Here is a 136878-nt window from a genome sequence, read left to right as displayed (position 1 = left end):
GCTTTGTATGGGGTGGACTCTCGTCATTTTTGGTTTAAAAAAAAAAAAAAAAAATGAATGACAGTTTCTTTGTGTGTTTTACTTTTTCATTTCAATTCAGGACATTAAGCTCATTGTGTCAATGGTTAGGAAGGAGGAGCCCAGTACCTTTTTAGTTACTTCACATCAGAGGCTTAGTGTCAGAGAAATGGCACAGATATAAGCATAAATGTGCCAGTTCATTGAAGTTTAAACACAGGCTCTAATGTTTGTGAGACCGCCTCACACTATTTGATGAAACACCTTAAAAGTGCTTAATATTCGAGATGCCTTTTTCAGACAGGCGGAGAGGGACAGTTTGGTCATAGAGTCACGCCTACCGTAGGACCTGGGGAAACAAAAACCTTTGATACCATGTATGTTTACTTGTGTTCTTGGGTTTGAAACCACACCTTGCTCTGATTAACAGTAAGTGATAAAGCAGTTTGTACTTCACGTCAGACCTGAGGCAGTCGTAGTCATTTTTTGCAATGCAGCAATGAATTAACTTGCTTACTGCAAAAAAAAACAAAACAAAAGCCAACACCAGTGAACACACATCAGTGTGGGAATGTATAAGAGAGGTTAACAGAGCCAGATCCATGCCTTCAACAACCTGTCATTAACATGTTATTATCTCCTTTACCTGGTCGCTGTATAGTTATTTGTGGCTTATGTGGGCCTTTGAGGCGAAGAGAGTCATGTTTACTGCTGTGCAGTCTTAACTGTTTGACTTAGGCTTACTGTCTAGACGTCAGTACACATTCATCAGCACAGCAGGTGATGAACCTGACGTTACTAGGGAATTAGCTGCACTTGGCTTCACAGAGCTGTACTGTAGTTTGTTCATCTGTGATACGCACACATCAGATAACTTAACGAACCGATAGTTATGAGATTACAACTGTTTAGTTTCTCAGATTAGTGATCACGATGCTATTCATCGCAATCTGTTTTTATCGAGGGGTCAAACTGGTCTGGCCTAAAAACAGAACGTCATGACTATTTTAGGTAGTGTAACACATTTACATCTATAATTTACACGCAAAATAAAGTCCTACAGCTGTAAAGGTCTGCATAATTGAAAAACACAAATAAGGGAAGCAGAAAACAATACAAAACAAAAAGACTGCTGAACATTATGTACACATAAGTTAACAGGTTAAACTGTGCCCAGAGACATGTACAAGAAAACAACGACATTATAACTTGGTAATAGTAACAGCACTCGATACACAGGAGTGCTGAGAATTCCATACAACTGTTCTTGATACAAACTATAGACTATCAAGCTGTTATAAAAAGACATTTAAATGTAATTACAAACAAACAATCTGACACATAAAAATTAATCTAGAACAGCTTTTTTTTTTTTTTTAATCATGACACATTTTTTTAATCATTTTATTAAACTAAAGCATCTTTACCATACGATCAGTCCTGCTGATTTAGATGGTAACGGTTTGACAAGAAATTAACTGAGAGGTTACATTACAAATGTAGTGACACTTTAAAAATTTACTTCCTTTGTACGCTATGCTTTTCATGCTGACAGAAAAAGAACTGAACTGAGGAAAACTGCTTTAACACTTCCAAAGCCTTTTTTGTGACTAACACATACTGTAAAATATGCTAATAAGGTGTTGTCCCGTTTGTGATTACAGACCGTTTTAAGTGCTTTCCATTGCATCTCACTGTTACAGTCAGTCTGAAGACAATGAACTCTACACTCGTGGTTTAACAAATGGGGCTTCATAGATGAATTCACAAACAGTGAAGTGAGCATCTTTCACTACAACATGAAAGCGGTCACAACCTAATATTGCTCTGGACATTTCTGGAGTCAGCCAATAGGGGGCAGTATGGTTCTGTCAACACTGACTCTTGTCATTCAAGTTTGTCGTCGGGAGGAACTGGAAAACAAGTGACCACGACATTTAACAGGTATTATTCTGAATATATTAGATGAGGAAGATGAATAAAAATACAGTTTATTCAAGTGTATAAACATACTGTCCATCATTCCTAAAGAAAATTCCCTTGCGTAGCTTCACATCAGTGCGTCGAGGTATATAGCCATGTCTGTCTGTTGTGCTTGAGAGTCTTTTCCTGAAATCGTCCGGCTCTTGCTCCTGCTGTGTACCCCCTGTGGCTGCTCTGTCCCTGGATGATTAGAGGCTGCTCCCCCGCAGATGAATAGAAAACACACAAGTCTCTGGTGCACATCACGACCGTGTCAAAGGTCAAGTCCCTCTCACTTTTTACTCGCCACCCGTCGCTTCCTGGTCGCCAGCATATCATAGAAAGGGTCCCTGCTGATGCTTGCTCTGTCAGGAGCAAAAGATAAAAGAAAAAACAAAAAAAGAGAAAAAATCTTCCAGTGAACCTGTCTAAACGAAGTGTGTTTTCGAGTACCAGTGCCAAAGCCTTTACACTCTGTTGTTTTTTTTTTTACACTCTTGGTTTTTCTTAAGAGTTTTTTTGTTTTGGGGGGTGGGGGGGGCGGTGATCGGCTATTATCAGGGTTGGGCAATATTTGAAGATAGAAAGAATATACAGGAAATTGTTCCCAGTAGCTAGGTTATGGTCCTGAGAATCCACCCAGCTGTAGACTTAAGGGTTTTGGACCAGGGGTCCAGTACAGAGGGACTCATGGGAGAGACACGTCAGTTTACGGGGCAGAGAGTTCTGCCGGGGAGTTGGGAAATAGTCAAAGGTTCCGACCAGTAACACAGGAGGTGCTGAGACAACCGGTGCTATACAAACAGTCTGCACAGGCCACGTCGTTAACTGCTCCCTAGCAGCTGACTCACGGGACACTAGTCTGCCTGTTTCCCTTCCATACAAGGACAAAGTTCCACAAAGCCAAAAGATTCCGGGTATCGGTAATTAAGTGGAACCGCATGTTAAATGGTCGGAACTATGTGTCACACGTGTTTGTTTATGCCACGAACCTGTAAAATCCAAAAGTGAACTCATTGCCTTGACTGAACGAAGTAAACGCTGCTAAACGCAACATTAAGCGAAAGCTCAAAATTTAACCTGGACTATATTAGTCACACTTATTTGAAGATGAAAATCTTGCATAATGTTCTGAAGTAAAATTAGCAATTTTTTTTTTTTAATATTTTCGACGAGAAATTCTAAATAGAAGTAAGTGGCCACTTCAAATTTTTCTTAAGAAAGAAATCTTAATGGCATCAGTCTTGTTTTTCACGAGAAAATCTTTAGTATGAAGAAATGTGCGGTTCAGTTTACAGGGTAAAAAAAAAGTAAAAGCACAAAATAATGGAAAACAAAACAAAACAAAACAAAACAAGGGCCAAACGGAGAACATACTCAAGTGGTTTTGACTTTCCGGCACTGAAGTGGCCGGTGTTGTTTTACCCCACAGATAGCTCGGGCTATCTTTCACACAGTGTGAGAAAGCGATTTTCACTCAGCGCTTCTCACAAAGTCACACTGAGAACCTTTCTTCCTAAGCCATGTTGTATCTTAACCCTTATCACTGCTACAACCCCCCCCCCACCCCCCCAAAAAAAAAAAAATCTTGAGGGAGGCAGTAGTGTGTGACCATGAAGGCAGCCGATAATCTAGCTCAACAGGTTTTGGTGTGTGGTGTGGTGTGGCCTTAGTGATAAACATGGGTGGAGTTTGGTCGTGAACTTACTTGATGGATTTGATCCATTCCTCCTTCTCTTCGGGTGTTGGTGCCGATATTCGATAGACGACGTGATTCCCCTCCACCACCCTTCCGTCCGCTTCCATTTTACACGCTTTGATCACCTGACCTTTGTGATTGGGGTTGTACAGCTCAAAGCAGTTCTGAAACGGGGCACAACAATCACAACAGTCAGCTCCTTTAAGGATTTGAACTGTCACAATCATAATTCTGAAATGAGTTCATCAATTTCTGACATAATTACGATGCTTGTTAAAAAAAAAGAAAAAGAAAAAAGAAACAATTTTAGTAGAGTTTATTTTAGTAGAGCTCTTAATAAACTGAGGAAAGTTCCGGCACTTGGAGAAGCACTGTGCGTGGCGGTTCTTACTGGTTTCCTGGGTTCATCCACTTCCCGTATACTAAGGTTTTCCAATGGGATGATACCCCGTGGCTCCTTATCCTGGAAATACATGTGTGCACTTCATCAGTAATCTTTCTCTAAAAGCCTGTATAGTTGCTATTACAGCAATTAGTTTGACAGCTTAAAATGCAATATGTCTCCATATATTTGGAGGAAGGATAGGCAGATTAAGACACTAAAGCAACCGACTGCACACTAAACGAAAGCTATTTGTTGAGGGGTTTAAATCTCCAACGTTATTAGCAAACAGCCCCCCCCCCCCCCTCTCTGTTATTTCCCCTCTCTCTCCCTCTCTCTCTCTCTCTCTTTCCCTCTCTCTCTCTCTCCCTTTCTCTCTGCTGATTACAGGACACAGCAGGGGGTGCGATGTTGTTTTGGGATTCTCAGCTCTATCCTCAGGGTCCATCGGGTTTAAAGTGGCCAAATGTTCTGCTGGAGATTCCCAGATGTTGTGGCTTGTATTCAGTGCAGATTCATGCACTGCAGGTGGACTGCGAGTTGATGACAACAATATCTATCTATCTATCTATCTATCTATCTATCTATCTATCTATCTATCTATCTATCTATCTATCTATCTATCTATCTATCTGTTTAGTTCTGGTGACTTAGGATAACAGGATTGCATTTAGTAGGGATTACTTACAGTTGTGTATTCAAAGTAATACAGGCAGTTGTCTGTTAAAATGAACCATCTTCTTTTCCACGTCTTTACTCTTCCTCCTGCCAGAGAAAGAAACAGCATGGATATGACTAAAACACAGGAAAACCACACAAATGATACTGTGAGATTACAAGGACTGACAAAGTCTTCAAGGTTATGCATAATATTTCTCACGATGGAGATTTCTTAATGATGACCTGCGGACGCATGACAAAGCCGTGTGAATCTAGACTCATCGAGGCCCTTTAAGATGCTGAGATTACAGGGAGGACTTAACAAGACACAAGTCTGGTCTAATTTAAAATCTGTTTCTTGAACAAAACAATGGAGTAAGATTATAGATGGATATCAGACACCATTCCTTTTCAGGCACATTAACTTGCTAAATCTCTTGCAGAAATTAGTAGTCTTATGTGCGTGAGTCATGATTATCTGTAACACAGAGCTTAATAGGCTTACTCAAACTCCTCAGACAAACCTTCGAAAAATCTGTTTGTTTGTTGTTGTTTTTTTTTTTAACGGACTCTTGTCTGTCTCTAATTGCATGTCTCAGGCAAAATGTAAATCCTGACTAACACCTTCAGAGATTAGTCATCACTGAGATTCTGTGAGCTGATTAACAGTCATGTACACATCTGATGGCATCTTGCTTCTTTTGTTTAGCCCATAGCGTCTGTCTACAACCTGAAAGACACGAGACTCTTAACCAATAAGAACCACTAAGTGACGTCACATGTTGATATACTCTGACCCCTTAAAACATAATTAAGGGCTGCAAAGTTTTGTAAATAACAAAAAGCTGCTATGTGCACACTGTAAACAGTAACACGGTACGTAGATCAGCTATGCGAGAGCGTTTGCGTGTCTTCTGTTTCATGCACCGTGCGAATCAGGGTAAAGCCTCCTACCACATCACGAACAAGCAGCATTCTTGAAAGGTAGGTTTGAATAGATTGATATATGATATATGAAAGAAGAAAAATAGTGAGTTCAATGGTATTAGGAGCACAAAAAGTGATGACTAAGAGGAGTTGAGGAGTGCCTCTCTAAGGAGATAAACGGAGGAGCCAAGTCAACAGGACATATAACTGGAACAGCAGGAGTTCGAGTTTTACACCAGACACTGACAGTCAGACACAGTCATATTCTTTTTTCTCCCCATTGCTTATTTTCTCTCTGCAATGACTGTAAATAATAATGTTGCAATGATTGCCACTTTAATGTAATCTTCATCGAACCTTTCTACACTATACTTTCTATCTCCACCTGTAGAATTACAGAACTTACCAAATAACTACAAATCTAAACATTTGTGTAGAATTTACTGCTCATCACTTACAATTTCTATTCTAAACATGCCTAAAACTAAGAAGAAACATTACGGGCAAGACTGGAATATGAGTACAGATAAACTGTTAATAAAGACTTCAGTGACTGACCTAGTTTAAGGAGCCAACCTTCTCTGTCTGGGTTGAAGAATGTATGTGTTAGGTCATTGCCATCGTCCTCAGGAATTTTAAACGGCTCATTTTTTATACTTTCATATAGATTCTGCAGGAAAAATAAGAGATTAAAAAAAAGAAAGAAAGAAAGAAAGAAAGAAAGAAAGAAGAAATATTCAACAGGAGGGAAAATAGCTTGTGTAATGTAATATCTGTGCATTGCAAAAGAAAACCAGCCTGCAAAACCAGAAACGTCTTATTCATTAACATGTAAACTTAGACAGTGAAAATAAAGTTTAGCTTCCTGTGGGATGACTAACTGTACTCTTGGGTAGGTGAGAATCACTCACCCTGAGCAGTTCCTCAGGCAAGTCTCCACCCCCGTTTATCCCACGGTTCATGGAGATGAATCTCTCCACCGCTGGTTTGTCCCTGACGTTGGGGTTATGCAGGCTGGTGTTGAGCATAATGATGGCAAATGACAGGATGTAGCAGGTATCTGCAGATTTGAGAAACCAGATACATTTAACAGAGGTCTCTTTCTACAGTCGTGCCAGTCGCAGTACTACACAGAGATAACTTACGAAAAGCTCAGCGCTATTTTGAACGTTCATCTTTCACGAAAACAACATAGTCCAGCTGTGTACCCACAGTTTGTGAACTAATAATGATACTATTTTTTCCATACTACCAAATTTGGACGTACCTTTTTGAAACACTACATCTTATTTAAACGCTGTATTTCAAACAGTTCATAAGGTTCTATAATTTGAATTATAATATTTATATCACTAATGATGAAGTGGTACCAGACGGCTGTGATGTCCGCTCCCATCTGTGCCTTTATGAAGTATCATTTGAGGTTCTGACAAAGTGCCGGAAGATAAGACTAACATGTGCTGAATCTAGTCGCTCGAGTGATGGGAATCTCACCTGTAGACTGGAAGACACCTGGATTGCACTGGCAATAGCGTGAAGCAAAGGCCTCCATCATCCGGTCAATCTTCTGAGCCTCACCTGGCAGCCTGAAGCTCCACAGAAACTGCCTAAGACAGACAGAGAGAGGAGCACATTTTTTACTCATCTTGGGAATTCAATCAAACTATGCACATTACAGTGGAAAAACACACTTTTGGGAATAAATATGTTCTGTTCCATTTCCATTTCCTTCATTCCAAATAACTTTCAGCGAAACCTCTTTTTACAGACTGCGTGGCTTCCAGATGTGAGTCACTTTTCAAACACAATTTAGTTTTTAAAAGGCAAGATAAATTGGGTGCAACATTCACCCGCTGAGAGAGGGTAAAACTACAGAGTACATAACATTGGTCAGTCTACTGGAAAGAAGAATTTTCACCACAGATAATTAAGAAAACATATACTGTAACTCACCTCAAAGCTTGAACAAGGTTGAGGTCTGCAAATTCGTGGAGCTCTACGAAAGCCTGCAGAACCTTGATGTTAAAATCATCCCTGAGGATAGTGGGAGAGGAATTCCAATCAGACTTCTCTCACTTTCCTTTTGTCAACACATGTAGTATTTACAATATTCAGCAAAACACTGGCTGATATATGGAGAAGCAGCTACATGGTTATTCAAACCAAGATAAATAATGCTGAGGACCATACCACTATGCTAATGAATCATTTTGGAGTTCTACCCATTGGTCCGCTCACTTGTGCTTGTGCTAAAACGGATTTTAATGGTTTGAGGATTAAAACATATTAACAGTTCTTCTTACGTCCTTTGATTACGGTGATGGATTATATTTAATTACAAAAACATGAATAATCTCTCTCTGAAGAGCTATCGCAGCTGGTCAAACTGGAAAACAAAATGTGACATCAGACTCCTCATAGCTCCAAAAGCGGTAACAGTCGGCAAACATGAAAGCGTTCTCTAATGATTTATGGACCTTTACAAGCCATTCACCCATACACTAAATTCATGTATGTAAGCATTATATATAACTGCCAAACTGTGTCAACAGACATGTACTTATAAACTAAAGAACTTTGCCTGGGAGATAAAAAAGCAAAGGACTACATTTTCACGGCATATGCATGATTACACAATCAGAGGTGCACTCATCCTCCAGCCCAGGCTGTGTCTCTAATTATAGCGAGTAATAATATGGCCCAAATAAACATATAAATACTATCAGCAGTAATTGCTACCTACAGCTGATCCACCTCTGTTTACATTGACAAATGGGGATGATGAGTTTTTGATTATACCCTCTAGACCGAACACCCCCAGGAGTTTAGCTTATTACAGAGTTGCACTGGCCTCATGACTACTGGTGTGCATCTGCATCTTTACCTCATCGCCCTCTCTCTCCATCTGCTTGTTACGTATTTATGGTACAGGCTTATCCAGAGGCATTTTTAAGCATCTTTAAATGACTAAGATAATTTGAGATGTTTGCCTCTAAAATCCCATTTTCAGTCACTAGCAAAAAGGGACACGTCTTTCACTCTTTTTATTGCACTAAATAAACAATTGATAAAGTGAGCTGTTAACCATGCGAACACTGAATGTTGACACTGACAGATGGCGTTGTACGGTTTTATAACAGTAATAACGTTTCAGTTACTGACAGGTGTTTCCCTGTATGGATAAAATAGCGATATCACCAGAAGTATATGTTTTATTGCGGATATTGCTGACTACTCTCATTCGTTACACTTGGAGACTAATTTCCTGTGAAGAAGCCCTACTGTTTCAAGGGAAGTTCAAATCCTAAAACACAGATAAAAGCGTAGTCCTCATTATAAGAAAGGAGAGCTTAACAGGCTTCTCTGTTTGGTTGAAAGAACGCTGTCTTACCGTTCCCCCAAGTAATCTCCAATGACTGTTTTGTTCAGACCTTCTCCTTTGTAGAGAAACTGTGCAATGTCTTGAGGTGTGTTTTGCAAAAGGTCATTTTCCAAAAGAAACTGAATTCCCTGTAATTAAGATTTGGTTATGGATTTTGTGATAAGAACCTTGACCTTACACCACTTGAAATGCATAAGTTCAAAGCAAAGCTGAGTACAATGAACACATGTTAGGGCACATTTAACCAACCCAAAGTGGCAGTTTTGTATTTAATCGACTACCTTCCTAAAAAAAAAGAGAGAGAAAGAGAGAGAGAGAGAGAGAGAGAGAGAGAGAATGAAAATAATAACAGTCATATTTACCGGGACATTTAAAAACACACCTTTTTAGGATCCATGTTGAATTTCTTTCTTCCAACAGCTATTTGCTTGTTTCTTTGTGTTGTTTTGCTGCAATAAACCAGTGAAAGAGTGAGTGCTCATTTCCGCAATAATCAATCAGTTTCCCGTGCCTGTCGATTTGTAGATGTCGAAAACAAAACTAAAAACATAATGACGTACAATGCTCAGTGAAAACGGACAGTGGATCTGCACAACACAAACAACAGCAGCCATTTAAATGTACTCACCTCTCTCCACCACATGTTAACTGTTCAATCTCTGTCATCACTTCAGCAATTTCAAACTTTAAACGCTGCAGGAGTTAGAAAAAAAAAGAATTGGCACGGGTAATGTAGGATCATTTCTGCTCAATTAACAGGGGACATGATCCAAAAAAAATTTAATTTATTTAATTTAATTTAAAAAAAAAGTTTAATGTGCAGTGTTTAGGCAGAATTCTGTCTAAAATCAGTGAGGTCACATGACTGCATCTGAGCATGAAGAAGTGAAGTTCAAATACCTCTATATCATCCAGTAGCTCTTTTTTTCTGCGGCGAATGCTTGACAGTTCACCTCTTTCCTCCGCTGAGAGATCCTCGGGCACTGTTGGGAGTCCCATTTAAGAGTGGTGAGATTTCCACAGGCTTTTAAAAGGTCCGAGTCACAGCAAAACAGTTCCTCAACACATATATACTGTCCAGGTGATCAGTTCAGTCAAGAACTAGCCTTCTTCAGTCGTCATCCACTTTAGCTCAGTATCGCTCCTTAAACAAAATCAGCAAAACTTGATTTCATCTTAAATCTCAGATGCCCATGTAACCCATAGTTATATTGTGGACTTGCCATTGGCCCTGTGATATATGTGGGGTTGTGTGTGTGTGTGTGTGTGTGTGTGTGTGTGTGTGTGTGTGTGTGTGTGTGTGCGTGTGTGTGTATGTGTGCGCGTGTGTGTGTATGCTAGTACACATGCACGACGAGGCCTTTTTTTGGAAGCAGCCGCTCATTACACAATAAGACCCCAAGCGCAGAGAATGGGAAACTGGAACAGTTAATGAGGAGGGCAATATGGGATTTCCTGCCGTGCTGTGTTTCTTCTTCATAACAATGCAAGGGAAGCAGACAGCCATTAAATAAAATTAGGTTCAACAAAAACACTGTTACTTAAGCTCACCTCGCTGACCCTTAACAGTTACTCAGTACCATCTAATGCCACCTTTCTGCCGCATTTAATTAACACCCGTATGATAAATTCAGAATGAATGTAAACTGATGACACATATTACTAAAGTATAAAGGACTATGTCACCATATTAGTGCCCATAATTTGGGTTCATGCTTTTTCACAGATTTAACACTTCTATCCAGCGCGGCAGCTGTTTTAAATAAGGTGATGGTAAGATTGACTGGAGGGGGACATTATTCAGAGACTAAGGGCCAGACAATAAACCACACATTAACTTTCCGTAGGCCTGGGATGACTCACTGAGGAGATTCTCCGCCGTGGAGAGACAGCACTGATGTCACACAACCATGCCTACAGCAGAGCAGACGCACAAACGAAAAGCACTGGCCAGAAACAGTGTTTAGCTAGTCTGTGCCTTGAGGGTGAGTTTAAAAAAACAAAACAAAACCAGAGCGTTGTTTATATGACGATGTTACCCAGCGCTAGAAAAAAAGAAACCATTTGTGTATGGTTGGATGAAGATAATTACAAGCATAAATAGGACGTAACATATCTAAGACAAATATTTGCGACCCTTCGCTAACACTCTGCGTCTTAAGGTATGGCTATGTCTGTCAGAAATGCCGGCTGGCACCGTGTCCGGAGAATCCGGTACACATGGTATGGTCAGCATTTGGAAAAATTATAAATGTTTGCAAAATGTGAGTAGTACAATAGGGAGAAAAAAAAAAAAAAAAGAACGTGATAATATACTGCACGTTAATGTGTTGCAGCATGAGAAAAAAATGACCTGGGAGACGCAGAGGATTCCTACAGCCTCGCTGCCTTATCAGACAGTCCTAAATCCCTTATGTCTAACCATATCTCATCCAGTTTCCACAGAGAGGTGTGGGCTGCCAGCTGGTCTTAATCCCCAAAACACATCATCCGAGATTTAACGGCCTCCTTCCAGACCATCGCAGAGGAAGAGCGATGCAAATACAGATATGCAAAGCGACTCGCAACTGATCTACTTCGGCAGAGATCTATAAAGCAATAGCCTAACGTTTCCGCAAATTTTTACGATTTTTTTTTTTTTTTTTTTTTTAAATCTGAGCATATGCTGCAAATAAATTCAGATAGCTCTGAAGAGCATAGCCCTGTATCTGAGATATTTACTGTGTATAGATGTTTGCTTTTAGAGTGATCTTATATTTATATAGTACTTACACCAACTCTACCAAAAACACACCTTCAGGACAGTTCAATTCAAGTTTTATAATATAATTCAGATTATGCTGATGAAAAAAGATATGTGAAGGTATTTTATGTTTCACAACTATAAGTCCACTACAGAGGAACCCAATTTCTACGAACCAGTAACTGCTTAACTGCAGTATTTCTTTCGAGTCAGACACACTGTAGTGTAATGCTGAAAAGCTATGATCTAACCTGTCTATTACCAGATTTAACAGGACTTTGTTTCGACTCCCCGATTACGGTGCTCCATAAACTTATGTAGTCGTAACTGTGTCTGATTTGAAGTGGTGCCATAAAAGCACAGAGAGCGTTGGCTCAAAAAGAGTGGGTCCAAAGCTTTCATACTAACTGATGGTATGCTTGTTTATACAATACAAAAACCTAACATACTTGAGGAATATCGTCACCTTTACATTTTGCTCGCAGTGAAATATTTCTTTTTTAAACAACTTCATACATTCTCTGATTCCATTTTTACTTCATTAACTGAAACAGATTGAGGAAAGAAAAAAAAAGTGTTGAGAAAACAGTTCCTGATCCCTGTGTGTGTGTGTGTTTTTTATCTTTATCCTCTTATTCCGACTAAATCTGTATATTTATCAAACAAGAGATTAAGGAAAGAAACATAACAAAGACACTCAGACATAGACACATCTGTTCCCCAAAAACTCCTAACAGTGGACACCATGAATTTACTTACTCAGCTACATAGATAAATGCATGTGTAAATAAGCTTTATAAACGAAAAAGTACAAATATACCAAATATATACAATGATGCTCAAAAGACTGAAAAAATATATACATTTTTCTATGGATTATCCTTCATAGAAACAAACCATTTCCTTGGTAAGTCTATCTAGACTATCTATAGACCAGAGAACCGACCAGAAATACTGAATATTCTCTGTATTACAGCTAAACATTAACGAGCCATTAGTCAAGAAGGCTCCATTCCAAGATTCCTACTCTTAAAGTCAAAGTGTCTTCTTTCAAATTCCCATGAGGTGATTATCCTCATCACTATTTATGATAGAGAACTGCACAGAGAGCGAAAATAATGTTGTGAAGCTTTATGAAAAGGATTTCAAAAAAGGACTAAAACTGGGGACAGTGTAGACAAGGTAACTTGAACAAATCTTTGGTGGTTTTTGCAAAACAGGTTTAGTTGGCTACTTAAGTGTTTCACAATGTAAAGAGTGACAGCAGATAAATCATTGTACTACACACACACACACACACAAAAAAGCCATGGACTGACATTTTCTTTTTGAAATGTGTAGATTACTGCCGTGCCTCTGAACACTCTCACTACGGGCCGCAAGTGGCTTCACATTTGGCTGAAGAAACAGTCATACTGTAAAGAGGCAGGAACATACTCCAACAAAATGCATTAATCAGGTTAAACAACACAAAGGGTATGAGGTCTTATGTAATAATGGCACTCCTCTTTGTTCCTATCATCACCCACATGCATTTCAGACAACCTGCACCTAATGAACTAAGAGATGCCAAAGAATGCAAGAGCGCTGAGGGTCACCTCGTTCCGCATTCTTTTCCCCAAGATCTCTACCGCTAGAGCTCACTGTAACATACAGATCCAGAAAAGCTTGTTCTACTCTCAATCCATTTATTGTTTCAGATGCCAAACGTCACGATAATAATGAACTACCTCACCAAGGTTAAGATATTTGATCTGGGTTCTCAAAAATTCTCTCTCTTTTTTCCATGTTTAAAAAAAAAAAAACCAACGCTTTGAGTGCCAGTTGACTTAATCATTCCGTGGTAAAGACAACATCTTGGAAGCTCCCTCTGGGCTCCCTGAAATCCGTTCCACATGTTGCACGCAGACAATCAAACAGTAAAAATGTATGAGGATCCATCTGTCTGTCCTCAAGACCATTTCTACTCAGAAAAATGTAGGGGGTAAGACTTGAAGTCAACAGGTATTTATCTGGTCTCACTACATAAAATTTAAGTCTGCTTAGCCTCTGAACGACAGCAAATAAATTTCATGGCTACTAAAAAACAGAAATATGGGTAAATCTGTCAAGGTCATACTGAACAACTATGAGAGGAAAGGGCATAAATACAGTCACAAAAAAAAAACAACCTATTCTACTGAATTTAATTCTCAAAAGATGGCACAAAAAATAATAGCACCCAAGCATTGCGGTCCGTGACACAGATCAAATATCCAAGCTCTGAATCTCCTGCTCTTATCATAATCATCTGAGCCAAATTCGCTGATGTCCCTCTGCGAGGTACAGAGTGAGAGAATCACCCCTGCTGATTTGGTGGTGACCACAGCCAGTGCAATACCTAGTGACAGACAGCACCCTAAAGAGAGAGTGGGCACAGAACGCTGTTGTCACTCCTGCTGCGGAATTACTGCCTAGTCTAACAAATTCTCCACGTCTTAGTCATTTAGGTAAAGAAAGCTCATTTGCAAAACAATGCTTAGAAAGTTAAATGCTTGATAATTACTGTATGAGGTCATTTAACAGGCTGTCGCCTTCAATGACTGTTCCACTCTGTTAAATACAACATTTGGCCAAACAGGATGGCAGGAAAAGTGTTTTCCATGCGGCTTTTCCCACGGTCGGTTGAGAAGGTCTTCTGAGTTACTGAGAGAGTCGTTGAAGTTGTCAGGATAAAGATACAAGAGATGCTGGCAAGACCCGCTGGATTCTACAGTACTACTAAATCTCCTTGCTCTTACTGTCTTTGTACTCATCGAGAGAAGGCTTGGTCTGGCTGCAGTGAAATCTAAACAGGGAAAACTGAGACACAAATGTCGGGTTAAATCTTAAGAATGTAGTTATTCCATAAATAAAGTTAAAGCAATACTGACCGACCAGTTAAAGAACATTTTTCCAAGAACATATTAAGCTACTCAATTGAATTAATTTAAACTCTAAAGGCATGTTCAGACTACGCTTGTTCCATTAAACTGACTCAAGTCTGTGAATTTTCCAATGAAACTGTATACGATTTCCAATTCAATATTATTAAAAACACCTTTGTGAAACAGAGCGTAGATGCAAATGTGATTTGTGTTGGTTTGACACTGTGTACTCTAAATCATCTTATCTCATAGTACAATGAAACATATGGCAGTAAATGCTGAAAAAAACAAGACCTGTTGGAAGCTAACATGGAGCCCTCTTCTGCAATCAACTATGCATATGATTAATCATGTGCTCTTCTGGTTAGACAGAGTAGTACTGTTACAATCATTCTGAAATCCCATGACCAGCAGCTCCTCTACAATCTCCCTCACACAGATACATCTCTACAACACATGAGGATACAATACAGGATGCGGCCACGCAATTCAGCCCAGGTACAGCCTTTCAAAGTCAATAAAGACATGCATCTTATAATCAATATGTTTTCTTTACAGTATTTTCACAACGAAACTTTATACCCACTGTTATGACTTTTCATGCTCAGCACAACACTTTTCGGCTAAAACCGGTTTACGGTTCATGAACTTGTCAACTGGACAGATTTTGTCCATGCTGTCTCCACCTTCCTAAAATGTGTTGATTTGCAATAATTGGTGTGTGTTTGTGTGAAGGAGGCAAATTAGCCATGGATGAGTCATTACCTTAAATCATGTAACAAAATAATGATCGATTATAAACACAATTGTACCCCACCCCCCGGTCTGCAGCAAACAAATTACTGTGCCGTAAAGACGTACGGAGAAGTATACAACTAAAATAAATCGTATACAACTAAAATAAATAAGAACATTTTATGATATTGAGATATAATCTGTAGATTAATCAAAATTTATTATGCGTTTGAAATTTCACATCAGTTTCACATCTGTTTTTTTTTCCTTGATAAATGGTTCGGTAATAAACAAATCGCTCTTGCGTCCTCAAAGTAAAGTATCTCCTTTAATGTACTTGACAGTTTCTTTACGCTGTTGACTACACCGATAAACTCAAGTACCTTCTCTTAACTCGTGCTTCAAAAGCTTGAGGCGTCTTACTGGTATAAATAAGAAATGACAGTATGATACTGGTATGAGAATCGTATTACCTTGGTGATCTTCGTTCATGCTTGCTGTCTGAAGACTGTTACAATGATTTTTCTAGCCGCTCACAATAATGGACTGGCAAAACATAAATATACCAGACTGACAATTCACTGAAATGTGCTGTCCAGTGATTATTGTTTTAAAATCCCATTTGGTTGTTGTATTTTATTCCACTCATTTACACGTTATCCACGTAGTAATAAAATGCAAATCATCATCGCTCACTGTTAAGATTTCAATGGCCCGTTCCCTGCTGCTTGATTATCCTCGCATTGAGAGAAAGCGATGGGGTTGCTTCATTTAGCCAACGATTACGTACGTCATCAACATGCCCCGCCCCTAGTGCTCCCACAGCCCTCTGTGTAAGAGAAATTCTGATGGAGTTGCACATTCTGAGCATAATTCAGTGTTCATTCGTACAATTAAAAAGTAGTACTGTTATTTTCGTACTTCACTATCTGGGTTAAACAGAAAGTATTTTATAATTATAATATTATGATGTATTTCATGCTTAATAATCATTAGTCTTATGCCGGGATCAGACTACACGATATTTTTGTCTGTCACAATGGTCACCATGCCTGATTAGGCAATCATAGTGCCATGAACTCTTGCCGTGTTTTGGCCGGGAGACTGGCAACACTACAAGTATGACCCCGATTAATCAACCTATGCTGCATTTCACGACCTTGCGCGACTTGATATGTCGTCGGGGAGGACGACTGTCATTCATCATTTTAGTCAACGTCAAGGTACATGTCGTAGGAGATGTCACACTAGGCAGGAAAATACAAAAAAATTCTGACATGCCAGACTTGTCGTGTCGTGTGTCGTGTTTCGTCGTCGGGGTGTCGTGTGGCGTCCCAGACGACGCATCGCTGTTCTTAGATTATGTAGCACTAAAAAGGATAAAGACGCCGTTTATATTCGGGCCCAACGCTGTAAGTTTGTACGCGACGACAAAATCGTGTCAAAATCGGGCTGAAATCGGGTAGTATGGCATTAGCCATACATTGCCTGGGTCAGACCTACATTACATGGAGTCTGCACTTTTTTTTTTCTTTTACTTCATGACAGTCCCTCCAATGCCTCCAAGTGATTTCAAATGTGGTTTTGGGTAACTGTTGTTTTGCTTTGTCAATACAGACATACCAGTGCCAAGATAATGTGGCTTACTCCTTCATTTTTTAGATTCAAGATGACATCAAGGCTCAGAGCCCAACAATGAAACAATGGCTAAATATAATACATGACCACTACACAGGGTTACAGGAACTTATGTGTTTTCCGGACAGCACGAACCAAGCCACTCCCAAGCAAGACCTTGGTTTCACTAATTATGCTTCCATGATCCCCATGACAAGCACTGCCCAGTGTCATCCAGAAGAGCGTCATTGGTGTTGTCAGCATCATTGGTTTCTAACCACTCAAAATGACTAACAAATAAGATTCTTGCTTCCTGTCCCATAGCTCTGATATCATAAAATTGAGCTTTGGCAGCGGCGTCCCTTCAGCATCTGCCTCACAAATCACGTCCCATCTCCCTCGGAGAGTAGGTTCTGTGCAGAGAACAAGGATTGCGCAATAATTACGGAAAACCGGCCTCACCTAACCGCATTTCCACACAATATCCTCAGTACACACTCCGACAAATTTGGAAAATATGCATCTATGACCCTTAAGTTGTGAATTGAAAAAAAAAATGTATTGTCATTCTCCTGAACTACCCAGCTTGACAGGATATCATAGAAATATATAGCGCAACGTCACACAGGAGTGTTAGAAGTGTGATCCAGTCAGTTTGTCATCTTATCTAAAGAATAGTATAAATCAATAATACCACAAACTGTTATTTTTACTACGCTCACACTTCTATATGTCTTCTATATGTCTTCTATATGTCAAATGGCGTTTAAGTTATGCTGACACCCACACAAAGGATTTTTTTTTTCTTTTTATAAAAAGTCACTTAAAGGAAATGAACGGAGCTGAGTGTGATGTTCTGAAGACACATGTGTGCTGTCAGATGCTATGGGTATGTGAACGGAGAGTGGTTATGTGATGGAGAGCGTGAGGTTGAAGGGGAAGCAGGGGGCTACAGGGTGGGGATGATATCCTGTATGGGGAACAGAGCAGATATCCGGTGTAGCTCAGGAAAAGTCTGCTCTCGTTAGTTTTCCCTTTTTAAAGGGACAGAGATAAAAAAAAATTCTCACACTCAATCTCTCTCTCTCTCTCTCTCTCTCTCTCTCTCTCTCTCTCCATCAACTGTATGAAATGCAGTGTGCATGATCATGCATTAAACATTTCTATCTCAATACAAAACGAGAAGATTGTAGTTCAGGTTCTGGGCTTTGGAAGGAACAAACAACCAATCTACAGTTAACACATCTATCGGTCGTGGCTCATGAAAATGTCACCAGACTAAGAGGCACAGGGTTTAAGCACAGTTTAAAACAAGGGTTCTGATTGGATTTTTTTTTTTTCCAAAACGTGAGAAAGACATTAATGTTTTAGGCTGGGCTATACATATCAAAGTATGTTTCTCACTGATTAAGATGAGAATTGAGATGCCTCTCTCTATGAATTATCCTCTGTCCTCTGACAGTAAATTGACAAAATACAGCTCCATGCAAACATTTTATTTCATTTCTTTTACCAGAAAGTTTTCTACCCCTTTAAGAAAATGCTGCACACACTAAACACATATAGAAACACAAAAGGGTCTTTACTGTGTGGTAGTCCTGAGTCACAGTAGTCTGGCGAAGTCTGGAGAGGCAGAAGGTTGAACTGGTCAACTGGTCCATCATAAAAGAAGAAGAAGAGCTGGAGGCATAGGAAATGAATGCGACATTCCTCTTCATTTATGAGCTGAATTACATTTAGAGTCAGCCTCAATAAAATGAACAGGGCCCATGCAAACAGAGACTGGAATTTATTAGGATGTGTCTATTTTAAGAAACATGGAAATTTGATGTGCAGTAAATGGTACTGTTTTTGTGTTTTTTTGTGTGGTTTTAGGATTACAAGTAGCGTAAAAAAATGTACTTAAAAGCAGATCTGTAAGCAGTTAATCCTTGATACATGATTTATACCGAGAGTTTTATTCTATACACACTTAGTTGCTGAACATTTGAAGATGACTAAAAGAATAAGTGAGGGTTGCAGTAAGCATCATTTACCTTTAATACATCTCCAATCAAAAATAAGATCTGCATTCTTTTCAAGATAAGATGACTGAGTGTGTTCACTGATGGCGTATCCAACATTTGGCTTTGAAACAGTAACGTCACAAACTAGAGGAAGAGAGCAAGTCATAAAAGATTACAGTTGTTCTGCTTCAAATTTTTAATAAAGCTGCATGGCTTTTAAGAGAATGTTTTTGTGTGTTAATCAGTTGTATGTATTTTAAGTTGGGTTCTTGTCCAATAATACAATAATAATTAATCAGAAAATGACTGACAATTATTATTCTAAATAATAAAAGTATCTTATTCCACTATCACCTCATACATTCCTATCTAGATCACCACGAGTGGCATTAGAGACGTGTACACAATAAGTGTAAATCTTAGTTGTAAAAGATGGTATTTCAGAAGGATTTCAAGTTTAGACATCAAAGATGAGATTCCTCTTGGTTCCACACTGCATTTGCACTCGAAGTCTGCTCTCCATTTCATTGCCATGATAGATGGGCATCCTCAAATCGAACTTTGGCTTACCCTTGTTCCTATTTGATTACGGGGCTACAACCGTCAGAAACTGTACACTGTAAACATGCGCACTTGCATAGATACATGCTAATGCTCTCAGGCCGATTGTAATGAAAATCAGCGTGAGATAAAAGAAAGACTTCTCATAAGATAAGAGATGGCATGTGTAAAGTGTGTATTTTTTTTCCCCCTTTGTATCGCCCCATATTGGCATTTGCATATTCCTTTTCCTTGTATCCACTTTGCAAATCAAAACCCTTCTTTGTATCCCAAAGGGACCTCACAGTGTAGAGAATGCTCTGTTGGAAAATTCATCTCTGTTTCTCAGCAGCAAAGAAGTTACAGAGAAAATATCTGTATGTGAAATTAACAACAGAACAACAGAATTGTGATGTGGAGAACTGTACATTGATTAATGACACAGTAATTACACATCAGTGGTACAGATGGATGCTGGTAAATGATTCATATTCACTTTCAGCCATAGCATGATGCAACATCATTGGTCATTTGATAGTCTGTCTACCAGTATGGCAGGAGTAGCAATTCGGCCAAATGCAGACATACAGATGAATCTACTGCATGCCATTTATTTAAAGAAAAAAAAAGAATCGATAAACTGAACACCAAAAGGACCCAAAACTGACTGTTCGCTCTGTACATTTGCGATCTTAAAACAGGGAATAATATTCAGTGAGGAGGTCCTGCCCCCTAGCGTTCATAAGGAACAAAGACATTTTGTCCGTCCCTCTCTCTTCAGCACATCGTTGTTTCTAAGTATCAGTTCAACAAGACCCACTGTTTTGTTCTGAAAAATTCTGCTAAGATTGCAATCAACCCTTGACTAGATATCTTACATGTGTTAAAGGCAAAAGGTCTGTCTTTTGGGTTCCTTGGACAGATGAAGAACCACTGCCCTATAGAAATAGTTGTCAGGTCTTATTGTGAGAATGCAATTTTTTCCATGTTCTTTTTCAAGATTAATTTAATTTAACTCGCACAGATAATCGTTTGTACAAGGATATGAATATTAGAACCAGGCAGATTAGATTAAAGCTCAGACAAAATTATCTGAGAAATAATGTTTAGCAAGATTGCTGACCATCCTTTTCAGTCTTTATATCAAAGCAAATGTTTTATTTTTTTCCAGAACTGCTAAGCTAGATTTAGCATATGTAAATATCAAGCAATCCATTGATATTGAATTTTAAATTAATTACATTATTTTCTATGTCCTGTATTTTAAAGCCCATATGTTCACCTCTCAGAGTTTGAAGCACAGGAAGTCAAGGAAATATGAATGTGAAAATGAACTTGCTTTTGTATCACTTGGATTCCGTATTTTTAATTTTATTTTAATCATTTATTTATTTTCTTCTCTTAAAGAGAGCTGGCTGTCTCAGGTTAAACAGGACAGCATGTCCCAAACCACAATAAACAAAAATTCCAGAAGAAATTCACTCAATTTTTCAACAGGGGGTGCTAAAACAGTCCTTCACAATCCCATATAGATCCTCAAGGATCGCAGAGAGCGGAAATGACTGGTAGGGTGGGTTGGGGTTTCCGTTGTCTGGAGCAGTGCTCGTACAGTGAATCTGGGGCTTTTGGGTGGTGGCTGTTTGTTTAACTAGCTAGTACTTTGGAATTTCATGAAGTTCTCAGGGTGCTCGACCGCAATTCTAGCAGTTTTGACATAACATTTTTAAAAAATCCTCCGATTTTAGCTATTTTGATTTTTTTTTTTTTCTTAAAAGCGCTGACCCTTTTCCACAGGGAAACGGGTTTGCCCAAGAAGCGTGATTTTTTTTTTTACAAACTTGTTTATTCATTTAGCCTGGTTTGCCAACTAGCTAGCCAGCTAACCAAGTTGTGAGAGGCGTCACGCAGTACACAAATGCAGGCCATTAAGTGTGTGGTCGTGGGAGACGGGTAAGTTTATTTAATCAACTTAAATTCGCTCTTTGTCTTAGCTAACTAGTAATATCGCGGGGGCTGTTTAGTTTCACTGTATTTCCTTGAGACAATAAACAGAGGCATGAAAAATTGGAGGTGATGTTTCCATTGCTAGACACAGACTCGCCAAGTTAAGAACAAAGTTTTCATTTGTTAGCCAACATTCAATGACTAGGTTCAGGATGTTCCGCATTCTTTTATTCCCTGTTACAAAGAGACAGCTGTGAATTCTTTTAGTACAGATTACTTAGGTCATGACGTTCTTCTTGGCAGTATGCTGATTTGGTAATCACAACACTAATGTTGAATGGACGGATTAATTTGTCACGTTAACCACTTGTCCATTGTTTAACTGTTAGATAAAAACATTATTTCATTATTTACGTATATGAAGTTGAAACGAATGTCTGCATTCATTGTTGAGCAAAATCATGATGAACTGATTTTTCATTACATATAAGGCGGTCACATGACAGGATCAAATTAATCTCAGTTTGATAATGGGCAAAAATATCCCTAGAACAGTTTAATAGCCTAAACCTGGTAACTTAATTTTTCTGTGGGACTGGCATTTTTTTCCAGCTGGTATATAGTGTCTGTTTTTTTAATAGACGGAGTTTTTCTCTAAATGAAAATGATCAAAAGTTAGCTACGTTGAAGAGTAGATGCGGGAACATTTTTTTTGTTTGTTTAAGAAAAGCAGCAGGAAGATTACCGTAACTCATTTTTCCTTCTGTTGGAATGTATGGATATGTCACTTTATTTAAGTCCACTCCGCTAATCACGGTCGTTCAGTGGATGTGGACAGTTCCTATTCAACGCAGGATTCTAAGAATAGAACACAAAAGTCACAGTGTTCGTGTAAAAATAGAGAAAAATCCCTGTTTGATGAATGTAACACCAACATCATATAACATCATGTCAAGGCTATTTGGGTGATTACTTGTAGATATGTAGTTTCAAAATGATTACAGTTGAATTACATTAACGTACTTTAAGTTCTTCACCCTAAATTACACTTGTGTATTCCCCCATCTCTGTTTTCTGTGTTGATTGAAATGGGACCAATGACAATCAAATTGGTGTCACATACTGTAATCATGTACACTTATAATTCACTGACAGTTCAGCAGTTTAGGGGGCACGTAGACATTCTGTAAAGCTGTAACTATTTTAGGTTAAAAAAAAAAAGAAAGAAAGAAAGAAAACCTTTGAATTTTGTGTGGGTGCTGTAGGGAGTTTTAACACCTTATTTTTCCCCCTCCTCTTTTACCTAGGGCGGTGGGTAAAACATGTCTTCTGATCAGTTATACCACCAACGCTTTCCCTGGGGAATACATCCCCACAGTGTAAGTGCACAAGTGCAAAAAAAAAAAATCACACAGTACAGCACATATCAATGGACTGTGTTTACATTATATATATATATATATATATATTTTTTTTTTTACTTTACATTCTGCCTTGAGCTTACATTATGCATTCCTGCCTTATCGATTCTGACCTTAAACAACTGTTAACCTTACAGGTTTGACAATTACTCAGCCAATGTGATGGTTGATGGTAAACCAGTGAACCTGGGTCTGTGGGATACAGCAGGGCAGGAGGACTACGACAGGCTGCGACCACTCTCCTATCCTCAGACGGTACTCAGCCTTCAGCTGACACTGAATAATCAGACTGATATCACTAATGTCCATCATGACTCTAATGCTATTGCCAGTAAATTTATTTACAGCAGCGGAGCCCGAACCAGACTATTTCTCTGTTCAAACACTGAGCACTCATGGATCAGTTTTTTGTTGTTGTTGTTGTTGATAATGGATAATGGTACATCCTATAGAGTGCAGTCTTGTGTTCACAGTCTCTAACAAATTTATTGGCCAAGGAACCTGAATGACCCTTCTGTTTACTATTGACTCCGCTTCACAATCTTCTCTCTGTCGTTATTGTGGTTGGTGGTGGTGGTGTTTTTAAACTTGCAGACCCACAGTGTTATTTATTTTGTAGATAATACTGTTGACCTCGGATATTTCTCACTTGTTAAAACCAAGAGTATTTTTAACAGAAGGACATAACTGTCTAGATCAAGTGTGGGCAGCGGTAAATAGGGCCTCAGCTGTATTATCGATGACTTGATCTGAAGGGCACTGGTTTGGATTGATTAAATCTAACAGTCTCTCCTTTTAAACAGGACGTGTTCTTGATTTGCTTCTCGCTTGTGAGTCCTGCCTCCTTTGAAAATGTCCGTGCCAAGGTAAGGAAGCCTCACCAAAAAAATCGCCTCTCTTCCCGCTTAAGAAAAGAGGAAGGCGCTTGTGTTGAGAAAACGATGTTTGTTATTTTGGGGTGTTTTTTCATAGACTAGTTGTGTCAGGGATTTTTGGGTAGACGGGATTGTGAAAGGCAGTGATTTCACAGCCTTTAAACATCTCTCCTTTGACTACTTACAAAAGGGAAGCAGTAAAGAGAAGTAACCTGGGATAACCCTGACCTTGAACTGCGCATGACCCTTTGGCACTGGTTGCTTGTATATACCATTATGATATGTAGTGATGAATTCAAGGAGCACAAATGACTTTGATAACGGAGAACCTTTGACACGGCATTTGTGGAACGTCAACATTAAGATCAGCGTGCACTGCCTTGTTCCTGCAGTGGTATCCAGAGGTCAGACACCACTGTCCCAACACTCCGATAATTCTGGTCGGGACCAAGCTGGACTTGAGGGATGATAAGGACACCATCGAGAAGCTGAAGGAAAAGAAGCTGACCCCTATCACGTACCCTCAAGGCCTGGCCATGGCCAAAGAAATCGGTCAGTCCTCACAAGAAAAGCTCATCATTTGAATGGGACTAAGTTTAACATATAGGACATTTGCAACTTTTAACTAGTGCAAAAACATAGTGGCATCTACACGGTGAGGAATTCGTTGTTCTTGAGGCGAATTTTGAGATTCAAACCAAAACCCCTACATTCATTCATTCTTTTTTTTTTTTTTTTTTAATCAGAATTGAGGGATTTGAAATATGAGCATTCATATCGTGTTCATTCCACCAATGTTCCTCTTTTGACTTTACAGGTGCAGTGAAATACCTGGAATGTTCAGCCTTAACACAGCGCGGCCTTAAGACAGTGTTTGACGAAGCGATCCGGGCGGTTCTCTGCCCGCCGCCGATGAAGAAGAGAAAGAGGAAGTGCCGTATTCTTTGAAATGACAACAAAAGAAAGATTTGCCTGCGTTCTGAGCTTACTTTAGAGGATGAATGAAAGTGGCAGAGTTGGTGTTAGGAGGAAGAGGGAAGGCTATACAAAGCATATGCATCACCATATATATATATATATATATATATACATACATATATATATTATTCTCCGTAAGTAGATACCGCATCAATATATTTAACTTGTTCTTAAGATCCGCAAGTATTTTTGGCTCCAGAATAAAGGGGACCGCGCCCTCGTTTGTTTCCCTCACACTTAAAGATTCCTGTTGCCTTATAACAATGTACTTCTTCGTTAATTTCACTCTTCTATGGAAAAATGTACACTAGATGCTCTTTGTAATCTTTGTTTTTGCCCCTTTCTCTATCCCTGAAAATCATTTATTTTATTTACAGTCTGCAGCTGTTAAAAAAAAACAAAACAAACAAACAAACAAAAACCCGAGCTCTTGCCAAAATGCAGACTCATCGGTAGTGGTTGGGTTAGTTGGTTTCCTCATTCAATACATGTACTTTTTTTTTTTTTTTTTGGATAAGTTTACACCTGTACAGTATGGAAGTGAAATGGCGGTCTTGATGGTATGGTTTTACAAGGATATAACTTGAATCAAATGTAGAAATTATTTTTCTCTTTAGTTTTTTTAAAATACCAGCGACAGACCTCTGAAGTTTTGCCATTATTTACATTATTATGAATTGTCTTTTGGAAGCAGGTCATGTGACTATGTTTGTTATTGAACAGACATCATGTAATATAAATCTCTGTGCCAGTTAAGCCCTTATTACCCAAAGTCAAGTCTTGTGATAGGTGTATCGAAAGAGTTTGAAGTATTTTGTAGACCACAGTGCAGAGAGAAGATGAAAGGTAGGTTTACAAATCACCTGGTCCTAAAGAAAAAAAACGATGACTGAACTGTGTTTTCATGTAGAGGTTTAAGCTTATCGCATTATACCTTTTTATTTGATTTGATTTTTCTTTTCAGGGCTTGGATGTAATGCACTGATTTTTTTTTTTCTGTTTTTCATAAAGTATCCAATAGGCCTTGTTAATGATCAAAGGTGTTGCTTCGAGAGACATTTGCAAGTCATCCTGTGTTTTACTGCAGTGTCTTGGGTGTCAGGAAAATGCGGTTATGTAAGTTTGAACTTTGTTTCACCAGAATGACGCTTCTACTGTGGTTTCACTAAAAGCTCCAATGTATTGATCGTCACTTCTAAAAGCAGAACTCAAAACCGATGCTGTTGTCTTTGTCTTTTCTTGACCTATACTTTGGAAACCGTTTCATGTATTTGTGAAATAAGAATCACCATCACACCAGATCATCACATTAACTGTAGTCAGTCACTTACTGTACTGCACATAGAAACTGCTTATTTTCCTACTGATCAGAATCTATTTTTGAAATGCAAATAAATGAAATCTCCAGATGTCTTTATTAACATGAAATATATTTTATTAGCTTCTGTGTCTTAATGGGAACCATTACATTAGTGTTTGATGTGCATTTTCTGGGACTGCTCTTCCCATTCTGAGGGTGACATTGTCACTTACTACATAGAATTAATAGTATTTTTATTGTAATACACTGCTGTTTAAGGACTACTCTGCATTAGATGTGCGCTGTATTTCATATATAACAGCAGCAATGGCACACTTAGATGAATGTAACAGTTACTAAGGCATTTGATTAGTTTTTCTTTTCAGTTCCACACTCTGTGCTTTTCCACTTCTCAAAGACCAGCTTGGCAGAGACTGCATCTTGTATCCCCATACCTTAATTAAAAACACAAAACAAAACAAAATTTCAAGACAAGCGCACTTGCAATTAGCACAATCTACAATGATCACACTTTCCCCTAAATTACAAATGGGTTAAACTGATTGTTTCAATTAAGCTGAAACGGAACATTATTTATTCCAAAATCGGGATCTTACGAAGATAACTATAAATGGTACAATTCAAAACACTAAACATTCCTCATGTGTATATTTATATTTTAAAAAAAAAAACAGCATTATTGAGTATATTTAGATTACATGGAGAAAACATAACCTCAGAGTTCATCCTTAAATTTAAAATAGATGTACTATCTTTTCCTCCTTGTCTCCAGGGAAGCCAGCCGGAGGCTCACGAGGCAAAGCTCAAAGCCTGTGTCATCAGTAAGACCGAGCTGTCTCCCCTTTTCTGATCAACAGTTTTCCGTTCTGTTGTGAGAATGTGCTTTTTGCTTTGAGTTCTTTAAGCGTCTTTATTTTGAGTGCGTTCTGACCATATTACCCAGAGATTTGAACACAGTGATCCTCTCACGCTGGGCGGGCAAAGATCCGTTTATAACTTCTCCGAGTTCTCCGAATACTTTGGCCTGGAAAAAAATAAACTGAATAGCAATAGCAATCTATACGAAAATACCTACTCCTTAAACGCTCCTGGGACATGTGCTGCAAAGATCAAACTACAGACACTGAACAGAAAATACTTACAACATTATTTTTCAGGCACTTTATCAGTACTCTTGTCTTCATTAAATGATCATAAAACGTATTGACAGTCGCCTCTCATGGCATGACCATTATCATGAACCATCAGAGTATTACTGCACCACGTTACAGCAGGTAAAGCTGTAATTAAACTGGATTTTGACTTAATGGTACCCCAGACAGAATGATGTCTCCTGACTCAGTGGCAGCACCCTCCCCGCTGTCCACATACACGACCGCATTTCTCATCAAGGAGTCATCCAGTTCCCTCCAGTCTGGGCGACAAGCTCCCACCGCTGATGCACAACACATGAGAAAACATACATGTCGTGTATACACACACACACACACACACACACACATACATATACATATACATATATATATGTATTTATATATCATGAACCTTCCAATGGATTTAGAACATTCAGTTCCCTCCAGTCTGGGCGACAAGCTCCCACCGCTGATGCACAACACATGAGAAAACATACATATGTGTGTATGAAAACATACACACATATATATATACACACACACACACACACATACATATACATATATATATGTATTTATATATCATGAACCTTCCAATGGATTTAGAACATTGTGTGTAACACCTGACACTTAGAGTGTGGGAAATGGCGAAAAGACTACATTTTGTTTTTATGGCATAAATAAACTTAGGTTCACCTCATGACAGGGTTCTGCAAATCCAGTCCTGGAGCAGTGATGTCTTGCTGTTTTTCATATCAGCCAATCAAATGGCTAATTTCAGACTGGTTCAGGAATAAACACAGGTTTCTCAGTCAGGACAATGGCGCTTCAGGACTGGATTTGGGGAACTTTTACATAAGCTTTGTGATTGGCTTGTTCTGAGCAGATCATCAATCGGGATACATTCATCAATGTGATGTAACAAGCACTTCCACTAAAATAAAGAACAGATCTCACCAGCCACGTGGGCACCAGGTTTAACCCACTCCCCAAAAAGCACTGGTTCAACTGCGTTAGTGACGGTGACAATGACATCAGCCCCGTCGACAGCATCTTTAGCAGAAGAACACACTGTAACGGGGCCCTGGACCGTACTGGCAAACCGCTCGGCCATCTCTCTCCTCCTGCTCCACACTCTCACCTGGGTGAGATTCAGTGATGTTATAATCATTTGGATATGAAGAACTGTCTGAACTTTAAAATCTCAGTACTATTTCTAATGATAGGTTTGACCTTCCCTGAATAACACATTCACTGATTGGCTCCTCAGGTCATTTACCTCTTTGAAGCCGAAGGTCTCCATGAAGACTTCGTAGTGGCTGAACGCTTGGTGTCCTGAGCCTAGGATGCTTAACACCTCAGACTGCGCTGGCATCAGCAGCTGAAGAGAACAAATGAACTCTGACTGCTCTCTCTGTTTTTTTTGTTTTTTAATCATTATATTTAAAATGGAGTTTCTTCTTTCAGAAAGCAGTTTAGCTGAGGACTAGACTTTATCCCAGCATTGGAAACCAACCCTAATGTAGTCACCCATGCATACCTGGAAGAAAAGGATCGTAAATGTGTAACTTCCTTACCTTGGCAGAGATTGCAGATACTGCTGCTGTTCTTTTAGCTGTGATGGCGTCACCATCCATGACCTGTCATAAACCTAAAATGAGGTTCAACTGGAATTTGGAAATTTGTGAATCTGAAAACATGTAAGCAATAATCCTGACATTTTTTTTAAAGAATATTTTAATATACCTTGCCCTCTCTTTTGCATTTGGTTATGTCCATGGCCCCAAAATTAGATTCATTTGTTACGCTGTTATTGCTCTTTGCCGAGAGCGGGGCTGCTTATTTAAGGTAATACTACATAAAACTCACCGCCAGAACGTTGCCGTACTCGGGATCAAAGAGCAACACAGTGGCCTGAGTGGATGGGAGACTCGAGCCTTTTTCACGTTTATAGAACGCCACCATCTTCGTGCACAAAGTATCTTCATATGCCATGTAAGCAGGCATAAGGCCCAAAAATCTGTTGACAGTAATAGCTATTGACAAGAATACCAATCATCAGAATCTATACTTCAGTTCTATGCATGAACACAGAGGAATGACGTTACCGTTGCGTACCCATTGTGTTTCTGTATAGGGATCACTGATCGTACTGGCTGTATAACTTCTGAACTGTCTCGCTTGGAAAACATGCCGAGGGCCACTTCTAGTCGTGGAATCAAGTCCTTGTAGACAAGCAGACGCGTGACGACGTCTTTGCTCAATAATATAGGCATACCAGACATACTCGCTACTTATTCTTGCTATGTGACGTAGCTGCAAAAACTATCGTAACGACAAAACTTTACTGAATTTCTTACTGCAATATACTGCCCTCTGGTCACATGAACAAATTTAACCAATAACAGAATCCTTAAAGACAACAGACGTTTAACAGATGTGTTAGCCGTCTTTCATTTCACACAAAGTTTGTGAAGGTGCTATATATCACAGAAGGCACAAAGGTTCTGACCGAATCCTGCTTGAGAGGGTACTTCACGCTCGCATGTACTTCAATGCAGAAATCCCCTCACGGTGAACCCATTTTCACTTATGACACTAAAATGAAAATGTTTTCCATCTTCCAGCTACTGAACACGCCCACTGAACAGTTTCCCAATTTATATTGCAGGTATCAATGCACCTAATCATATGTCATCTGCAATTACACTACTCTACTCAAAGCTAAACTCACGTGGCTGAAAAGTGTGTGTGTGTGTGTTAAGATTAACTCTTAACTTGGATGCCATTTAACTGAGATTCAACTCAGAAACTGGTCACCATGACTATCCTTAAAAACACTCCAAAGGAAATGAAATAAAATAAGTCACAGTAACCACACTTTAAAGTAACCAAACTTTACTTAGGTTAACATACTTTTTGTAACAAAAGAGAGAGAGAGAGAGAGAGAGAGAGAAGGAAAAAATCACAGTACTTGTATTAAACGACACAGATGTGGTCCAACATCACAAAACATTTTCACAACGTTAGCACTGAAAACAGAAATCATTCCTTAGCTTTTTTTTTTTTTTTTAAAAAAAAGACATTTACAGAGGATATTTAGTTGAGGAGCTTAAACCAAAAGTCTCTCAATTGCCATCTGCACAGACTGAATCTGAGGCTTCAGTTGGGATCCCTCCTTAATGGTGACTGACGTGGCTATTACGGGCCTCGACACTCCACAGGCACGTCCAAGTGCTTGTTTGGACCGAACGAAGACATAGGGCACATTCTTGTCCTCACAGAGCAGGGGCAGGTGCAGAATAATCTCCAGCGGTTCAGCGTCGGCGGCCATCACGATGAACTCCGCAATTCCACGGTTAAGCGTTTTAGTGGCTGCACAGAATTCAACAAAATATTTCTTAAATGCAAGGCCACTGCAAATGTCTGACTAGAAGAAAAGATATCTAGATAAAAGGAGGACTCCTGAATAAAACGCAAACTAAACTGTGCGCTGTCTGTTTTTTTTCCTTATTTATTATCTATTATATCCTGCTGTCTGTTTGTTTACTTATTTTTATTTTATCTTGCTTTTCTTTACTGATGCTCTTTGCTATTGCGCTATCCTCTTTGCTGCTGTAACACTGCAAATTTCCCTGTTTGTGGGACTAATAAAGGATTATCTTATTTAATAATATTTTTTATTCAGGTGTCCTACTTCAAACTCAAACAAATTCAGATCCTAGATTGTGCACCACTTAAATGTTTGAAATCCCAGAGTGTGATGATTAAGTGTCAGGTCTGAACATGATTCTCTTACCTTCATTAGCACCCTTCCTGAGTTGTTTATAATTTGATGCTTGCTGAACAAGGTCTAGAATGGTTTTGGATAGAGTAGCATCAGCCAAAGGGTAGGCTTTAGGGTTTACTTCAACATCAGTCTAGAACAAGGGGGAAAAAAAATTCAAGCATAACAGTCTCAGGAAGGCTCAGAAGTCTTTCAACGTATGTGCTTATAGATTAAGCCCAGTGAAGTACATTAATTAGGCTATGTACATGACGCATGTGGAGCAAGATGGGATTAAATGTGTCTAAAATCCACATAAAGAATATTCAGTCACCTTCCAGGCGGTGCTGCGTTATTTCGGGCCAAAATATGCTTAAAAAAAAGTAAAAAGACTATTATGTAGCCAAAGCTGAATTCCTCTATCCCTTATCTAGATTCAGTAACTTCAACCTAACTCTGCTCAAGACGAATTCACTGGATTAGTAAACTAATTTACTGGAATAAAAACAGCTTTGAAAAAATACAGCTATGAAAAAAGAACAACGACGGTAATCAAGGCACAAATAGAGAACAAGAGAAGAGAGCTGTTTTTTATCCGGTTGTCTCAATTTATCTACAGCAAAGTAGTTTATTGACTACTCTCACTCACCATGCTTCCTGTTTGGATTTTGCTGCTTAATTGGAAAAGATAGGTCCTCTCGGCTAATGCTTCACAGAGGACAAGCGAGTTTATTTATGCCTTTCGAATTAATACTCAACGTATTGTTTTACTAAATATTTATCAGTATTTGTGAAGTAGACACTCAGTACACCGTTACAACTTCAAACACGTGCTCTGCAGACTGACGGTCTAACGCATGCTCGGTGTGCGTTTTTATGGACCGGAAGATGATCAAGAGAACTCAACTTAGGATACTGATATAGGGCCTGAAAAATCTTCTACAGCCATATGGCGTAAAGTTAAATTCGCTTAATTTAACGGTAATTTTATTATTAGTGCAAAAGGAATTTCTTTTCACGATCAGAGGCACTTCAAACTCTTGCTTTATTTTTGTCTTACCCAGGCCACGCGGGAGCAGTGTAGTGCTATGGGTTGTTCCGTTACATGCACGAAGGAATCGCACGGAAGTCTGGGTAGGACGTTCACAAGTCAGCCATATTGAGTTTCTCGTCCTGCTTGAAGGAGAGAGGGAACATGAAGGGGATTCGGGGAATCAGTCATCTGTCGGTAAGGGCTATTTGGATAATATCTTAATCGAACAGGATTATCAGAAATATTGAATATGTGTTCCAGGTTTAACGAACGAAATTTAAAAGTCCTCTGCTGTACGAGTTTGGGTCTGTGGTAACGGTAGAGAAGAGGCTTGTATGACAGCTTGGCCTTGGTCAATCAGTTCCAAAGCCAGGTGGATGCTTTAGTAACATTATACATCTCTTTACCGTTTACCGGCAGATATGAAACCGTTACTTCTCTACCTTCCATGCCCCATGGATTAGTGACTGTCAATGTATATATTGTGGTGACATATGTTGGTGGTCTACGTTAACTGTTGTGTAATCCGATATTAACGTGATCTAGTTAACGATGACTAGAGTTTCTCGGTTTGTTCCTGAAACCGCGTTTGTACTCTGATGATAAAAGAAAAGCTTGTGGGAGATCCTCAGGTCCCCTCGCAGATAATATACATTTGGTTTTGCATTTATGTCTGTGAGGAGCGGATGCTCGCGTTTTAAATAACACGAATGCGGCTGTCAGGTCATTTCAGGTCACGAGCTGACAAACGAATGAGAAAAAAAGCTGCACTTCTGTACGATTCTGCTGATTTTATCCTAGCATTGCAATCCAGACCTATTGTCTAAAGGGTAAATAGACGGCTGTCACATCTGCGCTGTCAAATCAGTGCAGTTGTTTTGAGGCGATTGAGGCACCATGTCATTTTAGGTGTCTGCTGAGACATGGGAGTAAATAAAATTTACAGTCTGCAAGATGAAAACCTCAAGGTTTCTTCAATTGTATAGTTTTAATCGCTCAAGACTGAATGTAAATGATGTCAAATTTTTGAATGGAACTTTGATCAACACCAATATTTCAGCTATGCTTTGAAATCCGTCAGGATGCTTACATGCTTAATGTTGTTATTTTATGCGAGTGGTGGCATATGTTATAATGGGAAAACAGAAAAATCTCTTTTCTTTCCTTTCTTTTCTTTCATTTTTTTTGTAGATGTGAGTGTGAATGTGAATATGTGTGATCATCAAACACCAGTCACACAAACCATTAAATACTGTCAGAAAACAGGACATTGTCAGAAAACAGGACATTCGGTCACCCTGTTTTCAGCGCTAGTCTCCTCTTTAGTTCCTTATATTCGGACCCTTTATTTCTCCCGGAGGCGTGACCTCCCTATGATATCGCCTCTTCCTTTCTGATTTGCAGAGGAGTCTTTATGCAGCCCAGGCTGCTCCTAAGTTGGATGTGGCGGCAGCTGCGGAGCCAGTAAAGTTTCTGCCGCGGGAAGTGCAGGTCAGTGGGTGTTGACTTGTCTCTCTCTTCGCAGAGGCGGTTCTATGCGGCCTTCCGGGGAGACCAACCCTTGAATGAGCCACTGTCGGGACTCAAGGTCTCGACAGCCGCCCCTCACACTTACCAGGACGTTCATGTATGTGTCACTGTTGGTTGGGAAAGAAGTGTGTCTCTCCTACAGAGCTCTTTTGTTTGCCAATAGTCACGAGCAGCTGACTGAAAATATCTTGAGTAAAAAGTACATTTATGTGCTGATTTCTTAAGACAACATCCCAAATTCATCATTAAGCAAAAAGAGGCATCGTCATTCTCGGGCGCTGATCATCTCGACCTTTTATCTAGGTGACCAAACTACCCAGTGGTTTGGTGATTGCATCCCTGGAAAACTATTCTCCCGCGTCCAAGATCGGAGTGTTCGTGAGAGCCGGAAGCCGCTATGAGACCATGGACAATCAGGGCGTCACTCACTTGCTCCGTCTGGCCTCCAGCCTGGTAGGGCATATCTAGCCAAAAAAAAACAAAAACAAACAATTCATGTCCAGCGTATAAAATGTGAGGCCTTAATCTTAGCGCGTCTGCTTTTTGTTCTGCCGGTCAACAGACAACCAAAGGAGCTTCTGCTTTCAGGATCTGCCGTGGTATCGAGGCTGTTGGAGGCAGTATGAGGTCAGTTGTTGTCTTTTTTTTTTTTTGGTGTGAAAGTGTTGTGAAAGTTGACAACTTCGCCTCTGTTGTTATGGTGGTTTTACTTTCCACTGATTCATCTGTTTTGGTTGGATCTGTTTACAGCGTGACTTCATCCAGAGAGAACATGGTCTACACAGTGGACTGCCTGAGAGATCACATGTAAGGATCTTAGAAGTGAAGATATTAAATCATTACTGGGGAATTTTCTAAGAGCTTGTGAAATTATTTACATTATTTCTTGGTTATACTTCTAGCTTCCCATGTTAACATCATTCTCTCTTAGAAATTAACAAAATATTTCTGTGGTAAAAGTTCACATATAGCACAAGTTTAATGTTTGGTCTGTCCATTTATTTCCAGTGACACAGTCATGGAGTATCTCATCAACGTGACCACTGCACCTGAGTTTCGGCCCTGGGAAGTTTCTGACCTCACTCCCAGATTGAAATTAGACAAGGCCATTGCCAACCAAAACACACAGATCGGTAAATCCCATTTTCAATGCATTTGTTTGATCTGAAAAGCTGTCGCAGTAAAGTCAGGCAGTTGTATGCAGTGTTCTATCACACAAAGAAGCGCAAAGCATTTAACCACCCCCCCACTTCTTCCAAAGGTGTCATTGAAAGTCTTCACGCAGCTGCATACAAAAATGCTCTCTCCAACTCGCTGTACTGTCCAGATTACATGATTGACAGAATCTCCACAGACCAGGTAATGAAGTATTGCTCTTCCTTCTGACGGCTTGTGCTTGTGTAAAGTATGTTTTGTGTGTTTTCGTTCAGTGTTGTTTGATTGTTTTCTTCCTCCTTTTGACAGCTGCACTCCTTTGTCGAAAACAACTTTACAAGTCCAAGGATGGCCCTTGTTGGTCTTGGTATGTTTGTTTGTTTTTTTTAAGATTATCTGATGTTTATCTCACTAAAACTGTACGAAAAGAGCAGTCTGGGTCAGTTGTTGTCAAGATGTCTATTGGCTGTGTTCTGTGAGGAGCAGACAGCTATGTTCCGGTGGGAGCCCTGTATAATGACATAAGTGCATTTCCTTAGAGACGCTTGTAAACTGGGCACTTGAAAAGAGCATATGCTGGGCTTTACACCCCCCCCCCCCCCACACACACACACACACACACACACACACACACACTGACGCAGGACTCATAATATGGTGGGGACATAATGTAATGCAGGGAAAAGGGGGTTAAGTATGAAAAAGAGAAAAGAAATACAAGCTTTCGTATGGTGCTGTTAGGCACTGTGTGATATTGCAGATGTGCATCCTGTTTGTTTCTCAGCTAGTGTCAGGCAAAGAGTGTTCTTCCCAGACATGTTTTGTTGCTTGATGATACTACACAGAGTGTGGGGGAAAAATGAATGGAGCTGAGGCAGTTCCCATTCAATGATGACATTAATGAATACATTTAGGGAATGAGGGAGAAGGTCTGTTTCCCCGTCATGGTTAGAGTACAGGAAATATTTCACAGTGACAAAAGATTCTCGGCCTTGTCTCATGGTTTTGTGGTATAATTGCTTGATGTTGACGTCCGCGTGCTGTTTGCGTAAAGGTGTGGATCACACTGTGCTGAAGCAGGTCGGGGAGCAGTTCCTCAACATCCGCGGAGGGATGGGCACCGCCGGCTCGAAGGCTGCGTACCGCGGAGGTAAAAACTCCTCGCTCCGTTTTGCGGCTTCACGAAACGCCTTTCTTCACTACACAATTTAACCAAACAAACAAACAAAAAAAGTCAGTTTCCCTCAAGTTAAACCATAGCACACTGACATTAAAGGCACATACTTTTATAAGGGTGTAGTAAGGTTTATGTAGAAGTGAAGAAGATGTGGTTTATGTAGAAGAGAAATCTGAGGGTGACGGGACAGGCTTGGGATTGTGACGTTAATCACGTTTCTGGTGCTCCTCTCCGTCGCGCAGGCGAGCTGCGTGTGCAGACCCAGAGCGGACTGGTGCACGCGGCCGTGGTGAGCGAGGGAGCAGCCACGGGTTCGGCCGAGGCCACTGCTTTCAGCGTGCTGCAGCACGTTCTGGGAGCAGGCCCTCACGTAAAACGAGGCTCCAACACCACCAGCAAGCTCTGCCAGGCGGTGGGAAAGGCTAGCACTCATCCTTACGACGTGAGTTTACGCTTACAAGCTCAGCCGCCTCTCCCCCCCCCTGTCCGCTCTGACGTAGGTAGCATGTGTCTGAGTGGGACTTAAAAGCGTGTATCTCTTTATGTAAGTATGTGTGTGCTTTCTTTCATCCTAGTTCAAACCTCGGGGGTTTTTCTCTGATTCCTGGAACGCAGAGCCACAGTAAATTTGAAAAGAAATATTTCAATGTGGTCTTTTTGTAAGTGTGATGGCTGTTAAATGTCCTCCATTGCAGGTGTCTGCTTTCAATGCCAGCTACACAGACTCAGGCTTGTTTGGAGTGTACACCATTTCCCAGGCAGCTGTAATTGGTGATGTAAGTATTGCATATTTTGACTTCGAAAAGGTCGTTGAAACTAGCGTGTCTGACCTCTACTTAAAAACTGGATGTCACGGGGAATCTATCAGTAACAGTGCATTGAAAACTGGATGTCATGGAGAACCTGTCAGTCACTGTGCATTGAGGGGAAAAAGCAGATAAGAACTCTTTGTAGTCATCCTAAGCAGTTTTGGTGAAACATTCGGATGTGATTCATTTTCATCGCAATACCGTAAAAACGTTTTACTGAAATTGAGTGAGTTATCGTTTCATGATACGAAAAGCTTTTCTGAAAATCTGTCAAAATCGTCCACGTCTCAAGTTGAACCCTCCTTTTTCCATCTCTATAACTTTCAATTTAAACCAGTGCTGACCTGCACTGCGCACGCTGTCGCATTGTAAAGCACCAGTTACTGTTATTCATGTGCAGCTTTAGAACTGATTGCTTGATCATATTTGAGTCAGCAGATGTCGACTGACCTTTTTTTTTTCCTTCTTCCACATTTTTCAGGTAATTAATGCTGCTTTGGCCCAGGTGAAGGCCATTGCGCAGGGTAGCCTCACTGCAGAGGATCTAAGTCGAGCCAAGTGAGTTAGCGCGGCATTTTTTTTTTTTTTCATGAAGCAACAACACTGTAATTCAACACTTGTAAAATCTGAAATTAGTCTGTGTTTCATTATGCTAGATTTTGTTGGAAATTAAAGTATTTATGTAAGAAACGGCTGTTGTGTAAATTGGGTGAATGTGCTTCTTCTGGGAAATGGTAAAATGAAATGATTTGGAGGAGGTTTCTAAACGTTTGTGGCTTTCACTGTGCAGAAATCAGCTCAAGGCCCAGTATCTGATGTCCTTGGAGAGCTCAGAAGGTTTGTTAGAAGCAGTGGGCACACAGGCATTAGCAGAAGGCACTTATCACTCACCTGAGGCAGTGACCCAAAAAATTGATGCTGTTTCTTCAAGTGATGTTGTTAATGTAAGTCCTCTCAATTTTTTCCTTTTTTTTTTCTTTCTTTTTTTTTTTTGTAGCAAACTTTTGCTTTCTTAGAATCCAGAATAAAAACCATCTCAGTTTTCCCACTGATGTTCAATTGAACCGTTGTTCTTTGTTTTGCAGGCCGCAAAAAAGTTTGTGTCTGGCAAGAAATCCATGGCCACCAGTGGAAACCTGATTAACACACCCTTTGTGGACGAAATTTGATCATCAACCAATATTCTTCTAACAGTTATTTTAATTGTACACCATGTCTGAATATTGATGCAAAAAGAAGGGGGGGGGGCGGTCCTTTGTGTTGGCTCAACACAGCAGTGATGTTTTCAGACCAATTCTTCTTGGTGGTTGTACCATTTTATTAAGTCTAGAAACTTCCACACTTGTCCATTTGAAAATGTATAGTTGATGTAAAATAATAATTAAAGCCTCTACTTATCAAACAGCTATATGAGAGTTTTGAATCTGTTCTGAAGATGTTTGTGACAGTGTTTTTTTGTCAACACACACATTTGGTTTTATAGCTTGAAGGGAAATATCCAGTCAAGCAACTTGTATATTTAGAGGGAAAGAGACATTCTCACACACACACACACACACACACACACACACAAACAGTAGTGCCATGTCACATGTTGATTCAAGACTGGGGTGGACAGGGCAACATTTTCTTTAATTCTTAGATGTGATCTTTTTAGATGAGTTTTTAAATTGGTCCAAGTAGTACAGTTTATTTGTGTATATGAATACATAAACGAACACACTTTAATAAGAACAAATGGTCCTGGCTGATATGATTCATAATCTCAATTCAAGACTCTGACGTCAATAATTATATTTGATGCGTCAAGGATTTTTTTTCCCCATTTCCAGCCAAGCTTACGGGTGATGCCGGTCCCTTAGTCAAGGTCCAACTTCTCGCGAGAATTGAAATCATCCCGATGTGTAAGCAATGTTTTGGGACGCGTGAGTGGCGTGTTGTCTCTTGGCGGACGGTTTCTAAGTAATCAATGGCTCAACTTGAAAAGAAAATGAATATTTCATGGAATATATAAGGAAAGAACGGATGTTGCAATGATCCGAGATTAAACAAACTATAAGCAAATCTCCTTCTATCAACATAGCGAATACTTCTGTTTTTCAGCGCAAAATTTCTTGTGTAGTGGAAGAGATGGAGCCCCTACATCAGCGATTACTGATTGAGATATTCGAAGCACCGGAAATCGGTAAAATAATGCTTCATAAACCCTGCGATAGATCAGAAATTCACTGGACTCTCGACGTCCACTTGATCTCTGTACACAGTGCACTTCTGGAGGATGGACACACTGTGGTTGCCACGGTTAAATGCCACAGCTGGTAAGGCGGTTTCCAAACGCGCTTAGGCGACTGGAGTGCGCTTTACTTGTTACGTTATCTGAGGTGATATCGACTATTTCGTTGAATTTTGGCTCATCGAATTCGCCATGACCTGTCTGAAAAGAAGAGCAGCAACGTTGTCGGACTCCTAGAAAATTCTACTATTATTTTTGGATCGTGAAATGCGTTCTTGTTGCATTTGGAGGAGGAGGGAAAAGTTGAATTTCTGATAACGTCTCTTGAAATCTTGGAGAACAAGATAAACTTGGCAGAGTTTCCCACATGGTAGTTTTAAAGTAATCAGCTGAAGCGCAAGGAGTTAGAAGATATGGATAAACTTACCATTATCTCAGGATGTCTCTTTCTTGCTGCCGATATTTTTGCAATCGCAAGTGTAGCAAATCCAGACTGGATTAACACAGGAGAAGCAGAGGGTAAGAAGGACCCGCGCCATTCATATACGAGAAACCATGTCCGCACATTTGAATACTTTTATGGCTTCTCACGCTTTAATACATTAGGCTGATGGTTTATTACCGTTGCAATGTAATCTTTTTCTTTCTTTCTTTCTTTCTTTCTTTCTTTCTTTCTTTCTTTCTTTCTTTCTTTCTTTCTTTCTTAATGGTTATACGATATGTATTAATTTCCATTAGCTTTTTGTTTGCTTGTTTTGATTTTGTTTGTAATTTCTTGATTAAATGTTACCTCTATCTAGTCATTTGCACTACCATGTACGCGGAAGAAAACTTAGTCATGCTTGTTCATGTTCTTTCTCCAGAATGATTTGAAAATGTACTGATTACATTTTTTAAAATGCATGTTGGAGGCACTTTAAGCTTTACTACACTGGTAAGCAGAAGTATAGGATGACCATGACAAATTGTATGGATAATTCATGTCCAGTGTCCTGGTGGCCAGAGGATATGTTTTCCTCTTCCTCCTAGACTCAGACTTGGTGTCCCCACATTTGACGATGAGTGCATTTAGTTTACAATGTATACTGAAGGGACGCTTGAGTGGAAAACAAAATGCTTCAAAGCGCGACAGCTGTCTGAGTGTGTTGATAAGTAAAGTATTTCTTAATCGGATGAGTTTGGAAAGTGTGGCAAGGCAAGGCTAGTTAATTTATATAGCACATTTTGTACATAAGGCCATTCAGTGTGCTTCACGCGAGGCATATAAAACATTAGATAAGAATTACAGATTAAGATAAATAAGTAGTTTTTAGATTGCCTTGGTTTTATAATGCTTTGTTGACCATTTCGTCCATGCTGTTCTCAACAGATGCTGAAGATAAAGTAATATAGCTACTAGAAGTGAATAGCCTTTGAAAAGTCTTATAGCTTTTACATTTTAGATTTAGTGAGAATGGGAGGGGAGGGTTAAGTAAGGTCTGCAAATATGATTTCTTTAAGAAGCCATTGTTTACTGGCAGAGTATGACAGCCATGACATATTAACACCTAAGTGTATTGCTGTCATTTTCTCAGTGGTAGTACCTTAATGGGGTGTGTTCCTGTCTTAATGAAGTCTGCAGGGGAAATACTTTTTCGTGGAGAGTATGTAACACAATACACAACATGCATTACACAGAACTGAGTTACATGAAGGGCTAATAGCAGCCTCTCACATAAGAAAATGCCTTTTTTTGCTGAACAGTACTTGAGAGATTAGCTGAATGCACAAGTATATTTGCTGGCAGTAATATATTATTTGAATATTGGTTGGGGCATTGTTTTTCAGTGTTGAATTCAACCAATTGACGCAGTCTTCTCATGAGAGGTTTGCAGACGATTTACCTCTGTGTACACACTTAGGCAGCCTGAAGGGATTGGATTAGCCTTTAAAATAAATGTTAGCTCCCAGTTAATATCCAGCCATTTTGTCCGAGCACAATTCCCAAAGGAGTGTGGAATGAAGCGGTACAGATGCGTTGTCTAATGCCTTCTGAACAGTTTACTGCGGAGAAACCATAATGTTTTGGTGTTGGGTCAGAATGAGAGATAATTTGCAGCAGTACTCATCAAGTAAAACGCGGCTGCCAAGATTTCAAAACATCAGCATCATTTGTTTGAAACTTTCACTACAGAAGTATGTAGAGATTTAGACTAAATAGGGAGTTAAATATAGGGTGTGTGGATCGGTTCTGGTCTTTGTTGTTGTTTCTGTCGAGTGTGCTGAGAAGGTGCAGTTTTTGATGCGGCTTTCCTATGCTGTACGCGTGGTTGCAGCGCAGTAGGTGATTGCGTGCCTCTTGGTAGTTATTAAGGTATTCTGTTGTGAGGGCTGACACAGTGGGGAGCATTGTATTAATCAAATTAAAATAACTTTTAATTTTGTGGCGCACACAGGGCTGAAAGTTAAAGCAATGCTTAAAGGTGAGAAGACCTCTCTTATAAAGTAAACCATATGGTTCAAGATCAGTTTCTTCAGAATGTACAGAATTTTCAGAATGTTTCTCAACACTTTTATTAATCGAGGCAAGGAGAAGCTGAAGTAATGCGATCAATTACATGATTCATTTGAGGTAATTCTCCTGATTATGTGTGATACTGCTCTTTTCTCTATGTTTTCAGATTGTGTAAATGGCTGAATCAGAGACCCTAAATCAAGAACAAATTTAATCCCTGACGAGAGAGTTGAGGATGCATTTTAATATGAATACAGTCTGTTTCTGAACAGTTCATCAGATGTGGTAGTCCATGAGTTGGATTCAATAGTTATTCCTTCGGTTGGTTTTGTTTATCGCGTTGTGAGTCGGAGACCTATTTGACACGACTAAACGTAACAGGCTGTTGTGTGGTTGGGATAGACCGTTTGGCTTTGGGCCACCATCACATCAAAAAGTCACTCTTTGGGGAACGCTGGATTTCAGCCACAACCACAACCACACGTCCACATCACTGTGAATCCCACGTGGCTTCCATCATTGCTTTACTGCCTCAGGCTTTTGTTCCCTGGTCCATTCCCATACCAGCTTCCTTAGCATGGATCTCATTCGGCAGGTCTTTTGGGAGTCGGAGCAGGAAATTTGATGTCGTTTAGATCTTTAGTGCGGATTGCATAACCCACCTACGGTATCTGTCACGTGCGGCAGGGTCCCTTGGTAAATTAAACACCATATGTGGGTAGGGGTCATACCATAAGAAACTCTAATATAGATAACTTGTGTTTCTCATAATAAACCACCCTCTTGGATGCAAGTTAACGTGTAATATCCATGTGCCCATCTACATTTTCTCTCTCTCTCTCTCTCTCTCTCTCTCTCTCTCTCTCTCTCTCTGAACAGTCTTCCTAGTCAGGGATCAAGCATCATACTCTAACTCTATATCTCTATGCTTTCATTTATGTGAAACAAGCTAATCATGGTAATGTCAGACTCCTAAAATTGTTTGGGACGTCGCATGCTGTTGACAGAATGTTTTGTTTACAATTTACAATTTAGTTATTTGGCAGACACTTTTTACCAAAGCGACTTACAATCAGTGTTTAAAACACATGACGTCAATCTGTGGTTCATGTGTTGCGTTCACAGGTGCTCTAACCGTGGGTCTGGTCCTGCAATGTCAGACCATTCATGGTCGGAAGAGGATCTGTATTCCGCCCAGGCTCCCCCCGGAGTGGGCCATGACGCTTTTCTTTGTTCTCATGGGCATTGTCTCCCTCACTGTCACTTGCGGCTTGCTGGTGATCTCACACTGGCACAGGGAAGCCACAAAGTATGCCCGATGGATCGCCTTCACAGGAAGTGAGTGACTGCTGGAGAAGATGACTGACAGGATCAAAATTACATCCTGTTGTTCATTATGTTGTGTTCCAAACTTTTCTTTGGTCTCTGAATGAGATGGAATTACAGAGAGCAATATGTTATTCAAGACGTAGAAACCAGCACGCAGCACAGTAAAAGTTCAGTAGATTATTTGTGTAGTTTTTGAATATGTATGATGGATTTAGTAATAGGGCTGGTGAAGCAGGCATTGCACCGATGACGTCTGAATGTGTGCTCATAAACTTTATTAGACTGAAAACCGGATGTTACTCAGAAATAGAAAAGGAGTGTATCTACTTTATGTAGTGTACATAGATCTCTTTCATGTTCAAGTGTTCTTCCTTGAGCAAGGAAACTCACATCTGTATGAATTGACTTCAGTCAGAGCTTCTTAACAGATTAAGTCTATGCCTGTGAAGAAACTTAAACTGGCCCATAGGTTGTTTAAACTGAGACAATCTATATGAGTGCTTACGTGAACGATGGATTTTTCTTAAACATTTCGCTTAGGGAAAAAAAAGATTTAATTTGTGTTATCGCTCAGCTGTCAAACAAGAAGTGTTATTTTATGACATTGAATGTTTAGAGAAAAATCTGGTCTTAATCAGGGGGGTTAGGAAGACTGTAACTTATTTTAACTGTTTTTCCTTTCTCTCACAGTGATCTTGTTTTGCATGGCCGCCCTTGTGTTTCCCATTGGATTTTACATCAGCGAAGTTGGAGGTCAGCCATATAAGTTACCCAACAACACCGTGGTGGGGTCATCATATGTGCTCTTCGTTTTATCAATATTTTTCACAATAGTGGGACTACTGTTTGCTGGCAAAGTCTGTCTCCCTGGCTGACAAAAGTGACTGCATTTGATCTGATCATTTAAAAAAAAAAAAGAAACTGCATTTTCTGTTGAGCGTCATCAGTCACAAGAGGACTTCCTGAATGACATGTTAAGGAGTGAACTCTGCAAAAAATGACATGAGAGAATGTTAAAGGGATGTACTGTCCAGACTTTTTAAAAGGGCGGTTATTCTTGCTTTTTCGATTCACAGAGAAAAAAGAATTTGAGTTCTGTTTTCGATCAGCGGTGTATTTATTATTTAATGCATCGGTTTAAATACTTTGGAATCAACACTGTTACTTTCCCCAGAAAATCAGAGAGCTCGTTCTCAAGCATCCGGTGTGATTGATGAGGTTTGTGTAAATAAAGGTAACATTTAATTGTGTGAAAACACACAAAAGGAAAAGCTTAGTCTGATCGCAAAAGTTATTTATTTACCTCCTCACAATGCAAGTCCAGATTCAGCAGCTGGTAAAATCGTAGTAATCGTAGACCCTGATAAATGAATTTTAGGGATGTTTTCTCGTCGGAAATAAGAAAAGTCTGAAATTCTGCTTTTTGTATGGTATGTTAGCTGCATCACTGAATTCCAAATCAGGCATATTCTCTGTTCTGTTGATTTTTCCTGTTGTTTTATTTATGAATGCATTTAGAGTATATTTGCTGATTCACCAATTTATGATGAATGATTTAAGAGTCTCTGTGATTTTAATGAACACTCAATGATTAAGTCTTTGTACAGTCCTGTGAATGAGTAAATCTCCATCTTCTCCATCTTTTGATTTTGGAGTAAACTCATTACTTCCTTTTCACAAAGGCAAAAGTGGTATATTCTTGTTATTTTACCTCACCCATACAAATATTATTTTATTGTTTATTTTACTGAATAATTGTCAATTCCCGGTTCACTGTTATATGCGTATTTCATGCAGAGTAAGATGTGAGATGTGGTCAAATAAGTGAAGCAGAGGAAGAATGTGCCACTTTGTGAACCAAACTCTGAAATATCTTGTTGATTTCCAAGCAGGAAGTCACATAAAGGCTACCTGGCATGGGGTCTTCAACCTGTCTATAAAAACTCTTGCTTGACCTGATTTTTTTTTTTTTTTGCTGTTGTTGTTTCTTTTTATGTGGTCCATATCTGACCTTTCCTAGATGAAAGCTTCACACACACACACACACAGTTTTTCAACCCTTTTTCCTGTACCACTCTCAGCTCCAGCATTCTTCTCTTTCTGAACTACATCCTTGCTATATGAATGAGTCGAGCTGTGTCCATGGCAACATACTCTATTTTAAGGAGCAAAGAAAACAGCTTATCTGTGGCAAACAAATGACACCCTGCTGCTCACTCTAATTATTGTTATTTTAACTTCACAAAATAAGGGAATATAGTGCATTTGATGAATGACTCATTTAAACCAGGATGACCCAAGGGTGAAACTGCAGAAAACATTTACAGAGGACAAAACTAATTCTGCATTACTGTTACATTTAGGACAACACAATATGTACGCTTCATAAAAATATTTCATTATTTTAACTATAACTTGATGATAGCTATTTGTGTTTGACAGGAGAGTAACAGCAAAAATTCATGCTTTTTTTCTAGACTGAACTCTGAAAAAGTCCATAACGTATAAAGCATTTTAAAATATCAGCGAGAGCTGAACATGAAATAGTGGACAAAATAACGGAAACATTGACTAATGCACGTATATATATGGCAACTAATAAGTAATGTGCCACATTTTGTCTTCTTTAATCCCTTTGGAATGCTGCTCTTTGACCTCTGAACTGTGTCTAGGGTGATATTGGATTCTTTAAAACACTGTTTCCCTATCCCATCTGCTGAGGCACATAGACCCTTAGGCCTTTAGGTCTTTCCCTGCTTAAGCTAATCAAAGGCTGGAAAATCAGCTAAGTGAAGAGTTGAAACGAGCTCAGTCAAGTGTGTTAGAACAGGGAGAGATTGAAAGTTTGCACTACCGTAAATGAAGATGGTTGTGATCTATCCCACAACTTCTCATAAAGGTTTGTGATGGTCCTCTAATGTTTAGGTCTGTTGCTTGAGTAGGCCCAGGAAGCTGTGGGAAGGTGTTTGACTTCATCCTAGTGCACTAGAAAACACTCTGTGAACACACGGTGAACATACTACAAAACACTCTCAGGTCAAACCGCCGCTCATACCAAAAGAAATACACTCCTATGTTCTGGAGTTAGTAATGGCCAATGTGCGTTGAATTTTTAGAAAATATGAGTGCTCATACAATACAACTTTTCTATTTTATTATACTGCTCTGATGAAGCAATTTGACATTTTAGAAAATTAAATGAATTCCACAAACTTTAATGAACTTAAATTGCACACATGATCTTGTTCAAAAGTTTACATACCCTTGGTTCTTATATCGTGTGTCGCCTCGCCCCCCTCAAACATCAGTGAATGCTTGCGGCCATTTGGGATGGCTGTGTTTGAGTCCCTTGGCTTCTCTGAACGTGGTAAAGCCACCTACTCTATTTCCCAAAAAGCCTCCAGGTCCTTTAAGTTCTTTGGCTGCCTGGCATGTACTGCCCATTAGAGTCCCCCCCCTGAGTGCAGATTTTCCTCCAAAGTTCTCTGATAATCTGATGTATTCTTTTTACCTTTCAATCTCGAGCAAATTTTCTGTGTCACTGGGAGCTCTCACACCCCCAAAACAGCAGAGATCCACCTCTGTGCCTCACGGCAGGGATGCTGTGTTTCTCTTCATAGACCTTGTTAACCCCTCTCTGAACACAGCATTGCTGGTTGTGATCGTAGTTCAAAGTTTGTTGCGTTGAGCCAAATTACTTTATTACAGACGTCCTGAGTTTTCCCTTTGTTGGCTTTTTGTGCTGAGGTCACAAATGTAGCTTTTTTTTTTTTGTGGCAACTCTATCACGCAGCCCATTTTTGTCTAAGTGCCTCCCTACGGTACACATTGAAACTGCAACTCCACTTTCTTTCAGAGAAGCCTGAATTTGAATAAAAGTTTCATGTGGGTTGTTTTTCCACATCCAGTGTAATGTTTCTGGTGTTTTTTTTCCTGAAATGTTTCTTGGTCAACCTGATCTTGTCTTGGTCTCCACAGAATCGGTGCTATCCCACATTTTTTTTTTTAACCAGAGTCTGCATGGCACTGATTGACATTTTCAAATCTTTGGATATAGTTTTTTTTTTAAAATCACCTTTTCCTCTTAAGTTTCTTTTTCTCACAGACCATTTGACAGTTCCCTTGTCTTCCTCATGCTCAGAAAAAGACGTCTAGATTCAAGATTTGTTCACACCAAAGGTTTCTGCTTTTTTGTTTCAATTAAATTTCTTAGGAGTGTCTCCATCACAGCTGGAGGCAGAGTGGCACAGCTTGGAAACCGACCATTAGGATGTAAGTGTGCAATGGCTTTACTGGTGATGATGGGGTGTGTGTGTGTGTGTGTGTGTGTGTAAGACACCTACTTTCAGACAAATACTTTTTGTTTATTAAATACTGCTATGTCATGCCAACAACAAGGATGATTGGTGTAAATTTATATAGTTTATACCTTATAACACTGATTTCCTCTGATTGTTAATTCTCTATTAAAAAGTTATTTTCATTAATCAAAAGTGCCAGACATGTTTAAACTTATGAGCAGAAGTATATTCCCATAAGCCTCTTCAAAACACAAGTGAATAGCCTACCACAGAAGTAGCTGAAAACTAGTTTATGTTATTATTTGTTAGCACTATTAAAAAACTCAACAACAAACTGTAGCAAGGCAGCAGAATATTTCTGAACTACATCCTTGCTATATGAATGAGTCGAGGATATTGTTTTACTTTCTTCAACTGACAGACGTTAGATCAAGCTTACCCTCTCGCAGTCCCCGAGTAGGTTTCGAGCAGTCTGTGCCATACTTAACTACTTTACCAACATTTTAACAAAGCTGCCACTTGGTGGTGTGGATGCATTTTGGTGGTATTTCTGAACACTGTGGAGGACGCTTATTTTCTCCACCTAACGCTTATTTTTATCCGTATCCCTGCCTTGTCTACGCGAAGCTAAATGTAATTTATTATCTGCAATAGCAGGGGAAAAAACAATTTGGCAGCGGTGGGATTCGAACCCACGCCATCGAAATGACTGGAGCCTAAATCCAGCGCCTTAGACCACTCGGCCACGCTACCTTCTTACAGCGCTTGGCATTCTCATTAAATAGACATTACGGCAGAACGAGCACCGTCTATGCGTTACTGTCTGTTATGTACATTGTATATCCTCTCCCTGAAAATAACACCACATATGAAAGTTCTATGGTATTCCAAGCTGACTAGGCAGGAAACGTGAACTGTAATGTCAGCGCACAGGCAAATTAATTTTTAACAGTGGAACAATTACAACCAATGATACGGCACCCCCTATGTTGTTACACATAATTTTACTTATAGCTAAATCTGTAACTGACACAGTTAAATCAAGATGACGGTTCTGTTCAAAAAATGTTTTGACTTTGTCGGTCAGTTAAAAGTATTGCTTATGAGCTGAGAAATTATTTAGCTGCTACATGGTATTTTCCTTGATCAGCCAAATCTGAGCTTTGAATGATTCTGAATTTTGTAACTGCTTGAACAATATGACATTCACTAAATGGAGAATTCCATTAACGTTAGCTGCGTTTGTAAGCATGTGCTTAGCCGTGCATACCAGTAATAAATCAAAAGACGACTAGCTATCTATTTTAAAAACGACTAGAGCATGTTGAGGTTTCGCTGACGATGTTTTGAACTGCAATATTGTAATTTCATGTACCAAGCCGCTCGCAAACATATATAAATATTACAAACTGCTTCTGTTCCACACGTGAATTTAGGATGGGCGGGCCTGTCCATGTACAAGCTGGTAGCTACGTGCAGACAGTCCACGTCGTGGTGGAGGTCTGTACACTACCGCATATTTCGCAAACTGGAAAAGCTTTGCCTCTGAGATACACGAATCCGCTCAGCGCACGCGCACTGTGGTTTACAGTGCATTGTATGTTAGGACCTCTAGCGGTCCTCCTCTATGCTTCTCATTTTCTGTAAAACAATACGTGTCATCTGAAATAAAAAATCTCGTATATTGTATGATTTATTCCCCCTTTTAGCTACATTGTACAGACAAAATGCGAAAGAAAACAAAGTAATGTGGTCTTATTGTTAGAATCATGCGATAAAGATGTTTCTGTTGCTAATATCTTTTTCACGTCTTCGTTACAAAGTATATGCGAACTGTATTTCTAGGTGCAGCCACTAGATGGGTTCTCCTAACATGTCCCTAATACTGTTTCGGAGTGATCTACAGCCAGTGGTTGAGCGACTCGGAAGGCAGCACAGAGCTAAATGAAACACTCGAAAACTGGAAGAACATCAGCAGTCTGCCTTGGACACGTTGCGCCTTCGGCATCTGCACGTTCAACTTGTCACCTACCTCTTTCATTGGCATTCAGTACAATACGACAGATATAACCCAGCCGTCAAGTTAACTTTTGCAGTATCACAGGGCGGAAGGAATATTTTCTGAACCCTCATGTCATTTCGTCCAGGAACTAACTTTGCCCACCTTTTAGCAGAAGGTATGTGTTGTTTTCACTTGGGCACTGCCAAGACAATGCCTTTATTTTTTAGCCTGTAATTATGGTAGCACACACAGCTACCCGTTTGTCATTGTGTGCACAAATAGCTGTTGTGATTGTAAAACAAAGTGCTGTTTTTAGATTCCTGATTGTACATTCCTGTAGTGACCACATTCAATATGTCTGAAGTGTTGTCAGTGAATTAAATTACTATACAGAGGAGTGCATATGAAGTTTCCGCTGGGGCTGTTATTAAAGTGTTTGTCGAATGTATTTGTTGCTATCCTGGCATCTTTAAGAAGGATTAACTATGAGCTATTAATAAGAACGTTTGCAGGAGATGTGATTTTCACTCCAAAGATTATTTACGCACTGATGGAAATCCAGCTTACCAATATGGATGCAGAAAAATAACCGTGCAGAATCGTCGACAGCAATACTCACAAGACATATACGGACATTTAAATAAAGACTCCACTTACATTACTCGTTGATTTGTCCTGTTAGATTTTGTTAAGTCTAATATCATGATATTTGCACTGGGAAGTCTGACAAAGTAAAGTTGTTTAATATGATAACGTGTGCTTAATTTGTTTAATCTCATGTAGTATTTCAGGTTTTTTCATGGAGTGTCTCTGGTTCTGTTATAGATATTTTTCTCATCAACCTGTAAAACTCTGCACATCATCATGGCTGAGGAGGAACTTATGTTTAGTATGGAAGAGGTGGGGGGCAGCCTGAAACGTTCTGGCCAGAGGACGGTGTCCGTTGGTGAATCCAATGCAAGTGATGATGACGACGATGACCTCTACCTGTGCCCAATTACTGACGACCCTATTAGTCCCACCAAAGAAATCTGCGATTACTTACAAAACCTTGTGCACACCAAGCAGCTGTCAAATTCACTCCCAAAGAATGCTTTCGCGTATAAGGTAAGTTCAAGCGAGGTTTATTTAAAAGATGTCACTCTCCCCGTTGAATCATCGAGTCATTACATAACATGATTGTTTTTCACCGGTGTCAGGGATCATGGTGACTTATAAATGCAGTTTGAATCTCCTACACTTGCCAGTCCAAACTAATGCAGTCCTGGTCAGTACCCACTATAACCTGGTGTTAATAATCACAGGTTACAATCATCGATACCTCAGTGAATCTTTCCCATGTGCCGTCACCTGAAGCTAAAAAAAAAAATGGCATGCTAATCTGCCAAAACCTTGGTAATATTAAATTGATGGTAATATTAGAAATGTGGCCCTGTACTAAAAATGATATGTCTGCACTTGCTGTTACATAAAGTATAAAGAGGTATTGTTGCTTAGACCCAGTACAGGCTTGGAGGTCTGAACTCGTGCTCTTTGACAGCTGCTAAATCTCTCTTCCTTATATGGAACTGGAGCCCTCTCTTATTTCTATGTTGTGAGGGCTTGCCCACAGCTTTCTCACTTACAGCCACTTTTAAGGAACAGGACGTGATGTCACGACCCTGTACTCATGTTTTCATACGTACATCTACTATGACATGGTGTCTGGACTGCAACTGTTTTGAATTCTGTGATGAAAAAGCACATTTATTTACTTCCCATCCAGAACAAAAATGAGAGAGAGCCAGAGGAACGATCGGTCAGGTTTGGCTCTTTAACTGAGAAGGGTCGGGTATGTTAAATACTCTTAAGTGTTTTATTTCCCACTCCCTTGACATTATTAAAACTCTTACCTTCTCTCCCTATCTTCATCCATTTCCGCCACTGCTTCCCCTGATCCCGTATGCATGCTTTTATCCACCTTTGGAACAGTCATCTGTTTATTTTCCCCAGATTCAACAGGGTGACCCAGCGAGAAAATCAGCCAGCATGAACTAAATACGATGTGAACAAATATTTAATTGCCTTTCGTTAAAAAAACGTAATCGCTATTTATCTCAGAGAATAAACTGTAATATTAATCCCATTAAATACCCCTCTCCAAAAGTCTGTTGCATTGCGTCTTTAAACGTTTTCAGACGGTGAGTTATGCTGTGTGCTTAAAATGAATTGCATAACATACGTTATAGAAAAGCCATCAGCAAATTTGTGAATGATAACCCAGCTGCAGGCACCTATGGGGTGTCTGATGCAGTCTTGTGATGGCCAGATTAAATTTCATGTCTTTAAGAAACCCTTTAAGGGACTCCCATGTTCACATGGCTAGTGTTTGACATTCACATCTGCTCGTCACTGTCCAGTCCTGACCTTCAAAACACTGAAAAGTAAATAGCTCATTCTAAATATATACTGTCATAGTATCTAAGGCATGTGTACAACTCCATGATGTAGTGGTGCACCCAAAAACCATCTGGCTGGTTTTCATTACTAGTTCAGATGGTCATTACCTACTTCTGAGAAGTGGTGCTGTCAGAGAATTATATCACCAGATCAGACAATAAAACTGATACTGTCTCACATAGTGTATGTATCCAGGGTAATGATTTATCTAGTCACTCAGTGGTTTGTTTCCGGATTTCCTCCCAGGTAACCCAACAAGTAATTCTATAAAATTTCAGCTCAGGTGTTTTCCTATAGTTCATGCTCTGTGTTAAAGCAGACATTTGTTTCTCTATTGTCTGTGTTATTCTGCCATTTCACCCTATGTATCCCTGCTAAACATTTGTGCATTTGCATGTGTGGAATCTCTTTCCTAGCCGCCCTCTGTATCTGTGTCATTCCTCCTTTCAGCAATTTCCTTATTTGCATGTCAATCATGTGATGTCATAATACAAGCAGGGGAAGGAGGCCATCAAGCACCAACCCAGAAATAATGTTATGTCTGTGTGTATGTGTATGTGTGTGTGTGTGGGTGCGTAAGAGAGAGAACAGAAACAAACAGACAGAGAGTGTGACAATGAGTGAGTGAGTGGGTCAGTGAGTGAGTGAATGAGTAAGTGAGTGAGAGAGAGGGGATAGTTTTATTTTAGAATAACATTTAGTTTTTCTCTCTGGCACAGGCCACATGGAAACATGCTATTGAGAAAGCCAGGTCCATGCCAGACCCCTGGGCTGAGTTCCACTTGGAGGACATTGAAACAGAGCCCTGCATTCGTTTCAGGTTTGTGTCAGTAGGTCACCTAGGCTACCTTTTGCCGCGTCCCCCGTGCCGGTCTTTAGACTGCATGCTGGGAGTTTATCATGGGATATAACCGTCATTCTCTTAAACGAAAGACACTCCACTCCACACGTTTCCCTCTCTGATAGCTTTACATAAAACAGGACATCGGTGGTTTTCCCTGAGTTATGGTCTCGTGTCCCCTTTACATGCGCTAATTTTAAACTGTTTTTAACCTCACGTCCCCCCCTAATTCTTTCTTGATATCCAGCCAATGGCTCTGTGCCATTGAACTCTTAGACCCAATAAAAGTGCCTGCGTTCCTACTGGCACGATATATGCGCGGAACACAGCGTTCCAGGATCATTTGAGGAGCGTGTGCTTTTCCTTGTGTAAATATTGGACGAGCTAAATGGCTGTGTGTGTTTTTACAGCGTGCTACACTGATGCGAATTTTATCCGGTTCACCCTCTCTCTGACATTGGTCTTAGGTGTGCGTATTTGTGTGGATAGTTCACATAGTAAGATATAGTAAGTTCACAAAGTAAGATATTTAACAAAATGTCAGCTCCCAGGAGTCCCTTGTCTTATGTCTGAACACCTGGAGCTGTATACAGTATACATGAACATAGAAGACTTGAGAGATGTCTTTACTGATTGATGAATGCTGTTTTGTTTCTCCAGGTATAATGCCATCAGTGGTGAATGGGTAAAAGACAAAATCTTCATTAAAATGTCTGCCCAGGTGCCAACCTTCACCTATCATCACCTTTTGAGGCATACTCATATTGTTATTGTTTTTTATTGTATTATTATTTAAAAAAAAATACTTTGTTCTGTTCTGTTCCTACAGCCCTTCGGAAAAGGAGCCATGAGAGAATGTTACAGAACGTGAGTGTTGACTTTTTTTCCACCTGAGAAACATTACAGATTGTTTTCCACAATGGATACTTGTTTATATAACGGATGAAACAGATATAATGTGTATGTAACTGAGCCCTTGAGACATCCCACGCACATGCAACGAGTTCTTTCAGGGTCACTTTTAGCTTATTTTCACATACAATATGGTATTCTTAGGGAGTAGGACCTCCTACTGTTTCAAGGAGTTGGCGTAGGGTGACGTTGGCCAGAAATATTCCCAGATGTGAGAAAGACATGTTATTAGGAGCATATTTGCCTGAGGGTAGATAAAGCAAAATTATTTATTTAGAACATGTCTACTTTGCCAGATGGTATAAACAAGAAAAGGGATATTTTTAAATGATTAATTAAAATGAAAAAAAGCCATTGGTATGTTAAAAATGACTTCCCCAGTCACGGCTCATGCAAGTGTTTATTTGGACTTGGTTTTCAAAATACCATATCAACTGCAGTTATGATCAGATATGAATGCAAAACCTACGACAAATAGTACTTCTTGTTTTTTTGTTTGTTTGTGTAAAGGTAATTCATTTTCTTCCACATTTTGTTCTTTTTCATCATGCAGGAAGAAACTGTCAAATTTCTCTCACAGTAGCAACTGGAAATCTGCATCCAACTATGTGGCGAAGCGTTACATGGAGACGGTAGACAGAGATGTGTACTTTGAAGATGTGAGGTTACAGATGGAGGCTAAACTGTGGGGGGAGGAATACAATCGACATCGCCCCCCCAAACAGGTACCGCTGTTGTGTTAGATTAACAAAAAAAAAAAAAAAAAATCCTGTGCATGTTTAAAAAAACAAAACAAAAAAAAAAACCCTCTTCATTCAGCATAGTAAAACCAATTCTCTTTAACCTGATGAGACATCCAGTTTGTGTTTCCACTTGCGGTTTTTAATTAAGCCAAGTCATTTTTTTCCCTCATTGTCGGTTTTCTTTCTTGTTTATCTGTTCTCTTTTTTTATCTCTGAATCTAGGTGGACATTATGCAGATGTGCGTCATCGAGATGTCAAACCGACCAGGAAAACCTCTCTTTCACTTGGAGCACTATATTGAAGGAAAGTACATCAAATACAACTCAAATTCTGGTTTTGTGAGAGATGAAAACATACGCCTTACGCCACAGGTGAGCTCCTGAGAACACATAGACCAATGTACAGACTTAGAATTTACATAGAGGATGCAAAGGATATTCGATCTCTGGTGACATCGCCGTCTCTTTGATTTTAGGCATTCAGCCACTTCACATTCGAACGTTCCGGACACCAGCTGATAGTGGTCGATATTCAGGGTGTGGGGGACCTCTACACAGACCCTCAGATCCATACAGATAAAGGCACTGACTTTGGAGATGGCAACTTGGGTATGGTCCAGTATCATGTACTACCACAGAATACTGCTTATCATATTGTACTTATCACAGTATCGCGGTGCAGTTTCGTAACATTTTTTAGACAGGAAAAGGCGACTTGGGCAACCCCGGTGCAAAAACAAAATGAATGCGCGTGACTAGGGAAGAGGACTCTTCATGAATTAAGATGAGGCTGTTGAAGACGACGCCTGACCGTTGGACGTGGTTCTGTTTACGTTTTTGTTTCAGGTGTTCGTGGCATGGCCTTGTTCTTCCACTCCCATCTTTGTAATAAGATTTGTAAGAGCATGGGCCTCACACCGTTTGATGTGTCCCCTGCGGAGTTGAACCAGCTGGACTGTACCAGCAAACTACTGGTTCGTTCCATGTCACCAACACAGTAAACACACAGGTCAAAGACAATAAGAGGAACTTTGTAATTGCAGCAGTCACGCATCAACAAATACATGTTTAGTCACAGATGACATCGCATTTATTTTTAGTAATTGCTTTTTTTTTTTTTTTTTTTTTTTTTTTTTTTAACCCATGTCATACGTTGCTTAGCAGTCCGCCCAGACAGTACTCCGGGGTTGCGAGGAGCAATGTGGTTCTCCACGCGTGCGGACGACGTCGTTTAACCGCGCGCCTCCTCTCTTCTCCCGCCTCTCAGAGACCTCCTCCGTGGACGAGAACATGAGCGACTCAGACTCCATCCCATGTTCTCCTCTGGGCATGGGCATGTCTATGGGGAGATCACCTCTAGGTACGAGCCCTTCAGCCTTGTTTTTCTAGATCCACACCAGATCGTCATGGCTGCGTGCCATTCTGCTCCCCAGAGGAGAAGGCTTGTACTTTTCATACTTTCAAAATGACTTCCATAAAATACGGAAGTGCTACTTCATAATGCTGTAAACAAACCTTTCATCTAAAAAAAAGTCACTTTGGGGAATTCTGCATGTAAAATTTATATTCATGAATTTAACAGGTCTCATTTCACAACACGATTTCACATAATTCATTTGTTGTATTTGACTTTTGAAACATTTTCTCTCTTTTTCTCCTTAGGTGTGTCCTTCATGAATGAAATGAATGAAAATATTAGAAACAACTCTGAACATAAGGTTGGTGTGTTTGTCTGTCCTCTGTTCATCATATTAAACACATGCCTCTTGGAAATGCGCCGATTACACATGAAAATGTAATTCTCTGTAACAAGTGCATCATACAGATATTGTAGCGTTTGTGTTTTTGATCCAGTTGTTGCAAACTTTCATTTGCAGGACTCTGAGAACGGTGGAGACAGTGGTTATCCCAGTGAGAGACGCAGTGAAGGAGACCCTGGCGAACATGCTGACAGGGTACGTATTTCTTCTGTTTTACACTCAATTCAGTTTTTTTTTTGTTTTCTGTTTTTATTCATTCTTGACTTTCAAGTGGCATATTTTTTTAGCCTTAATATAACAACACATATATGCTTGGGATAGAAAACGACAACTTCATGTAACTTCTAAATTTTCAGTAATATTTTTTACTTCATTGCTGAACTATCTGCACTTAGTTGTTTAGGAATTCATGAGATAAATGTGAAGGTAAAAGTGATAGTGTATCTAAACTGTGACTAGACTGTTCCTCCCAGTAATGTGATACAGCCCGGTATTCATGCATTGTATACATTGCTGTCCTTCCGTAGCCAAATGTTTTCGTAACAATTTCAGTGAAACAGGTTTTAGGATTTTCAGCTTCTTGATTGTAGTTTTTTTTATACGTCGCCATGTAGGCTCGTCCCTACTACAACAGACTTTTGTCCGAATCAGATGACGACAGTGCTCGTCGGGTAAATACAGTACTAATAAAACCACTGTCCACCATCTAATCCAATCCAATCCCATAACTTTATTTTTCTCTTTCTCAAAAGATCTGTCTCATTCACTAGCAAAGGGTACTGGACACTCTCTCATTCCACTCATCAATCTCTAACATTCACTGAGTCTTATCATTTTCTTTCTTCTCCCCCTCATCAGAAAGGGATGGGTAGTGCCAGCAAGCCCCTCTCTAATGTAAACAGTGAAGAGAGCCAGACGGTGATTTTCAGCATGTTTGCCTTTCCGAATGAGGCCTGTCTTTTATGTTGTTTATCAGTGGACCATTTTTTTTTTCCCCCCTCAGCAAAAGTCATGCTGAGCTCAGGGCTTGTCCGACGCTTTGTTGTTGCTATGATAAGGCACTTTTTTTTTTTTTTTTTTTTTTTTGTAATCGTGAACTGCATTGTGTGTAAAAAGCCCATTTATCATAGACCAGGAGTTTAGAGGTATTTTAAGGACAGTTCAGGGGCAGGGTTTATAACTGCTGAGGTACGGCTGGCTTACCTATCTATCTGAAATCGTACATCCCCAGCAGTCTCTCTGAAATCATTTCACACTGAAATCACTTCTGTCACTTTTGTCTAACACGTCGACTGCCGTTTTTTTAGTTCAGCATGCACTAAATGGACTGTTACAGAAGATCAGGTTCACTCAATACCAGTACCAAAGGGCAGCAGTGCCGGTGATCCTCAGGAGGTTTTTTTCCCCACCTCTTTAAGAAATACGGCCCGAACTGGTTGCTCTTTGGGGCTGAAATTGAGCAGCCTGAGTCTTTGTGGACCGCGTGAAATGTGCGTTTTAGAGTATTTCTGAGTTAATTGCATGAACTCACACTCTGTCTCACCACTCTACGACTGCATGTGTGTTTGATTCTCGGTTTGATTCGTTTGCTCTCTTTTCATATGGATCTCAGGTTTTTTTTTTTATTTTTGACTTGTACCAATAATAATTTGAGCAAAACAGTATTCAAATTTTAAATTTGTGGCTTGGCATGTCCTTCAATCAGTGTATGTGACTCCACAGATGACGGAGGAAAAATGGAGTTTCTTTCACACGTCCCGCGCCCACATACACAGACCCTCCTGTGTTGCTTTTGAAGTGGAACGACTGAATGCTCTGGAGCTAGAGAGGAAGATTGGGAAATCTAATTTGGGAAAGGTGATAACCGTCAAAACCTCTCCAAAACTTATCTCCAAAATATTACACAGCATGACTGTCACACGTGTTGCTGTTACTCGTCAGACAACTTTTTTTCTTTATTATAACTCAGTGCACCAAATCCCAGAAATAAAAAAAAAAACCCTGTTTAAACACATTTTAAAATGAGATCATACAATATGTTAGTGCCTCCTATCACATGTGTATTAATCCGAGTTAAGCCATCACCTCCTGGTTTCCCCGCTTTCCTCATTAGGTTCACCTTGCCATGGTGCGGTACCACGAGGCAGGTCGTTTTTGTGAGAAAGACCAGCCATGGGACCAGGACTCTGCCTTGTATCACCTGGAGCGTGCAGCCATGTGTGGGGAGTTGGAGGCCATCGTGGCCCTTGGCCAATGTTACCTCCAGCTACCCCATCACATTCTACCTGAAATGGAACTGGAGGTGCTGTCTCAGTCTGTGTGCATAAGCCCTGTTTTCTTTGCCTACTGTCCCTTCTCCTTATTCTTTACCTGTGGTCTCTTATCTTTTACTCTGTACTAAACAAATATTTTACCCATATTGTTCCTCTTCCTTATTGTGTTTTAACCAACACTTTGTGCCATTTTTCACTCTCCATCGCTCTCTGTCCGTGTCAAACTTTCACTGTTTGTTATTCATTCTCACAAAGCTCAGTGCATTTTTTTCATTTATTACGTCTATGAACTTGTTAACGTGGTAAGAAAAGCCTTTTTTTTGTTTATTGGGGATCTGTAATCTCTCTATATTATGTGTTTGTTTGCGATGACAGGACAGTGACGAAAATAGAAAGAAAGGCTTTGATTTTCTGCTGAAAGCGGCTGAGGCTGGAGACAGGCCCAGCATGATTCTGGTGGCTAGAGCATTCGACACTGGTGTCAACCTCCCACCAAACAGGTAAGAGATGTGCATACGAAACAATTTTCTTCATTGAAATGCATTTGAAACAACCCACTGAATAGCGCTGTTGCTGTGTGTGTGTGTGTGTACGTGTTTTTTCTTTCTTTTCTTTTTTTTTGTTTTTACGTTGATCGTAAAACTAACTCGCAGGACTCAGAACTGGAAGGAGGCAGTACGATGGTACGACTGCGCCCTTAACATGACGGACTATGACGAGGGGGGGGAGTTTGACGGTATGCAAGATGAACCCCGCTACCTCCTGCTGGCCAGGGAAGCCGAAATGTACCAGGAAGGAGGCTTCAGCCTCACTGCAGATCCCCAGAGAGCAGGTGAGAATGCTTTTTTTTAAATGATAACGATCACTGGCTTTACTTTGACGTACATAAAGGTGGTGTTCGCTAAACTGTATTTTAACTTGCGTAGCTTTCCCTTTAGTCGTGTTTTGACTGTCTGTTTTGTAGGTGATTTGTTCACTGAAGCTGCTGATGCAGCCATGGAGGCCATGAAGGGCAGACTTGCCAATCAATACTACATGAAGGCAGAGGAAGCATGGGGAATGATGGAGGAGTAAAGGAGATTCGTTTTTTTCTGCTTGCGAGACTGTTCCAATTTTGCATTCAGACTCCCTTTATTATTGTTTACATGTTACTTTACCATGCCATTTCAATGTTGTGATGTCTTTTAAGCATTTTAAGCAGCTGTGAGAATTTTAAGCGCAGAGCAGCTTACGTGAAAGTATGGGATGCGTGATGTATGTGTTCGGCTTGAAGTGACTGTTTATGCTTGTGTATTTCCTCATTTCTTCCCCCTGAGTTTTTCCTTCCAGAATAATACTTCAAATGAATCATTTTCTCGAAATAAAATGCCGTTAACTGGCGATGTAACTACAAGTATTTGTAATTGGTCTAATAAGCGAAAATTCAAGATCGAATGTTTACTAGTCACTTTTGTCACTTTTTTTTATTTTATGTTTACTATGTTTCTGCATGTGGTGCAAGATGTGTTGGCATTGTAAAGAGTCCCTCTATTGCTCTCTCCTTAACTCTGAAGATAAAAGAACAACGAAATAAAAAAAGATTATTTTGAATATGTGTACTTTTTTTCCCCCCTAGTTGGTGGTATGTCAGCATTGTTCAACACAAGATGCAATTAGTAGTCAGAAAATCTGAAAATAAGAGGAGTTAAGTTGCGAGAGACTTAGAGCAGCAGGAATAAAAGAATTCACCTAATGACCACAACTAATACATGCATATTACTGCGTGATGAAACCTGAAAACAGTGTGTATCTACGTGGTAGCGTGGCCGAGCGGTCTAAGGCGCTGGATTAAGGCTCCAGTCTCTTCGGGGGCGTGGGTTCGAATCCCACCGCTGCCAGCATAAGTTTTGGACTTTAAAAGTTACAGGTCTGTGGATCTGTGAAATAAGCTACGACTGTCCACGCAAGATTCACAGAACGACGCAGTAAGTTAAAGTGCTAAACCAACTGAAGATTTGTTTAAACTAATATAACTAATTTATAACTAAAGGAGGCCAAGTTACTCATTTGGCGCCTCCTAGAGTGTATGAAAAAATCTGACAGTCGAGGTGCATCGTGGGAAAGAAGAATGAACAGCTCCTCCCCACGTGTCTGTAACACTGGAATCAGCAACATGGCAGTAGCAGGAACAGTGCCGACACTCAGCACTTTGACACGTTTGGAGTAATTAAAGGACAACAAATCAAGGCCGTTTTGGGAACATCAGCAAATTCTCATTTCTCTGAACAGGTAACGGTATAGATCTACATTATTTCAGGGTACAGAGTCCCTCATAACAACTGAGGCCTTGCAATATGAGTCAGTTAGTGGTATGAATGCTTAGCCCAGTGACGTTAGCTAGCGGTTGACTGGGAGAGAGCTTTAAAACTCAGTTAATTTAGTCAGATTGTTATTGACGTTGAAATAATCACTCTTTGATATCACACAAGCAGCTAACTGTAGGCACTCATAACTTACACGGAATCCTGAAACACTGGCCTTCGTATACAGACTTAAAGTTAGTTAGCAAGTAAATTTCTCATCATAGGTTGACTGCTCAATAGAGGAAAAACTCTTCTGTTGGTGCTATGCGACTGTAGATGATAAAAACAATATGCAGATATCACACGATGTTTATGATCGTGTGTTTGGTGTCGTTGGAGAGCTGATTAAATTGCACGATCTTGCGTCAGGTACGGCTGATCAGTGACTGGTTTGACGTAAACGTGCTACAAAACGCCAACATAGTCGGAAACAATCCCGGCAACCAGGTCAGAATACATGACCCACCATTTCAGTATTATGTTGCTGAGCTGTAACACCAAGTCAACAGCTCATACCAACATGAAGGTGCTTGCCATCTAACCGCTGTCATATAGCAAGGATTCACCGTGTGCATCTCCCCCTGCAGCGTTGCAGAGACATCTGTTTTCTGTTTATTTTCAAGAGGCCTGTAATCAAAGGCGTTATCCAAACCGAATATAAAATAATTTATTTGAATCCCGGTGAGATAGATGACGGCAATTGTTGTTCGTGTCCCGATAATCTTGTAAATATTCATCATATCAATGTTTGTTTCTGGAATGTTAGGCTACCCTTCTTCTATCGGGTGACTTTCATATACGCCCTAGTTATTCCAGTAATTCTGTCGGTGAACTTCAGAGTCGTAAAAAGATTGAGTGAGCCATAGCATTCCTTTGCTTCTGATAGAATGGGCACCTCAATAATACTGCAATCTTAGGTTTGGCCTCCTGAGGTCCGTAGAAGAGGCTCGTCCCTGTTCCCCTCACTATGGCCAGCGGGGAGGATGATGACCCCATCATACAAGAGGTAGGCGTAAACCCAGCCCTCTGTCCCCATACATCATATTAAGATGAATTAAAAGATGAAATACAAAACTCTGAATGCTGAAAATGTGAACATTCGACTTGAACGTTTGCTCAAAATGTTCTGAAATCTGTCTTGTTGTTTATAGATCGATGTTTACCTGGCCAAAGGTCTTGCAGAAAAGTTGTATTTGTTTCAGGTATGGATGGAATGTGTTCTATCTCTCTCTTAGATGTTCTGAGAGACTTCTCATAGCAGACACGCATTAGATTAGACCTAATGAGTCTTATACAAATCAGCCCCTCTCAGTTAACCAAATAAATCAAAACGGTTCATTTGGAGAGGAGCTGAGGAACATTCCTGTTGGATGCTCCTAATTTCTGGCTAAAGTCATCTGGCTAACTGAGAGGTCCTGCTTTGTGGAATTTCCTCCTTGGATCATGGAGGCTTTCTGTTTTTGCTCATGTCAGCTTTCTCTTTTTTTTTCTAAAACATCAGATTTAGCCTTAGGTATAGTGAGTTTAAAGTTCCATTTAGACATTAAAGACTTTTATTGGGTTTCAATAGTTGGTTTAGGATGGCTTTAAGTGAACTGCTGCTCATGTGGAAATGCGATAATAGAAATGAATACATGACTTTTTGTCTGGAGAAATGATAACAGGATACCACACACATTTTCCAACTGTACTGTTCAGTAAAATGAGTCATGAGGTTGCATTATATTCACACCAAGATGTTTTATAAATATACCATTTATAAACATACCATTTCCCTCCTGTAGTATCCGATACGTCCCTTCACTATGACCTATGACGATGTAACTCATCTATCTGCCAAAATCAAACCAAAACAACAGAAGGTAAGAACTGTCATTTACCGCCACTGGGGTTTTCTTGACTCTGGATAGGGCACAAACTTAAACCCTGCCATATGTGGATGAGAATTGGGCAGTAGCTGGTAATGAGATCAGTTTTACTGGTCACTTCGGCAGGTGACCAAAATGAACTTTTGGTAGTGTTGATTATAAAAAAAAAAAAAAAAATAGTGCTATAAAATGGATCAGTCCGGTCCTGCTTGCTGATTGGCTGAAACGGTGTCCCAGCTGTGTGTATCATCACTGTACAGCAGAGCTAAGCCCTCTCACCTTGCTGTGAATTATATCAGTGAGCACATAATGAAAAAAACCAAAGTAATATCATAGGAATTCTTGCTTTCTCTGGTGCAATAACTGTGTGACAGCGATTCAGAACTCACCTCTCATGCCTTTAAAATATGTTCTAACTGTCTTGCAAAAGCAATAAAACACGTTAGACTGTGTCCTTAATGTGGACATTAGGGTAATTAGGAAGTTTCTCTGTGAGGACCTGTGGTATATTGTTAATGTTGTCACGCCTGGCGTTCACCTGAACAGAATAACTCTTTCTATTATCTGGTGTTTGTGTCACAGTGGTAAGTGACAGGTTTAGTAACTGGATTGTGGGTGTTTCAGAGGTGTCCCTTATGTTGATACTAATAATTGTAAGTCACTCTGGATAAGGGTGTCACCTAAATGAACATAAATAAAATGAGATGTTTGAAAACCTAATTTCCTCTGGAGGTCTGAATTTCAGCTCATGATCAGTCGTTCATTTTTACCTTAATGTACCCAGGATTCAGCCAGTCAGGGAGTGCAGTATGTTAGTGGGACTTGTGGCCTCTTGGATCATATTTTAAGAAAGTTTTTGTAGGTTATTTATGTCCTCTGACAGATTTCCTCGAGTAGTTACAGTGTACTGAGAGGCAGCTATCCACATGCGTATTGCCGTTCTCTCACTGTCTATCAGTGCCGTGGACTAGTTTTCTCAGAAACCACAGCACAACTGCCAAGTCATGAGAATGAGCAGGAGGATATCCTGCATAGATTAACATGCACGCACACACACGCGCGCACACACACACACACACACACACACACACACACACACACACACACACACGCACACACACACACATTCTAAGTGACCTTAGAATGTGTTTCTGTTATATAATTTTTGATGATTTGAGAAAATACGCACCATCAGTAGGTCTTGTAGTGGGTGATGGTGAGGTGTGATTACTTATAAACTCCAAGGCACAGTGGCTGTTTAACAGAAAATTCATTTCTTGAAGTAATGCCACCTTTTTTTGTTTGCATATTCTTGTGTGTCTTTGATATTGATGGATTTCTGAACGCTTATTTATTAATTAATTCCATATTTTTGGGGGTATTTTCTCTGCAGGTGGAACTGGAGATGGCTTTGGACACCATGAGTCCAAACTATTGCCGCAGTAAAGGGGAACAGATTGCCCTGAATGTGGATGGTACTTCCATGGAGGATTCCAACACCTACTCCATGTTAGTTTCCCATACACTATCACCACATACCTGTGTCTCAATGCCTCACTAGAGGACAGCATGTTTAGACTGTCTCTTGTTTGGTCATTTGTTGTACACGTGTGATGAATAACAAACGACTTGCTCTGATTGCTGAAGATGTCACAACAGAAACCACATACATTTTAATTTTGATACTTGATCATTATTTACCTTAAAAGTCTCACATGCCCTTTTGTGGAATCAGTCGGCGCTTCGATTGAAATTTTAACTGTCGTTTCTCTTTCTTTTGTTATGAAGGAAAATGATGGACAAACAGACCTTTTCATCCATCCAGGCCACTACAGATACGTCCCGCTACGCCGCAGCGGTGTTACGGAAAGGTAGAAACGTTTTTTTCGCTTTTCAGTTGGCCGCTCAGGCCACGGCGCCGGGCAAGCTAATGATGTGAGTGTGTTGCATGTCTTCAAACTGTGACGCTGACTCTTCTCCCGTGTCGCTGATAGGGGAACTGCATCTCACTCCGTTACAAGGCATCCTTCAGATGAGACCCAGCTTCTCGTACCTGGACAAAGCCGACTCCAAGCACCGCGAGAGGGAAGCAGCGAATGAAGGTGCAGGATAATTAAAGAGCTTTGGTATCTCTACAGCTGTAAAGTAGTATAAACAACAGTAACATTTTATTAAAAAAAAAAAAAAATTAAAAATTAAAACATGTGAACACAAAAAGGTGAAGCACACTTGGTATTAGACAGCATATTTGAAATAGGAAAACTAATCCCTACCTATAAATCACTGATCATAATATTAAAAATCAAAAGCCAATATGAAATGATGTGACTTTAGAAGGGTATTGAAACTTCATAGCTGACTGTGCTTTACTGGTACAATGCATTTGTCCGTTTGATGCATGTGACACACTCAGGAGATTCTTTAGGTCTCTGTTTGAGGCAGAGACAAAAAGCAGAGCGGTTGAAATGCTGAGCTTGCTGACCGACGTGATATCTGCTCACAGGTGGAGATTCCTCTCAGGACGAGGCGGAGGATGAAGTCAAACAGATAACGGTGAGATTTTAAACGCTCGCGTTTCTGTGGATAGTGACATGGCCCTTTATGGCTACAGCCAATATCCCCAGAAATCGCATCCAACAAAATACTTAATCTCTACCACCGTCAGCCTAAACGTTTTTTTTTTTGTTCTGATTCACAATGTCTTTGATGAGGTTAGCAACTCTTTTGTTGTTTGGGGCGAAAACATGTTTTCTCAGTCGAGACGTCTTTCCAACACTAAAAACTCACATTATTACATATTCATCCTCTATATAGTCCCCGGTCACATACGCGTGGTCCCTCGTGTGTTTTCGCTTAAATATATTCGCGCGGCTCTTCCCACAGGTCAGGTTTTCTCGACCCGAGTCTGAGCAGGCCCGTCAGCGCCGTATTCAGTCCTACGAGTTCCTCCAGAAGAAACAAGCGGAGGAGCCCTGGGTTCACCTGCACTACCACGGCTTGAAGGTCGGTCCGAAAAGTGGAACAATAGTAGTTAATTTGGGCGGGAACCCTGGACTTGGTCGGCTGGTTGGGGTCTGAAAAGTGGAACAATAGTAGTAAATTTGAGCGGGAACCCTGGACTTGGTCGGCTGGTTGGGGTCTGAAAAGTGGAACAATAGTAGTAAATTTGAGCGGGAACGCTGGACTTGGTCGGCTGGTTGGGCGAATGCTTTTGGAAAAACATAGGCCATTGTTACGTTAGAGAGACAGAAGGGTTGCTCTGTACATATGCCCAAAAAAAAAAAAACCCTCCGATGTTCCTCTTTGTTTTTCCTCTGTGTAGGATTCTCGCTCGGAGCACGAGCGACAGTATCTTTACTGCCAGTCTATGGGCCCTTCAGAGAACACAGAGCTGGTGAAAACACGAAGGTGAGTAGTGCGTTTGTGAACAGGGAGATCATGGTCTGTCTGTCTGTCTGTCCAACTGAATCGACTCCACCCAGAAAGCACCGGGAACATTGTCTCAGTATGAATAATTGGACGTCCATACAAAGTCTGTCAACCATGTCGGTTAACCGTTGGGGTAGGAAAGCTGTCAGACTTGTATGAGTAGGTTGTAAGCATTGTGCTTTTTGACGTTGTTAAACAGCTGTATATTACCTGGTTTGAATACAGTAAAATGTTATGTGTGAGAACCATGCAGGTTCTTTCAGTCAACTGATTTTTCTGTGACGCGAAAATCACACCGCACACCAGTCATTTGATACTGTATTGTACTCACGCTTTTCTAACTTTTTATTTCACCAGTGAATACCTGGCTATGCTCATGCCTCCCGTGGCCGAGGAAAAGGCGTAAGTTATGCTACTCCTCTCTCGCCGTACGCTTCTTATTTGCAAAGACAATAAACCGACGCTCACCGCCTGTTTTTATTATTTGGTTCTCAGCGTTAAGCCGGTGGGACCCAGCAATGTGCTCTCCATGGCCCAGCTGCGCACCCTGCCCCTCGGAGACCAAGTGAAGACCCTGATGAAGAATGGTCAGCGAACCTTCAAATACATCGTATTTATTGCATCTTTCATCGGATTATGCTCGTGTAGAGACAATCTGGACAAGCTGCAAAGTTCAGCGACTGCCAGATCACGCTATAAAATAAAATGTCTAGATGGAGTTGTGATGGAGTTATGAGTGTACATATGGAGATTATTATGCTCTGTGATTTTTTTTTTTTTTAAGTTTTGTTTTCCTCTTGTCTTCAGTCAAGGTTATGCCCTTTGCCAACCTCATGGGCTTGCTGACCCCGGGCACAGATTCCACCGCTGTACTGCGATGCATCCAGCAGGTGGCGATGCTTGTCCAGGGAAACTGGGTGGTTAAAAGGTGAGAGTGTTAACTTAGCTCGGTCTCTCAGAGCATCTGGTGGGAGTATTTATTACACATTTAGCGTGACTTTCAGATTCGGACTGTCAGAGGTTTGTGGAAAATTGTGGACTTTTATAGGTTGGAGGACAGCTCAGAACAAACACAAATATATCAGAGAATCTGCTTGTGTATACTGGTTCCTGTATGCATATGTTAATTTGAAGGGGGACAGTGTGTTAATTTGAAGGGGGACACTTGGGAACATGAGTAAAATCGTGTACGGTGCTCAGTTTTTTTGTCCCTGCAGTGTAAGTAACCAGAGAATTCTTGTTTATCTACAGCGATGTGCTCTACCCGAAGACCAGCTGCAGTCCTCACAGTGGAGTTCCTGCAGAGGTGCTCTGTCGGGGGCGGGACTTTGTGGTAGGCAGTCACCTCATTGGACGCTTTAACTAGCAATGTATCTTTAAAATAAAGTCTTTCATCTTTTTTTGGTGGGGGGTTGTCCTGTAATTATTTGTTTGAATACGTATGCCTATCTTAATGCCAAGTGGAAATTGTAATTAATCAGTTAATGTTATTGGAGAAATACAGGTAATGCATTCCAGTTTCTCTTTGCTTTTTCAGATGTGGAGATTCACACATGTGCGATCTCTGATGAGAAAAGAGGTTGCTTCCATCATTAAGGTTCGTAGGCTTTTTCTTTCTGTAAGGTCTATGAGGTTCATTTATGGTGATCGTTCACAGACGCCATTGAGCGCTGCACAGCATAACTGTAAAACTCAGGCCTTTGTAAGAATATAACGTCAACAATAGCAGAATGAACAGTTTGGGATTTTATTTCTGTATTGGAGCTGTCTCCGTTTTAATAAGAGCAAAATGTCATTGTTACTGCCTGTTTTACACTAGATCTCATGTAATTTTAGGAGCTACATATTTTTAACTTCACGTCTATAGGTCACTCGTTAATCTTGTTTGAAATAATGCTCCACTACTTCTGGGCCCTGAGCATGTTTTTATTTGTCAGTCTTGAATTATCTGTTATGACATTATAGTATAGTACGTAGTCCTATATTCTTCAACAGCATAATGTTGACAATGATTAAAGAGTCCCCTGCAATTTGAATGTGTCTTTTCATGCAAGGCTGCCAGCTTATTGCCTGGTTACTGTCTCCACGGCCACCATCGCTGGGTGTGACGCACTCTCACTTCCTCTGTTCTCTCTGTGTGCCCACAGCTGCCCCCTGAGGATGTGAAAGACTTTCTGGAGCAGATGTCTGTTCCCAGAGCAAACAGAGGCTGGGAATTCCTCTTGCCAACTGACAATGACTTTGTTAAAAAACACCCCGATGTGGCACAGCGACAGAAGATGCTATGGCTTGGCATTCAGACCAAGTAATGTGTCATCACTTTCGCTCGATTAAACAGAACACGGACCCTTAAAGATGGTTGCTAATTACACAATAATGTTTCAGTCCGACAGGGATTATGCTGATGTGATGTATTTTTTTTGTAGGTTGGAGAAAGTTTTTAACTTCTCTAAAGAGGATTTCTTGCCAAAGAAGGATGCGCAAATGGGTATTTATCTAACTTTGCAACTCTTTAAGAGTCTGTTTGTAAAACCGCCTCTCTCTTTCTCAGCGTGAGCTTTTTCAGCACTCAGTTGCTTTTTCAGCACGTAATTGCTTATTGTAGTTCTTGTGTTTAATCTGGCATTGTTAGACATCAGTCTAATAAAAGTGTGCATTGGTGTTTGTGTGTTTAACAGAACCAGCGCACGTTAGCGGTGAACAGCGTCTCAAGATGGCCCGAGAGCGGGCTCGGGAGAACCACGGCTCCCTGCAGAAGGATCTGGACGCACGTCGAGCGCAGGCCGGGTCGGCCAACACGGGCAAAAAACCCGACGGTGCCAGTCAAGCGGTTTGTGTGAAAGAGGAGCCTCTTAGTGATGGCGAGGAGCCCATGGACACCTCCTCTGCGCTCTTCAACGGCTCCGTCAACGGTTACCCTACCTCCCCCTACACGGACCCTCATAACGGGCACGGGGCCGGGCACGCCCCCGTCCCCGAGCTCCAAGACTTTGTTCAGAGTTTGTTCCGGAAGCACTTTGTGCTGTGCCTGAGCGAGGTGAAGCGTTTGTTTAACTTACACCTGGCGAGTCTCCCCGCCGGGCACTGCGAGTTGGGCAGCGTCACGGACCGCATGCTGCAGGACACCATCCTGCGGAGCAACTGCAGACAGATCTTTGTGCCTGTGAGTACGTCAACCCTGTTCACACCGGAAACTTCTACGGCTGAAACGTACGGGATAATGGCTCGGTTCAGGGGTCATCCAGGAAGCCCTTAAGCATTAGCCACCAGACGTCAACACAGGATTAGCTCACTCTTTTCGCCCGTTGTGTCGGTTTAATTTTTGCCCAGCGCGGCGGGAAGAAAAAAAGATATACAGACGCATGGATATCATAGTTCATCCTGGATTACGGGAGCACTATTTCTGGAAAAAAAAAAAAAATAGGCTCTTTAAAGGTGTCTGAAGATAATGTTTGATGGATGGGTTGATTGATTGCTGTCAGGATAGTGAACACTGAGTAAAATAAAAAGAACCAGCTCTGAATTCTCACTGCTTAATATAACAGTGGAGTGGTCTAAAAAAAAAAAGATGTTTCGAAATGATGTGAAAACCATAGAACAATTTGTTCACGTTTTAGCTTGTATTAAATGTCAGTGTATTAAATATCAGTACATCATTAAATGTCAGTATATTAGTATTTTGCTTCAAGGAATGCCAAAATCCGGATATTTTATTTTTCAAACAGCGTTTATGAATGTATGAAAGTAGCCTAAACATTGCATATTAGGATACATTTTTGTTCATGCATGTTGCATAGCATCCAAGTCTTAACGAAATGAATGCAGATGAGAAAGCGAGAAAATTGCAGGTTTAAAAATATTCAAGACACCTCTATGATTTCAGCTGTGTCAAAACCACACGTTGTCTGTGAGTAGATTGAATACTACGTTCAGTGGCCCAGGAAGTGTTTTTATGTTGGCACTATGGAGCAGTTCTTTTTAGGCACATCCTTTCGTCATGTCGTACCATAATCCATTTCTACAGTTTGATCACGTGACAGGATGATCCTATCTGGGTTTCTCCTGCCCAGTTAGTCTTTCAAATGGCACCTTAGTGGAGCAGTTCACCACGTGAGCATATTCGGTCAGTTATCTTTGAGCGTTTAAATGGTCAGCTGAGTTACTCAGATACGTTATTTCAGTAGATAAGCATTTAGCGGTGTATCCTCTTGATTAGACATGCTATTCATTAAGTGTAAATTGCATCGCTGACCAAACCAATGCAACCAGTGCATGCAAAGTGAAGGGAACTGCTTTGTCTAGCTTGTGGTAATAGCGAACAAAAAAACACTATCAACACAATTACACATTACTCAGAAAACTGTGCTGGCAACAAATAGGTCTTAATAGTAAAAAGTGGTTTGTTTTGAAGTTCACTGTCAGCACAACATTTAGTGGCACATGGAATTAGTGTGGTTTGCAGTGTGTTTTAGGTTGCTGAAAAAGCATGGTTTTATGAAAAACGTTAAAAAAAAAAGCTAAAAATCTTAGTGTTTGCATGTAAAACCTGCTTGGTGCTTCGTTACTTTTTTTTTTTCTTAAACCTCAGTTAATCACATTTTACATACAATACCCTCCTATAATGTCAGTAGATCGCCACACTGCGAGGCTTGTTAAGGAGTCCACTATATAAACATTTGTGCAAATTTTCAAGAAAATTCCTAAACCTGGGAATTGCATGTAAACACGGAAATCCATGAATGTCCTCTTAAACAGAGGTCCGCTGTGTACGTATCTCTTGTGTCCGTCCTGGGTTAATCCAGTTTTGTATGGGTTTAAGCTCTAATCCATTTTAGGAGAGGTTAGGCCTATTGACTAAAGGGTGTGGAGAGCACAGTAAGAATGGTGCTCCTTACGTAACTGCTATTAGTGCACGTTAAGCCCGTGATCAGTCTAAGGCGAAGCTAATTGACCCAGTGGTATCACACAGTGGGAGTGATGGTTTTGAATATTGACTGATTGGACCGTTGTCCATGCGTTAAAGCATCACCCCCTCGGTTCAGTCTAAATAGTAATTCCCCAGACATCTCAACAGTGCAGCGAGATGGCCGCCTCTCCCGTCACGTTTTCATAGCTCGACTCCGGGTCGTTTTTTTTTTAAATAAGTCAGAGATGTTTAGGAATTTTTCGATAGGTTCTTTTTGGGAGTGTTTCGTTTTTGTTGCCCTTGTCGCGTTGTTGAGACTTGACTCGTGTTCAGCGTACGTTGTACATTGACCCCTGTCTCGGTCAGAGGAGGACGGTAGCTTTATGCAGCTTTACTGATAAGGACATTATAGGGCACTAAGAGACACACCAGAGCCCAACTGGTTGTAATGATTTTAGAACTTACAGCGTGTTTTTTTTTTTTTTTATGGCAAGTTTTTTGTGTTTGGGAACGCTCCTGGTGAACTCGCCACATTTCACAGAACGTTTTTTTTTTTGTTTGTTTTTTTCCCTCCCCTTACATTAACAATAGGTTGTTGTATTGAACTCCTCTGAGTGTTGAGTACATGCTTTGTGTTTGTTTGACTTCTTCTGTAAACACGCTCCTGATAACATGTTTATTTCCCCTTTTCTCCTCCCCAGTTCCCCCCTCAGAGTACGGCTTCTGCAGAGGAGCAGAAAGTCTTTGGTTTGTGGGAGAGCGGAGAAACCTTTGACAAGGTAACTGGGATGCTGGGAGGCATTATTGGATTGTCATTATTATGTGTCTAATCTTGCCTGTGTGCACGTTCTCGTATCAAATAAGATTTGTATCACATGAATATGGTGGAGGTTTTTTCTCTCCCTGCAACAAGAAAATAAGAATATCAATGAATAAAAGGGTGTTTATGGATGGCCACCTCCTGGAATGTCTTAAATCACCTCAGAAATTCATTGACATATTTGAGATTTTTTAAAAGTGTACATTTATTATTCATAATAGGTATAGCTGTGCTATAAAATGTTTTTTTTGTTGTTGTTGTTGTTGGTAAATCTTTAGGCACCAATTCCTGAAACTTGAAGCTTTTCAATCTGAAGAGTTCTAGCATGTACTTTTGTTTATGTGTGTAAATGGTAATTTGCTTTTGTGCTGTGTAAATGGTAATCTGAGATGTAACCTGATCATCTCATCCATTCGCTTTGGTCCCATTTCAGCACCGACAAGTTCTGTTTGACATCTTCAACACCAACTACCGCGTCCGGAGAAACGTCATTCAGACGCGACTCACGCAGGAGTTTGGTGATTCAGTCACCAAGGCCGATGTTGACAAGCTGCTGAAGGTAATCTACTGAATCAGACTACGTCAGTTAGCACTTTTTATTTATAGTGAATAGATTATAAAGTCTTCTGATCTTTTAAAGCCAAATTTGGACTGGGTACCTAAGGCTTATCTGTTATATTCCTTGTTGTTGCAGGAGTGCTGTGTTAGCCTGGGAGGGATGTGGTACCTCAGAGGCACGGTGCAGTCCTGACAGTGAGTGAAAGGAGACCTGTTGGATCCTGTCAATCAATCAAAGTCTCTCTCTGTGGAGTTCAGTGAGAGTGAACTCTGCACAGGGAAGTGGAGCAGACTCATGGGCCAATCACTGCCCCTCACCTGGCACAGACCATGAAAGAAAGTGGGGGGGTTGGGGGTTGGGGGAGATAGGGGAAATGTCCATCAACTGCTCTGAGGCACCTGCTTCTATGAATCCCTCTGGATGTATAGCTGAGCATCGGCAAAAACCAGAAACGGTCTGAAAGCAAACACACCTCACAACGTATTCACGAAAAACAAAAAGGGCTGGAGAACAACATGGATCAGTTGTTTGTGTTTATATGAAAATTTCAAGAGTTGGGAGACGCGTAGACCGAGAAAGTATTCGTTTGTTTCCTTTTTTTTTTTTTTTGGAAGTCACAACTGACTAGTGATTACTAATAAAGAGCGCATTTCATAGTTCGATTTGATTTGACCCAGTTAGTGGCCTTTCATAAAACCCTTAATTTTTTTTTTTTTCCATGGCCTTAACTAGGATATTTATTGACAGAAAGGCGTGTTTTGGTTTGTTTTGGTTTTTTTTTTCTTCTTTGTGATTGTTTACTTACAAGAATTAAGGAATCGACATGGTCTTCATTTTTTCCTCAGGCACGTGCAGGAAAAGGAATTATATGCCAGTCAGAGAAGCAAAAGGACACGTTAGGAAACAGATTCGTTAAAAAAATACAAACAGGGGAAAAGAGTAATGCCAACCGTCTAATTTGATGTAAAATCCATTTTTCTTACTGTGTTGACTATAAGTTATGCAGTTTTGTGACTGAGATAATGCTGAAATTTTTCTCTCTAAATGCAACCCTGTGCCCTTGCTTCTCTCCGTAATGTTTACATTCATCTTCCAGATTCTGATACAGGTAAACCAAAGTACTGAAATAGAGATGCCCTAAAACACCTGATCATTTGTTTGGATGGGAAAAGAAATCAAAAATCGTTCGGATGGAAAGACGCTGGGGGGGGGGAACAGTTATGAATTGTTATAATTTGAGAATAAAGCCTATTAAAAGTCCAGGACTAAAGATCAACCAAAATCACCATTTAATGCGTTAATCAGCGTTAAATGCATCGTTGTGCCATTTCTGGGAGTTCGCGGTGAAGTTTAAGAAGAAGTTATTTTATAGTTGCTCTTAAGTTAATTCTCTCGTGATAAAAATCGATGAAATTATGCAATAAAATGTGAAAAAAGCTAAAGCTAAACACCTTGTTCAGGTTCACGACGTAATTCTCGTATGTCATTCAGACCGGTGTCATCAGTCTGATTTTTAAAACAAAGATTCAGTTACATAAGCAGTTAAACGTCGCCGTGGGACACCAACGTTTCATGGGCGAAAGTCTATGTTTCATGTGAAGAACAATACCTGTGTTTTACGCTCTACCGACGAACAGCTGAAAACAGAACTGCTTGCTAACGGCAACGACAGTGCCTCATTTGTTCACTAGTTACGTTTAAGGAATTTTACTTCGCGGCATGAATTTTTCAGGCCCTAAAAAAATAATTGCCCTTTGTTTTGAAGACATTTGAGGTTATTTTTTTTCCTGATAGTGTGTATACCGTATGTGTATCTATTTATTTATACAACCATTACTTGGGCATCAAAGGGACTATTTTTGGTTAATTTGATGTATGACTGACTAGGACGGGCCTGTGATCATTGGGCAAACACTGTGTTTTGAGTGTACTGTAGCTCCTAACTGCTTTCTGAAGACAAAAGCAAGTGCCTGTCATTTATTCAGGAGATATCCCACTCTTATCAGATATACTTTTTTTTCCTCACCTAGAAGCAGATTTTCTAAGTCAAGAAATAGTTAAAAAAAACAACAACAAAAAAAAACAGAAACACACAAATGACAGTCTCTTCAGCCATTTATTGCGCATTCCACATGCTGGAACTTCCATTCCATGTCGATGCAGTCACTCAGCCCATGCAAACCTTTTTTTTTTTTTTTTTTTCAAAGACACAAGAAGATAACAGTTAGCTCTTTGCCATTTGTATATCACTCTCCTCAATAAACACTGCAACTGGAATCTCTTGCTTTCTGTAGTTCTTTCCCAAAAGCTGACCTCCTCAACCTGCTGGTTTGTTTCAGGAGTTACTTTGAACATCTATGACAAGGTCTAATTCATTTATTACGTGTACATTTTCTAAGGAACATATTTGAAGGTCCAAAAATCCTTTACCCCTCTTTTGAACACTCAAAATGAGACGCCTAGAGGAAAATTCTAGACTGAATACAGAGACAGTAACCTAGATATCCATCAGGAGACATCGAGTGATTTCCAGTGAACAGCAGGTAGATGTGAGGGAACAAGTGAATGGGAGATAAACCATAACACATGAAAAAAGACAGGGTGTTCCAGTAAGACATGAATGATGCAACAGCAGAACAAACCAAGCCATCCCAGTTCCTTTAATCTCCTCTCCCGTCTCTCTACCCTTATGGCTGGCCTGTTTGAAGAGCGTGCGTTATCAGAAGAGGCGGAGACTCGTCTCCAATATTCCTCCGTGTTCTGCTTTTAGTCAGCCTGATAAAGTTATTACCTAATAATTGTGCCATGGCAATCTTATCAAGGTCAGTTACAGCTTGTACTTATAAGAACAGTGCTTTCTGCTTTTTCATCTTCCTGGGTCCAAAGGGTGGTGCCTAATCTACTGGTTCCTTTGTACCCATTCGAGTAATGTCCTACTGTTGTTTTCTAAACACGTATAAACACAACCCAGTTACCATTACAAAAATGCTAAGTTGGATATACAGTTATTTTTTTTTTATAGTCTTAAAAAAACAGTTGACTACGAAAACCTCGTATAGAGCTACAATATATATATATTTATGTGAAATCAAGAACACAGTGGTATAGAACATTGCACTTTACTCAAAGCTCAAAAACGACTAATTGGACCGAACGCTTTGTTGCTTTCACTGTTCAGCTTTTCAGCACTAAGAAATATCAGCCCAGTCCCGACATGTCTTTCCTCTTTTTTTCCAAACAAACAGGATGAAAAGACTGCAACATATTTACTTCACCAGGTCTGAAAGGCTATGCCAATGATACAACCTCATTTCAATCACGAGGGGACAACTGTTCTCCAACAGGCTGAGAGATGCAGAGAAGCTCTGGCGTATTACTGCAGTGAAAAGGGAAAAGTGATAATTTAATTATGAATCAGAACTTCTACTGTGTAAGTTATCGCGCCTTAGTTATAAATAAGATTGACTGGATGAAGCACTGATGCTGTGCAGGACAACATTCTTGAAAGATCTCTGCTAGTTCGGGCAATATCGCTTTTGCTTCATTATCTCTGATTGGATTAAACCATCTGGGACGGACGCCAAGTCTAACAGGAGCACGTTTCAGAGGTTTGAAAAATGTCCTTGAGGTTCTCTCCGTGGTGCCTCATTCCACATGACTAGGCTTGGTCCTGTTCCCCCTCAGGTCCTCTTTGCTCTTTTGGATGCATGTGAAAATCTCGTGAAAAAGTGCTTTGTATTCAGGCAGCTGCGCGTCGGCGTCCGTGCTAACGCCTTGGGAGTGGGTGTGTACGGGAGGAGCAGCTGACACGTGAGGCTGGTGGAGGAGATTTTCCGCAGGAGTCTGGACGGCTTTGTGGCTTTGGGGTTGCGACGCGGCCTCGCAGCGACGCAGCAGCGCATCATATTTAACCTGTAGGGCGCTGTACTGGGCGTCGACCTCGTTCAGGAGAGAGATGCCGCGCTGTTTCACCGCCTCGGAGCGCAGGACGCCGCGCCGTCCTTCCCTGTCGTCTGCATCGCGGATGCAGACGTCAGCGCTACCGCAAGCGCGTAGCTGCTTCTCGCTACTGCTGCGCCTCAGCTTGTGTTCTCTCCATCCCGTCTTTTCCTCCACCTCCTCAAAACGAATAAACACAGCTTCAGGCACAAGCCTGTTGCTCACCCCGGAACCGGAAGAGGCCTCAGAACGCCAGAGCTGTCGTAGCTCCTCCACCTCCGTTTCCAGTTCGGCTAGCCGAGACTGGCAGGTTTCCAGCAGGGCCAGTCGTGGTTCCAGTTCAGCTATTTCCCTGGCTAGAGCCTCCGCCTCCTGCTCCGTTGTCTGCCGCAGAACCTGCTCAGACCTCAGCTGGGCCTGCAGTGTGCGAACAGAACGCAGGAGGGCCATGCGCTCTCCCTCTTCCCAATCTTTGTCCTGGGGGGTCGGGCTGACAGACCTAGACCGCTCAAAGACAGCGCACCTGCACAGGGGGAAGAATGCATAAAGTGGAAATCAAGACAAACTTATTCAACTTATCCATCTGAAAAAAGGTTGAGAAAAGGTGACCGTGGGGCTGGTATTGCCTCTTCTTCCACATAAAAAAAAAAGTCAAAATGAATAAATCAACAACTATACCCACATTAAAACATTCCTCTTTGTTTACAAATCTTTGAATGGGACTGTATTAAAAAAAATGTCCATCAGATTGTACTATCTACACCCAGAGGTTGAAGACAAGAAAACAGACAAGCCAGCTTAGTGAGGGGCGACAAGAAAGCAGCACCAGTTTGTCTCTGTACTGTTTCTTTAACTGGTGTAAACAGATGGTAAAGCTATGGCTGAGTATGACTCCTGCTGCTCACGTCCTCTTTATCAGGCTTTCCTGCTGTCTCTGCTCTTTTTCACGTCTGTCAGACCTGCTCACAGAAACAACAACCTCTCCAGTAAAGCTAAGCATGCTGGACGAAGTTTTCATTCGCTTTATCATGGTTTTGACCGTATTACCTGTTCTTTTGCTCAACCTCTACCCCAAAAAACAAACAAAAAAAACCCCCACCTTGACCTTAATGCTAGTGTCTATGTTGTTTTAATGTTCTTAGTGGTCTGCTCCTCTCATGGATTATGTGGGGACTGGTTGAGGATTTAGAGTTCAGGCAATGCTAAGAACTTCCATGAAGAGGTTTGAACGTGTAGAGCAGGACAGAGAAGATTCTGAATATCTTGACTGATAATAGTTTAAGGGGTACTTTTATTTGAAGCCTAACACAGGCTGCCACCAACCACCCTCTTGTCACTGAAAACTAAAATAACAATAAATCTGGAAATCGATCACACGTCGATCGGTGACTTACTTTTTTGATTGGTTCTGGTCCTTCAGACAGGACACACTTTGGTGGCTTGAGGACTGCTGCGGTGTCCCCAGATCCTGTCTGTCTGCTTCCGCTGACCTAAGCTCCTCCACCTGCTTCTGCAGCTCCTCCACCTGAGTCTGTAGCCCGTCAATAGTGTCTGTGAGACTGTGGAGGTAGACAGAACCATGAGTATGTTCAATTAGATCTCATCTCTCAATTTTTTTTTTTTTTTGCAAAGCTTCATTCATTTTGTGTGTGTGTGTGTGTTCTTTGAAGAGCAGCATAAAATAATGATGATTCCCAACATCACTGCCTATCCCTAAACTGTGAACTTTGTTTTGTTTTTTTTTCTCCTTCCACACCTCACAATCTTCTGCTGAGCAGAGCGGTTCTCCAGGACCAGCCTTTGGTTGGTCTTCTCCAGGTCCCGTGCTGTCAGATCCAGCTGCTCATAGACCTTAGCGTGCTGATCGTTCACTGATCTGAGGAAGTCCACTTGCTTAGACAAATACTGAAAAAGACAGGGAAAATTGTGAATCAACACAACCCTCCAACACAGCGCTCCTCCTTAGATATATTCCTCATTTAACACTATGGCACTGAAAATGTACTGAAAACGTGTGGGGGAAGAATCTGATTACAGGTGTTCAAGTGAATCTGGAATTTACAACTGCCTTCATTAGTATTGACTGCATTTAGCAGAATGTGCTGAGACAGCTGATATGCAACTGACAGGACATTGCTGTGGTTTCCTCCATTTTTATTTTCAACTCTGTAGTTTTGCTCTTATCAAACCCTGCGCGTTTATCAGATCTTTCATCTTCAAAGAACGCCCTGAAATAAGTTGATAACTTCCCTTTCCTATTGTCGTTTTTGGCTTCTTAAGAATGGGACTACAAAAGCCTTTTTTTAACACATAGACTCTACAACTTTATGACACGATTAATCAGGTTTCTACAGGGTGCATTTAAAAAAATAAAGTGCATGTTCTAAACTTAAGAAGTGTGGAGTGGATCGTGTGTCGTGTTGGACAAAAAAGTTTCTTCTGACAATATTATTAAAGTGATTTTGCCATTGAAAGTACACTCAGCACATTCTTATGTTTTCAATCCATCATGTCACCTGTCTGCATTGTGAGACAACAACTTTAATCATTTTCTCAAAGAAAAAAGAAGAGAGAGAGAATCTGGAGTAAAATGATAGAGCAAGCAGTGGTTCTATCAGAGACAAGAGGCTGAAGCAATCACATTAACATTGATGTAAGGTCACAGGACGCAGTGAAAAAACATTTTGCATTGCTGATAACAGTATACCTCTATCTCCTGAAGCTGCTCTTGGTTGGTGGCATACATCTGCTGCAGGCCTTGCTCCAGCTCCCTGTTCCGCTCCAACAGGGTTTTACCCAGCTCGGCAGCCAAATGGAGATCTAGAGATGGGAAGAGAGAGAGAGTGTGTGAGAGAGAGAGAGACGTATAGAGACTGAGACCACACACCAAGTATATTCACAGGGCGGCCAAACTCACACAAACAGACATTTTGAGCTGATTTGATCCGATCCTCTGTGTTTATATAAAATTATATTTATTTGTTGTACACAGAACAGTAATGGTCTGTTGCAGCAATAAGAACAATACTTCAAAACATTGCTTTTTGAATCGATGCTAAGGAGTGTCCAGCTTTAGGCCATCAAAGTTTACGTTAAAAAAAAACTGTAAAAGCAGGAGTTAATGTTCACTGCTGAATTCACGTAGACAATAACGTGAACGAACTGAATAAAGTCTGATTCAGGCACTGAGAAATGGGACATAAGAACTCCGACAGCCCACTGAGAAAGGACTCTCACATTACTGCAGATCGTCACTGCTATGAAGAGGAACATGAATTACGCACATTCAAATGACTTTCATTTGAAAACTCGAGATATTTTATTAAATCATAATTTTTACTGATTGCATTTCAGTTCAAAATATTGCCTTTAACACAGGTTTAACAGGGTCATGTCTGGCATGGGTTACCATGTCTTGCGAGTTCCCAGCCACAGTTTAGGCTATAAGATTTGATAGCTGACGATTACATTTCATGGCTCTTCTCTTTCACTTATCAAATCAGAGCAGGTCGGCCTTATTTTCTTTGTTGCATCTTTATCTGCGACATTTTAGCTTCAAAAATAGTGGTATGGCCACAGTTAAAAGCTACAATAACGACTACGCGAAAATTTCATTGATCCTTCTTTTTTCTAAATTTCATTTTAAAGACGCAAAGTAGCACTTTCTCACTGGTATCAGGAAATGACTGCTCTCTTTGAAACAAACCCCAAAAATGAACTTTCATATGTTGAGAAACTGACAGCGACAGGATGTGGTATAAGGTCAAAACAATCTGAGTCGCTGACTGAGTAAAAGTGTAATTTTATCCGCTCCCGCCTTCGAGGGCCGTTAACTTGTAGACATCTTACTGTCTCTCTGATTGGTTATTTCGAATTCCAGAGTAACATGAAATATCAACGTTCTGTAATTACATCGAACTAAAAACAGAATGCAACAACGTCGGGTAAATAAATAAAACAAGCGGTCAGATGGCGAAAAACATTAGAAGCAGGTTACATTGCAATGATACTACTGAAAAATCTCCGGCTTGTGTTCACATACAAGGACTAAAATCTACATAATTACTTAACTTAATTACTTAATTTGAGGGTCGTTTTTTTATTGTTCAGAGCCATCAATTCTCAAGTATTCACCGGCAATCTTTTGACTGATACACCGCATGCTATAGGGAACGCAAGCGCCCCCCCCCCCAAGGTGGTTACAATTTGCACTTATGATGTCTAGAGGAGAGAACAGAGTCTTCATTCATTATCACACTTCAAATGTGTCTTACCATGCTCGAGGTCTTGTTTGTCGTACCAAGGCTCATCTTCTTTAATCTCGAACTCTTCTTCCACAATCATATCCGTTAGCATCTTATTTTAGACGTACACAAAAGTCTTCTTTTGAAGAAATAATATGTCCACAATTACGCATACTACTGAGCCCGTGTAACAAGAAACATTAAATCGATAATCATTTTCATAGAGTACATTTAGTGCCGGTGCTTATTTTAAATGAACGCTGCGAACACCTCCCACACTTCACTTCACTGCATTGCGCGCTCAGTGCACCTGAACATGCCACGCTTCGCTTACCTTTGATAAGTGTGCGTGACGTATGGACACCTGCAACGTAGTTTGCGTACGTTCAAAGTTTTAAACCTGTGACCAAGGCCATCGTCTTGTATTCGTAAGCAATTCACTTCTGACACACATTAGTCTTGAATGAAACTTGGTGATTTATTAGTGTCTGTGTGACAATGTCAGGAGAGACTGGTTGTTTCTGAAACATGACTCTCCCAATTAAAACACACACACTCACACACACACACACACACACACACACACACACACACACACACACACAGCCGTATCTATGTATTTTCAACACGAAAAGTTAAGAACATGTAAGAGCACGTGCTATACAAGGCAGATCACAATAAGGACCTTGGATAATTTTAGAATTTTTGAGAGAACAGAGAACACTGAAAAATTTCTTTCTTGTATTGCTTGAAACCACTGGCTGATTTTAAAATTTCTGTTTGTAATGGGTCATATCTGTACCATCATATTCTTTCACACTCAGAGAGACGCCTTTATGTCGAACTTCTCCACATGTAAATGACATGTATTAGTGTTTGAGATATTAAACCGACATATTAAGATATTAAGCACAACCTTATATGCATTTGTATCACGCTGATAAAGAATGAAATTAAGTTAGATTCAAATTTCAAACCAATGTTCATCCCTGTTAAGCTACAAAATATTGACCAAATTTTAATTCATAGCAATAAACAGCTAAACTGCTCTCTCTAGTGGTCGTACAGGATTTTGCTGGTTATGAACACGAACACTTTTAGAAGTAACACAGGAAGTTGATGTGTGCTAAACAGGGTTCGGCAGCATAAAGAGTTTGTCATTAAATTTATTTGTTTTAAGGCTTACACCGAATTAACATGAGGCCCACAAATACTCACCACACCCTCAGGTTTGTTTGTTTTTAATCCTGGTCTCGTTTTTTTCTGCCAGTGACATAGTATATCTTGAGACATTATCGTATTTCGAGCTTGTAGACTCGACCTTAATTCATTAGGTTGTCGGAGGAGACCAGCCACCTCTGCAAGTATTCATATTATTGTCTTAATTGCGCTATGTGTCATCTACAGATGAGGACGTTGCTTTTTGGAGCGTGGGTGGTATTTTACGTCGCTTTTCTTCTGGCATCACGAAAGATGTGGACAAGAAAGTATGTCCGCAGTCCCCTTGCACGAGCTCTTTTCGTTAATATGGTAACCGAGACAGAGATGCCTGGATACGAAACTCAAGAGGTAACTCTAGACTTAATACTCAAATTATTCATCGGTTGTTCATGTTGACGGAGACGGGTCGTCCAGGTTTTCCTTTTGCGATGTAACTTCTGAGAACTGTGCTCCTGGTCGCTTAGCCTGAAAGAGACAGAGGTGCATACTGCTCACGCATTCGTAAACCTGGAAATCATTATTCTTACACTCATTTGTGGCTTTATATATGAATAGCAATACAGAGAACTATATTTTGTAAATGCCCTCTTAAGGTTTGTATGACATACTATCACATGTAAACACAAAACAGTATTTACAGTTACTTCACAGCTGTTGTGAATTAAATGTGGACAAATATATTTTCAGTGGTACCGCTGCTGCCCTGACATGCTTGGAGAAGCTTTGCAACCACTGTTTATACAGAGCCATATGGACACAGACACTAAGGCTTTTCTGAAGAGGAGTGTGGAGAAGTCTGGCTGGCTGTTCACACAGCTCTACCATTCCTTCTTCTCCACTATCTTCAGCCCTGTCGTCTCACGAACATCCATCAATGGGTAATGCTCCTTCTCCGTAGTTTTCAAATTTACATCGGTCTTGCATCTGACCTGTTGCCTACATATTGTTTCCCTTTGTATCTCATTCTAGGTTTCTGGGTCGAGGGTCCATGTTTGTTTTTTCGAAGGATCAGTTTCAACATCTTCTGAAGATATCTCCAGACTGGCAAGGGGACAGATTGCTGGACTTAGGAGCAGGAGATGGAGGTGTCACAGATGTGATGAGCGCTCATTTCCGAGAAGTCTATGCAACCGAGGTGTCCCCTCCCATGAAGTGGCATCTTCAAAGAAAGAACTACATGTATGTCCATATTTTTAAATGCAAATGATCCAGTATAGCACTTTGACTCTGCTATACTTTTCAGACAACAATTACAGTTTATGTTTTTTTTTCCCCTTTATGTGTATACTTTAAGAGGGCTATTTTGTTAGCTCATGTCTTGACTGACTTTTTGATCACGGATATTTCCTGCCAGTTTTACACACACATAGTTGTTAGCATGTGGTTAACCTCTTATCTGTGAATGAGCAGTTCATGCAGTGACTGCTTGACTTTTCCGTGATGCTTTGATGGTCTGCTGCTCACGGCAGGTTGCTGGGCATTGACGAATGGCAGAGGACAGGGTTCCAGTATGACCTGATCAGCTGTCTGAACCTGTTGGACCGCTGTGATGAACCAATGGAGCTGCTCAGGGACATAAAGAACGCCCTTGTGCCAAACTCAGGCAGGCTCATTTTGGCAGCGGTGGTGCCCTTCCAGCCTTATATTGAAATAGGTTAGACACTCTGCACATTCAGAACCAGTCGTTTTTAAGTGTTAACCAGCATAAGATGGATAAGAGAGCTTTACTGTCATTGTTCAGGACAATGAAATTACAGTTCCTCCCCGGTGTCAGTGCTGTGACAACATACAATAAGATTCAGCATACAGCATTGATGTGTGATCTAGTGATCTTAACTTCTCAACTCTAAAGTTCTCTGAAGAGCTCTAAACTTTAAAGAACTCTCATTCTAAAGTTCTGTCTGAACTTTAGAGTTCTGTTTAGTTCTCAAAACACTGTGGTTGGTCCTTTGTGATGTAGAAATACCTTAAATTAGACCTGGATAAAAATTTTATGATGATTGTTTAACTAATTGATGAATGATAATTCTCTTTTCAGGTGGGAGGTGGGAGCGTCCAAAGCACCATATAAAAATAAAGGGCAAGACTTGGGAGGAACAAGTTACAAACCTGTCCAGTGAGGTATTCCAGAAGGCTGGATTTGAAGTGGAGGCGGTCACACGGTTGCCATACCTTTGTGAGGGAGATATGTACAATGATTACTATGTGTTGGATGATGCTGTGTTTGTGTTGAAACCTCAGGAATGACGTTATATTTCCCTCTGTTATGACGAGAATGACTTTGTTTTACAGATTTGTCTAGAAGCTGTAGTGTTAAGTAGCCCATTGCACTGCTTTGAGTAGAAAATAGTGTTTTCATCACTGGCTAGAAATCACTGTCTTGAAATCACTGGTTAGAATATTGATTAATGCTCTACATACTACGCCGAATTCAGATTCCACCTCCAATCTGTGTGATATCTGAAAATAAACTAGAATATATTACAACTCTGGAACCTCCAGAGAGAATCACAGTTATGTGGTTCAAGAGTAATGATACAAAATCTTTTTTGAAATTACTACATATTTTACCTTCACTTTGCCTTTTAATTTCTTGGCATGAAATACTATGTCAGTAATTCATCATTTTGAAAAAAAAAAATGTATATATGGAAGTATTGTACTTTATTCTGTTTAAAGTGGATAGACTTTGCCATACTTGAGCTATTGATGACCCCTGTGCCTCTCCATGGTTGGATTTATTTTCTACAGTTTTATTCATGGGTTGGTCTTGTTGGTTTTACATACCTGTGTGAACACAAAGTGACCTGTCGTTACATTTGTGTTTACGGTGCACAAGGACCAAATTAAGCACAATGTAATTTATTTCTACTAACACAGAACATCTCTATGGAATTTTATGCAAACAACATTACTCTTGGTATTCACTGTGCATTAAACTCAGGCTACCAAGCTGCAGTAAAAATACAGCAAATACATCAGGGTTTTCAGTGTCAGCATTGACCTGACCTATTTCTTGGCAATGCCATCTCACATTAATAGCAATAAGGAGTCCTGCACTTGAGTGTGTTTCATTTACTTACATGTGAGGTTTTTTCCCCTCAGTGGCTGAATTGTTATGCCAGCAATGAATGATTATTACTATAGCATCAAACACAATATTGTTTACATGTGTAGTGTTCTTTTTTTTGGAGGGGAGTGTAACCGATGTATGAAATTTGTTCGTTACATTGCATCTACAGATAGTGCCAGTATCAGAGGGTCACTGATGTGTTACTGATTTGGTGAAGGACTGTCACAGTAAACGAATAGCTTAAAATGTAAATAATTATAGCAGATACCTTTAACATATACAGAAACTAAGAATATCGCAGAAATTCATGTGTCTGTGTAAACACTGTTATAACGCTGATCCATTGTAAATTCGTCTGTGTGTAATTTTACACATAGTTTACCATAGATTTAATGAATGAAATTATTGGCAAGTAATTATTGAAAAAAGTAGTTACTTTGTATTGTTTTCATTTTAAAACGTGTTCAAGTTAGATCTACTTCCTAAGCTCACCCACTGGACAACCTGAATTATAAGTATGCAACTAGTTTTAGCTATGTCCAGAAAACCCTCTTGTAACTGTCCCGTGCTTACATAGTTCTGAATTTCTAGAAAACCTTTAATAACCTGTTATTGCAAATATTGGTCTGAATCCCATGAAAAATAAACTGAGTTGATTCGGAATTGCTGAAATTCCTGGGTGAGACTGTATTACACTATGCTTAGTCTGTAAGACACCGGTCGGTGCACACTCCGCCCTACACAGGCGTGTCGGGACTATGCTAGTCCTGCAAACACCAACCCACTGCCGGTTTACATTGGATATCTTTATCGTTGGCCACGTCCCCGGGCCACGTCGCTTTGCTCGCCATCTTTTCAGTCACTGGAGTAAGAATACGCTGATAAAGGTGTCTGCGGGCAATTCTTTGTGACTTTACACCGGCACAGAACAGGAACGAAGCCAAGGCTGTCCAGCAGAGTTTTGGTTTCACCGGAGGCATCATCTTGCAGAGAGCAGAAACATGAACATTTTCAGACTCACAGGGGATCTCTCCCATTTAGCAGCCATCATCATCCTGCTGCTTAAAATATGGAAAACCAGGTCTTGTGCCGGTAAGTTGTCGCTGAATTTTGGCCAGAAAGGTGCAGTGGTTGGCCAGTGCTCTGTATAGGTAGATTTACTATTTTATTTGTGGTATATAGTGAGCATGTAAGGGTTTGATTTGATGTAGCTTAGTGACCAAATCTAGCATTATGTTAGCTGAGTTAGCGAGTGTCCTATGGAACGTAATCTAACTGCGAGCCTAGGCCCCTTTCGGGACCTATGTAGTTGGCAGATGACAAGCTGAGCATGAAGTCAGTTTAATAGGGAGATAATATTCTTATGGCAAGCTGTCAATTGTGTTTGGCACCCAACAAGTGCTACTCTCTGTCGATTTCTACTGAAAGAGTCGGCGAGGCGGTTTATATTTGCAGCTAGCAAATCAACCCAAGTAGCTAGCTAGTGAGCGCTACATTCCTGAGTATAACTTGAAGTGTAAGTTAGCTTGTTAGATGACATCCTTGTCGGGTGACTAAACGTCAAAGTAACGAGTCAAGCTTGACCTCTTATCATAATGGTTAACAATTGCACCTCGAAACTACTATGAAGTTTCAGAGATGGCAAAGTTCTGGCTTTAGCTGCCGCCGAGGGGGCTCTCTATCATTCATTCAACTGGTTTGCTCGTGAGATGTGGGGGCAGTGTTGGTGTCATCAGAGAAAGCCCCCAGTGAATATGAGAACAAAAATACACGCCTGAATGAATTTTTCCGTGAGTTCGCCATTCACATTATTTTATACATGTTCGTTATCGAATATGGAACCGGTCGACTTCATTCATTCCCTCTCCAGCATACATGACAAATGGTTTGATTTGTCCTCTGACGTGGCAACCCTGTCTTTAGATGCAGGATGTGGAGGACTTGAAAGGAAAACTATCAGCAAGAGTTAATCAGACTTAGTCAGTGTCTTTGATATTTCTTATCCCTGAATGAACCTACAATGATTCATTGATCATATGACATTTCTGATGCACATTTAATTAACAATATGAAATGCGTGTCACCACGGTGACCTTTGAGATATGATTCATTGTAGATGTAGTAGAGGCGATGCCTCTTTTTTGCAATAATGAAGAAAACCATAACATTGTAATAAGTAACTTTTGTATCTTGCAAATACGTGAAAACAATATATGTTTGAATGCACTGTCATTATTTTAAGTGTCTGCTGTATATGTTTTTGTCTTTTCATTTGAGAGATTCTGGCCCAAATGGATGAGATTCACTGACATTGAAAGGTTTCTTCATTCAGATAATGTTAGTGTATTTTTACATTTGTCAGCATTGAGATGCCATGCATTTAGAGCTTACCTAAGTGTGAATGAGTAGGAAAATATTTTTGTACCTCTGTAGATTTATAGTCTTATGGATAGGAATTTATCGGATGTCTTCAGTCAAGTTTGAAACGCTAAATGCATGTGGAAATGTGTACACTTTTTGAACGAAGTTGTGTTATGATAATCAGACATGCTCTTTGGTCCCCAAAGAGATAAACTGGCCACACAAGCTAACGAGACTTCTGCTTACTGCCTTGCAACAGTTTATGTTGGCCCACATTGGAGTTGCAAAACAGTTGCAGAACCTTTAAGTGTTTTAACTTTACAAATAGCACTTTTTTCCTTTGTTTTCCAGGTATTTCTGGAAAAAGCCAGATCCTGTTTGCCTTGGTTTTCACTACCCGTTACTTGGACCTGCTCACCTCTTTCATTTCCCTTTACAACACAACAATGAAGGTGAGGTCTTTTCATACCCACATACCCTCTAAATAACACATGCATTCATTGTATTTCATTATATTTATGAACCTTTAACAGCTTCATATGATCCAGAACTATGTTTGGTTTCTTTCTTTCTTTCTTTTTTTTTTAAGAAGCTGCCTTTCACAAGCAAATGAACCACGTTTTGTTCTTGATTTGACTTTTCACATGTCATTCTTCTAATTCAATGCAGGTGATCTACATTGGATGTTCGTACGCTACAGTTTACCTCATCTACGCCAAGTTTAAAGCCACCTACGATGGAAACCACGACACATTCAGAGTGGAGTTCCTGGTCGTCCCAGTGGGTGGCTTGGCCTTCTTGGTCAATCACGATTTCTCTCCTCTGGAGGTAAACTAGTCTATACACTTCAAAATGCTACATTCCTTCGCTCCTTTTCTTTCCATTCAGTCTTCTCTACTTGGACTTTTCCATAATTCATTTTTTTTTTTTTCCTTTTTGAAAAATTACTGTATCTCAATCTTTTCAGTGCGGTTCCTACAGCGAACATCTTTAACTATTCATTCTAACTCCATCCTTTTGTTTGCAATGTTGTTATATAGATCCTATGGACCTTCTCTATCTATCTGGAGTCTGTATCCATCCTGCCTCAGCTCTTTATGATCAGTAAGACTGGAGAGGCTGAGACCATCACCACCCACTACCTGTTCTTCTTGGGTCTCTATCGCGCTCTCTATCTCATCAACTGGATCTGGCGCTTCTACTTTGAGGGCTTCTTTGACATGATCGCCATCGTGGCTGGAGTGGTTCAGACAATCCTCTATTGTGACTTCTTCTATCTCTATGTAACAAAAGGTGAGTGACCAGTAGGTCTGCATCACCGTTTCAATGAATCCCCAAAACTCTTGCTACTTTGATCAAGTAGATTAGACAACAAGTATATTGTGGTATCGGAACGTTGCGTATTAAATATTCCTTCTGCTTTTCATGTATATTGTTTAATATGTTTAAAATACACAGTTGTCAGTGTGGTCTCTGCTTCTGTAGTACATGTATTGATTTTGTAATGTTTGCTCAGAAGTTTCTTAGTGCTTTCATCAGCAACACCATGACCTAGTCAATATGTGAGTCAATGACAAGGCTTTATTTTATCTAGTAAGGCTGACCTGTTGCCCTGTTTTAGAATTCCTACACCTGTCTTGCCCTTTGAAATAAACAAGATTTTTTTTTTTTTTGTGCTCCACACACTGTTACGATGCTCCGCCCATGTTACCTTAAAAGGCAAACAACACAGTTTCTCATTTAAAACAAACAAATCCATTCATTTCGCTTATGGACATGTGCTGCTGTACCTGTTCCTCAGCCTCTATCTTGTTTCTGTCTTTAAAGTTGTTGTTTTTTTTTTGTTTTGTTTTGTTTTCTTGTTGCTTCTATTTATAGTACTGAAAGGAAAGAAGCTGAGTCTGCCAGCCTAAGTGCCAAAGACAGCGCCTTGGCAGACTCACGACGGGGGCCACAGGACACCGTCACTCGCTGGCTAACGTAAGATGTCTGAGACGCAGCGCGAAAGGGAGCCATTACTGTATTTTCCCTGAATACTGATCCATGTGACGAGCTCCAGAATAAAATGGTCGCCATTCCGCAGCTGTCCTGGCCTTCGGATTCCTGTTTTATGCATCTTTCCTTAAACTTTTTAGTACTATGTATAAAGGAAAATGTAAGAAAATTTTTCTATATGAAATGCGTACTCTACGATTTGATTTGCAGCATCATAGAGCTGAAAACAAACAAACAAACAAACAAAAAGCACCTAAAATTTGTTAATGTACAGTTGTCATGGAGACTTATGATAATGATTGACTTAAGTTTGTAAGTATTTGCAATCGAAATAAATGTACATTGGTTTTTTTTTTTGTTTTTTCTTTTCTTTTTCTGAAACGCAAATGGGAATGTTTGTTGGACAAATTACTCCCTGTGGCAGAACAGTTTTATTTCTGCTGAGGTTTGTTTTCACCTAGTGTACATTCCTTTGTTTAAAAAAAAAACAAAAAAAAAAAACAACAAAAGTGCCATGTAAAATAGAATGGTTTTCCCTATATTCTGGTCAGCTCCTGGTCTCATGCAATGATAATGGCACAGTCTCAGTGTTTGCTGAAATTTGTGTGGCACAACGGTTTCTGAATTCTAACGAGGTGGGTATTAATGTCCAAAAGCAAATACTTTGATCAGTATCTTGTTATTAGGGTCAGTGTTCTCCTGAGTCATGCTTCCATGGAGATACAGTATTGTTGAATTGCTCTTTTTTTCATAGCAGTTAATGGCTTCCTTCAAATTTAGCAGTTTCCTTTTGCATTTATCTGAACAGTCAATCCTTTGATTTCTTTTTTTTTTTATTTCTTTCTTTCTGTTTATTACCCATTATATAAATGGTCACTCATTTCAAATATGCTAATCTGAACAGTTTAGAATTGTGCTGCTATGGGACGCCAAACGGAATTTGCTAAAATACCATCATTTAGAGGTAGAATGAGTTGCCACCATTTATTAAAAAAAAAAGAAAAAGAAAAAACAATTGCCATTCAAGCGTCAACATGAAATGTTCTGATTAGCTCATGCCAGATTATTCCTGGAAATCTTTAATATAATGGGCATTGTTGAGCTACAATTTGAGCATTTTCTGTTCTTTTCTTTTTTTCTTCCTGTTTTGCTCTCTTTTTTTTTTTAAAAAATCCCAATCATTCTTTTTTTTGTTTATATTTTTTTAAACTGGGCTTTTGCATGATGTTACCACCTTAAATAAATCTTTTATGGGAAACAACCTTGGTTTTGCTTGTGCTGCATCTATTTTTTTTTTTTTTTTGTGGAAGCATACCAATAATATTTTTGGTGATTAAAATTTGGAAATCAACCCTCTGTTCTAACGCATAATTGAACACCACATTTTCAAAAATAGAGATGAGTTATGAAAACGACAGTTCAGAGAGAACCAAGTTATTCAAAGGAAAATCATTAATAAATTGCACGTGTTAATTGACATATGCATATACAAAGACTTCTGCATCTGTGACTTGTGCAAAGTAGAAGAATTTGTAAGAGCACTTACAGTTGTGATTTATCTTACATGACAACATGGTTTCTAATGGGAATGGTTATTCATGTCTTGAATCATTTTGAAATAATGAGTTGCGGTTCTTGCAATGACACACAGTTCATTTGAATGGTACGTGACCTTAAATATGGATTTTTTTTGGTGTGGTGTCTCCTGTGAAACTGAAGTTTTTTTGCGCATGCTAAGTGTTCTTTTAAAAAAGTGTTCATTTGAAGAAGGGCTTGACTATATATAATTCATATAATTTTGATGTTTGGTTTATAGAGAAATAAATCTATTTTTTAAATCAAGCACAAAAATATGTAACGATAAAATATGAATATGTTTCCAAATGAGTAACAAAAAGTGCGGAACTATTTGAAATGGTGAGAAGGGCGGCGGATTTTTTTAAGAGGACACAGAGGAACAAAAACAGTCGAGCTATATGTGATTCTTAGATAGGTCTGCATCACTGGCATTTCCATATAGCTCGTTTTGCAGAATATTATACGTTTGTCATTTTTGTGTGACGTTTTCGAGAAAATATGTTTAATACTAGCTAGGTAAGTGTTGATATGAAGCTGAATTAAGTTGACCCGTAATTCCAGTTGTCTGAAGGATATGTCAAATCATGTCACTGCAATAATAGTAGCGGGTGCTGGCTAGTTCCTCTTTGCGTGTCATTAACACACAATATCAGTATCTCGTAAATAGTTTGACAGCCTGTTAAATATCCTCTGAGACTACCTTGCGTGGTGCTTTGTTGTGTTTATGAAGACAACTACTCACTTACAGATGATGTGAGATTGCTGTTTTAAACGAGAGAAGAGACGTACTAGCTAGGTAGCCACCCTTACCCCTGTCTTAGATGTGTTAGCCTGTCGTTTGCTGGCAAGCTTGAAAGAATTTTGAAAGAAAATTTTATGAAGGATCCGCTCGATCTCTGATCTCCGCGGTGTTGAGCCGGGCGGTAGAAATTGGACAGTGTTACTTTCAGAAGCCTCGTGGCACTAACCACGTAACCCGTCAGGATGCCTGGAATAGTGGTGTTCGGTCGGCGATGGGTAATTGCCAGCGATGATCTTGTGTTTCCCGGAGCTTTCGAATTGTTCATTAGGCTTGTATGGTAAGACACGAATATTAGTATGTTTAAGTCATATTCAATTATGGAAACGTATCTGTATGAACGTGGGGGGTTATTTTGGGGGACCTCAAGTCATCTGAAAACTATTTAAATCATTTTATTGCATTTAAGATGTCACCTTATATGAAAGTAATGACACTTTTTCTCATATGTATTGATGTGTTCATCTATGTTAATTTACAATATTTACATTTTTCAGGTGGATTGGAACACTGATTTTGTACATCGTCCATAAGGGGCGGTTTGACTGTGGTGGCGGAGCAGTGCTACATTATTACCTGGTTGTGCTACTGGTTCTGCTTGGGGTCATCATCTTAACATTATGTGCAATTGTTTATGTAAGCGCTCAAGGTACGTCCTTTTCATATCCCTCATTAGTGATAGCTTTTTAGTGTTTTGATCTGTTAGCCACAATGCATTTAAAGCTTTCTCAAGGAAGACGGTGCATTTCTCTGGTGTTGTTACAGGCACTATAATGAACCCAGGGCCTCGGCGCTCAATGCCAGCTCTGGTGTATTTCCGTGCCCTGCTCTACATCCCTGAGTTGGTGTGGGCTTGTCTCGGGGCCGTTTGGGTGTCGGACAACAGCAGTGGATGTGATCCTGCTGAAGTTGGTGCTGTCATTGGAGCTGTGACTGTCAGGTGAGCAAAAAGCAGTTGCTTTTAAATCATTTCGTACCGGTTTGTGCCACAGAAATTGACACAAATCAGATCTGCTCAAGTAAAACAAACTGAATGAAAAGCAGCACTGTAGCAAAGTATGGATCAATCTGCAATGCCGATGTTGGCATATTTGAACGTAATTTGTATAGAAACATCTAAGCAAAAATTACAGAAACATTAGGTCATATGGACAGATCTTAGACCAGGGTTTCCCAGAGTGTGTATTATGTGAGCACTTCAAAGAACTAATAACTGCAAAACCAGTACTATCAGTGCATTCCTTTGATGAACTATTGAGTTGAACTATTGAGTTTCAACAAAAGCCTGTGCGTGCACCAGCCTCGCAGGAGCGGACAGTCCCGACGGGATGCTTTAGTTTAGATCGCAGCCTGTCTGAAGGGGAGGAAAAGAGGTTTGTATCGCTTACCAGACACGTAGCCTTGTCTCGTTTTCCATGCCCAGCTGGATCATTCTCCTCTTCACGGTGGTGGGCGTTCTGGTCGTGTTTGACCCGCTGGGCAGCCTGCGTCGGTCTGCGCTGGTGGACGAACACGGCCTGAGACACATGGAGAGCAGCGAGTCCTCCCAGCTGTTTTACACGGCGCGCTCGCTGGCCACGCGCGTGTGGGAGAGCCGTCTGCGTCTGCTCTGCTGCTGCCTGCCTCAGGACGACAACTACAGGGCGGCCTTCTCCAGCATCGCCCAGCTCTTCAGCGGCTTCTTCTCGGTCAGGAGCAGAGCCTTTTTTTTTTTTTACCTCTCTTAAGCGGAGCCGTAGGCTAACGGTCAGACGAGGAATTTAATGTCCACTTTTATTAATAAGCGCCCCTGTAACGATAGAGTTTTTTTGTTTTGTACGATTGGCAATTTTTCTTATTATTTATTATTCTTTTTTTTTTTTTTTTTTTAGTTATATGATAGTGCTTCCAGCTCTTAAGAACTGTGTAAGTGCAAAAAGTATATCTTTGGTCCCGTTTGTTGTATCGAATAAATGTAATTCAAGACTGATTCGCCCGGCAAATCCTCTGACATGTGAAAGTACCTATTAGTCATTTTTGAATCAGTGAAGACTCATGTCTGGGTATATGCAGTTCTGCTCAGCCACTAGTCCACAATCTCAGCAGGGTTCTATACGCTGAAGTAAGTCTTGTGTAAGCTTAGTTGTTATAATGCAAAACTAAGTAAGCAAAGCAAAAGTTTCTGTTTTCTTCCGCCGTAATTCTCTAATGCAAAATACAAAATCACTCATAATCCGTGCTCAGATTTTGAATTTGAATGTGTCCATAGAGACATTCATGACAAAATATTTGGATGGTGACATTTTTTTTTTTTTTTTTTTGGGCCCTCCACCACCCCCCCTCTTTGGAGGACAACTTTATTTATTTATTTGAAACAAGTGCAAATTCAGTACATTCAGTGAAGTCGCTCCACAACCCCCCCCCCCAACCTTCCTTCTCCCTCCCTCCCTCCCTCCCTCCCAATTCCTAGATAGACAGACAGGACAGACCTACAGATAGAGGAATGATGAGACATAACAACAACAAGCAAAAGGACAGACAGGCACATAAAAACACAAGCATGACAAGACTAAGTTGGCAGACGGACAGACAAACAGACTAACAGACTGACATCACTGGCCATAATGGGACATGACAAAACCAAGCAGGTGGACGGATATACAGACAGACAGAGAGACTGACATAACAAGACAAGACAAGACCAAGTATTGCATACAATGGGGTGTGTGGAAGTAATGGGGAAGTATATGTGTGGATGTAGGAGGTACGAGATCCGAGTGCAAGATGATGAAGGGGAGGAAGTAAGATTTCGTAGGCGGATTGTAGTGTGTGTGTGTGTGTGTGTGTGTGTGTGTGTGTGTGTGTGTGTGTGTTTGTGTGTGTGTTTGTGTTGGTGTTGGTGTTGGTGTTGGTGGAGTTAGTTAATAGGTGACGGATGGTGACATTTTAACATGTTTGTGTCCCGGTTCAGGACACAGACCTGGTGCCCAGTGACATTGCGGCTGGGCTGGCTCTGTTGCATCAGGAGCAGGATAAGATGGAACTGTGCAGAGACCCTGACGAGGTGGTACCACACAGTCCTTCCTCTCCTATTGTGAGTACTGCATCTCAAAACACGGAAGATTTTAATCAGATGCAGTTTAGGACAGACACTCAAGGACTGCATGAAGGAAGTGTTTTGTAGATCTTGAAACTGCTGTCAGTATGAGACTTCTGTCACTATATCAGTTGCTGTAACTATTTTCACATGATGAATTCCACTGTACGTAGATCAAAGAGGGGCAGAACTCGACATTGGGAAGCTTGACATTCGAATTGTTTCCGTGTGTGTCGGTGCGTTTGTACAGAGAGAAGATTTGGAAATAGAGCTTGAGAAAGCTGCACATTGTATGCAGTTTGCTGCAGCTGCATATGGTTGGCCCCTGTATGTTTACTCAAACCCTCTCACGGGAGTATGCAAACTCAGCAGAGACTGGTAAGAGAGCAGTTCACCTGAACTGCATCATCATTCCTTGTGACTGCCCTGACCTAAATAGTTTCAAAATAATGCAGAATCACTCTTGTGCAACGTAAAGGAGCGTCACATGAATGAATGGTGTCGTCTGTGTTTCAGCTGTCAAAACCGCAACGCGGAGTACGACCTTGTCGGGGGAGATGGTCTGGGTTGCCACTTTACCTCTGTCTTACTCACCACTGGGCTTCAATTCAGAGACTTCATTCACATTAGTGTTCACAACCAGGTACTGTCTCCTGTTTTTTTTCAGTCAAAAACACCCACACCGGTTGTTGTTGTTGTTGTTGTTGTTGTTGAAAGCTGACCTTGTTGCAGTATAGAACCTACTGAATGTCAAATTTGAATCGCTTCACAGATTTACGAAATTCCGTTCTTTGTGGCATTGGATCATAAGAGGGAAGCTGTGTTGGTCGCTGTCAGAGGCACTTTGTCTCTCAAGGTGAGTCCTGTAAACATTCTGTGAAATGAGTCAGTGTTTTATCCTGTTCAAGGGCATTGTTTCAAAGGGAATTTAATTTGATTTGAGAAAGGAGGATGTGAGAGCAAGGTTAAAGTTCAAAGCCTTGTATTAATATTGATAAAGGAATTAATGCTCTTTCTGTAAGCGTAAACACTGTCAAAAAAGCAGCATTTTTCATTCTTTTTATTTATTGTTGGTGAACTTGTTCCCACACTGACCTCACTCGTGAGTATATAAATGTGTGTGTGTGTGCGTGTGTGTGCGTGTGTGTGCATGTGTGTGCGTGTGTGTGTGTGTGATTGTGTGTGCAGGATGTTCTGACAGATCTCTCTGCAGACTGTGAGAATCTGTCCATCGAGGGTGTGTCAGGAGCCTGCTATGCTCACAAGGTGGGGGAAATACAATCAAATGTTTGTACTTTGCATTGTCCTAAAAACTGTCTCACACCCCTCACTTCTGAAATACTGTCCGTCTACATCCAAGCTAAAACTTAAACGTAATATTTTGTGTGGCTGTTTTTTGTCGGTTTTGGGCCATTTAAAGATTTCCGCCGACCCACACGGTGACTATTAACACAGTTGACTTTTATTCTGATTATCAGTGGGTGCTTTACATTAGTCCAGCCACTGCATACGGTGGTATTGGTGTACGTTGCCTTACACTGTTTTATGGCAGTATATTGCATTTTTGCATAACTTATCCCCTAAGCCATTTTATGAGCTTCTCTGGAATATATTCTCTGAGCGTAGTTCTTCTTGACTCAGTAATGATGTGTTTTAGTAACTGTCTGTAATCTCTCTCTTTTCCTCAGGGCATATCTCAAGCTGCAAGCTACATCTACAAAAAACTAGTAAATGATGGCATATTGAGTCAGGCGTTTAACATTGCACCTGTAAGTTGATTTATCCTGTTCTTAGACATGGACTGATGCGGAAAATGTTTTTTTTTTTTTTTAACACATTGAGTTTCATATGTGCATTTTCACTTATCCGTAGGAGTATAAGTTGGTCATCACAGGACACAGTCTTGGTGCTGGAACAGCTTCGCTGCTAGCTGTGTTACTGCGCAGCATGTACCCAACACTGCAGTGCTATGCCTTTTCACCACCAGGGGGCCTCATGAGGTAACGGACGCTCAAACTGTTGAACGTTTCACCTAGTAATAAAAGCCTGATGTGTGTTGTACTAAAGCCTTAAATTTTAAAGCAGTTTAAACTCATACTACATTTTATGCCTCACTCTGTGTATGGGCAGAAACCTTGTGAATATGGCCTAGACTTTGGGTAATCTTAAGTGCAAATGGGGAAGTGAATCTAAAATTATTCTTGACAACGTGACCTACAAAATATTCCACTGAGATTGCAAAATTATAGCACTAAAATTGTTCATTTTCCTGTGGTTGTTTCTGTTTAACTTTAGCAAAGCACTGGCTGATTATTCAAAACAGTTTGTGATCTCTGTGGTGTTGGGAAAGGACTTGGTACCCAGGTGAGGGTCACTGAAATACAAGACTGTGGTGATGTTATCTTAAACGTGAAGTTTAATTTTAAATGTGCAGACGTTTCAGTTATTCTTGGAGAACTTGTATTTTACTTTGGTCTGTCAGGGGTAATTTTAAGAATTTATAGTGCACCCTTTAATAAACTTTGGTATATTTTGTATCACTCCTCCGTAATGAGTGGCTTCTTCTTAGCTGTGTTTTCTTTCCATTGCTGTTTTTGTAGGTTGAGTATTCCAAACATGGAAGACTTAAAGAGAAGAATACTAAAAATGGTGTCTAACTGCAGTAAACCCAAGGTAAGATATAGCCTCCAAACGGTCTAGATTCTCATTCAGAGGATGAACAAAGTCTGCAGGCATCACAGTTCAAAAAGTGTTCATTTCCTTTTTTTTCCCCCAATCATCGCTCTTTTCTCCCATTCTCTGTTTCTCTGCAGTATCAGATCCTGCTGCACGGCTGCTGGTATGAGGTGTTTGGGGGCACACCCGATGACTGTCCGACAGAGATGGACAACCGGAGGGAGGAGGAGCTAAGCCAGCCGTTGCTTGGCGAGGAGAGCCTGCTGGTCCAGCACTCCACCTCATACCAGAGCTTATCTTCGGATGACACCCCCAGCCATCGCCCTCAGTTACCCCTTTACCTGCCTGGTCGTGTCCTTCACATCACAGAGGATGGTCCCTCACGCAGGTCAGCGTTCACCTTCACCTTCACCTTTTTTCTTTTTTTTCTGTTTTCTTTTGCCATTTTATATGACATGAACTGAGATTGGGTTTTTTTGGTCTAATTCTGGGCCAAACGGTTGGGGAAAAATACCCGATGCACCTCTCGATTTCTTTCTGGTTTTATAAAACCCGTTTTCTTTTATTGCATCCCAGGCCCTGTTTCTCTCAGGTGACGTACCGTGCGGAGTGGTCCAGCGAGATGGCTTTTCGCAGCGTCCTGATCAGCCCCCGGATGCTCACAGATCACATGCCAGACGTGGTTCTCAAGGCCCTGCGCAGTCTCACGTGTGACCGGCCTTTTGCGCTCTGCCCCTCCTCTTTAAGCAACAGCCATCTCAACGTCATCTGAGGTCCCGTTGCTTTTGGGCATCGCCCCTGGACTGCCTCTTTAACAGCGATCGCACAAGGAGGACTCCTCCACTCACACTGTGTGGGACAGTTTCCTGCCCCTCCCCATAAGGATCTTGAGCGGTTCATTTTTTTTTTTTTTTTAATTTTTTTTTAAAAAGTAATTTATGTATTTATTATACAGTTTCAGTGCTGCTTTTGAATTTGTGCTTTGGATGATACCGTGAACCGCTTTGTTTTCCGCTGTTGAAAGTCTGTATACCTGAGGCAAGTGATTGTGGTTTAACTACAGTATAATTTAAAGAGTACCCCTTATGATTTTTATTTCGATTCTCAAGACGAACAGATTCGATGTGGAAGAAGGAGGAGTATTGTTGGTCGTGTAACTGGATTTATTCCTTTTGAGCTGTTTGTCCCAGTTTTTGAAAATCAGGGTGAATAGTGCCTACGCATAGCCAAACTTGCAAACAGGAATCTTAAAACTTTCCGAGCGATCAATGCAACACAATTCAAGAAACATTTGAGCAGGTTATCTGCACACAGATGCAGTATAGATGCATGTTGTCTAAGTATTTGTTTAGCATGGAATTGTAGAGCTTTCAGCAAGCTGGTCCATTTATTCCAATACTACAATTTCTCAAGAGTGGTTGTCATCATATCAGTTTGTTTTTCAGAGCATTAAATGTGTTGTGTGTGTGGACAAAAGAAATGCTTTGTATTTGCTTTAACTAATTGAAATGATGGGCTGTTAGAAACAATAGTGTGAAGCTTTGATCCTATTCATGTCACAGGGAAAATTGCGATCATTGTTCTAATTATAGTGACTGGTTTACATTGTGTCCCAGTTTTGTCATTGAGGGAAGTCCCTCGTAGTAATTTTGTTTATGTTGACCCTCATAATAATTTGTGTTTACATTGATTTTGTATACTGAAATTTCTATTAGAGCTAACTTTGCAAAACTTGTTGACGGTGTCTTATGCCTAGACCATAAGTGCTGGAGTTATCTTTTTTTTTTCTTTAAAGGGTATAAATTCTGCATTCATAATGTATATAATAATCATGTCATATTCTAGGACAGGCAATATGAAACAAGGGAAATGGATTTAGGATACATGCAATAACGGGGGATTACATTTTTCTCCCTTCGTTCCCTCCCATCCCGCTTTTAGAACGTGACGTCACTATGTGACGGTCTGGTCAACAACTCTTATGTTAGGACTACTTGGAACAACTGGTGCTGCATAGAGGATATCTCTCCATGTCAAACAGCAGTCCCTTGAAGACCGGGGCTGTTAGCTTTAGCAACTTCGCTAACTTAGTTTTACTTTTTTTATTTTCAAAGACAATTTGTAAATGGAAGTGTTTTGAGTCGGAGTTGCGTGCGAAGTAAATAGTAAAGCTGGGTATCTGCCTGGCTAACGAGCTAGCTGGCTATCTTAAGTACTTCGCTACACTTCCATAGCTAGTTAGCGAAGTGAAGATAAGAAAAATGGAGTTGGATGACGGCGTTCTTTACCAGGACGACCCGGGCACTTCGGCGATGATGTCCGAACGCGTGTCCGGCTTGGCAAGTTCAATCTACCGCGAATTTGAACGACTGATCGGGAAATATGACGAGGACGTTGTGAAGGAACTCATGCCTCTTGTCGTTGCTGTTTTGGAGAACTTGGACTCTGTGTTCGCGCAGAATCAGGAGCATGAAGTCGAGCTGGAGCTGCTGAAGGAAGACAACGAGCAACTTATCACACAGTATGAAAGGGAGAAAGCGTTGAGGAAAGGCGCCGAAGAGGTGGGTTACAGAGTTTCGACCGCATTTCAGTTAAATCGATTTTAAACTAAGGGAGAAGCGAAAACGTTCCTAAAAACTAGGCCACCTACAGCCGTTTCTCCAGGCTTAGTTGTGGATATCACACAGGTGTACACTGTGCGTCAAAGTAAAAGTTGAGAGGAAATTATAGCCAGAGTAAATCAACCCGACGTTTGCACACACGGTATGAATGCTACTGTTTAACCACATTTCCCTGGTTCACCCGATATGTCATGCGTTTTGACGCAGGTCATTAGCTAAGCTCTTGATTAGTGCACACTTCATTTGTTCTTTGCGCGCGAGTGACAAAAAGCACACATGAATTGGTTTGGAAGTAAGTACTGACGGTTTAAATGTATGATTATTGTTCCCTCAAACCTCAGTCTGGAGTGATTTTAAAATGTTCCAGCGACGTGACACTGTTTCGAAAGAGGTTCAGCTTCGCACATGGAAACAGGGAAAACTAAAGTATAGCTCGAGGACCGCCTTCGGATCACCTGATGTTTTTAGAAATGTCCTTAAAAATATGCGAATCCTATGGTTCGTGATATAAAAGGGTAAGTCTGACATGAAGCACATAATGTTTTTCCCTGGGAGTGTCAACCAGCCTTAGAAAGGGAACAGCTGAAACGACCTGCAGTGACAGCACACAATGTGGAAACTTTGAAGTGATTGAATTACACACCCAGCGGTTTGCAGCCAGGCGTATTATATCATGGTTATTGTTATTATTTTTTGACTATTTAATTCGAACTCTTGAAAGGGAGCGCAGTTCTCATAAATGTTTTCCTGATGAGAGCCCGTTGATGTCATGTCATGCCCGGCGAAGCTACCAGAGACGATTAATGTAGGAGCACAGCACGCAAATACCCAAATGATTATGACCAAAGCAGGTTCCCTTGTTTTGCCTTTGATGTGTGTACTGTGTATCTCAAAACAGGGCACTTCCCCTGCTGCAGCCCTGGTTTATTACCCTCGGCTCTTAATGTGTGAACATCAATCTGACAACCCTGCACTGTCTGCATGCAACTGAAATAAAGGCTGTTTTTCCCCCACTGATAGAGGGCAATGCCAATGTTCTGAAATCACATTTATCATGTAATACAGTGACTTTTTTCAGTTTAAGCATTATTGAGAAGTTCCTTAGAGTTAATAGTTTAATAAGCCGGTTCAAAAGAAATGAAGTTAAAAAATGTCAAAGCCTTATCATGTCCTACTTTGGATCCCAGTAAGGCTATCTCAGTGTCACTGGTCAGACTGTTCCCACTACAGAAAAAAAACAAAACAAAAAAACAACAACTACAGAATACTGAATGCAATGCTGCAGGAGGAGAAAAACCCAGAAACAAAGAGGTTATGAAATCAGACCATGATTAGAGCAGGTGAAAAACAAACTGGTGATGATGCAAAACATGTATCTGTTGTTATCAATGCAGGTTGGATTTTAGGTTAAGCAAATACAGATTTTTATAATGAGTGGAACACACAGCTGCAACTCTGACTGGTACAGTGCACCAGATTCCTAAATGGGACATACTGTCCTGTAGACCTGGTGAAACTTTGTGCTTCAATTGTCTGATAAACTAGCCCTGTTCCATGTACTTACATGCAATGTGACTATTGTTCTTCAGGTTCCTCAGCTTTATTCTTTGCCTATCTAATGGGCTGGTCCTGCTCCATGTACTCACATTTATTGGGACCTAGCTGACTTTGCCATAAGCTTTAATTGTTGGGATGAGTGATATTACTATGGGGCATTTGCCTCGTACTGCTTCTGCACATTCAGTCTAAGAGCTTAAGTGAGAAAGTATGTAAGGAATTGGGACCATGCAAAGTCAGTGGAACCATTCCCACAATACATATTTGACCTGGCTATTTCACCCGTAGCTTTTGTTGAAAGCTCGGTTGCCACGGGAACAGAGGGCCAGTCTCTGTTCCATACAATAGCCGCAATCCAGAGATTGAGGCTTTCAGAGTTTGGGACATTTAAAAGTCTGTAATTAAAATGCTATTTGTAGAATTAAGTCATACAACAGAAAGAAAAAAATAAATTGCTCCTTGTATAATGTCACATCAGTGTTAAGACTTTAGGAAGTTAATGGAGCTGACTTGTATGATCTTGGTTGTTCAACTTTTTTGACCTTTTTTGGGAGAGGAGATTTACGTTAGATGTTGAGTTCAGACTACGCTTGCATGGTCTGACAGAAGGGCAGTAAAACGCCCCTTTGCTCCTCCCACTCAACAGTCGCTCACTTGTTCTGGTGCCCAAAGGGACAACCACGATCTGCTGAGGAGTCACTCCACACCAAGGAGACGCTGCCTTCCTTCTGTGTCGCTCTTCCATTCGTTCCCTGGCTTGTTTTTCCTTTGTACGCCCAGGCTTCTGTATTACGATAACCGTCAAGTGAAAGTGCACTCATTCGCTGAAAGACAGCTTAACTTTCAGGTCATGTGACTCTTTGCTGGAACCAACTGAAGTGGAGAGTTGGCATATGAGACTCTTTCACTCTTAAATTCTAGGCTTTGTTTTGCTTTTCGTTCTCCTGCTGGTACACGATGCAGCCCTGTGTCCTGTGGCTTGTTGGTAGCAACAGCATATGCCGCCTGTTTGCTGCTGTAAACTGTTCAGAACAAAGAGCATGGCCAAGCAGTCGCAGTGTTTAAATAGACGCTTGGTATGACTACTTAGAAAAATACGTAAACGCCATGGTAACAGTTTCCACAAGTAGGACTTGCTTAACAAACGGTGATTGTTGGTTGTAAGTTGATACCTCTTGATTATACTGGTTACAGCTGCTATATGGTTAGTCATTTTATTTCTTTTTTTGCCTCAAGAAAAGGCCTTTTTTTTTTTCAATTAAACAGCCTGATATGTTGACAGTTAGCAATGTGAGGTAGACTAGAAACCATTTTTTCTTAAAATTCCATTTGCATTTTTTTTCCTTTTCATTTCTATAGATCGACTGCAGAAAAAAACAGACACGATGAATTGTCTCTTATAATGACAATACCATTCAGTCAGGGGCCTCTTAAAAGTTTGTGCAAATTTTTGCAGTGTCATGTTTTTTGAATTTCCACATATACTTTCCCCTACGAGTCAGTTGATTCGGTTGCTTAGAAAGGTCATGACCTTGTGAAGACTGCCATGAAGATTAACCCACAGAAGCTGTATGTCTTTTAGACCGAGCATTCATTCAGGGCAAGTTTAAGGATGAATGTAGTTGCTCTTGATTTGTGGTTTTGTGCAGGGCATCTCTGATGCTAAACAACTGTGGGGAAGTTTGTGAGGCACAGGATCTTTCTTGTCAGTTCACGATGATGTAGTATGACAAGACAGGAAACAAGTAAAGGAGAACGCTGAAGGTCGGCGTCAAGGTTACTATCTCCCCGCGTGTCATGGCTAAGTGAGATTCTAATGTGACAACTGTGTTACTACTTAGCAAATTAGCACACTGCTGTCAGACAAACGCACCTTTGTGTTGGAATGAAAAGCACTTCCCATGACTCTGGGGACACTTGTAGATATTTCCGTTTAACCCTGTCCATTCATACAACCTTTGGCTAAGCTGCATCTGTCTATGTCTGAGTGGCTCTTGAGGTAAAATATATGGTTTGAAGGGGCTTTTAAGACGTGAACCATAACAGAAAAAGAGATGAGACATCTTGAACTCTTTCGCTGTGCAGGGAGAAAACCTACACAGAAGTGCAAGAGCTTTGTCCATTTCCCATCAGAACCAGGCAAAGGGTAATGGTCTGAACTTGGCTTCCTAGACGGAGAGAGGAAGTGTCAGGGTAGGGCCAAGAATGTACCGGGAAAAAAAAGAACTTCCTGAGTTCCTTTCTACGCTTGGGATATTTCTTGGACTCCCTCTTTTTTTTCAGTTCTGTTTTCCTGAGGTTACGTCACATGATCACAAAAGCCGGTCTCTGAGAAATTTGGAGGGATCCTGACTGTGCACCATTCATCTGAGGCATTGTCACTTCCTCCTCGTTTCCCTGAGTGATCTAATAAGAGCATGTATTGAACAAGCCTTTTCCTTCAGAACTTAAAAGTAAAGAAGGAGATTGTCCTTGTCCTGGATCATTTGACATTTTAGAGTTTCGCAACACTGATTTGTACTTAAAAAAAAAAAAAAAAGAATTAGAGTTCCAAAAACTATTTTTGTGTTTGAAAATATTAACAGCTCTAATGTCGTAAGACTGTGTGTCACACTATTGGCTTTTTGTATCATTAGGTTGTCAAGACTTTTAGTCACTGTATTGTTCTGTGCCCAATATAGAACAGATAGATAAAATGATACTTCTGTCTGGGTGTACATTGGCATTCTTTGGAGAAAATCCACTGAATCCATTGCATTTAGGTTCACCAACTCACCTCTGTTGTACTGAATTTGACAAATACATAAGACTTTCCTTTGTTTTTGCCAAGTGAAACTTCAGATCTGTCTGAATCATTTATAGTTCATATTTTGCATTCTATTTTAGGCCTAGATATATGTACTTTTTTTTTTTATCCCAATTTCAGCCCGTTTCCATGGGAATATACAAGATCTGTAATATGGCACGATGCTCGTCTTCTAGTGCTCCTTATCCTGTTAAAATTTGATTCACATGCAGCCAGCAGATCAATTTTAGTGTTTATTGTTCTCTGATGTACTGCCCCATCACAGTCTCCCTGGGTAAGCCACACCCTAACACACAGTGCAGTTGGTATAGCCTTATTCATGAAGTAAGAACTAATCAAATGAGCTGTAGACAAATCATGGCCATAGAGAGATGCCTCGCTTTGTTCCCTCAGAATCTGAGAGTGGCTGTAGAGCTGCACAGTTTTTGGACCGGTGGGTCAGGGACAATATTGACATGATGCACTGATTGATAGTACTTGGTGTATTTTGTCGGCAGAAAGCTTTTAATCCGTTGTGCAAGCACAGTACCAATTGATTCCTACCCTTTCAGACTCAACAAGTTACAAACTGTCTGACCCTCTGTGACTTCACGCTGCCTTATCTGTCATATCAAGATAGACGCTTTTCCACAGGGCTGGACCGTTAGATGTGTTTTTTTGACTTGTCTTCATCACACTTGTGTCCATGCTGGAGTCGTTATGAGCTATGGCTGGAAGCCACTGAAATAACAAGTCAACTGAAGATGCAGCTCAGTTAGAGAGAGCTCCATCAATAGAGTGCCGATTCAGTGCGGCTTCTGTATCTCCGAGGGCACAATGGGGACATTATGCGGGGCAGAAAAGCTCCAAGCCACTGTTCAGCCAGCAGATTCTCCCTGTGCAACCCTGTCATATGAGTGCAGTTCTCTGGGTCTTATGATGAACTAAGCAGAGGGATATGATAGTTAGACCACACATAAGAATTTAGGAACACATTCACACAGACAAGCTGTGGTCTGAGTGTAGGGTTATTCAGGGGGGGTGGGGAGGGGTGCTGGGGGGGGGGGGGGGGGGGGGGGGGGGGGGGGGGGGGGGGGGGGTGGGGGCATTGATAGCCCTCATGGAAGTTTGAGAAGATTGCTTCGTGTTTTATACCTGCAGGATCCCATAATGGTGCTCTCCTCTGACCTAACCCAGCTCTCCTCTCCCTCATTCAATTTACAGTTGATTATTTAATCACTCATAAATTCCATCAGGTCTACAAGTACTTGGCCAGAACAGAAATGTTCAGAATATAGGTCAGTGTGGGAACAGACTGGGAAAGCACAGTCTTGGTGGCTCGTAGTGAATCTAACTGTGTGTGTTCTAAGTGCCTCCTAACATCTCTTGAAATCGTTCATCTTGTTGAGTGGAGTGTCAGGCTGTCTAAAATCAATGAATGAGAAGTGTGTGTGTGTGTGTGTGTGTATGTGTACGTGTGTGTGCGTGCGTGCGTATTTACGCTTGCCTGCCTGCTTTTCTCCTTAAGATTTGGATCCCTTGGCCTCCCAGAGCTAATGCTCTTATTAGATTTTTGTCCAGTTAAGTGCTCCAGTACAAAGTCTGTGCCTTTCCACACTGAGCTCATTATTTACTGATTATCTGACCTCATTAATCCATCTTTGTGTTTTCCCAGGTAGTTCCAATAAGGCTCGTCTCCACGGGAGAACATGCCTTTTGAGTATGGACTATATACAGTCTCAGATTAAAAATTAATACGTTTGAAATTGTGTTTCTTCTGTAGTTAAAGTTTCCAGTTATTTTGTTCACAGCAAGTATGAAAGTGTTAGTCACTTAGAAAAAATGGCAACAGTAAGGTAATGCACAGTAAGATGTATCACGTGCTAATTCGTAGACTCGCATGTAGGCCTGTTTCAGTGAAGTGTTTCTGTTTTTTCACTGTCACACTCTCGTTTTGCCCCTTGTTAGCCAGAGCGAACAAAAAAGGATGTCCTGAAAGGAAAGACTTAAGTGCACCGACATTGTATTTCCTCACCGTATGGTTGATATTTTAATGTCTCTAATGGCATGTCATTGACTTAACGGACTTCGGTCCGAAACTGGTTTTCCGTCTCTCGTTTTACTTCAGTCCAGCTAGTGTTCATTGTGCTTTCATAACTACGCATAGTTGAAATGAATCTCTTATCATTTGCCCTGTCGGAGTGCTAATAGGTGCCTAGGACGCAGGAGGGGGTCTTTGGGGGTCTGAGGTCAGGGGACTGATGCATAGAACCCTGATCATAAGACACCTCACGCACTGTCTTTGTGTGCGTCATGCTCCTCTGAAGTCTCGGAGCCTATGGCGAAAATGCCTTTTATCAGCAACTCAGCTGAATTTGAACCCTCGCGCCCTCATCGCTCTTCCTGCAAGTTATGAGGGAATGCGCTCCATATGAAGACGAAAAACAAGTTATCATCTGAGAGCTCTGGGGCTGGGAATGAATAGCACTGTCTGTGTTGTGTCGGACATGCAGTCATGCTGTTTCTATTTTTTTTTTTTTTTTTTTTTTTGTGATGCCTCTGGGTTGTTGATAATGAATTTGTTTTTTTCTTTTCTAATCCTGACACAAGGTGAGCGAGTTTTGCCACAGTACACACCTGTTCGTCAACAACTCTGCGTTCGGTGACATTTTCAGTCTGGGTCGTGTCCCGTCATGAACTTCAGTAACGTTACCTTGGTGTTGAAGTTGAACACGTGAAATTCTTCTCTCTTAATTGACTTTTTTGAGGGTAATGCTCTTATGCCCCATTAATCGCTTTTTATAACTTGAAGTATTCGATATTCTTTATTAAATATCATTTAATCTGAGTTAATTCTTCGGTAATTCTTTACTTAGCACTTAATGAAATGAGACCTCCGGGTGTGCTTCCTTAATCGTTAAACACTGCGTGTGTGTGTGTGTGTGTGTGTGTGTGTTTGACTGAAATGAATGTGTGGACTGTGTCAAATATGCATGGAACAACACAGCGTGCAGTCCAGAGAATGCATTGCTGCTGAATCATGGTCAGTGACTGGTCTTGACGCGTTCACAGATCCCCATTCAGTAATCTGTTAGGATTCTTTAAGAGGCTCCTATGCCTTCACAGTCACTGTAATGAGTATAAACGCTGAGATCAGGGATGTCATTCAGAAAAGCTGGGCAGATTTCACACTAAGGAATTGGATGCAGCTAAATCTTGAAAAATGCATTTGCATAAAAATCACCCATCAGGCATTTTGAAAAGTGAGGCCCTGTTAGAATGTAGCTGTGGACTGCAAGCATAGACTGCACACTGTCTGATGCGTATGGACACATGTGGACACATTTACCAAAGACCAGCATTTAAAGACTTAAAGACCAGCTTTGTGTAAAACATGTATGGTATTGGGTGATTATTTATTTATATTATTTTATACATGATATGTGAATGACTACACAGCTGTCAGCTGTAGCGCTGGGTTTCAGATAGGCTGTGAATAGCTGTTTGAGTGGCTGGTGCTTTTAGTGGGTTTGGCTCATGTGTAATGAGGGCCGGTAAAGACTATCCCAGCTGCCCTTTTGGCCTCTCCTCAGCATGGCCTCACCCGTTCACACCCATGCTTTTGGTTAGAGTGTGTGTGTGTGTGTGTGTGTGTGTGTGTGTGTGTGTGTGTAACAGGCGTGAGTCAGCCGAGTGAAGCTGAGTCAGTCAAGCTTGAGTCAGTCAGTCAGTCAAGGTGAAATCCTGTGACAGCTTTTAGCCCTCGGCTGAAGCTACGCTATCATTATGACCTGTTACAGTCCATCCCCTGAGAAGGTTTTGCCTCGTCTAACATGTCTGGACTGGACATGTATGGATATCTAATGCTCAAGTCAGTGCTAATAGTAGCTGAAGGGAATGTAATTGAATCAATAAATAACACTGAGAAATAAATACCCTGCAATAATTTTCTTAGCAAAACTAGATCCGAATGTCATCTCTTGATGTGAAAAAAAGTTTTTCGGGGGGGGGGGAGTTGGGGGGTTGGGGGGGGTTCTTCTTTCTGTTCTTCTTCGCTCTTCAACACCACAACTTCGACAAGGTCCGGGCTTTGACTTGTCCACTGCAGACTTGTCCATTCCTTTTTCTTGAGTCTTTGAGTTATGGACTGTGAGTGTTTCTCACCATTGGACTTGCTGTCATATCCATTTTCTGTTTAGCTTCAGCTTTTTTTTTTTTTTTTTTACTGATGGCTTCACATTCCGCCCAAGCGTTTCCCTCCGTGATTCACTCAGTGAAAACAAGCTGCCCAGAAATTAGAGCAGCAAAGCAACCCCAAACCATAACTCTCACATTACCATGCTTAGTGCTGGTTCAAGTTCAAGTTTATTTGTATAGTGCTTTTTATAATGAAAAATTGTTTCAAAGCATCCTTGCAGAGCCCAGTGCCTCAATCCCTAGTGACCAATCCCAGTGCCTAAACCCCTAATGACCAAACCCAAGGTGAGAGTGGCAAGGAAAAACTCCCTAATGAAGTGAATAAGTTCAAGTTTCAAGTTTAAGTTTATTTAAAGCCCGATATCACTGTTTGCAGTCTCAAAGGGCTTTACATGCCCACAGGATTACAACAAACAGAGCAGGGTGGCACCCCCTGACTTGATCCTCAAAGCAGGCAAGAAAAAACTCCTCAAAAAACCCAGACGCTAGGGAAAAATAGGAGAAATCTTGAGAAGGGCCACAGAGAGAGGAGACCCCTTCTAGGCCAGCCAGGCGTGCAATAGGTGCCAACCCAGTGGGCAAATTACAAAACAACATAGTGATAATGAACATGATAACACAACTAGTAGGCAGTATGAAGGATGACAAGAATAGGAGGAAGAGACCTTGGGAGGAAGCAAGACTCAGCAGGGGGAGCCCGTCCTCCTCTGACCAGCACAAAGAACAGAGATATATACAGTATAAACTGAATCCAGGGTGACAATTATTTACAGTATATGTGAGGGGGTTTTTTTGTAGTTGAAAAGATTTCACATATAGGCCCAGATGTTTTAGGAGTGGCGTGAGATATAGATTAATTTGATAACCATCAGCGCTCACATCAATAAACTGTATCATGGTTGAGAATGATTAACTTTATACTATAGACTGAGTAATATTGGACTGATGTTCCGCTAAAGGCAGTTTTAGGTTTGTGCCAAATGAGTCATTTGGTCTTTTGGCCATCCAAATTAATCTCTGACTTCTGTGTCCAGAGCAGATTGTTCTGGAAAGCCTTGTCGTACATGCAGTTGATCTTTAGCTGACTTCAGTTGTGCGTTTATGGTCTTATTTTGAGAACAGAAGCTCCTTTTTCCTCCTCACGTTCTGTGTAGAGCTAGTCTGTGTAGTCTCTCTGACCGTCAACGTCAATGATGACGGCTGACATACACCATGTACACTGATGTTGATCACAGTAAGAGATGCCCTTTGGTCCTTCAGCATTAGGAGCCCAGGGTTCTTAGGAACTTCTTCTAACATCTTCCATCGGGATGGCCTGCTGTTGGTACATGGCCAGCGAACTGCAATTTTACCGCTTGTGGATAATCTGTTGGAAAAGTGGAATGACTGACTTGACATTACTCTGAAGTTCTTCGTTGCACCAGACACAGAGGCTTTAACAGTCTATAATCTGAGAGACTCGGAGATCTCCGTTAATCTGAACATGGTGTGTTTTCACATGCGCGTGTGTGGTTAAGACCAGATCAAACCCAGTCTCTGGTCTTTATGGAAAGTTGGACCCTCTAAACTTCTGTGCACCTGATAATAACTCAAGTCATTTCAGGAGATGATTAAAATTAGGGGTTGTCCTAAATTTTTACTCCCCAGGAAAGTATGTTTCTGTTAACTGTATTTGAATAAATAATTGAAATGTGTAATTATTCAGTGTCATTTGTTAAATTAGGTCACCTTGATTTATTAATAGCACAGAAATGAAAATCACATTACCACGTACCCAAATATGTTAGAAAGACTAAAAGTATTGTAGGGGGTGTATTTATGATTTTACAATACTTTAAATTTCTCTGTTACATAATAGTGTTGAATATTCTAGTTACAAGTGCCCTTGTATCCCACGCACAAATGTTTCATTTCCGAATCAGTCTGTTTTCTTTCCATTTTAAACACTGCCTTTTGAATGTTAATAGACTTTAGCAAGGTTGTTTGTCAAGCATACGTTGGTCTGTTCAGTTGTAACCTCCACAGTGTAATTAATATGTAACAGTCTATTGAAAGGTTTCGGTAAGGCGCACGTCTGTGCGACCTTCACCTTCGCTTGAAGCGTTATCACCGTTTCCCTGTTTCAGACTCAAACTGCCACCTCTTGTTTTGTTTTTTTTTCTCTGTGTGTGTGTGTGTGTCTGTAGAGATACATTGTATACGAAGACTCCCAGGAACAAGAGAAGAAGGACCTTCAGTGCAGGGTGGTGCTGCTGGAGTCTCAGGCCAGACAACTGGAGCTCAAGACCAAGAACTACGCCGATCAGAGTGAGTGCATTCAGATTCCCCGTGTCTGACTGCCTGACCTAATCTACCGTCTCTAAATCATGTGCTCTCTCTCTCTCTCTCTCTCTCTCATTCAAGTGACATCACCGCTGTGACTGTAGAGATGTCACACCCCGTCAGCTTGTTGTGATTGCAAAACAGCTGTGAATTCATGAGAACCGATATCGCGGTCACTCCGTTGAATTAAGAGGAAGTTCTTTTTCTGGCATAAGAGGGGAGAGAAGTCATAAAACACGTACAGTGGGAGTAAACACAGGTTCAAACGCGGTTACGTTGGAAGTGAATGGAGGTTTTAGTTTAGATACTCCGTAATTAATCAGGGTCGTATTGATGTGAGAATACTCACGTGATCATAATTTCTGCCTTTGCGGGGTTACCTTGCCTTTCTTAACATCTGGCATGTGGAGCATATTCCTTTGTGTCCATGCTCTCGTAGCTGTTTTTCGTTGAAGGCTCTGCTTGGTTTACTTGTGTATTTGGAGCCTCTGCCTAAAACCACTTTGAAAATAGTACAGGGAAAAAGGTGAAGTGTAACCAGTGTAAGTAATTAAGTTCTGAACTAGGAAGTCGTTAAAACTCGGACAGTACATGAACAACATGAAGAGACCCTAATCCTTAAACCTTTATCTAATTAACAAAGTGAAATAACTCTGTGTATGAACCTCCTGTGGTTTTTTTTTTTTTTCTGCTGTAACACTCTTCAGCTCTGAGGTTTCTCTCTGCTATAGTTCAGCCCAAAGCTTCTCTCTCATTGTATTGAGAAACCAATGAGTGCTTGAGTGTTGGCTGAGAATGGGCAGAATTGGATTATACCTGCAGGGTGACTGAACTCCTCCACATGATGAGTGGATGACCGTGTTTATCGCCAAGCAGAGCGCTCGGTGGGCGGCACGTTACGTAAAGACTTTTTTTTTTTTTTGGCATATTCTCTTAACAAGACACTGTACAGCTGTGTGTGAAAACAGCATCGCCTTTGGCCCCTTTTAACTAATTTACTTTTACTCTACCAAGGACCCAAAGAGGAAACCTTTCAGTGCCGAATACTGAACGGAGAAGGCTGTATCTGCACAGCTCTCTCTGACTTGTAATTCATTCCATTCCATTCTATTCTGTTCCATTCTGTTCCATTCTGTTCCGTTCTGTTCTGTTCTGTTCTGTTCTATTCTATTCTGTTCTGTTCTAATAGTCTCTCTTAAGAAATGTCAGTTCACTGTAGGGGGTGAGAGGAGCATGGCCTTCCATCACATGCCACTCCCAACCCACTGGACTGACCTCAGTCATGTACCCGTTTACATCAGAGGACGTTTTGACTAATAAGCTATGAATAGACCATGGTCTTGTAAAAATCCGCCTCTGTCTTTTCACACATCCTCTTCCTCAATTCATAAGACTCATCGTCTGAGGTATAAGCTGAAATAATTTTTCGGAAGTTCGCTTTGGGCCGCCATGTCACATATATAAAAATCGAGTGGAGAACTGAAACGTTATACTACTTGTGGTTGTTTGGTTTCCATGCTGAGAGCAGAGCATGAATCAGTCTGTGTGTGTGTATGTGTTTTTGTGTGTGTTTCATAGCACTGCTAGAAATTTCTCACAGAGAAAATGTCTGGAATGTTTGTGTATGAATAGGCATTAGTCTTGTGTTGGTGTGGTATTCTTTCTCAGAAAACAAGACATTGTCGTGAACTGCCTCAGTTCGCATGGTGGGCTTACATACTGTGGTGCGGATTTTCATCCCATAGAGCAAAGTGCCAGTGCGCTGCTCCAAATGTTTGATTTTGGCATGTGTGTATTGCCCCTCAAATCGACAAGCTTTGTGAGTGAAATTGAGAATACTAGACCACTCTCCAGAGCTTAGATTAAACCTGCCAGTTAATAAGGGGATTATGCCATTTAGTTATGTTTAGCTGATCTTGTGTTTGTTAGGAGGCACTCACGGTACAGAGAGCTTTGTTGGCAGTGCTTTATGATTTGGGAGAGATTTCTGTTCCACTACTGACCCCTTGTGGCCATCCTGTGTTACCACAGCTGACAGGTTTGTCAGCTATACATGACAACCTCTGACTGTGCAGCTGTGAAAAGTGTTTAATGTATTGAAGCTATGAAGCTCAAGCCTTCAATTATGATTTTAAAATATCAAATATTGTCCTTTTATGATGATGAGTCTATACATCCTTGACTTTAAAATGAATGCAGTAATTTATGAACGGTACATTTTTTTCATAAGCGTATTTGCTGTTTAACATAACATTAACAACCTTGTTTCTTTTCTGATTGACGTAGCTCTCCTAATCTCTCCTATGGTTTCACCTCTTTTCCAGTCGGACGGTTAGAAGAACGAGAAGCTGAACTGAGAAAAGAGTACAATGCCCTCCATCAAAGACACACAGAGGTGAGAAAATAGAATGAGGTGTGTGTGTGTGTGTGTGTGTGTTTGTTTTGAGTGAATGCAGGGTCCTGCCTGTTGCAGCTGTCAGTAAGCAATAATAACTTCTCATTGAAGAAAGCTGTTACCATAGCTACACATGTCCCCCCTCCTGTGGTTCAAACAGATGATTCACAGTTATATGGAACATTTGGAGCGAACCAAACATCAGCAGCTGACGGCGAGTGAGGCCACAGACACGGGGACCGTGGGCAGACTACGGTGAGTGTGTGTGTGTGTGTGACCTCGTTTGGGTTCATGTTTATGTAGATGCTTTACACCAACCGAATGTGTGGTCACCTCCGTAGCGTGTGTGTGTGAAGTGCTTTAGTGGATATAAAGCACTCTGTATTCCCAAAGCTCTCTCAAAAGCCTCATGAAACAACTGACCCGTTTATTAATAAATCAAGCCGGTCCGAATTAATTTGAGCGGAATAAAGGAGCTTTATTATGGTGATGGATTGCTGTGTTGTGTATCAGATTTCTTTAGAAAAGGCGGCTGATGGCATTTCCATCTCATCTCCTCCGCGCGTTAGTGTGTGGATGTGAAAACACACTCTAAGCTTTCTCTGCATCGACGCCACTCCTACACACACTGTTGCGAGCTGCTTCAAATGTAGGTCAGCAGCATCTCTCCTCGGCGGAGCGCGCACACGCACACGTGTGTGTGTGTGTCTGTGTCTGTGTCCGTGTGTGTGTGAGTGTGTGTGGTGTGTGAGCGTCTGTGTGTGTGAGCGTCTGTGTGTGTGAGCGTGTGTGTGTGCGCGCGTGTGAGTGTGTGTGTGTGTGTGTGTGAGCGTGTGCGTGCGTGTGTGTGTGTGTGCGTGAGTGTGTGTGTGTATGTGTGTGTGTGTTTGTGTGTGAGCGTCTGTGTGTGTGTGTGTGTGTGTGTTGGATGGATGGATGGGTGCATGCGTGGAGGAGAAGAGGAAGAGGCTGTTGGAGACACATTGATTCTGGCAGGATTGAAATTGAGAAAATCCGCTCTGTGATGCTAATGAAAAGCGGTGCCGTGCGACAGATTACGTTAAGGGGACGGGCCGAGAGGAGTGCCAGACTGTTTCTGAGGATGACACCATATTAAAACCGCCTCTGTCACACACTTCACAGGGATCAAGTCACACACTTCTCAGAGATGTGGTGTTTGTATGTAACGCGTCAGTGTGTCCGTCATTGTGTTGGGATGAGGGTGTGGCTTGGCCAGCGGAAAGGAATTGCACATTTGTTGTTTTGAGCGCGTTGTAACTTGACTCTGGGTGGTTTGTGTGTGGTCTATACTGTTGTTGGATGAGACGAGCCTTACACTGGTTGAAGTGATGTAATGGGTTGAACTGGTGGTTCCCCATCTGTTGTAGGAGAGGATTATGGGATTATTCTGAAATTGTGGCCCAACTCAAAGGGCACAGAAGCAGCGTTTTATGTTGAATTTGACCAGTAGTGCTGTTACGCACAACTGGGCTGTTTTACCCTCCACACAATTAAACAGACATCTGATACAGGAGAGCAGGTCTAAAACACAGTCATATTTTAATCACTGACCTATATAAAGTGAACCTTTTTAGCAGATGATTATCTATTTTAAAAATCAGTGTTTGTTTTATTTTATTAGATTGCAGCAAAAATTAATGTTTTTTGTTTTTTTGGTTTTTTTTTTTAATTTTTTTTTTTTGATTGCACTACCATTATTCCAGATTCAATATTCTACTCACCTAGCAACAACTGTTAGCAAGTGTAGTTGGGTTTCTTCCCAGGAATGGGAGCTAGTCCTTTCTGTAGTCTTCTGGGAATTGCAGACATAGATCCAGTTCCCACAGTTTTTCTTTCTCTTTGTTCTCAGCCAATCAGCTGTCAGGGATCGTAGCAGAGAGAGGAGGCATTTTGAATGAGCTGTCAGTGTGGTGATGCTGGTTCAGTATCAGAGGGAGAGAGAGAGAGAGCGGGTGAGAGGGAGAGAGGGAGAGAGAGACAGTGTGGTGCACTGCCTGTTCAGTGCTGTGGAACAGTGACAGAGTACAGACGGGAAGAGAGAGAGTAAGATAGACAAAGAAGAAAAAAAGAAGAAAAAAAAAAAAAGAGCAGCCAGATTTTTTTTTTTTTTTTTTCCCTTACTGTGCTCTCTTACTTTCCCTGCTTCTCTATGTGCGCGCGCGCGTGTGTGTGTTCGTTCAACCGGGTGATGTCACTACACTGAGAGGCTGCAGCGTCACACATACACACACCCACATGCACACACACACACACGCACGCGCGCGCGCACACTCGCTCTCTGATGTCTCTTCTCACGCCTGCCGGTACGGATGGGATTGTTTCTGCGTGTCGGGGGACGCTGGGCGACCCATAATGCCAGGCGGCAGCCATGAGTCCGGGGTGCATGCTGCTGTTTGTCTTTGGCTTCGTGGGGGGAGCGGTGGTAATTAACTCAGCCGTGCTGGTCTCTCTGTCCGTCCTGCTGCTGGTGCATTACTCCGTCTCTAACGGCCTACCAGCCATCGCACACTCGCTGCCCAGGATCAGCAGGTACGACACACACACACACACAGAGAGAGAGAGAGAGAGAGAGAGAGAGAGAGAGAGAGGAGGGAGGGTCTCCAGTTTGTCTCTAGACTTTTCTCTTTGGTGCTCTTTCACTACGGAATCTACAACTGTTTCAGCTTTCGTTTATGAAATGTCATTCGTTGTTTTGCTTTCTTTCTTCATCTTCTGTAGTTTTTTGGGGTTTTTTTTCCCTCGTGCGTCAACTTTTCTTTAAGCTTCCCTCGCATGTTTACATTCTCTTCCTTTAGACTTTCTCTCCTTGCCCCTTGTCTGTCGGTCATTTCTCCTTTCTTTTTTGGTTTCCTTTTTTGTTTTTGTTTGTTTGTTTGTTTTTGTGTTGTTTCCTATCTACATGTTTCCTGTGTCCATCCATCCCTTTTTAAACTGTCCCTCCTGTTCTATCCTCCTTTTTTCCCACTGTCATGGCACTGGTGTGGTAAACACCGGCAGGTTGTGTCTGGCCGTGCTGCGCGTTACGCGACGTGATGTGAACTCTGGTGTCAGAAACTGTATCAGAGGAGTGGGAGAGAATTCAGGCAAAAGTATTTTTGTTTGAATTAAGTGAAGTTTTCATGACAGGGACTGCAAATCTGTCTGATGGCCCATGAGTCAGTTATTTTTCCAACTGCACAAAATCTTCACATTGATTTAGATTTGTCATTCTGCCTCTCCCTCTCTCTCCCTCCCTCTCTCTCTCTCTCTCTCTCTCTCTCTCTCTCTCTGTCGCTCTTTTCTTTTGGGGGATCTGCCTGCTGTTGTTACAGGGTTATTGTTCTCTGTCTACAGCGTTTCAATTTGCTCATTCTTTTCAGAACAGACTGCTTTGTTCTCTCTCTTTGCTCTGAACCTCTCTGATGGTGTACCTGCATACCGATATAGTGTGCCGAAATAGATCCATTCACATGTTATATCCCCTGTGTCTACTGATTTCTGATGAGAGAGATTTGTATCTCGTGGGACGCTTGATAGGTCGTGATTACACATTGCACATGCATCATAAACACGAGAATGTTTATGTTGCCTGTCTCTTAACTTTTACGCAGGTAAACACACCCTCAGACAGTTGTAATCTCGCTGTGTTTAACAAGACAGAAGCAGGTTTTTGTTTCTTTTGTGAATCCTAAGTGATTCACTGCCAGAGTCCAGAAACGATCTGAGGGTGAGTGTGAACTAAAACAATGTCATATGTTTGTCACTGTACATGCGTGTGTGCACATGTCAGCGTGCATGTGTGTTTGAGCTTTTAAACCTTTTACCAAGTCAGTGTTTGCTGCAAATGGAAAATTAAACTCTTACGATTAAAAATGACTGAGATCTTAAGTAGTCAGCAGGGGTAGTTGCTCATCAGATTGAAGAAAAAAAGAAATAAAAAAACATAAACCCATAACGTAATCTGTTAGGCCTTTGGCATGGGGGAGAAAAAAGTTGTGAGTAGACTGTGGTTGTAAACTCTGATGTGTCTCTCACTGTATGAGGGCCGGGCCTGGCATGTGTAGCCTGGCTGTGATAACATAATGAAATAAAAATGACAACACAGCCCTCATGAGTCTTTTCCACTTCACATAAACAGTCAGGGTTTTTTTTTTCCTGTGGGTGTGTTTGTAGCAGTAACATTAATGAAGCCTTTAAATCAACAGATTTGGAGGGTATATAGGTTGTTTATTGAGTGTGTTATGTAAGCCAGTCTATCGGTTTGCCCACTACTGTGCATTTTTTTCATAAGCGTCTGTTGTCAGGCCTAAGCAAGTTCTCTCAGGCTAATAAAGTGCTTGAATTAAAAATGTAAGAGTTTCATTCGCTCTGTTCTTTGTTAAAGACATTGTGATGTTGCTTGAAGTTCACGGGTCATAATTTGTTTATTTTGAAGTCTTCCACACGCACAGAATCGATTCAACGAGGCGGTATGAACGGATCGATAAATCAACATTAGTTCAGTTACTTCACTCTGTTGTCCATCGGTGGGTTTGAACTGAGCATGCTCGGTAGTGGCACGATTGTGGTCATATGCCTGGTTCATTTAATCCTACCACCGAGTCCAGGGCCTGGTCATGTGACCCAGCCTGAGCTGAAATCCCCCTGACCAGGGTATGGCCTGCTCCTCGTTCAGCAGAATGTATGGTCAGCAGGTTGGGCTCCGAGAGAACTGAATAGAGCAGTGGCTTTATCACAGCACCCAGAGAGAGAGAGAGACAGAGAGAGAGAGAGAGAGAGAGCGAGAGAGCGAGAGAGAGAGAGAGAGGGATACACACAAAACAGATAGGAATGGAACAGAGTCGCAGAAGTCAGATCAACCTCCTCAATCCTTGTCCCTGGGACTCCAGGCAGCAGAATGTGTGCTGTTGAGTTTTGAAGAGGCCATTGTGTTTTGTGTTTTCAGTCCTACCCTGGTTGCTATGGAGACCTCTGCAGGGATTTCCAAGCATACAGTACCTTCACCTGTGTCTCAGAGTAGAGGGGTTTTTTTTTTTTTTGCGTACACTCACTCATTGAACAACTCAAAATTTCATTTCGTTTTCATCGGCATGTCTTGAATGAGATCTACTATAACACAGCAGTCCCAGCCACCCCCCCCCCACCCCCCCCCGACATAGATTGACCAGTCCACTTTTTTTTTTCTTGTTTCCATGCAGAAGGGAGCGTCCTGTGTCCATAGGGATCTTCCCTCTGCCCGGGGGTGATGTGCTGACCCCTGAGGTCCAGAGAGAACCCGTGGAGACCCCGGGGACGGACACCTGGAGATACAACGACCTTGGCCATCCTCGCTCCAACACTAGCATCAAGGTGGGAAGAGTGTTTGGATTTTCAGCTCTCTCGTTTTATTTTCGCTTGTTACAACATATTTACATTTGTTTGGTGACAGACATCTGAATCAAAGGTCAATGTAGTATTTTTGGGACTACTTTTTTTTGTTATGATAAAGGCTATTGCGATTTTTTAAATGTGTGTGTATATATATATATATATATATATATATATGTATATATATATATATATATATATATGTAATTATGCCTGAGAAACTGAACCAAGTTGTCTGTTTGCTTGCAGTTCGTCGGCACGATTCTTTTCTTGCGTAATCTGTGCTGGCCTGTTAAAAGACACACACACACACGCACACACACACACACGCACACACAGAATAAACTGTTCACTTCTCACACAAGGGGGAAATGGGTTTTCACGCAGGGGATAAAAGCTATGACGACATGGGTTTCTCTCATTCAGGGAGCTTCCCTCTCTCAATGGATGTGTGCAAAACATGTGTTAAAAGACCCAGATCAGTGCTGTGCTAACAGAAAGGAAGGGCCTTTTCTGAGCGGGAGGCACAGGTCGCCGTGCCCAGCATCCTTAAGCAGACGGTTGAAAGGGGTCCAGAGCTGGGAGAGTGGAACCGGGTCGGTCAGGGTCCGGTGTCAGAGCTGATTAACAGCGCGCCGCAGACACACACACACACACACGCACAAAAAAAAACACCCTTCTTTTCCCAGGTTGCGGAGAAACCCAGTGTCTCTTATGGAAACCATCCTGTAAAGCCCCCTCCTCCCCCCCCCCCCCCCCCCCCCCCCATCTTATGAATATTCCGTCTCATTAAGCATTTCCGCGCTCTGATCCTTTTCCTCTTAGAGCGTTCACAACAGCAGAGTCTAAATTAGGGGAGCTGTTCCACCCACCCCCGCCTTTTTGTTGCTACTGGGGAGGTTTGTTCTTTAGCGTTTAGACGTTGTTGTTTTGTGTTTTGCTCTGAAACCATTCAGATACTACGGGGACACCTTCATGTGTAAGTGGCTTCCATCCACAAACACAGACACTATCAAAGTATCTGATCCTTAAATAGACTGACCTTGAGGCCTGAGATGTGAGGGAGTCCCTGTGGACTGATTGAGTGGACTCTGGCAGCTGATGTTAGGGATAAGATAGTTTTTCAGCTGAGGCTGCAACAGAAACTGCTTACAGCTGTGCAGTCCTGGGACTGGGCCCACATGAAGGTTAATTATGACATTACTCTCTGATGTCCAGTTCTGTCAAAATCACATTTTTAGTTTTGTATCACACACACACACGTGCCGTTTGGATGTTTGCATTCGCCTCCGTGAATACAAGGACTTTTTGTCTCTCTGTTATGACTTGACCTACTTGAAGCGTTTTGTAGCCAGAGGAAAGCCTATTTTTGTCTCTCCAAAGATTATATGTCACGTTCCTCCCCTCCTTATCTTATAAATGAGATGGCTTCCGACAACGATCTGTAATTTCACTGAAAGAGGATTAGGAAAACAATCCTTTTTACTAACAAAGCCTGTAATATGAATTTTCCCATTAATATCCGCATCGCAGTACAAACTCCAGTGTGTAACGTGCAGTTGCCACCGAAAATGTTCTAAAAATGAGTTATTTGCTTTTTTAAACTCTTTGTTTGTTTTTTTTTTTGCGAAGGACGTTTTCAGGCCGTAAGTTTTGGAAAGCAAACTGCCAACGTTTTCTCTGAGCAACCGCGTTGAGGGAAGCTCTCTCTTTTTTTTTTTTATTCTCGTCGTGAAACATCACAGGCTTAACGACACAAAAGAGTTTTTTTTTTTTTTTTTTTAACGGTGCGTCACTGATGCCCAGCTTTGTCAGACTCCCGTTGTGGACACACACAGGCTGCCCTTTGTGCTCAACCCCCCCCCCCCAATGACTCGACATTTCTCTCAGATTTACAGTCTCCATACCGGCCTCTGGCATCCGGGCCTCCCTGTCTCCCTCTCACCTCATTTTAACTCTAATGAAGAGCGGTGGAAACGGGCGTAAGGAGAAACCGGTCGTCTCCCATTGTTGAGTTTTTTTTTTTTTCCCTCGGGTTAAACGGCAAAGATCTACCAGGTTTGAGCCGGCCAGATGCTGCTATGGCAACGGAGAGAGCGTGACACCAGCCTGCTGAGTGAATACTCCTGACGGGAGTTTTTCGCTCCTGAAGAAAATGACTGTGCATGGGGGGTGGGGGTGGGGGGGCGAAGGAAGGAGAGATAGAAAGATACAGAATAATAATGAAAGAGAGAGGGAGAGGGTAAAAGAGAGAGCGCGTCGTGCCACAAAACTGGCCGCCAGCTTCGGGATTTTTTCTGAAATTGTTCTGTAAACGTGTTAATCCTGGAGTTATCAAAATCTCTCTGTCAAGGTGACTTTTTAATCTCTCTTTGGATTAGCTGCAGTGGCGTAGATGATTGATTTTAATGAGAACTCGTGTTCTTTTTATAGATGTGAGTCACATGACGGAGAGCTGCTCAAAGAATGATATGAATGAAACACCTCTTCATTAAACACAAGGTCAACAGGTGTTTCCACTGTGTTGTTGCTTTCTCCAAAACAAGCTGCCTTACTTCGTAAAAGACAGTGGGGCCCAGGATGTGCTTTAGCATTGCTTGTCCAGAATGAATAGTTAAGTCGTGTCCTTAACCCTGGGGCCTCATTGTGTGTAGGTATGGTAATTTATGCTAATGGTGGTTCTGCTGAGACAGGAAAGCTTCGCTCTATTCACATATTCACACATTTATCAGCATTCGTTTGCCTTGTTGTGGGTCTGATTTTGCTGATTACAACTCTCCACACTCCAGTCTCATCTCTGACAGTGATGTGTGTTAATCAGAGAACTGGCCTTGACCTGAAACTTTCGTACAGTAACCGGTATAAGAATGAATAGTTCTGAAAGGGCTATTGAGGGAAGAGCATTGTGTTAGTCATGAGCTATTGCCCTCTGCAGATCCAGTCAAGTGATTGGACCAAATGAGGTAATGATACCTGGTGTGTGTATGTGAATTTTTTTTTTCTTTTTAAACTGTGAGAGAGCTCTTCCCATCAGCCAGCTGCTTATGGGTAACAGGAGATGGGCAGCAGAGGATCTCAAACCCACCTAGCTCATTTGTAATTCTCTCTTTGACCAGTTGGAGGCAGAAGAGTCCCTCAGGAGAGGGGAGGGTAAGAGTTCACAGGAGACTTGGGAAATCTCGCCGACTGACCAGAGCAAGGTAGCCCTGTCTGTCAGTCCGACGATAATCGCCTTGGCAACGGCGCTCGCTCCAAGTAGTTTGCTGAGTTTTTGCCCCTAGCCTTCCGCCTGTCTGTCCTCATTAAAACTGTATCTCTGTGCATCTGTCGCTCACGGAGCACGGACTGCCGCATGCAACCGTCTTCCTATACATAATACAACAGGGATGTTCTTAGCTGAGCTCACAGAAATGTATATTAGGACAAAAAGAAGGAGAAGAAGATCTTCTAGCGTTAGTTAAAGACAACCCGCACTCTCAGAGACTGGTTGCATGCAGCATCAGGGGTTTTTTTTGTTTGTGTGGTGGTGTTTTGTTTTTTTTTGGCTTGTTTGTTTTTGTGGTTTGATTGTTTATTTGTTTGAAGACATTGCATGCAGTCTCATTCACATCCATAGCAGAGTGGATACATAGCTAATATGAGCACTAAAACGTAGTCATCAAGCGTTGCTAAACTGTAGCACTTCTGTCTGTTGACAGAGCTGTCAGCAGTCACTTAATCAATTAGTGGCTTACTAGTTAGAGATATTTTCTTTTTTATAATTTACTCGTATGTGTTCTTTTTCTTTTTTTTTTTCTTGTATATTGTTGCAAATTGATTTGTGGTGGATTGCAGGTTTTATGTGAAAGGATCTGTCTGAGTGTGTGTGTGTAGTTATTTGAAGAGATTTTGATTTCCTGTGGTTTTGAACTGTTCTTAAAGTAGATAAAAAGATTACAGCAAATATTGGAATGGTTGTTAATTAATATATTTATAGAATCTTAGTTAGTCTATGTATATCAGTCTTTCTGAAGCTCCCTTACCTGCATGTCTTGAAGATTTGCACGTGTGTCCTGACAAAACATGAGTACCCAGTTTATGGTAACATGGGTGACGGTTGTGTCTCAGGTGGAACCATACAGGTTACGTTTGTAGTGAGTGATGTCCAGTTTGCAACTGTGTGTTCATTACCAATCAAAAATGTGATCGTCAGGGACAATGTGTGGATTTGGAGTATCATTTTTTTCATAACCGCCTTGTGTTTCCCGGGTTCAAGGATGAACTGTCTGCCGCAAGTCGGGGAGGCTCCAAATCTGCCACGCCGATGTCCACGGCAACCTCTGATGTTGCCATGGCGTCCGTGGACACGCCCCGGACGGAGGATGCGGAGGGATTGAACAGCAACCTAGATTCCAGCAATGGGAAACCAAGCAGCAGTAAGAATATTAGCGTACAGGGTGGACTAGAAACAGAAACTCCATCTTCAGGTATGTCTCACTGCTCTAATGCAGACTCTGCCATCACCTGTTTGTTCGAGTCCTCTTTAAATATATCGACAGTCACCTGACGTAGGAACTATGACCACGCCTGTCTTAGTGAAGCCTGTTCCGTTTTTTAAAGAGCTCTGTAGAACAGTATATGAATTTTTGTTAATGTTTATGAAAACGAAGGAGCGCGTCAGTTGGCTGCATTTCCCGTTCTTCTCTGCTGCACTGCTTACGATGAATGTTGCAGAAGGTGTCATGAAATCTTTTGTTCGCTTTTTTGATGTTGTGCAAACAGAAGATGAAGGCAGACCCATCTTGAGTTTTCTCTCTGTTTCCGCGCGTCGTTTTTAGATGCGAGTGAAAATGTGGAGAAGTCCGAGGTGCAAGCGATCATTGAGTCCACTCCTGAACTGGACATGGATCTCAGTGGATGCCAAGGAGCCAGGTATGCCACTGTTCAAAAGACCTCAACCAGGGGTACTTACTTGTGTCTACTGATACCGCCAGTAACCAAAGTTAAAATTTGCACGGTACCCATAGTTAATTAGCAATCTCAAAACCTGTATTTATACGGCCCCTTCTGTCCACTGTCTCTCCATGCTCTGAGTGTCAGTTTCTCTCTCTCTCTCTCTCTCTCCCTCTCTCTGCCTCCACCAGCACTCCCACTAAGGGAATCGAGAACATGGCCTTTGACCGGAACACTGAGTCTCTGTTTGAGGAGCTCTCCTCTGCGGGCACAGATCTCATAGGGGATGTTGATGAAGGTGCTGACTTACTGGGTAAGAGTCTGCATGTTACGGGACCGAGGAGGCCTGTTTTACTGTTTTAAAATGAATCAAAAAATGTGCAGGTGGAGGGTAACAGAAGTCCCGATTTTGCGTTTGGAAGGAACTGTAAAATTTCCGTAAAGAATTTAGATGCTATAGACAGTGTAAGGTTATGTTTATGTTTACATTTCGTCTTGTTTTTGTCTACTGTCATGTTGTTTGTATATGTGTCCAATGTCTGCCACCTTAGCCCTCATTGTGTGTGTTTGTTCATGGGTTGTAGGACTTCCTGCATGGCAGCCATGTGTAGAATATGAATTTGTCCAGCTTCCAGTTTAAACCACACAGTCCAGTGACTGGATTAGATTAGTTTAACTTTCACTCTATAGATCCACACAGTGCAGTGCCAAGATTAGAGCACCTTTCACCCTGTTGAACCATTATAGTTCAGTACCTGGATTAGAACACCTTTCACCCCATTGAACTACACAGTGCAGTGCCTGGATTAAAACACCTTTCACCCTGTTGAACCATTATCGTTCAGTACCTGGATTAGAACACCCTTCACCCCATTGAACTACACAGTCCAGTTCCTGGATTAGAACACCTTTCACCCTGTTGAACTGCATAGTCCGGTGCCTGGATTACATTACCTTTCACCCTATTGAACCACACAGACCAGTGCCTGGATTAGATTACCTTCCACCCTACTGAACCACACCGTCTAGTGCCCGGATTAGATTACATTTCACCCCATTAATCCTACAGTACTACTATGAGTTCTGTGGAGCCCATACCCTAAAAACATTCAGTGTTCCTCCCTCCATCTAACCTGATTTTCTCTCTATTTTCACGTTCCTTCTTTTCTTTGGGCTTTTGTTCCTTCCATCAGACGAGTATTCTGGTGTGTATATTTTCACTCACACTCATTTTTTCCTCTTTCATCTGAACCGCAGTCTATCCACACCACCACGTTTCACGATCAGTATTCATCTCGAGAAGTTTTGAATATCGCACATCGACTTAATGGATCTTACATTGGGTGTCTGAGTGAAACTGGTGTCTGAGTAGATGTTAGTTTTAATGTATTTGTATTTCCAACATGTAACATGATCGCTGGGAGTAAGGTAGAGCCTGTGCCTCTGGGGCCTTGCAGTAATGATATTAATCCACGTTCAAATAATTAGAAGGTTGAAAACCGTGAGGTACACTAAATTACAGACTCTAGTCTACAGCCTATTCAACTCACCGAATACAATCTCTTCTGTATTGTTAGCTCTCTGCTGGCCTGGCCGTGTCTTTCAGATGAATCTGCCACTGAATGAAAGATTAGATTGTGGGGGGGGGCTTGGATTGTTTCGAAGCCTGTTGTTCGCCATGTGATATTTTAGATGGCTTTTGTGTGTGTGTGTGTGTGTGTGTGTGTGTGTCTGTGTCTGTGTGTGTGTGCCTGTGTCTGTGTGTGTGTGTGTGTGTGTGTGTGTGTCTGTGTGTTTGTGTTTGTCTTTGTCTGTGTGTGTTTGTGTTTGTGTGTTTGTGTCTGTGTGTGTGTGTGTCTGTGTGAGTGTGTGTCTGTGTCTGTGTGAGTGTGTGTGTATGTGTGTGTGTGTGTGTATCTGTGTCTGTGTGTGTGTTTCTGTTTGTGTGTGTGTGTGTGTGTGTGTTTCTGTTTGTGTCTCTGTGTGTGTCTGTGTGTGTGTGTGTGTGTGTGTATCTGTGTCTGTGTGTGTGTGTATGTTTGTGTGTGTGTGTTGCTTTACATCTCTTGCCTTACCCATTCTTTCCTTTTCTCTGCCTTCCACGGTTTGCTTGGCTGTTGTAGATCTTAATTTCTTTGGTAAGAAAATCTGCTTCTACCGCTCGATTATTATTTCACTCTTGTCGCAGCCCTGTTCTATCTGTAATTTCTCAGGATTAATTATTATCCGTATGAAGCCTTAGTTTTGTTTTCTTTTAGAGCAGGTTTTAAACGAACGACAGGGTATTATAAAGACAGTAGGGAACACCCTGAGCTGCTGATAACTCACTTGCAGATATTCTGAGAGAATAAAACTGTAACCAGTGTGTTTGCTCTGCGGCCACAGGGATGGGTCGAGAAGTGGAACATCTTATTCAGGAAAACACACAGCTGCTGGAGACAAAGTAAGATATGTGTTCCGTCCGCCCCTGTACTGACTACGGTTGCTGTTGTCAAAAAACATTTAAGCCTTGTTTTCTTCATCTGTGAACTTTAGGTATAAGAATGGTACCCACTCTTTATAGCTTGGACTCACTTTTTTTCTTTTTTCTTTTTTAGAATGCTTTAGATGTTAATTTCACACCATATGTGAATGAGTGTAAATGTAAAAGGAAAAAAAAAAAAAAAAAAATACATCTGAATCTTCAGATTCATTAGATACGTAATCAATACTCTCCTGCCCTCTGCTGGTCAGCGTGCTGTACAGCGCCTGATAGAGGCACTGAGTTAAAAAAATACATGTCTTTGCAGCACTGTAGTGTGTGCTGGTGCTCTGTGTGTGCTACAGGAATGCCCTGAACGTGGTGAAGAACGACCTGATCGCTCGCGTCGATGAACTGACGTGCGAAAAAGACGTTCTGCAGGGCGAACTGGAGGTGCTCCGACAGGCCAAAGACAAACTGGAGGAGAGGAATAAGGAGCTGGAGGAGGAGATCAAGAGGTGAGTTCTTCTAGAATTCCCCAAAACAGTTCTAGAATGTTCCGAATGGCTGGGTTTTTCTTTTTTTTTTTTCTTTTTTTTTTTTATTGGCTCTAGTAACCCCTTCGCTGTGAGTCCTTTGCTTCTAGTTTCTTGGATTAATTTCAGTTTACTCTACTGTAATCAGCCCCAGTAGCTTGTTCCTGGCTCTGTTGTCCTGCATATCAGAGTGAATTGGAGTGTCTGCGTGTCCTGCATATCAGAGTGAATTGGAGTGTCTGTGTGTCCTGCATATCAGAGTGAATTGGAGTGTCTGCGTGTCCTGCATATCAGAGTGAATTGGAGTGTCTGTGTGTCCTGCATATCGGAGTGAATTGGAGTGTCTGTGTGTCCTGCATTATCAGAGTGAATTGGAGTGTCTGTGTGTCCTGCATATCAGAGTGAATTGGAGTGTCTGTGTGTCCTGCATTATCAGAGTGAATTGGAGTGTCTGTGTGTCCTGCATATCAGAGTGAATTGGAGTGTCTGTGTGTCCTGCATATCAGAGTGAATTGAGTGTGTTTTTTGTGAATCAGTGTCTGTGTGTTTTTTGACAGAGTGCGTGCAGAGGCAGAGGAGAGCAGACAGAAAACGAAAGAAGATGATGACGTGAGCTCATTCTCTTGACTTTTTTTCTTTTTAACAGCAGTGGGTCAGAACAATAAGGCTCTAATGAGTTCAGTTAATACGGAAAACAGCCGATGATGAATTCATGAGACTGTGAATCGTGCTGTGTGAATTGTGCGGCAGTGTGTCAGAACACTAAAGAGTTAAATGAATAGGGAAAACAGCCAATGATGAATTCATGAGACTGTGAATTGTGCTGCGTGAACTGGTTTGTCAGAACACTAAAGAGTTAATTTCATAAGGAAAACAGCTGATGATAAATGTACGAGACTGTGAATTGTGCTGTGTGAATTGGTGTGTCAGAACACTAAAGAGTTAAATTCATAAGGAAAACAGTTGATGATGAATTCATGAGACTGTGAATCGTGCTATGTGAATTGTGTGGCAGTGTGTCAGAACACTGAAGAGTTAAATGAATAGAGAAAACAGCCGATGATGAATTCATGAGACTGTGAATCGTGCTATGTGAATCGGTGTGGCAGTGTGTCAGAACACTGAAGAGTTAAATGAATAGAGAAAACAGCCGATGATGAATTCATGAGACTGTGAATCGTGCTATGTGAATTGTGTGGCAGTGTGTCAGAACACTGAAGAGTTAAATGAATAGAGAAAACAGCCGATGATGAATTCATGAGACTGTGAATCGTGCTATGTGAATTGTGTGGCAGTGTGTCAGAACACTAAAGAGTTAAATGAATAGAGAAAACAGCTGATGATGAATTCATGAGACTGTGAATTGCGCCATGTCCTGCAGAGCGACGTGCCCACAGCCCAGAGGAAGCGCTTCACGCGGGTGGAGATGGCGCGGGTGCTGATGGAGAGGAACCAGTACAAAGAGAGGCTGATGGAGTTACAGGAGGCTGTGAGGTGGACTGAGATGATTCGGTGAGTGAAGGAAAGAGGACGTGACCCATCCGTTGACACTGTAAGAGAGAATTAAACATTTTATGTTCCATGTCCTTTATTGTGGCAAGACAGTAGCAGATCTAATAAACGGTGCAGGGGATTATTAAGCATAACTCGTATCGTCAGTGAAACTAACAGTTTTGAATCGTGATTATTTATTTTAGTAACACGTATAAATGAATACGTTTTTTTTTTTTTTTTTCCCTCTTTTCCTCATTAGAGCCTCGAGAGAGAACCCAACGCTGACAGAAAAGAAAAAATCCAGTATCTGGCAGTTGTAAGCTTTCCTTATTAACTGATTTTGTTTAGAGTTCAAGTATGTGTTAGTTTATGTGGTCTGGCATTTTTACAAATGTTTCTCCCTCTCCTTTTTATGTTGTCCTTTTGTTTCTTTTATTTGTGTATTGTTTCATCCAGGATGTAGGTAAATCTTTGAAATGCCAGTAAATCCTTTTTTTGTTTTTTTTGGTTTTTTTTTTTTTGGTCTTGATATGGTTCTGAAATCCAACTACACGGTCTGCAGATTTGGGAATGATTTTTTTTTGTCTGAACCTTTTTCAACAGAAACTTTTTAGAGCCAAACTATTTTTGCCATAAAATTCTAATTGGAACTAACAAAAGTTTGATGCAGTGTCTGTGTCAAAAAAAACAAAACAATAGCTTTTAAACCACAGATTTTGAGAAGTGAGTGAGTTCTTCCTGAACTACGTGTTAAGTCTAAAAATCAATCCCAGGTCGTGGTACTGAGAATGATGCGGTGTCTTTGATTTTAAAGAATGAATTTCTTTGAGGGAATTGCATCCTTTTTAAAATCCATTTACTCTCCTGGTGTGTATCCCTTTGTGTTGTCTTTACCTTGCCTTGCCTGTGTTGTCTTGTGTGTTTGCAGAAAGTATGTGAGAGGGTGGGGGGGAGTTCTCATGTAGACTTTGGAAATTGCCTTTAAGACACTGTGTAGTGACAGGGAGGTTTTACATTTACGAAACATTTGGAGTGTTCAGTGCCTTGGTGTGTTTGCAGAGATGTATTTCAGATACAGAGATGTTTAATGACCACCAAGTAACTCATAGATTATTTTTGTTCTTCTATGTTTTATAGTACTTTCAAATTAATTATTTATATGGAACTGAAACTATTTAAGTATACAAATGAACTTCTGAAATAAGCCTTTTTGATGTTTAGTTTTGGTGTGTCAGCATGGGCTTTGACAGACAATGTAAAGCTTGAAACGAATACATGATCAACCCTTAATGGATCTGACCTATGGGGATGGTTTTCTCTGGGTGACTATGACATCAGCGGTTCAGTGTATACTGGGTGCACTAACAGTGGTTTGGCTTTGGGCCGATAGATTAGAGACAATGTGGAAGGGGATGTCAGTGCTAAGCTGCTGGGTGCATGTCACGTGCTCAGAAAATGACCCAGTGACCCCATAACTGTTAACCTTTGACCTCTAACACTGCTGCCGGTGTTGCTATGACTGCTTGTGTCCGCATCTCTATCAGTCTTTGTGTCGTCTCTTTCTCTCCCTCCTTCTCCCTCCCTCCTTCTCCCCCTCCCCCACCCTTTCCTTCTCCCTGTCTCTCCCTCTTCTCACATCCGCAGTTTCAGCCGGCTCTTCAGCTCCTCCTCGAGTGCTGCGGGGAAAAAGCCTGAGGCGCCCGTCAATGTCAAATACAACGCGCCCACTTCGCACATTGTCCCCTCTGTCAAGAAGAGGAGCAGCGCCCTCGCCCAGCTACCCAGCGACAAATCAAAGGCCTTTGACTTCCTCAATGAGGAGTGAGTGATCTTCTGTCCGTAGTTTGTCTTTGGCCCAGACAGTCTGTTCACATGTTCACGTTTGTGGGAGAAGTTGTTTGACAGTTGTTGACTGATATGTATCTGGTCTGTGTGTGTGTGTCTGTGTCTATGTCTGTGTCTGTGTGTGCGTGCGTGTGTGCGTGCGTGCGTGTGTGCGTGCGCATGCACATGTGCGTGTGCGTGTGCATGTGTGTGTGTACACAGGCCAGAGGTGGAGAATGTTGTGTCACGCAGGGAACAGAAACGAGCCCAGTACAGACAGGTGAAGGCTCACGTGCAGAAGGAGGACGGCAGGGTGCAGGCCTATGGCTGGAGCCTGCCCCAGAAATACAAGGTACGAATCACTGTCCTCACGCCTGCGTTGTTAACCGACAAAGGCGCAGTTTAAAGACCTATTGTGTGAAATCCTGCAGTGATGGGCTAAATTTATTTTATTTTTTTTCTGTCTTAAAAGGTTACCAATGGTGCTCAGGCAGAGAGTAAGATGAAGAATTTACCAGTGCCCGTCTACCTCAGGCCCTTAAATGAAAAAGACGCTTCCATGAAGGTGAACACACCTTCATTTACCCTCATCTGATCCTTCTGCAGCAGAGTCCTTGTCTTAATGTTGATCATTAATAGAATTGAGATCGCGTTTTCCTGTTTTTCTTGCCTTCATCTGCTTATGGCGGTTTAGATAAATGAGAGTTTTAGTTGTAGTGGACCTTTAAAAGCTGTTCTGTTGTTGTTCAGTGTAGAAGTGCATTATCAGTTACCCTGTCTTATGTTCTGCCTAGCCTGGTATCTCAGTGTTTTTATATAACAGGTGAATCTGTGTGTGTGTGTGTATGTGTGTGTGTGTGGATGTGTATTTGTTTGTCTGTGTGTGTGTGGATGTGTGTGTGGGTGTGTGTGTGTGTGTGTGTGTGTTTGTGTGGATGTGTGTCTGTGTTTGTGTGTGTATGTGTGTGTTTGTGTGTGTGTGTATTTGTTTGTCTGTGTGTGTGTGTGTGTTTGTCTGTGTGGATGTGTGTGTGTGTGTGTGTGTTTGTATTTGTGTTTGTGTGTGTGTGTGTGTGTGTGTGTGTGTGTGTAGCTATGGTGTGCCGCGGGGGTGAACCTGACAGGAGGAAAGACGCGTGACGGTGGTTCCATTGTGGGGGCGAGTGTGTTTTATAAAGACCTGTCAGGAGCAGAGAGCGGTTCTCTCAGCCCACGGCCCAGAATAGGCTCTCAGAGCAGCCTGGACAGGCTAGAGCAGGAGCTCAAGGTGCCACAAACACACACACACACACAGTATAATATAATATAATAGAATATAATATAATACAACCTAATATAATACAATACAAATGAAAGCATTGCTGTTTACGACTTGACCATATTCTCTGTGATCATTTATGAGGTAGAATTTAGCTGTCACATCCCTCACTGCACCAATGCTCTTTTATTACATATGTGTGTTAGGAGCATATATTACCCCTGGAGTTTTGTTTAGTTCAGAAGTTTCTTATCTTTATACATTTGTGAATAGGGTAAATTGTTTATATAACTATTCAGTTGAGCCATTTCGTGAAGCTGTAACTCTGTGTGTGTGTGTGTGTGTGTGTGTGTGTGTGTGTGTTTGCGTGTCCATGTTCAGGAGCAAGAGAAGGAGCTGAGGCATCAGGATGAACTGTCCAGCCTGGTGTGGATCTGCACCAGCACACAATCCACCACCAAGGTCATCGTTATCGACGCCAACCAGCCCGGGAACATCCTGGAGAACTTCTTTGTCTGCAATTCTCACGTGCTCTGCATCGCCAGCGTACCAGGTCAGTCCAAGGGCGCTCCACGCAGCTTCACATGTGTGCACACAGAGGCTTCTACATCCACGTAGTTTAACAGGAGAGATGCTCCTCTATGATAATGATGGATTCTGATGTGCTGAACTGACTGATTTGAGAGTACGACACAGAGAGACTTTTTGTAAATACTCCCGCATTCATTAAAATGCATCGTTTATTTCCATCACTGACACTACATTTTGTTTGTTAACCCCAGGGGCCCGGGAGACAGATTACCCCGCGGGCGAGGAGGTGCCCCAGGGGAAAGAGTCCGGCCAGGGCGAGGGAGCGTCTGCGACGAGCAAGACGGCGAACAGCGGGTCGACGGGCGCCGAGGGCGTTCTGGACGGCATCACGGTGGTGGGCTGCTCCGCTGAAGGGACAGTGGCCATTCCCCAAACAGCCTGCACCAGCTCCACGGAGTCCAATGAGCAAACAGACACAGGTTACCAAAGAACTCTTCCTCCAGCTCCTTTCCTCCGTCTGGGTTAATACCCTCTTCTCTACGAACAACAGGCGAATCAAAACATCTCTATTTACGTATTTTCTTACTTAAAAAAAAAAATGTTTAAATAAAGAGTCATTTGTAACAGATCTCAGTCGAAGTACAGCTGTGTTGTCTCTGTCTCTAGTTTGTAATGTAATCACACTGACTGATTTATTCAGAGCTGCAGGCTGATTGTCCGGCTCTTTCCTTCCCCAGGCTTGGGCAGGGCTAAAGTGCAGCGCGGCCCTGGTCGGGATGGGGTCCCCGCGGCGGAGGAAGCCCTGGAGGCCACGGAGGTCAGCGCCGTGTCCGCAGAGGAGAACTCGGTGATGGGTGTCAGCCCGGGGGGGATCTACACAGAACACGTGTTTACGGACCCGCTGGGAGTCCAGAACCCAGGAGAGACGCCGTCCACGTACACGCAGAGGTGGGCGACCTTGGCGACTAACGCTCTTCGCGTTCTTTAATCGAACACATGCAACATTTCATTCAGTACCTCTGTTAATATTCAGCGAAAACTGTAATGTAATATCTAATCCTTAATGTTGGCGTCAACATTCAGAGGCCTCTTGGGACGTGTGGAGTAGTTGTACTTGAGCTTGTGTGTAATTTAAACAAAATCCTACCGTTTCTTTGACTGAAGGAGTTGGACTGCATACCGCCACTGCAATGTGCTTAGTATGCGTATCGTATAGGGCCATCGTTAAACCCCTTTCCATCTGTGGTCACTTCCTGTTCGCCTTCTTCACAATACATGACCCTATAAACCGTCTCTAATGCGACCGCTTTAACGTGGCTGTCTGGAGCAGGGAGAGTGACCTGGTGAAGGACGGAGTGAGTTCAGTCCCCGAGGATCAGGACCTGATGAGGGAGGAGGCCAGTAAAATGAGCAGTGTCCTACCCACCATGTGGTTAGGGGCCCAGAATGGCTGGTGAGTGGTCATTATGTTTGAAAGAGTCCAGCCCAAATCACTTTGTTTTTTTGTTGTTTTTTTTAACCGTTTGGGCAGTTTTTCTGGTTTAGTTTTACTTCATGTTAACCGTGTGCGTGGTCTGTGGCAGCGTGTACGTACACTCGTCCGTGGCACAGTGGAGGAAGAGTCTTCACTCAATAAAGCTAAAGGACTCCATCTTGGGAATTGTGTAAGTACACGCACACACATATATATACATACACATGCACAGAGCACATGTTATGGTACATGTGTAAAGGATTGTGTGTCTCACTGTGACCGTGTCCTTTTTAGCCACGTGAAAGGACGGGTGCTGGTAGCGCTGGCTGATGGGACTCTGGCCGTTTTCCACAGAGGAGTAGGTAAGAGAATCTCGTGGCAGAGAATGATTGTTTGGGTTCCTGTGAACCAGACCAAAAATGTTAACCTCAGACTACAGCTTGCCAGGTTTTACATTACAAATTAGCGTTAGCTTACATTATGACTTGACACGTCCTGTTTTAATGTCTTTATAGCTGATATTAATAATAAGAAAACAGTCGATAATAAAATGTTATCATTAATTCTGGTATGATTGATTCAAGTTGAGCGAAAATCCAATTCAGGAATGAATGGGAATTGTCACCTTTTTTGCCTGAGGTCATTTCATTCCTATAAATAAGACAAAAAATGAACAATTGGGTCAGCTAGTCTGTTCTCAGATCATTTCTTAACATGACTGCCTGTGTGTGTGTTTCCAGATGGCCAGTGGGATCTGACCAACTACCATCTGTTGGACCTGGGCCGACCCCATCACTCCATCCGCTGTATGACAGTGGTGCATGATAAAGTGTGGTGTGGCTATAGGAACAAAATCTTCGTGGTCCAGCCCAAAGCCATGAGGATAGAGGTACAGCAGTGAGCACTCTCTCTCCCTCTCCCTGATATTCTGTTAAGAGATTTTAATTCTCACTTCAGTTTCACTGTATTCATCAAACAGTTTAATGACTACAACAGTGGTGTTTTGAGTTATATTGAATTGTTACTGTTGCTGTGGAGTGTGTGTTAGTGGTGCAGTCATTACTGCAGTCTCACCACTCTTGTTTTTATGGTTCCTATTTTTTTTGCAGAAGTCGTTCGATGCCCATCCTCGTAAAGAGAGCCAGGTGAGGCAGCTGGCGTGGGACGGAGACGGCATCTGGGTGTCCATCCGTCTGGACTCCACACTCAGACTGTTCCACGCGCACACTCACCAGCACCTGCAGGATGTGGACATAGAGCCTTACGTCAGCAAGATGCTCGGTGAGCGCAGCCAAGCTGCCCTCCTAACCTCACGTACTCTGTAATCTCACAGTACAGTACGGCATTGTGACTGCCATCAGCCCCTTCTGCCTCCCACGTGGAGTTGTTGACTCTCTTTTTGTCTGCTCACCAATTTTGAATTTCCAGTCAGATAAAGGTTCAGCACTTAACATGCTTCACACTTTTCCACATAGCATTTGTTTTGATGTGATATGATACATTTTCTGATAAAACATGCTAACAATCTGACCTGTTCTCTACATCTGGCATCTGATAGGATGTGCTATTCTGTGAATGATAATAGTTTTTGTTGGTTTTCTCAATTTGCTGATATGAAAGCCTGTTGGCAGTATCTCATTCGTTATTAACTGACCTGTTTTTTTTTTCTGTGCTTTTCTGTGGATGATTTGATTTGTAGGGACTGGTAAACTGGGTTTCTCCTTTGTGAGGATTACAGCCTTGATGGTATCCTGTAATCGTCTGTGGGTCGGCACTGGAAATGGCGTTATCATCTCCATCCCTCTGACAGAGAGTGCGTGCTTATCACCTTTAACTGACAAGTTTCTTAGCAAAAAATACAAAACAAAAAAACTTTTTTTTTTTTTTTGCGTAGCGTATATTTCTGAGGTTGGATTTAATGCTTGCCCCTCGTTGTTCTGGGTTTTTCTTTGAATAAAACAGACAAAGTTTCCACGGGGACGTCAAACCGCCCGGGCAGCGTGATCCGCGTCTACGGAGACGAGAAGAGCGATAAAGTGACCGCAGGCACTTTCGTTCCCTACTGCTCGATGGCTCACGCGCAGCTCTGTTTCCACGGTCACAGGGACGCCGTCAAGTTCTTCGCCGCTGTGCCAGGTACTCGGGTCTCGTTACATCGCTGAATGATTCCATGTTCAGATAGTAGCGTTTCTTCTTCTTTTCTTTTTTTCCTTCTTCAGCACAGAAAATGCCTCAGGGACACGTGTGTTTTTTGCCTCTGTGTCATTAAGGCAGGGGTGTCAAACTCCGGTCCTGGAGGGGCGGGGTCCTGCTGATTTTTGTTTTCACCTCTTAGTTCCCTGTTGATTTTCACCTTGAAAACAGGTGTGGACACTCTTCAGCCAATCAGAGATTCTGTTTAGTTGGTCTACAAGAAAAACAGCAGGACCCCGGCCCTCCAGGACCGGAGTTTGACACCCCTGCATTAAGGTCATAGTTCAATAAAAAAAAAATGTAAAAATGGCAGGGCTCTATGGCTTAAGGTGTCGCATTTTTCTGATGTTCTTTTCACGTCGTTTGTTTGGACTGTGTCAGTAACTGTACTGTAAGGTCTCCAATAAAACGTGCGGTCTGTAATCTGATTGAAAGTGTTGCGTTAGTTGGGTCACGACACAAACTTTCCGATGGGCGAACCTGTCATGACGGAGTCAGGCCCCGTGGTCTGATGGTAAATCCGTCAGCTCTGTCCTTTACTCCGCTGAAGTGGAAAAACGTACTCTTGACGGTGTACCTTTCCTCGCTGACAGGTCAGGTGATCCCGTCTGCGGGCGCAGGGGGAGAGGCAGGAGGCGACAAGCCTCCGACGACATCATCAGATTCCCCCGCGCCGGAGCCCAGCAAGTCTGTCCTGGTCATGAGTGGAGGGGAGGGCTACATAGATTTCAGAATGGGTAAGGCTTCGGTTACGACTAATGTACCTTAATGTCGGTCAGTGAAGTTAGTCCTTGTCAGTTACAGCACTTTTTTTTTTTTCCCCACAATCTGAAACAAGTACAAAGATGTGTTAGATGTTCTGACAGCAGATGAGAGAGCTTAGTCGTATTCACTCATACACGTATTGGTATATGGAATGTTCAGTCAATCTTTATGTGGTCCCTCCAGTCCACAAATCATTCTCCCGACTGACTCACTCACTAACTCACTCAATCACTCTGTGTCTCTCTCGCTCTCTGTGTGTGTGTGTGTGTGTGTGTGTGTGTGTGTGTGTGTAGGGGACGAGGGAGGAGAGACGGAGGACTTTGATGAGCCCACTCTGAAGCTCCAGCCTTTCCTGGCCAAAGCTGAGCGCAGTCACCTCATAGTGTGGCAAGTCATGATGGACGGGGAGTGACTCCCTCCCTCTCGCTGTCTGACATTGGTTGCCATGCATAAGTCAAAGCACTAAAGGACTCCACCCCATCTCGCATTTTAATCCCCCTCACTCACGCTTTTTACTTTGGGGTTTTTTGTTTTTTTTTTCTTGTTGTTGTTGTTTTGTTTTTTTTTTCATTTAAACATTACTTGTCATGTTATATTACTACTGTCATTGATGTTATGATTATCTTTTTTTTTTTTGTTTTCATTTCTGCTGAACTTTTTAGTTAAGGTTTAAAACTCTTTCGTTACGGTTTAAATCTCTTTCAGTTTTACGTCTACGTTCATTTATTTTGTGCATTTTGTAACACGCTCTTTTCTTTTGGCTGTGCCCGGTCACAGCTCACAGCTTGGAGCTGACTACGGTCGTGTTTGCAAATGAACCGTTCTAAAAGACAAGCTTGCGTTCAGGACAACTGTAACGCTGCATTTAAAACGCAGCCAAATCAGCTTCTAGGTTTCACGTCCTCCAGCCCCAAATGCAGGAATGACAGGACAATCCAACAGAGGACATAGTCTGTGTTTTTTTTTTTTTTTTCCCCCAATCATATTATGATAGTACTTAACCCTTGTTGCGATCAAGAAATGACATCTGATTGTATGAAAGACGGTTTAATCTGTCATCAGCGTCATCGAACGCCACTTTTTCCACACGCTTTCAGGTGTGATGATGTTTTGTACTTGAAGTCCAGGCATCCGGCAAATAAATCTTTTTTTTTTTTTGTAAGAAGTGAAAACTAGCTAAGCTAGTCAGACGTCGGAGGGTAATATGTATGCACAGACAAAAAAAAAAAAAAAA

General features: G+C 41.2%; 13 protein-coding genes and 2 non-coding genes across 21 annotated transcripts; 10 read left to right on the top strand and 5 right to left on the bottom strand.

The window, feature by feature from the left end:
- Positions 1 to 2231: 2231 nt before the first annotated feature.
- On the bottom strand, positions 2232 to 15906 carry cyth3a (cytohesin 3a). The gene is made up of 13 exons (XM_030773408.1): positions 15888 to 15906; positions 9931 to 10013; positions 9659 to 9723; positions 9413 to 9479; positions 9040 to 9158; positions 7602 to 7682; positions 7143 to 7255; positions 6560 to 6708; positions 6207 to 6318; positions 4750 to 4826; positions 4071 to 4142; positions 3689 to 3843; positions 2232 to 2345 (listed from the first exon to the last, which is right to left on the bottom strand). The coding sequence occupies exons 1-13, from the start codon at positions 15904 to 15906 to the stop codon at positions 2273 to 2275; spliced, it is 1185 nt and encodes a 394-aa protein (XP_030629268.1). The 3' UTR covers positions 2232 to 2272.
- A 5323-nt stretch (positions 15907 to 21229) lies between these two features.
- Positions 21230 to 25996, top strand: rac1a (Rac family small GTPase 1a). Of its 2 annotated transcripts, none has more exons than XM_030773466.1 (6): positions 21230 to 21527; positions 22829 to 22900; positions 23080 to 23269; positions 23746 to 23808; positions 24210 to 24369; positions 24635 to 25996. In XM_030773466.1, the coding sequence occupies exons 1-6, from the start codon at positions 21493 to 21495 to the stop codon at positions 24763 to 24765; spliced, it is 651 nt and encodes a 216-aa protein (XP_030629326.1). In that variant the 5' UTR covers positions 21230 to 21492; the 3' UTR covers positions 24766 to 25996. The 2 variants fall into 2 exon arrangements, with proteins under 2 accessions (XP_030629326.1, XP_030629327.1); XM_030773467.1 differs by having other exon boundaries at positions 21238 to 21527; positions 23080 to 23197.
- Positions 25997 to 26237: 241 nt separating this feature from the next.
- crym (crystallin, mu) lies at positions 26238 to 29596 on the bottom strand. The gene is made up of 8 exons (XM_030774050.1): positions 29368 to 29596; positions 29119 to 29269; positions 28827 to 28889; positions 28529 to 28630; positions 28207 to 28390; positions 27430 to 27551; positions 27056 to 27140; positions 26238 to 26550 (listed from the first exon to the last, which is right to left on the bottom strand). The coding sequence occupies exons 1-8, from the start codon at positions 29532 to 29534 to the stop codon at positions 26465 to 26467; spliced, it is 960 nt and encodes a 319-aa protein (XP_030629910.1). The 5' UTR covers positions 29535 to 29596; the 3' UTR covers positions 26238 to 26464.
- Positions 29597 to 30356: 760 nt separating this feature from the next.
- Positions 30357 to 31802, bottom strand: LOC115812973 (NHP2-like protein 1). The gene is made up of 3 exons (XM_030775542.1): positions 31665 to 31802; positions 31049 to 31169; positions 30357 to 30624 (listed from the first exon to the last, which is right to left on the bottom strand). Exons 1-3 carry the CDS (start codon positions 31665 to 31667, stop codon positions 30362 to 30364), a joined length of 387 nt encoding a protein of 128 aa, XP_030631402.1. The 5' UTR covers positions 31668 to 31802; the 3' UTR covers positions 30357 to 30361.
- Positions 31803 to 32172: 370 nt separating this feature from the next.
- uqcrc2b (ubiquinol-cytochrome c reductase core protein 2b) lies at positions 32173 to 38125 on the top strand. 2 transcript variants are annotated; one of them, XM_030775277.1, is made up of 14 exons: positions 32173 to 32243; positions 33453 to 33539; positions 33882 to 34031; positions 34141 to 34205; positions 34329 to 34385; positions 34587 to 34711; positions 34840 to 34937; positions 35043 to 35100; positions 35788 to 35883; positions 36153 to 36352; positions 36606 to 36686; positions 37201 to 37277; positions 37510 to 37663; positions 37805 to 38125. In XM_030775277.1, exons 1-14 carry the CDS (start codon positions 32211 to 32213, stop codon positions 37886 to 37888), a joined length of 1365 nt encoding a protein of 454 aa, XP_030631137.1. In that variant the 5' UTR covers positions 32173 to 32210; the 3' UTR covers positions 37889 to 38125. The 2 variants fall into 2 exon arrangements, with proteins under 2 accessions (XP_030631137.1, XP_030631138.1); XM_030775278.1 differs by lacking the exon at positions 33453 to 33539 and adding an exon at positions 33574 to 33675 and having other exon boundaries at positions 32206 to 32243.
- A 1240-nt stretch (positions 38126 to 39365) lies between these two features.
- Positions 39366 to 43650, top strand: mosmob (modulator of smoothened b). Its single transcript, XM_030775935.1, has 3 exons — positions 39366 to 39471; positions 42572 to 42784; positions 43466 to 43650. Exons 1-3 carry the CDS (start codon positions 39366 to 39368, stop codon positions 43648 to 43650), a joined length of 504 nt encoding a protein of 167 aa, XP_030631795.1.
- A 4097-nt stretch (positions 43651 to 47747) lies between these two features.
- trnal-uag (transfer RNA leucine (anticodon UAG)) lies at positions 47748 to 47829 on the bottom strand. Its single transcript has one exon. It is a non-coding gene; the product is annotated as a tRNA-Leu (tRNA).
- Positions 47830 to 49108: 1279 nt separating this feature from the next.
- eef2k (eukaryotic elongation factor 2 kinase) lies at positions 49109 to 59614 on the top strand. Of its 3 annotated transcripts, none has more exons than XM_030775569.1 (19): positions 49109 to 49253; positions 49904 to 50185; positions 50844 to 50909; positions 52237 to 52337; positions 53019 to 53079; positions 53188 to 53225; positions 53824 to 53995; positions 54236 to 54385; positions 54490 to 54622; positions 54860 to 54987; positions 55178 to 55373; positions 55676 to 55731; positions 55891 to 55968; positions 56388 to 56444; positions 57496 to 57630; positions 57887 to 58075; positions 58422 to 58546; positions 58700 to 58878; positions 59011 to 59614. In XM_030775569.1, the coding sequence occupies exons 2-19, from the start codon at positions 49943 to 49945 to the stop codon at positions 59118 to 59120; spliced, it is 2217 nt and encodes a 738-aa protein (XP_030631429.1). In that variant the 5' UTR covers positions 49109 to 49253; positions 49904 to 49942; the 3' UTR covers positions 59121 to 59614. The 3 variants fall into 3 exon arrangements, with proteins under 3 accessions (XP_030631429.1, XP_030631428.1, XP_030631430.1); XM_030775568.1 differs by having other exon boundaries at positions 55175 to 55373; XM_030775570.1 differs by lacking the exon at positions 56388 to 56444 and having other exon boundaries at positions 55175 to 55373.
- A 227-nt stretch (positions 59615 to 59841) lies between these two features.
- Positions 59842 to 59923, top strand: trnal-aag (transfer RNA leucine (anticodon AAG)). Its single transcript has one exon. It is a non-coding gene; the product is annotated as a tRNA-Leu (tRNA).
- Positions 59924 to 60216: 293 nt separating this feature from the next.
- Positions 60217 to 72535, top strand: polr3e (polymerase (RNA) III (DNA directed) polypeptide E). The gene is made up of 21 exons (XM_030774361.1): positions 60217 to 60314; positions 61306 to 61394; positions 61540 to 61590; positions 62173 to 62250; positions 63650 to 63765; positions 64045 to 64127; positions 64251 to 64358; positions 64760 to 64809; positions 65140 to 65259; positions 65579 to 65664; positions 66043 to 66087; positions 66181 to 66272; positions 66493 to 66613; positions 66937 to 67018; positions 67223 to 67282; positions 67833 to 67990; positions 68112 to 68173; positions 68364 to 68848; positions 71293 to 71370; positions 71845 to 71970; positions 72106 to 72535. Exons 2-21 carry the CDS (start codon positions 61356 to 61358, stop codon positions 72160 to 72162), a joined length of 2097 nt encoding a protein of 698 aa, XP_030630221.1. The 5' UTR covers positions 60217 to 60314; positions 61306 to 61355; the 3' UTR covers positions 72163 to 72535.
- Positions 72536 to 75615: 3080 nt separating this feature from the next.
- cdr2b (cerebellar degeneration-related protein 2b) lies at positions 75616 to 80265 on the bottom strand. The gene is made up of 5 exons (XM_030775101.1): positions 80184 to 80265; positions 78617 to 78729; positions 77666 to 77814; positions 77304 to 77468; positions 75616 to 76408 (listed from the first exon to the last, which is right to left on the bottom strand). Exons 1-5 carry the CDS (start codon positions 80263 to 80265, stop codon positions 75616 to 75618), a joined length of 1302 nt encoding a protein of 433 aa, XP_030630961.1.
- Positions 80266 to 81291: 1026 nt separating this feature from the next.
- Positions 81292 to 85072, top strand: mettl9 (methyltransferase 9, His-X-His N1-histidine). 2 transcript variants are annotated; one of them, XM_030774336.1, is made up of 6 exons: positions 81292 to 81382; positions 81561 to 81722; positions 82062 to 82252; positions 82344 to 82553; positions 82844 to 83028; positions 83413 to 85072. In XM_030774336.1, exons 2-6 carry the CDS (start codon positions 81561 to 81563, stop codon positions 83619 to 83621), a joined length of 957 nt encoding a protein of 318 aa, XP_030630196.1. In that variant the 5' UTR covers positions 81292 to 81382; the 3' UTR covers positions 83622 to 85072. The 2 variants fall into 2 exon arrangements, with proteins under 2 accessions (XP_030630196.1, XP_030630195.1); XM_030774335.1 differs by lacking the exon at positions 81292 to 81382 and having other exon boundaries at positions 81546 to 81722.
- Positions 85073 to 85276: 204 nt separating this feature from the next.
- Positions 85277 to 89701, top strand: kdelr2b (KDEL endoplasmic reticulum protein retention receptor 2b). Its single transcript, XM_030775637.1, has 5 exons — positions 85277 to 85539; positions 87160 to 87260; positions 87478 to 87636; positions 87849 to 88101; positions 88687 to 89701. The coding sequence occupies exons 1-5, from the start codon at positions 85449 to 85451 to the stop codon at positions 88719 to 88721; spliced, it is 639 nt and encodes a 212-aa protein (XP_030631497.1). The 5' UTR covers positions 85277 to 85448; the 3' UTR covers positions 88722 to 89701.
- A 1553-nt stretch (positions 89702 to 91254) lies between these two features.
- Positions 91255 to 97800, top strand: daglb (diacylglycerol lipase, beta). Of its 2 annotated transcripts, none has more exons than XM_030775285.1 (15): positions 91255 to 91460; positions 91678 to 91829; positions 91946 to 92120; positions 92604 to 92868; positions 94131 to 94253; positions 94507 to 94634; positions 94773 to 94899; positions 95029 to 95112; positions 95445 to 95522; positions 95945 to 96025; positions 96129 to 96256; positions 96552 to 96620; positions 96857 to 96929; positions 97070 to 97320; positions 97509 to 97800. In XM_030775285.1, exons 1-15 carry the CDS (start codon positions 91366 to 91368, stop codon positions 97702 to 97704), a joined length of 2025 nt encoding a protein of 674 aa, XP_030631145.1. In that variant the 5' UTR covers positions 91255 to 91365; the 3' UTR covers positions 97705 to 97800. The 2 variants fall into 2 exon arrangements, with proteins under 2 accessions (XP_030631145.1, XP_030631146.1); XM_030775286.1 differs by having other exon boundaries at positions 97070 to 97326.
- A 1326-nt stretch (positions 97801 to 99126) lies between these two features.
- On the top strand, positions 99127 to 136124 carry spag9b (sperm associated antigen 9b). Its single transcript, XM_030773248.1, has 29 exons — positions 99127 to 99493; positions 110279 to 110399; positions 112739 to 112809; positions 112970 to 113064; positions 118008 to 118158; positions 122432 to 122642; positions 122994 to 123087; positions 123300 to 123421; positions 125494 to 125551; positions 125935 to 126087; positions 126663 to 126714; positions 127487 to 127617; positions 127859 to 127915; positions 129244 to 129420; positions 129646 to 129775; positions 129896 to 129988; positions 130517 to 130690; positions 131063 to 131234; positions 131464 to 131668; positions 131921 to 132160; positions 132540 to 132665; positions 132796 to 132876; positions 132981 to 133048; positions 133427 to 133575; positions 133796 to 133967; positions 134386 to 134499; positions 134649 to 134822; positions 135473 to 135616; positions 135938 to 136124. Exons 1-29 carry the CDS (start codon positions 99194 to 99196, stop codon positions 136054 to 136056), a joined length of 3954 nt encoding a protein of 1317 aa, XP_030629108.1. The 5' UTR covers positions 99127 to 99193; the 3' UTR covers positions 136057 to 136124.
- The last annotated feature ends 754 nt before the right edge of the window (positions 136125 to 136878 follow it).

Source organism: Chanos chanos, chromosome 5 (genome assembly GCF_902362185.1).
Source record: "Chanos chanos chromosome 5, fChaCha1.1, whole genome shotgun sequence".
Classification (NCBI taxonomy): domain Eukaryota; kingdom Metazoa; phylum Chordata; class Actinopteri; order Gonorynchiformes; family Chanidae; genus Chanos; species Chanos chanos.
The sequence above is the reverse complement of the archived record's forward strand: the minus strand, read 5'-3'. Positions and strand labels throughout refer to the sequence as shown.

What these genes read in the sequence shown, in the direction of transcription:
- cyth3a (XM_030773408.1), bottom strand. An exon ending in TGGATGAACCCAGGAAACCA is followed by an intron (nt 3,844 to 4,070) that starts GTAAGAACCGCC and finishes GCCCCGTTTCAG; the next exon opens with AACTGCTTTGAGCTGTACAA. An exon ending in GAATGGATCAAATCCATCAA is followed by an intron (nt 2,346 to 3,688) that starts GTAAGTTCACGA and finishes TGCTCCTGACAG; the next exon opens with AGCAAGCATCAGCAGGGACC.
- rac1a (XM_030773466.1), top strand. Translation starts at nt 21,493, where the DNA reads ATGCAGGCCATTAAGTGTGTGGTCGTGGGAGACGG. An exon ending in ATCATGACTCTAATGCTATT is followed by an intron (nt 23,270 to 23,745) that starts GCCAGTAAATTT and finishes CCTTTTAAACAG; the next exon opens with GACGTGTTCTTGATTTGCTT. An exon ending in GGCCATGGCCAAAGAAATCG is followed by an intron (nt 24,370 to 24,634) that starts GTCAGTCCTCAC and finishes TTGACTTTACAG; the next exon opens with GTGCAGTGAAATACCTGGAA.
- crym (XM_030774050.1), bottom strand. Translation starts at nt 29,534, where the DNA reads ATGTCTGGTATGCCTATATTATTGAGCAAAGACGTCGTCACGCGTCTG. An exon ending in TATCTGCAATCTCTGCCAAG is followed by an intron (nt 28,631 to 28,826) that starts GTAAGGAAGTTA and finishes TGTTCTCTTCAG; the next exon opens with CTGCTGATGCCAGCGCAGTC. An exon ending in CACTGTGTTCAAATCTCTGG is followed by an intron (nt 26,551 to 27,055) that starts GTAATATGGTCA and finishes TTTTTAATTAAG; the next exon opens with GTATGGGGATACAAGATGCA.
- LOC115812973 (XM_030775542.1), bottom strand. An exon ending in CAGGAAGGGTGCTAATGAAG is followed by an intron (nt 30,625 to 31,048) that starts GTAAGAGAATCA and finishes AATTCTGTGCAG; the next exon opens with CCACTAAAACGCTTAACCGT.
- uqcrc2b (XM_030775278.1), top strand. Translation starts at nt 32,211, where the DNA reads ATGAAGGGGATTCGGGGAATCAGTCATCTGTCG. An exon ending in ACACTTACCAGGACGTTCAT is followed by an intron (nt 33,676 to 33,881) that starts GTATGTGTCACT and finishes CCTTTTATCTAG; the next exon opens with GTGACCAAACTACCCAGTGG. An exon ending in GACTGCCTGAGAGATCACAT is followed by an intron (nt 34,386 to 34,586) that starts GTAAGGATCTTA and finishes ATTTATTTCCAG; the next exon opens with TGACACAGTCATGGAGTATC.
- mosmob (XM_030775935.1), top strand. Translation starts at nt 39,366, where the DNA reads ATGGATAAACTTACCATTATCTCAGGATGTCTCTTTCTTGCTGCCGAT. An exon ending in TAACACAGGAGAAGCAGAGG is followed by an intron (nt 39,472 to 42,571) that starts GTAAGAAGGACC and finishes TTGCGTTCACAG; the next exon opens with GTGCTCTAACCGTGGGTCTG. An exon ending in ATGGATCGCCTTCACAGGAA is followed by an intron (nt 42,785 to 43,465) that starts GTGAGTGACTGC and finishes TTTCTCTCACAG; the next exon opens with TGATCTTGTTTTGCATGGCC.
- eef2k (XM_030775568.1), top strand. Translation starts at nt 49,943, where the DNA reads ATGGCTGAGGAGGAACTTATGTTTAGTATGGAAGAGGTGGGGGGCAGC. An exon ending in GAGCCCTGCATTCGTTTCAG is followed by an intron (nt 52,338 to 53,018) that starts GTTTGTGTCAGT and finishes TTGTTTCTCCAG; the next exon opens with GTATAATGCCATCAGTGGTG. An exon ending in GACATCGCCCCCCCAAACAG is followed by an intron (nt 53,996 to 54,235) that starts GTACCGCTGTTG and finishes CTCTGAATCTAG; the next exon opens with GTGGACATTATGCAGATGTG.
- polr3e (XM_030774361.1), top strand. Translation starts at nt 61,356, where the DNA reads ATGGCCAGCGGGGAGGATGATGACCCCATCATACAAGAG. An exon ending in GAGGGAAGCAGCGAATGAAG is followed by an intron (nt 64,359 to 64,759) that starts GTGCAGGATAAT and finishes ATCTGCTCACAG; the next exon opens with GTGGAGATTCCTCTCAGGAC. An exon ending in GAGCTGGTGAAAACACGAAG is followed by an intron (nt 65,665 to 66,042) that starts GTGAGTAGTGCG and finishes TTATTTCACCAG; the next exon opens with TGAATACCTGGCTATGCTCA.
- cdr2b (XM_030775101.1), bottom strand. Translation starts at nt 80,265, where the DNA reads ATGCTAACGGATATGATTGTGGAAGAAGAGTTCGAGATTAAAGAAGAT. An exon ending in GCTCAGCAGAAGATTGTGAG is followed by an intron (nt 77,469 to 77,665) that starts GTGTGGAAGGAG and finishes CTACCTCCACAG; the next exon opens with TCTCACAGACACTATTGACG. An exon ending in GACCAGAACCAATCAAAAAA is followed by an intron (nt 76,409 to 77,303) that starts GTAAGTCACCGA and finishes TGAGCGGTCTAG; the next exon opens with GTCTGTCAGCCCGACCCCCC.
- mettl9 (XM_030774335.1), top strand. Translation starts at nt 81,546, where the DNA reads ATGTGTCATCTACAGATGAGGACGTTGCTTTTTGGAGCGTGGGTGGTA. An exon ending in CTGGATACGAAACTCAAGAG is followed by an intron (nt 81,723 to 82,061) that starts GTAACTCTAGAC and finishes ATATATTTTCAG; the next exon opens with TGGTACCGCTGCTGCCCTGA. An exon ending in TCACGAACATCCATCAATGG is followed by an intron (nt 82,253 to 82,343) that starts GTAATGCTCCTT and finishes ATCTCATTCTAG; the next exon opens with GTTTCTGGGTCGAGGGTCCA.
- kdelr2b (XM_030775637.1), top strand. Translation starts at nt 85,449, where the DNA reads ATGAACATTTTCAGACTCACAGGGGATCTCTCCCATTTAGCAGCCATC. An exon ending in TTTACAACACAACAATGAAG is followed by an intron (nt 87,261 to 87,477) that starts GTGAGGTCTTTT and finishes AATTCAATGCAG; the next exon opens with GTGATCTACATTGGATGTTC. An exon ending in ACGATTTCTCTCCTCTGGAG is followed by an intron (nt 87,637 to 87,848) that starts GTAAACTAGTCT and finishes GTTGTTATATAG; the next exon opens with ATCCTATGGACCTTCTCTAT.
- daglb (XM_030775286.1), top strand. Translation starts at nt 91,366, where the DNA reads ATGCCTGGAATAGTGGTGTTCGGTCGGCGATGGGTAATTGCCAGCGAT. An exon ending in CTAACTGCAGTAAACCCAAG is followed by an intron (nt 96,930 to 97,069) that starts GTAAGATATAGC and finishes GTTTCTCTGCAG; the next exon opens with TATCAGATCCTGCTGCACGG. An exon ending in GGTCCCTCACGCAGGTCAGC is followed by an intron (nt 97,327 to 97,508) that starts GTTCACCTTCAC and finishes ATTGCATCCCAG; the next exon opens with GCCCTGTTTCTCTCAGGTGA.
- spag9b (XM_030773248.1), top strand. Translation starts at nt 99,194, where the DNA reads ATGGAGTTGGATGACGGCGTTCTTTACCAGGACGACCCGGGCACTTCG. An exon ending in TGAAGGTGCTGACTTACTGG is followed by an intron (nt 123,422 to 125,493) that starts GTAAGAGTCTGC and finishes CTGCGGCCACAG; the next exon opens with GGATGGGTCGAGAAGTGGAA. An exon ending in CTCCATCCCTCTGACAGAGA is followed by an intron (nt 134,500 to 134,648) that starts GTGCGTGCTTAT and finishes TGAATAAAACAG; the next exon opens with ACAAAGTTTCCACGGGGACG.